We start from the raw sequence: 121,896 nt of genomic DNA, 5'->3' as shown, positions 1-121,896 counted from the left end.
CTGACTTGGTATAACCAAAGTATAAAGTCGGAAAACTTGACTAATTGCTGCAAAACGTATATATGTATGTATTACAAATATTTTTCATCGTAAATAATGGCAGCATTTATTTATTCAATACGGGTTCAGAATAGAATAAAGGAAATAAACCGCAATTTAGGCGGAATGCAGTGAATAAAGAATTATAAAGTACTGGAAATTTGTTATTTGCTTAGAAATATGCTGATCGAAATGTTGAATTAATTCTACTACATTCAAACGTATAAGTAAACAGAAAAGTTTATTCAAAACATTAGGAATCAATAAAAAAAAATGTAGCCATTATTTCGCACTGGCCATGCTGTCGAATTTCTTCTTTAAAATTTTAAATCACCGTGGCACCCTGTGACGTTATCTATTCGTTCACTCTTGCATAGGTGTTTTCTGAATGTCTCGCGTCACCATTTATCTCTGTCATGTGGCATTATATTGTCAAATAACAACAAAGCATAGTAATCGAAAGTAGAAGCAGAGGCAGCGAAAAAGCGAAAAAGGTTGGAACAATTATTAAGAGAACATCAGGCTTCAGCTTAAAAATGTAATAAAAAATATTAATGATGATTAAATAATATTAAAATAAAAGATATTAACTAATTAATTTATGGTGGAAATAATAATTTTATAACTCCACACACCAAAGTGCTTATTTAAGGCTGTTTCAAATTGCAAAACAAGCGTCGGTAAGAAGAGGAAGAATAATTGAATGATTTTGGTGGCAACAGCAGCTGCGGCCTAACGTAGTGTGAAGACGATAGCGCGCTTATGGCGCCTACACTGCTTTGCATTGGCAGTCAATACTATTTTTTATCGTTCACTTTGTACCAGTAAAATTTCTAATTCAGAAAAAAAAAACATTTTCCTTTTTTCATAGTTACTTAATAATAGCCAAAAATACGTGCGGAGATCGTGTAGGTGCTTAAGCTTCATTGGAAATAATTAATTTATATATCTGTAAGAAAATGGTGCGTCGTCGCGCCATTAAAGCTACCACGCTTGCTGGCGGAGGTGCGCGAAGTACCAACAGTAATTTGTTGGAAAATGGGGAACTTAAGGCCACAGTCGGCTGTACACACCTGGAAGAGCAATATTTTGCAAGTCCTAAGCGTAAAGATTGTAAAGTTGAAAACTGCTCTACAGAAGTTTTACCTGGTACAGAACAGAAGATCGAAAAACATGTAAAAGTGCACGGAAAAACAAAGTCGTCGTCATCAGGCGGTGGCAAAGCAAGAAGCGAAAGAGGTGGTATCACGGGTCGCACTATTGGTAAGTTTGTTTCGGCGGTTCACGCTGCTCTTAATACCTCATGCTTTACCGCGCTTTTTTAAGTGCAATTTGTTATAAATACCTATATATATAATATTAAAAGTAAAATAAATTAGGTTATTTTATATTAATGAATTTTCATTTCTAGGTGTGCCTTTGGCAACGCGTTCACAAACACGTACTATAGAAAATTTCTACAAAGTTAAAATTGCTGCCGATAATACAAAACTTCAGGAGAGTTGCGAGACAAAATTAGAAACTACAAACGGCGGCGTGGATGAAACATGTTCATACGAAAACTTGCCCCACTACAACGGTAATGTACAGCCATCGACTCCAGTTTCGCCAAATGAACTTAACGACGATACAAATGACACTGAATATTCGGCACAATTAACAGATGATGCGGTCTTCGGCAGTGACTTCCTAACACATCGTTCCCAGTTACGTGATAGCCACTCTTCAACAGGTAGCGCATGTACAAATGCTAGCCACACAGAAAACATATTTCTACAAGAGCCTGTGCTAACACTAAATATCGACAAAACGCCCAATCAAGCTTCGTACTTCAAAATTAGAACGTCACTAGAAGTAGAGCCGATATTTTCATCACCTCCAGCGCTTACGTCTGTATTGAATGGGCGTTTCAACCAAATTGTTACGCTCAATATGCCAAACGTTTCGTCGTGTAAGCATGATCCATTCTTCTGTGAGACGGAAAATATGGCTTTAGCTGGCAGTCACGAAAACGATGTGGTAGAGGAGTTAGTGCCAGAACAGGATAATGATAATGAAAACGATAATGACAATGACAATGACAACAGCTCATGCGATAGTGGCGTTGCTTTCACTACCTCGCTTAAAAGAGATGTGCTGCTGACAGAACATAATGATAAGATCGGTGATCTAGTGGCCGGGGGGCAGACACGTCGAAGGAAACCAGCAACTCCTCATCGTATTGTGTGCCCATCACCAATCAAGACTATGCCACATGTGATCTCACCAACGCATGCTGCTATTGCTACTGGTAGAATCTCGTCACCGTCAGGGCGGAAACTTAACAAAGAGCAATTATCACCCCGAAAATCTCCCCGGCAGATGATGAATGTTTACTCGAAATCACGACGAAGACTGAATCAGCAAAAAGAGTTTAGTGCATTAAATGAGGGAGAAGATTTAACCAAGCTGCTAAATAATGGAATACCTGCAGAAATGGTGAGTTTACATTTATAATTATGTTTGTTTCATTGGCCATTCTTCAAGTTAGAATTGTTACGTCATCTTACTTGAATGTACTATTTTAAATAGCATATCCGTAGTCAATTATAAGACCCATTTTAAGCAGTATATGAACAATAATTCACTGTAGCTGACTTTCAAAGCGTACCAATATAATATATGAATACTTTGCTACATTCATAAAATATTAATTTAAATGATCTCAATTCCATCCAGAATGACAACAATGTCGCTGAGGCTTTGAAGCATGAAGTCGGTAATTATGAGAACCTTGAAGAAGTCTTCACTACACAACCACATAAGTGCACTTTGATTGACGAGAATATAAAACAACCACAAAAACCAATTGCACCCAAAACTCATGTTGTTAAAACGCAACCGCACAAGTCGAAATATCAAAATGGCTTACCTCTGGCCGCAACAAATAATAATCGCGGTTTAAAAGAATTCTTTCCTGTTCGTCGTAGTGTACGCAAGACTAAAACTGCCGTCAAGGAGGAAATGATGCGCTCATTAGAAAAGGCTGTAATAGAAGAGCGAGCCGAGGGACTAAAGGTAGCACACTTTGAAGGTAAGGGTCGCGGGGTCATAGCCGATCGGCACTTCGAACGCGGTGAATTCGTGGTAGAATATATTGGCGATCTCATTTCGATGGCCGAAGCGAGCGAACGCGAGAAGTGTTATGCATTGGACGAAAATGCGGGCTGTTATATGTACTACTTCAAACACAAAAATCAGCAGTATTGCATTGATGCAACCGAAGATACCGGCAAACTGGGGCGTCTGGTAAATCATTCGCGCAATGGCAATCTCGTCACAAAAGTCGTTGTAGTGAAGCAACACCCCCACTTGATTCTCTTAGCAAAAGATGATATTGAGCCGGGCGAAGAGTTGACCTACGACTATGGTGATCGCTCGAAGGAATCACTACTGCATCATCCCTGGCTGGCTTTCTAGAAAAATGATAGAGGATTTGAGGAGGCTAAACCATATTTAGCATTATATGTGCAAACAAACCAAGTGCTTAACGATGAAAGTTGTAGCGGCGAGCAATTATCTGTCAACAAGGCTAGTTAAAATTAATTTTTAAAAATTACTTTTTGCGTGTTTGACGGCTCAAAGGCAGCATAGTTGCACAAAAAAAATTAATATTAATAAAAAGTTGATTCTAATGATAGTTATCTATGATTAGACAACGTATGACTTATATTTAATAGTAATAACAACAGAAATGGTAGTAACTCTAACATTTTATAGACTTATTTCGGTAATTGTTAATGCTTTATTAGTGATAAGTCCAAATACAACAAGCGAAATTAGAGTACGCACAGTGTAACGAACTGGCAAAGTGGCAACGTTGAACGAAAATTAATATTAGCTGGTTTCATATCTTTTTTATTGTACTTGCAAGCAACTGTGTACATTGCTTGGAAAGTTAGTTGTATTAGACATAATCAAAAGTTCCAAAGTGTCGTTAAAGAAATTAGAGCTCATCCGAATTAATATTACAGAATAAAATCAGAATTAAGGATAAAATATTGAAAGTAAGATTTAAAATTTTTCACTTACTTTAGTAAATTTTTCACCTGCATCGTTACACTGTGCCACACTTGTTTAACGCATCATTCTGAATAATGAATAACTGAATTGTGTTCAAATTGCACTGAGCCGATGAGGGAACTCGTGCTAGTTGCGTATGATGACAAACTAAACTAAGAAATTGTGGACAATTTTTGTAGCAGCATTCATACTTTTCTTTTAAATGTGCCACAAGTTAAAATTTTTGTATTGGAACTCCACTATAAAATAAATTAGTTCAATTTTAGTTAAAAACACATACAGTTCAATGAAAATACAACGCCTTCTGCGAACAAAAAGCTGCCATATACGAGGTTTTTTAAAAAAGTATAATAACATTTTTCGCGAAAAATATTTATTTATTTATCAATATCTAGTTTCTCCCTTCAAAGTAACCCTTCAGCCAGACATAATACGCTTGTGCCAGAATTTTACTCAATATTCGGACCACTTCATTTTTTTTATATGATTTTGAGCTTTTCTAGCGATGCGGCCTTTATCTGCTCAATCATAGCAAATCCCCATCATTTCAGGGGTCTTCAGTTTTGGGAACAGCAGAAAGTCTAAAAATGCATAATGTCAAAATATGTCAAATTGGGGACAAGTGTACCAACATAGCAAACAATAACCGAAAATCGAATGTATATAGCCCACGAAATTTTAACAAGCTACCTTTTTTTTAACAAGCCTCGTACATTTGGCTCGCATATACTTATTACATAAGTGCACAAATAGACAGGTGTACATAAAGTTAAATTTATTTAAGAAGACATAAATTATATTAGCAACGCATAGAATATTGTTGTAAAACTATTAAGTTTCATTTGAAAAATTGTATGTGTAATCATAAATAAAAAAATAAAAACCCAATGAAAGTACACGCCAATTATACACTCCTTCAATAACCAATAAAAACACTATAAAAATAATTATTGACACTTAAATGTAGTTAACAATTTACATATACATATAGTGGCCGTAAGCATAAAAAAGTAAAATTCATATCTTAATATTTGAATAACTTGAAGGGCGTTGTAAAATTTGGAAAAAATTATAATTGAATGCCCATCAAATTGGTGTTAAACTCCACAACAGAGAATATTACTTTACTATACCAGCGCACTTATATAACGTATTTTTATAAATGGTGAATGCATGTTTTTGTTTTTATATTTGCCGATATATGTACTATGTATTATCTATCACATGCAAACTAATGTATAATGACCGCAAAATACACATAAAAAAACAGAAAATGATAAAAAATACCACAAATGCAAATGTGGAATGGATAAAGTTTCGCAATAAACTTCATAACTAGCATACACATTAACATAAACATGAATAAAGTTATCTACAAATAATACTGTAAGCTGCTAATGTGTCGGTGCACGGGATACAACCTACTTAGCGCTAAGTTTGCGCTTAAACTAAGCGTAATATGTGCAAAAACAAAAAAAAAACCACTTCACAGTTTAAAATTGAATTGTTCGTCATGTTGCACAAATTGTATTGGCGCTTAAGCAACAAGATGAGCTAGCTCGTATTTGCAGTATTTTTGTGCAACACTGCTGCTACTTTAGTACAATAAAAAAGCAACCGAATAATCGGACGAACTCTGTAATCGACATTTGAGTGAATTTTATTGAAATTTTCTGGCAACTACATTTAAATTCATGCGGATGGGAATTGCAGAACTTGCCCGAACAAATCCCTTTGTAAAATCAAAAAAAATTAATTTTCAATCAATTTATTTTCATCTATATTTTGGATTTATGTAGCTCCCTGTAACAATAGGAAAAATAACATAGCGCTGCCAACTTAATGCTTCCCAAAAAACGCCTAATGTGAAGCTTTGGTGTACATTTTCGCTTTACAGCCCGCTTTATAGTACTTTCTTTGCAGTGCTGCAGCAGTTCTGCATTTACAAGCTAGCTCGATATTGTGTGTGTATAGCCAGTCTCATTTTCTTAGAGCATTTAGAAAATCATTTTTGTTTTTAGGCAAGACGCGCCCATTATTTGCTAAAAAACTATTTCTAAAAAGCGAATTTGTTGACAGATGTACAGCCGTTGAAAAATTCTTAAGAACGATTCAGACTCCAACCGCCAGTGCAGATGAAGAGTTTCAGCTACGCCGAGGAACCCGCGTAACTTTGGCACAATTACGTTCGGGATACTGTGGAAGACTAAACCCACCTATCCAAAATTGACCCCGACATACCAAATATGTGTTCTGCATGTGGAGGCACCTCGCACGACACTAACCACCTTTTCGCATGCCCCATCAAACCCACTCATCTAACACCCCTCTCTCTCCCTCTGGACCCCACCTATCGAAACAGTAAGTTTCCTGGACCTACCGTTAGATGAGTTAGACAAAGACTACATTGCTCTGACACGGTTTAGTAAGTTGATACAACAGCAACAACTTAAGAACGATACCCAGTTCTCTCCATCTGAGACTTTTTCAATAAAACTAAATGCAAAACATTTGCATATTAGGTTTTACTTTGTAAATTTAAATTTTTTTAAATCTATCAGTATTTTTATCCCAGAAAAACATAAATTCTTTTAGTTCATGCACAAAAGTTAATATAATTCGTAAATCCTTCGAGAAAATTACTTAAGAACGAAGAAAAATAATAGTAGACTTATAAAAAATGCGGGCGAAAGTGAAAAGTATACATTAATATTTTATTGAAAATCCCTTTACCTTTATTACTGCTGCGCAGCGCCTTTGCATTGAGATTATTTACCCCTTGGGTACATTAGACGTTTGAAACCCGTCATGCACTTGTTGCCCTAGGAGCGGTTGACTTGTTTTGTTTTTATTAATTTATTTCTGTTCTGCAAATCTTATTACTTGAAGTCATCTTAATACTATATCACTAATATTTTAGAAATAAATATTCTTATGTCTGCTCTAACATACTCCAAGTAACTAGAAATTAAATGCGTTTCATATGCAAATATTTTCGTAAATTAATCCGTACCCAAGGGGTTCAACCTCAACAACATTCAACAGGAATGGGTTCCCGTGCTGCCTTGGCCTTTTCAAATAACTGATCAAATTTGTGATATTCTGCATACTGAGTGCATTTTTATACGTCGTTTCAAAGATGTTCTTATGGGCTTAAGTCGGCACTCGAAGATGCCCAATTCAGGACAGTGATCAAATTGTCTTCGAAAAAATTTTTTGTGATACGAGAAGTGTGCTCCGGATCTTGTTGGAATTTCCAAATCACCAGTAAACTTTCGTCCGCATAAGGTAGCATTATATTTTGAACGTACTAGAACTCATCCATATTATCTTAAATACGATATTGTTCCACAAAAGTAGCCCCACCGCATTATTGAGCCGCGACCGTGCTTTATGACTGGTGAGACGAATTTGGTGTCGAATGTTGCACGTTTTGGCCGCCACACGTACTTCCTACTATCTGGACTAACTCGATTTTCGTTTCATCGCTGAATAGAATATAACGCCACAGATTTTGAGCTCAGGGTATGTGCTCTCAAGAAAACTAAATTCGGCATTTGTCGTTGCGATGCTATTACGAATGACTATTTTCGTGATGGTAGGCCGTGAAACACTGCTTCTGCCAATCGAAGCGCAATTGTTCTTTTCATTATTGGCTATCCCAGGTGAACAAAAGTTTTTTAATGGATGTCAGCAGCACTCGTCCTGGGATGTTGACAATTTAACGGTCTTCCTATTAATCTGGCTAATAGTCTTTCGCCCTTTCTTCTGGAAACGTTTTCTGCTGTTTTATACTCAGAAAAATATTTCAAAGCATTAAAAACTATCGTTTGTGAAAGGTTTAACTGTGTTGAAATATCACTAGGATTGTCCGGTCACGGCGGCCGCGTTGGCTGAATGGGTTGGTGCGTGACTACCATTCGAAATTCAGAGAGAGAACGTCGGTTCGAATCTTGGTGAAGGATCAAAAAATTAAGAAAACGTTTTTTCTAATAGCGGCCGCCCTTCGGCAGGCAATGGCAAATCTCCGAGTGTATTCCTGCCATGAAAAAGCTCCTCTTAAAAAATATCTGCCGTTCGGAGCCGGCTTGAAACTGTAGGCCCCTCTATTTGTGGAACATCATTAAGACGCACACCACAAATAGGAGGAGGAGCTCGAGCAAACACCCAAAAAGGGTGTTTGCGCCAATTATATATATATAGTCCGGTCTTTTGCAACTCTATAATTGCTTTTCGAAGAGCTGGGGTTCAATTTTTCTCTTTCGACATTATAGAGTCGTTCCAACTAGAGTAAAGCGCTGCAGGAATACTCCAGATACTTTAAATTTCACTTACTTACCAGTTACAATATAAAACAGAAAACAATTCACAAAATTTTAGAGGAAGAAATTTTATCATTTATTTTTTTTTCTCACAAAAATATCAGTTCTCGTCATACAAAGCAAAATATTCATACAAAAATAGATAAATGAATGTATTTCAATGAATGTAGTACGAAAAAGTACCGTTACGGCACCGTACTCGATGAAACACGCGCGTAAATGTAGGTATGTTTCCCAACGCATCGTTCTTAAGTATGATATTTTTCAACGGCTGTATAGGTTCACTTTTAAATTGGCATTGGTTGTGCTTCCAAAGGAGCGTTTTATGTTTTTGTTTTTGCTTATGGAGGTTTTTGACTTAACCAAGTGTTTAATGTTTAAACGAACTGCGTTATATTCTAAATACGTACACTTCTCATGTCTAATTAGAAGCATGTTCTTACTACAAGATGCACAAGCCATATCTCTGACGATATTAAAAAAATGGTACATGAGCTACATCATAAAACGATTGTACCCACAACCTGAACGAGTGCCTCTAAAATCCAAAAATAGAATACTCAATATCATAGATACATCTTTCCTATTGACATTGTGCGCCTTTCACGTTTTCACCTCTCTAGAACTTACTCTCAGCTCTCGCTTAACGCTTTTCAAATTCGTTCGTACTAAAAAATAGTTGAAATCTCAAATTAACGAAATAAAGTATTCGCAATGGGTACTAAAAACATCTATATTTGTCCTGATGAAAAGTAATTAAAAATGTTTTGAATAGCTGTATATACATCTCTATATATTAATAATTTAGAATGAGTGCATATAAGTATGACTTTAAAATAATTTTTTGAAAACGTAGTCCTTTGAAGTCCTTTAAAAAACTTAAATTTATGAGAAAATGAAAAACTGGGCATTACTAATATATATAAATTCTATAGCTCCACTTGCATATGCAAATTTTCCTGGATAACAAAAAATTTTGATTTTTGACGCATGGTGTAATAATTCAAATAGTATTTGATTATAATTTGATTTAAGTAATATTGTAATAAGCTTATATTAATACTTAGTTCCATTTGTTTTGTCCGACACTGTATAGGTTTCTGGTATACCCAATTGTTTTTCCCGCACTTTATACTAAATTCAAATTTGAAATATTAATATTAACAAAATGTATTCATATTCAATACCAAGAGTAATAGAAACCATCTACCAAGCAAAAACACAAAATGCCGCCTAATTTTCAACTAATATATATTTTACTCATTTACTGCAAAAAATGTTATAATCCAAAAAAAAAATTAAATAAGTACGCAGAAATTATCTCCAGCTCTTCTTTTATGCCGTGTAAAAAATGCATAGCGATATCTATTAACGGTATCATATTAGATGCAAATGTGCTTTACTTTTACTTAGAGAGGCATAAGTAAAATGAAAACTTTAAACAGCTTTATTGCTCGAATATTTTGTCTTTTGAGTTATGCTGTTCTTCCACCAAACGAGTGATATGCAGTACTTGTCTTTATAACTTTTACATTTAACTTGACACCTGTAAAGTATGTTCGAAATCATGAATAAGTTTGAGATTTTGTCCACTATGCATAACGAAATGTATTCTTTGCTATTCTTATAATAATACACAACGGTTTCAGCAACAACAACAACAAAAGCTAAATAAGTACACATACATATAAAAATACCCTAACTCTTACAAATTCTAACATATGAAGATAAATAGATTTGTAAAAAAATTACACTCAATAGTACTTGTAAAATATAAGCATATAAAAATCAAGTAAGGAAGTTTAAATTCGTTCCGGACCGAACTTTATACTCGTATGCCCACGCACATTTTAGTAAAATTTAATTTCTACTGGCTGCTAATTTTCGGAATCAAGCAAACTCATAGATAATGAGAGTTATAGCTTGTAACAATAGAGGGACGGACAGTAGTTTAGTCTTAACATATAAAAAGTGGGCGTGGTTTTTAAGCCGATCTCGACAATAATTATGTCTGATCTAATTGAGGTGAGGAGGGGGCTTTATTAACACTCTACCTACCGGTATTCCTATATCAATATCTGATGCTTTTAAACACTGCAATGCTGCCACATTTTTATTTATATGTGTGTATTCTATAATATTTCAGCAATATTATAATTTTTAAATACAGCCGCGGGACAAACGGCAGCACATCAACTATTTGACCATTTTTGACTATTTTTTAATTTTTTGGTGGAATTGGGATGGAAAGTTTGATAAAATTTTCTAATTTGTATGGTTTTTTGTCCAGCGAGCTATACTCTTATAAAAGATAATAAGCATAGAAAAAATGGAAAACGACAATTAGTCCAAACTGGTCGAAATGTTGATGTGCTATTATCATTTTCGAGGGCATATTGTGCAACATTCTAGTTTGAAGTATGGTGAGCAAATATTTGACCATCTATATACATATACAAGGTGGCGCGAATTTAATCACCCCACCGGAAGATTTATAATTTTTACAAATTTTGTCATACGTCAATCATATTTGACATTTGGGAACTAGACAGCTGCGGTATACAAACAGACAAGCAATGGAGCACGTAAAGATCAAAATAAAGATTTCTATCACTTTGTTATTTAGTGAAAGAGTTATTCAAAAATGAGATCATTAATTTTCGTAATTGAGTTGCAAATGAGCGGCTACATCCGTCAATTGTCCGGACCCTGGAATTCGTTATGACTGGATTTTTGTTAACAGCAATTTTCGTACTTACTGTAAAGTGTACTGTTTCGCACCATTTATGTCAATATGATAATTGCAATATTTATGCAAATGTCTTGCTTCAGCATTTCGCTCTTTTTAATCTCTTCGCTATCTTCAGGTATTTTGAACTGTTTTTCGCATGTGTTGAGTTTTCTTAGCCATGGAGATTTGATGAAAGCAAAATGTGCTCTTTCGCACACTAGCTTAAATTTCTAATAGAATTATTAATTTTAGAAATATGAAAAAAATATGGCCCATCTCTTCACAAAGTGAAAATTTATCATTTGATTTCTAGGACCAGTTTTTCAGTGCTATTTTAACTTGGTTAAACCCTTCCAAAGTGAGCGTTTAAACTTAGTTTAATTGGAAAGCAGAATTTAATTAGCAATAACGACTCGAAATGATGTGCTTATACAAGATGGCGCAAAATTAATCACCTAATTGGAGGATTTATAATTCTTGCAATTTGCGTCCTGCGGCAATCATACTTGCCATTTGTGAAATAGACAGCTGTAGTGTACAAACAGACACATAAAATTAAAAATAAAAAGTAAATCTTCATCCCACAAAATCTTGTTTTTTTTCGTTTAGTAAAAAAGTTATTCAAATACAAAATCGGATGATTATTTTTGCGCAACCTTGCATATAGCTTAGCAAAATTTCCTAAAATTGGAAAATTCAAAATTTTGTATGTTGCTACAACAACATCAAAAACAAATTAAGATAAGTTTCCATTATTTGGGTGTACTCTACCGAAATGAATGACTCGGAATTATACTTGGCCGCCGGTTATATCTTCAGCAGCAATCGTCAAAGGTTTTTGGGGAATGTCTTATGCCTGTACAACAATTTTAGTTTTGAAGGCAGACATTTACGTTTCACTCCAAACTAATATCGAATGCTGGATTTTCAAGTTAGAGGCTACATTTGTTGCTGGGCCTAGAAATAATTCATGTTGCCTAAGTTGTCGAGCTGTTAATAAAAATTATAAAATAGAAAATAGCACATTTTATTTGCAGCGGTTGGAAATTGCCATTAAGGCAGTCACTTATGAATTTTTTTTCCTTGTTCACTCCCCACGGGAGCATAGGACCTCGACAAGACTCAGTCTTGCGTTGGTTTCGTTAATCTATTTTGATTTCTTATGAATTAGCTCCTTTTTATGAATCTGAATTTTTTTTATGACTGTTATTTGTTACTTAAATTTTATTTCTTCAAAATTATTTAATGTTTCTGATTTTTTTCTTTGAAAATTTCAAGCAATTCGAACTTCTAAGCACTAAAGGTACTTGAAACCATAGCCTTAAACTATAAATTTGATTTTAAATTAGTTTTTTGTCGTTGTTGTTTTGTTTGTTGTTGCTAAAACAGTGAAAATCTCGCATTACGTTCCTTAAAAACAAAGTTTTGCTTTATATTTTTTCCAATTTGTCAATAAAAATTAAAAGTATAATACATATTTTGGGCACTTACCAATAAAAATAATTTTTTTTTTAAGTTTTTTTTTATGTATGCATCAAATTGTTGCTTGTCATCTGTATTTTATTTTAAAATTTTTTAAATTTAAGAATGAGCCAGTTTTAATTTAATTGTATATTTTATTATTTTAAAATTTTTTTCTTTTTTTATACTTTTTCAAATACATTTTTATTATAAATATTCTATTGTGTTGTTTAAATTAAAGCTTGTGTTAATGCATTTGAAATAATTTTTATTATAAATATACTATTATAATTTATTATTATTTTTATAAATTTAGTACTACTTTGTTCAAAAATATTTATATTAGTATATTTTATTTAAAAATGTTGATTAGAGTTTTCTTATGTATTTGAAATAATTTCAATTTAATAGTATATTTTATTCTTGTTTCATTTTGTTTTTTTTTTCATTATGTATTTGTGTTGTTGTTTTGCACTTTACCAATGAATATTAAAAATAGTACAATATTTTGTGCACTTTGCCAATGAAAATGAGAAATTCTGTTTAAATTTAATTTCTTATTTATGTTCACACATTTGACCAAATTTTACTTTTCTTCTGAATTAAATTATAATTTCTATGTATTTACTCAAGAATATTCGAATATTTATGTAATTCAATAATAATAATTTAGTAATACATTTTATCCTTCTTTTTTCGCTTAAGGATAGTAATAATAATTAAATCTTAACCCAAAAAAATATTATATTTTTGTGTAAAAGAATAAAAAAACAATGGAGTAAACTTATTCGTGAACGCAAGATAAAACTCATGTAATAATTATTATTTTTAAGCTAATAATAAAAATTAAAAATATAAAATTTTGTTCATAAAAAAATTATCATAAATCATGGACAACATTTTGAAACTTATATATAAAAACTGATTACTTAAAAAAAAAAAGTAATCCATTACAGCAATACCGATTACAATGATAACAGCGAACATTATGCCCCCTTGCGAGCATATTAATTTGCATCAGCAGCGGAGTACTCGATTTTACAAAGCAAAACAAAAAATGTTACACTGCATTAAATAAGAAATTTAATATATCGTCTAATTTAATTTAATTTTTAAGTATTTTTTTCTTTTACTAACAAAAATAAGCGACAATAAATCAAACCGAATGCCACGAGACATACAAAAAATAAAGCAATTTGAATACCAATAAATGTATAAACAAAAAATGCGTTGCTCATCTGCAAGCAAACGTTTAAGACGAATTTATTTGCTGAATAACATTAACACATTTTCAAATCATATTAATATTTACTTTTTTCCGTCTCAGCCGAATGCGTTCTGTCGCAAAGTTATTAATAACTAAACTTGCAACAAATTATTTAGCGTATTAATTATAGCATTAACAAAGTCAAATCATAAAAAACAGACATACCTAAATTTAAGTGAAATGATTTATAAAAAATAAATTAGTTTGTATTTAAATAGTATATCAAATATGCACTGATATTCACAAAAACAATATAAATAAATAAAAAAAATTAAAAAGTACAATTTGTATATTTAATATGAAAGAATAGCGAAATGATAGAAAATGAGAAAACAAATTATTACAGACATCCGGGTTCACAATAATAGCAGCGCGGTATATTGCAATGATTCAACTATTTATTTAGCAGCAGATGGAACAATGGGCGCGTTAAGGTCAAAATAAAGATCTTCATCACTCGAAAAAATTTATTTTATTGAAAATCAAAATTGAATTATTAATTTTGCGCCATCATGTATAATAAAGCGCAAGTGAGGTAGCAAGTGAAGTAGCTCAAAAATTCCTTTGATTTAAAAAAAAAGCGCGATTTCCCATACAAAATTTCTCTCCCAAAATCTGAGATTATAAAATAATCCTAGATAATAACGAACTTTCTTGACATACAACCCTGTGTTTTCTGTGTTAGCGATAATTATTATTACGAATGTAAGGAGAAACATCAAAATAAAAACTAAATGAAATGGATACCGGCAAAGGAAACAGGTCTGTAAACATAATTCTAATAAATTAAAATAAATTTTTGTTAAATATTATTGATTAGCGATTCATTTTACAGAAAAAAGCGTTTTGTCTTCTTATTACTTATTATAAAATGTTATATAGAATATCCCATGCGCATTGATATTTGCATGTTTACTACTGTTTATTATTAGCAGCCAATTAATTGCGCAATTAAATTAGCTATTCCTTCTTGTATTTTCTTCATATCGTTAATAATAATTAAACAAACCAAATACACCGAAATATTAAACCAAAATAATTTCTATGAAGAAAAACCTCTCAAAGTAGTATTGACAGCTGACTGTCAATTTTGCAGGTAATCTGCCATATGTGAACGGGTAGATTAGTTTGGTGGACTTATAGGTGATTAATGCTTATGTGAACGTATTATTAGGCATATGGTAAACAACCTGCTTGGACACATTAGTGATTTTGTTTTGGTATCATATACTTTTGGTTTGCCTGATTTTGTGCCGAATAATCGTCATTTGCGGGAAGTGTTGATTTTTCTCTTGCATTCGAAAAAAAAACGGCGGCTGAAGCGCATCGAGAGCTACAAAAAGTTTATGGAGATGCTGCTTTAAGTGAAAAAACGTGCTGAGATTGGTTCCGTCGCTTCAAAGATGGTGATTTTAATGTTGACGACGGTCCGCGTGAAGGAAGGCCAAAAACCTTCGAAGACGCTGAATTGGAGGCATCGATTTCAATTGATGTGATTGAGCCGAGCACTGCGCGAGAAGTGGCTGCAATACGCGGAGAGACATGAAGAAATGATTCTACAGCATGACAACGCTCGGCCTCACGTTGCAAAACCCGTTAAAACCTACCTGGAAACACTGAAATGGGAAATCCTACCCCACCCGCCATATTCTCCAGGTATTGCGCCGTCCGATTATCACCTGTTCCGGTCGATGGCACATGGTCTAGCTCACTAGCAATTCCATTCATATGAAGACATCAAAAAATGGCTTGATCCGTGGATAGCCTCAAAAGATGAACAGTTTTACCGCGACGGTATACGAGATCTACCAGAAAGGTGGGAAAAAGTAGTAGCCAGCGATGGGCAATACTTTTAATGATTGTATTGAATCTCACCATTTTTTTACAATAAGGTTGTATTTTCATCAAAAAAAAAAAAAAAAATAGCGAGAACTTAGTTGCGCACCCAATATGTAGATAAAACTTTGCAATGTGAGGAGCTGTTATTATTGCGAACACGGATGTACATATTTAACCAGGTAGGGCCAATCTGTTGTGCTGCAAAACAAAATTGTGCGAGCAACTTCGGCTGCCACGTCATCGGGTACTCGGCAGTCGAATTCTGCACGATCATTTCACATATATTCACACACTCGTCCAATCAGTCGTTGTTCAACGGCAACGAAGTAACATAAGTGGGGGCTGTGTCGATTTTTTCGCATATCACTAACACAATCTCAGTTTTTTCGTAAAAGGTAACATCAGCCAATCAGATGATTCCTCCAAATTCACTGAGTGCCGGTTAACCGTCTAATCTTGTCCCCACCTTCTGAATTTTTATACGTGATATTGTACTCGTAGAGTAGGAAATGCCCTGACCGTTGCCCTGACTGTTGAGCTAAGTAAACAAGTTTCCAATAAGGGTGTGTTTAGAAATGCATTAAGGACGCAAACTGTTTTTGCAACACTGCAAACGACGAGCGTTTTTTCTTTAATTTTTAAAGCGATAATTGGTGAAACGTTAATTTGGAAAACATTTTATGTAATATATTTTCATTAATTTGAGTACAGTTAAAATTTAGTTGCTTCTTAGAGTGCAAGTAAATATGGAAGGTGGATTTGCTAGTGGAAAGAGAAAAATGATCGTGCTATGGAATGAAGTTGTGGAAGAAATAAAAAAAATTAACAAAAAAGTTAACATAGGCAGACATATCGTGCAAAGAACAGTTTTAAATATGCTGGCACCGTATAAACCCTTCCTCCGTTAGGGAAGCAACATCTTGGCTATATTTGGAAGATTTTGACACGGTGTATGCCATTAATACTTCGGCATGAAATTTGCACACGTTGTGAGATCTGTCATCGATATTACAATGATTAATTATTCTCCGCCGAATTCAGGTCGTAGATCCGTACACCCTAGAAAAACTCCAAGCAGCGAAATGTTGACGTTTTTTTTTCAAAAAATAAGGTATTAACAAGCAACCGCGACTTGACATAGCAATGGCTATGGGGAGGGAGAAGCTTTCACTGGAGAAATAAAGATCAACAAAGCGTTGCAGTATTTAAAATACTATTACACCATTTTTTATTGGTCATAAAATGAATTTGTTCGTTTAGTTCGTTTCAGAATTGGAATTAGAAAATACCTCTCCGAGTTCTTTGATACCAAACGAGGTTTCAAACATTGTAACTCTCTGTCGCGTGACTTCTCTAACCTGATGCTATAAAATATTGTGTGAGCCCAGAACTTAATCGCTCAGGTAATTGTTTGCGTATGCCGTTGGTGTGTCCAACTGGCGCCGGTTAGTACCAGAAAGAAAGAAACGACTGGCGTACTTTGTTAAACTAGGCCAAAATCGTTTATGTGGTTATGTGCGCCTATCAAGAAGAAGAAGAAATGTAAAATGTACTTAGGGGGCGTCCATAAATTACGTGAGATGTTTAAGGGGGGGGGGGGGGGGGGGGCGGGGAGGGTCGAGTCAAATCTCATCTAATCTTACGTTGGAGAGAGGGGGCGGTCTCGGCAAATATCACGCAATTTTTTTTCTGATTGAAACAAAAAAAAAAATTATACTATTTTGGTCCAGTATCCAGATTGTACATGCTTAAGATTTAATCTTCAGCGTAATCGTAGTATGATTAAGATCATTCACTAATTCGTTCGAAAGAAAATAATTTCATTCATACTTCGACGTTATACATTACTACATTACTGCTGTCAAACCACTATATTTGTTTTATACCAAATAGCTCAATTTAATCTGAATTTACGGTACAGTGTAGCCCGTCGTTTGTTTTCGCGCCACTATCAGCCGAACGCGCGACTCGATGAACAAGAGCGTACGAGCTGAGTGGCAGCGACACACGGACAGGTTCCAACCTTCTTTGTTTAGAGAGAGCCAATATTTACTCCAGGTACATTGCAGTTGATTCATATCAAATTTTTATGCGTGCCAATTTTTTTTTTTTTTAGTTTTTTAACGAGCGCGAATGTCAACAAATTTTTATTAAGAGTTACAAAGGGAAATTGTGTTTAATTTTTTTTTTAGGTTGTGAAATGCGATGATCAGAACTGCTGCAGCCCACGCCGGAGTGATCTGCATATGATTCTTCACGACCGTTTTCTGCTACCTCCATACCCTATCACTTAGGTTGATTGACGTTTGATAATTCCGGACTTTAAAGAACATGACGGAAAGTCATTTGCTCCATTTCTAATACGCCTACCGATTCAACCACTGAATGCCTTTATCAGCACGCCTTATGATCTCTATTGCCCTAGTATACGTGATGATTTAGAGAAAATATGCTGCAGTACATGCGGTATTTACTTCGCATCTATCACAAGAGCTGCAGAGCACAGGCGAGCAGCTCACATTGCACCAGCTAAGCAAGCGCGTATGTACCGCAAAGTGCCACCCTCACGGATTGTCGCAAAACGAGCTAATGAGTTACTGTGCGCAAGCGTCAACGGCTTAGAGTGGCTAGATCAGAACGATTTTGAAGGAGCAGATGATTTTACTGAAAATCATATGGACATGTTGGTCCCAATAGTCTCTCTTGAAATCGCGCATGATTCTCCATGGACTGAATTAGAGTAGATATTCTTTTTTAATCGCAGTAGTTACGATTTAAGTCTTCTACTCGTATTGTAAAATTTTTATTACACTTATAACTCTCAGCAATATTGATTACTAGTCTTAACTAGTCGTAAATAAAAGCACGAAGCAATTTTTTTTTCTTTTTACACATAAGAAACCCACATTTTGAAAAATCTCACGTGAGATTGGGGGATGGGGGAGGGGGTTGAATAAAATCTCACGACATCTCATCAGGGGGGGAGGGAGGTACAGAAAATTGAAAAAAACACCTCACGTAATTTATGGACGCCCCCTTATACTTTTTTCTAATAGCGGTCGCTCCTCGGCAGATGGCAAACCTCCGAGGGCATTACTGCCATAAAAAAGCTCCTCACAAAAAAAAAATTGCCGTTCAGAGTCGGCTGTAGGTCCCTCCATTTGTGGAACAACATTAAGGCGCACACCCCCCGATTCGAGCCTACGCTCTTTCGAATGATAGTCACTCATCAACTCATTAAGCAACGGCTACATGTACTCACAGCTTATTTGATGCAGAAAAAACAAAATTTTTTAAATATCAAAAATATTTTATGGTATTTCCATCACAGGGAAAAGTCTTATATCTTTTTATTTTTACATGTTATTTTATTAATATTATATTATATTATAAAATATTATTTTCTTTAATAACAAAGAATAACAAAAATGTTTCTTCATAAGAAAGATAAGGCAAATTACCTACAATAATTCGGTTACAGTTTTGAGGTTACAGCTTAAAAGATGCACTAAATTAAAAGTATTCAAAAAACATAAACACATTAACATATTTCGTTTTCATGATTACGGCTAATACTTAGTGGGGTATCCCTATTGATTCATATCAGCTTTTAATCGGAACTAATTTTATCCCATTCTTCCTGTAGTGCCCGTTTCTGATCAGAAGCATTAAAAATATTGTGGTTTCTCATTTTATTTTCCAGCGCTGACCACAAATTCTCAATAACGTTGAGATCTGGACTCTGTGAAGGTGTCTGCACTAGATGTGGGCAGTTCCAGATAAGCCAAGTTTTTACAATTAGACGTATGCTTGGGATCGTTGTCTTGGCAAAACCTAAACGAATCCCTAATGCCCATTTTATTCGCACTTTGTACTAAATTATCTTTTAGCAGATCCAGATACATCTCTTTATTCATGTTTCCTTTGATAAATGTTAAATTTTCGACGCCTGAATGGGACATGCAACCCCATACCATCACACTGCCCCCGCCGTGTTTAACTGTAGAACGCAAATTACATGGTTGAAGGCGGTGTTTGGTTTTCTCCGAACGCAGGACTTCCCATCAGACCTAAAATGGTTAAATTTGCTTTCATCCGCAAAAACAGCGGATTTCCAGAACGAAATGTCTTTGTTCAAATGTTGTATGCAAATCTCCATTCTTTGTTTTCTATTACGAGCATTAATCAACGGCTTATTTCGGGCAGTCCTACCATGAAAAGTTTCTTCGCGCAGAACTCTACGAAGAGTTTCAGGGTTACAAATCTTGCATATTTTTCGACTTCGTCCGTTAATTTTGGAGCGCTTAAATCAAGTTTTTCTTTAACTTTGCGAACAATCCACCTCTTATCTGCATCATTAAATATTTTATTTGGCGCAGATCTGCCCTCATCTTGTATCCTGTTTTCGTGGCGAAACCTCTCTATAATGTGCTGGACAGTTGAGGAACTAATAGCAACAATTTCTGCAATTTTTCGTTGGCTTTTCCCCTTTTTATAATAACGAATAGAGTCTTTCCTTTTTTCAAGGGAGGTCTGTTTTCCCATTTTAAAGAATTTAAATTTTTTCAAATTTTCTTTACAAACATCTTTTGAGAATGACTTATCATGCAAAGCTAAACAGAAAAAAATACATTTCACCGTTATTGCATTCTCAGAGAAAATATCATATAAAACACATCATCATTTAAGCTGTGAGCATATTTTGATGAGAAAACTATTTGTTTCTATATTTTTCAGCAAGCTTTGTTTTTGTTATTGTTCTTTCTGCAGTGGTAAACAGTACATACATATCTCATTACAAGTCGTATACATTTTTTTTATTAAATTTAATAAACATCGAATCATTTTCTTTTTTCTAAAAAATTATTACCTGCATCAAAAAGGCTGTGAGTCACTGCATATATGTATGCATACCATATCCATGTGCACGACAATGTAGACATCGGCCACACCACCCACTGTAACCAGAAAGAGGCTGTTCATAGCTACACTAAGTTCATAGCTATATATTTGTAGCACAAAAGCGTTTTTTTTTATTTTTCATTGATAGATGCTGAAGTGTGTAGTTGTGCAAGCTCACACTTCAAGGGCACTGCGATGCCATTGACGCTAATGACGTCTATATTTTCAATAGATCAAATGCGATGTGCTAATGACTGACACTGGCCCTAAATCCCCCTTTTAACGACACACCGCTGCGATGATATACATACATTACTTGCCCTTCGAGAGATACATATGCCTAGGTAGACTAGGCAGCATACGAACAGGGCAAACGATCAGAAAATAAACTTATGAATGTATGAATGTATAAGTCGTTACCAAAATGCAAAACAGGGCCTAATCATCCACAATCACAGTTATATGTATGATAGTATAAAAGTATAGAAAAAACTATACTCTACACATACATACATCTATCTACACTTGTGCTAATATAATTAACTCATTTTATCTTCTTTCAATATCCGCAATATTTTTCATGGGAAATTATTTTCGTTAACTTTTTATAAAAAAATATAATTCATTATATGTATCAATTTTGTAATCATGAAAACCTCGAAATCAAAGTCTCCAACTTCGCAAGAAATTCACAAAAATTTCGTAAACTTCAAGAATGTTCAACGTTTTAATCGGAGCATTTAGAAAACTTCTGGGTATGCCTTTTTATAGTCCTTTAAATTTGTGTATAAAAAAAACGTAAGTTTGAAGTCGATTAAAAATCGAGTCCAAATCTGTCCTTTATGCGATGTTGAGCATTATACGCAAAACAAATTGTCAAAAACCAACACGATTTTTGAGCAGCTTAAAATTAACACTTTTTGTACTAAAATTGGATGGTCTATATAACTGCATATAGAAATATCTGCGCTTCAGAGTTGGTTTAAAACTGTTGGTCAAGACACGTCACAAATTGGAGGAGGAACTCGGTTAAACGCCCAAATAGGGTGTAAGCGCCAACTATTTTTGTTTGGGGAAAAATAAATCCATTATTTCCTCGGTAGATGGCTGTTTGATCGATATCTCGTAAAGTGTCGATCAAACAATTTAAAATTTATGCTCGTTGTTAAGGTGACGTTTCACACTAAACAAATTCTTTTGCTGTTTCTTGTTTGTTCCATTGAGTTGTGCGTTACAGGGTGTGAACAATGGAAGTTAAAAAAGAGAAAATTCGGTACATTTTACAGGTTTCTTTGATAAAGACGAAAATGCAAGCCAGGCCGCTGAAATTGCGAATGGTGTTTATGATGCCTATACTGTAACAGCTAATTACGTCGTGCAATTTTGGTTTCGTCGATTCCGTTTCGGGATGTTAAAGAAAATAGGTCTGTTCATGAAGTAAATAGCTAGTTGAAACTATTACAAATTATCACGCTTCGTGTTCATGTACCTAAAAAACTTGCAAAGTAGGGGAAAGTGAGAGAGCAAAACGGCATTTAATTTTAAGGGGAAGTTGCATGTTTTTACGGGATAAATGTTTAATTGTAAGAATTTGCAAGTGAGAAAGACAGCTGATCGCAAAGTAAAAATAAACGGGGACTAAAATTTGCAAATTGCAGTTGCTAATGGAATGTTCTGCATCTGACAGCGAAGATGAAGTGGAGCGAATTATTGTGAACAAAATGTAATCAAGTGATTCCGAAGCTCGTTATTTCGCATTTTCTTTGCTTTATTTTTTTTTTTTTGAAATTTAGTACGAGGCAGTTCAAGTGAAAAAATTTTTAATTTTTGTGCTTATTCCTGCCAACAATTTAATCAGCTGTTCGTAAAACTTGTAAATTGTTACTGGTTTTGCGTTCATGTACTTTTTTTGACATTTTTTTCGTTGAGAGAAATTCTTGGAAATTAAGCTACTGGTATTTTTTACATGAACAGATCAAATGTTTCAAACTTTAAAAAAATTCGTATCGCAGAAATAATCGGCATGTTAGTAGTCGTAGCATCGCCCAGGTGCTAAATATGGACTATAAAACTGTTTTAAGACATTTGCACAAAATAAAAAATAATGGATTTATTTTTCTCAATCAATTTAATAGGATCGAAATTCTGTGTGTACAAAATTCTAAAAACAAAATTCTGCTTTTTAAAATTCTGCTTTCAACATTCTGTATTACAAAATTCTGTATTAAAATATAATGTTAACAATGTTAAAGAGGTAATGTAATTATTTAATTTATTATTTTTATTATTTTTTATTATTATTCGAGATATTAAATAAAAAATAATGATAATAATTTTTTCTTCAGTTTCGATAGAATCCACAGTATTTTTGCGTAGAACTTTTTTTCGCGTTTCCAATTTTTTGCAATTTACAGAATTTTGTCACCCAGAATTTTGTAATACAGAATAATGACACGCTCCCAATTTAATATACTTGTATATATAACTATTATACATACCCAGAAGTTTTCTAAAGACTCTGAGTAGCAAATTAAAATTTTTTATTTAAATCTACTAAATTTTCTTTGGTTTATAAGAATTTTGTACAAAGTTTCGAATTTTGATTTTAAGGCTTTTGTTATATAATTAATTATATTTCTATAAAAAATGTACGAAAAAAATAAATTTATCATGCAAAATTTTGTGAATATTGCAAAAAGTTGAAGTGAGTTAAATATGTGAACACAAGTATATGTATGTACAGCCATGGACAGATAAATAGCACATAGTTTCTAATAGTACGAACTCTCCGTTGACCAAATAAATTTGTTTGTTTACATTTATTACCGTTATTAAGCTTACATCTATGCGAGGAATTTACCGTTTTTTTTTTTCGATGGAATTTTTTGCGTTCCTTTTTTATTTACGCTTATTGCTGTTTGGAAGTGGAAACAAAAATAGCATATTTTAACTTGTGCAGCGGAGAGTAAAACTCTAGTATTGTTTCAGCGATTTTTAGTATAATTTTTTGTTTCTTAAATAAAATTTTAAAGTAATAACTAAAAATGGGTCGTGGAAAACATTGCCGGCGGAGAAAAGAGCTCTTATATACCGTAAGAGTCAAAACGGAAAAAGCTATGCAGATATAGGTGAAATGATGATGTGCTCTCCGAAAATGGTTTATAATGCTTTTAAGTTTTAGTTAAGAAAGATTCATCCAATCGTAGCAAAAAAACGGAAGGAAAACCAAAGCCGCGAAAAACTGATGTTAATGTGGCTAGAGCTATTATACGCAAGAGCAAAGCAGATCCTTTTAAGTCGGCACGGCAATAATGCTTGAAATAAACCAAGAATCTGGTCTACAGGTGTCCAGAAAGCTTGTAGAAAGGCGATTTAACGAAGCCCAGCTGTTTGGCCGCATAAGCAGAAAAAAACCACTCGTCTCAAAAAGACATATCAAACACCAACTTGCCTTTGCAAAAGCCCACAAAGACAAATCTATTCAGTTTTGGAAAAACATACTTTGGACCGACGAAACCAAAACAAATAGGATGGGACCTGATGCAAAAACTATTGTACGTCGTCCAAAAAATCAAGCGCTATATCTGAGGCTTACAAAAAAGACGATTAAACACGGCGGCGGAAGCATCATTGTTTGGGGAGCTTTTTACTGACATGGTGTTGGAGCGGTTGTTCGCGTGGTTGGTAAAATGGATAGATTTCAGTATCTGGATATGCTCCAGAAGAAAATGGAGCCATTTGTGTTTGAGTTTGTGCCGGTAAATTGGACATTTATGCGGGACAATGATCCAAAGCATACAGCAAAGACAGTGAAGCAATGTCTCAGGAGAGAAAAAATTAATGTACTGGATTGACCGGCGCAGAGCCCTGATTTGAATCCCATAGAAAATTGGTGGAATGACGTTAAGGTCAAAATCGCTAACAAAAATTTTAAAAATTTTGATGACTTGTGGGCCGCAGTTGAAGAGGTTTGGTACTCGATTCTAAAGGAAAGATGCCACAAGCTTGTAGAAAGCATGAAGCGACGGCTTAAAGAAGTAATCAAAAACGGTGGATATAGTACAAAATACTAATCTGGTAATATAATATTATGACTTAACTATCTCATTTGTTTACTATTTTTCCTTTTATTTGGAATTTTTTGGGATGTGCCATTTATGTGTCCACGGGGTTTCGTGAGTTGTCAACGTTCTCGTAAATTAAATAAGAACTGAAATTCCGTTTGACCATTTTTTTCTTTTAAAGTGGAAGTAAATAAGTTTTTTATTTTTTATGTTGCTTTTTTCCTAAAAAAAAAATTATTAAACAAACACATTCAACTCTTTGCTTTCAAAGTCTAAATGTGCTATTTATATGGCCATGGCTGTTTGTATGTAAGTAATTCAAAATTGCTTATGGTTGCGCCCTCTTTACATTTTAGTAACGATACATCAAATAGTTGTATGTACTATATATTGAAAGTCGTCTTTTGTCTTTAATTTTGCACAGGCTTTATTTTAATATTTTAAACTAGTTCAGTAATCCAAATCGTAATGAGCAAATCCATTATATTTTATTTCAATTCACAGGTAAGTTTTGCAAAAAGATATGGTAAATAAATTAGATCAAAACAAATTTAATTTGGGAACAAATTTAATAGAAATAAACAAAGACTAGCGTGTATATTTAACAAAATTGTTGAAATATATGTACATTCATTATTTCTTGCGTCATGAAAACATAATAACAATTTGAACGCGAAGGCAATGCCTTGTGTTATAGAGCAAGCGTTTTAGTAACTATTTAGCTAAACTATTTATTATATACTAATGCCATACATTTACATATTACATATTTGCAAATACAATAGTATTTATTTGAATAGGAATGTCAGTTATTGATAGCCTTGCATTTAATGCGAATCATTATATAAATAAAATATGTATAACAACGGTGAATTGCATCCTGAACATAACACAACGTTCCGTTATCAACGCAGAAGAACGAAAATGAATGGAAATAATTTTACATTTGTAATGAGTATACAAGACATATTTTCATTTTATGACTTAACAAAAGGGGAAACAATACAATATGTACATACATATATATCATTTATGTATGTGTATGTATTTCCACTTTATATATATACAAGTACTTATATGTACGTAAACTTCATAGACACATATGTACATATCATTGTTTCGATGGAATTTGTAAAAGTTTCTAAATAATTCTTTAAGGATGCAATAAACCACAATTTGTTCTAAATGTGCTTACATTTTCATATTTAAAACAAACGAATATAAGTGTGTCCAATGGCCATGAGCTGACTGATACTTATTGCATTTTGTACGACATAAAATAGTTCTAGAAAACACATACAGTGCGCTAAACATCAAAAGCGTTTTTAGATTTAATTTGTATCATATAGTATGTTGAGTCACGTTTTTGTTTGTGCTTAGTAGCTGCGTTATATAAGTATGCATGTGAATTTGTGTTTTGTCCCGTACGCCTGTTTATTGTGCAACGATTACAGAAGTCTCTACTTTTGGTAAAATGCCAAAATTCAAACGTAGTTGCTCCAGCAATACAAATGTGAGTATGGTGTGCGGCCCCAAACGTACAAAGGCCGGTATATAGCCCTTGAAGAATCCGAGTGGTCCCAGACGTGCTGTAAATTTGACAATGTCCCACAGACCGTTGAATTCACCAGGCTTAGCGTTCATCGAACGTGTCTTGAGCACATCCAATGGTTGTGTCAAAGTTGTCGCAATTGCACCAGCAGCCAGAGAGGCAGAAAAATGTGTTACTAAGTCATCCTTGAAGTATGGTGTGGAAAGCAGTGTTGTTTTGATCTAATGGAATGAGAAAACGTTTACAATATTGTATATCAATATGCATTTATATTTTAAAAATAACGTCGCCAGCAACCTACTTGATCATAAAATGCTATTTGACCAATTGTCATAAGCACCCCTCTGCCGGTGGCAGTAGTAGCGCCAGAAAACAGACGCGTAAAACCTTCTTGTCGAAAAACTTTAATTAAACCATCGAAAGCATTTTTGTAGCTGAAAGAATATTTAAGGAATTCAACAAAACCTTATTAATTTTATAAATACAAAAAATGTACAGTGCATATATAATATGTACATATGTATGAGTGGAAGTGTATAAACTGACTATTTACAATAGATTTTTCAAATATTTGTGTATGGCATTCCCAGTGGGAAGTTAATACTTGAAGTTAGCAATTTTTAGGCGATGCTTTACTATAACACATATGTAAATGTATGTGATATTATATTGAAGATGAGTGCAGGAAAAAGAATTAGTTCATAATTTAGAATAGAAAATTTCAAAAAAATTACGTTAGTACGCATCATTTTCATTTTGATGGTTAAAAGTCTTACTATAGTCTCAATTCAACTAAACTTCTAAAATATGCACAAATTTCGCTTTTCCCTTCCCTTCGGAAGCTTTAAACTACTCCCATCAAGGATCATTTAAATTGTCTCAACTCACTTTCTGCGCTGTTCGGGCGGTAATTTGACATCATTTTGCATGCGTACATTCACCATATCAGCTGGTGTGCCAACAATACCGCCTGCGGTGCCAGCTAACCCAGCTAAGGTGATTTTGCCAAGGAATGTATCGGTATTGATTTGTTTCTTCCCTGCCTCATAAATGCCGAAACGTGTCATTGAGTACGTCATTTGACGAAGGACGGAAGCAGACAGGCCATTGTAAAGTGCCAGCACGCCTGCAATCAATAAGTGAGAATATATTCAAAATTGTTCGAAAGCGTGCATATGTACGTAAATTATTTCACCTCATACCTTGCTCTCGTACTACTTTCGCCGTTATTTGTAGCACAGACAATTTTCCTTGTTGTGTTTGCAGCGTTACCTTAATTAAATCCAAAGGATGTGTACAACAGGCCGCACCAGCACTGGCAATACCACCAAAATACCATCGGCCTTGACGTTGCGTATTTACACTGGACATGTTGGTTCAAAAAGGTTGTAATTGATATATAGATGAGGCCGAAGTGTAGATGGGTGGGTGGTAGGATGGATGGGTGGTCTTAGCTGCAATTAAGATACATTTTTTTAATATTAGCTTTAGTTTATTTATGTAGTGATGCTGCATACATATATTTAATTATACATTGATTTACAGTGATAATAATATTAACATCCTTTTGATTAACTGCACTTTCCAAAACATATCAAATTCATAAATTAGCACCTGTAGCCCTGACCTTGAAACTATCCGTTGAATAGAAAAGTACTTCCGTTTTCTTCATTTCCTTTGCATACCTGTTGTAAACCAAATTAATGTTGTACTTTAGTGGAGTATTTTGTTTTTGCGTTCATTGTCGGCTAATATTTGTCTTACAAAACAATCATATTTCCACCGACATCGTCCAGCGAATATCACAATCAACTGGAATGTCCAATCTAAATGATGACGATTTCTTTTCTCACTGCTGATAGTGCTACTGGTGTTGCAGATTTGTAAACAGTAGCTGGTACCGAGTTATATGCGCCGAGTACATGTACGCCAAGTATTTCGGTGAGTGATTCACAAAAGCACATATTCATTTGTTTTAAGTAAAATGTATTGATAACATGAGCTATTAAGTTGTCACTAAAATTTCATGCAGCCATGTTAAATTTTGTGTGATTTTCAGTTTTTAAAATTTTATTAAGTGAAAGTCACCGGTTTTGATTTCTCGCACATAAGAGTCACTCTGTACATCAGCCGATTTTGATATTTTGCTTTGAATACCCTTCGCGAAGTATTATAATGCTGCCAGCGTTTCAACTTCAATAGGCGATAAGATAAATAATTATTTCTTTTTCCTTTTTATTTTAGTGCATTACGTGCCAAAACGAATGTAACAGTTGATATGTTTTTTTACAACTTGCTAGTTGGGATGCTTTGCTTCTATATTGTTACCTTATTTGTTGTAATAGAAATTTTCTCAATTATACAGTTGAAAAATTATGTAGTTATATATTGGCGCCAAAATTGAACTCTTTTTTCATATTCATACCAATAAGTCAACCTTTATTAATACATAATTTTAGGGTAATTATATAGAAGAGCGGCCCTTCAGAAAATCAATATTTTTGTAAAATTTTTTCAATGATATCAATAAAATGTATTGTAAAAGAGTGTTTAAGATCGGGGGAACTATACTTTTATGTAGGATTTACTGTTAATATGAATATCAAATCCGGCGGGCGACACAACAAGAATTACCGCTTGAACATTATATAAGTGTTTTGAAATGTTGTCCAACTCCGGCTACGCAATCCACAGTATTTTTGCGTAGAACTCCTTTTCGCGTGGGCGGCCTTCGGCCGCGCTTCAAAAAAATAACCCTCATCAGTCCAACTCCGGCTACGCAATCCACAGTATTTTTGCGTAGAACTGCTTTTCGCGTGGGCGGCCTTCGGCCGCGCTTCAAAAAAATAACCCTCATCAGTCCAACTCCGGCTACGCAATCCACAATATTTTTGCGTAGAACTCCTTAAACACTCTTTTACAATACATTTTATTGATATCATTGAAAAAATTTTACAAAAATATTGATTTTCTGAAGGGCCGCCGGATTTGATATTCATATTAACAGTAAATCCTACATAAAAGTATAGTTCCCCCGATCTTAAACACTCTTTTACAATACATTTTATTGATATCATTGAAAAAATTTTACAAAAATATTGATTTTCTGAAGGGCCGCTCTTCTATATAATTACCAATTTTAGTTCATTTACAATACGGGAAAACCCGCCTTCTCCAGTTGCTTTTAAAGCAGCCGTTTTACATCTTAATATAAATAAATAAAAACCGTGCTGGCAGCACTGTTCACTATATTTGGCCATTTGCTCATCTACCTGACTAATTCTTATTTTACTTTAACACGTTGAATTGTTTGTTATTTGGTTTAGTTTTAACAATTTGAAACAAATACTTTAAAGGACATCATTTGGAATATAATCTGTGAGAAATTATTGTGATTTCAATTGGAAGCACGCATTTAAAATACCTGAGAAGCTTTTTGGCATTGATAAGGATTCGCTGAAGTGCCGGTAAGCAGGTTGGTGATACCCATTATTTACTTTAATACACATCGTGGTTTTATTGAGCGCACTTTGCAACTCTCATGCTCTTTTATATATGAATAACTAATAAACAATTGCTAGTTGTTCACTAGACTATAACAAAAACGGCACATTTTATAAATGTGTGTTATAATGATTTTTGTATATCTAACTAAATATGTATATATTTTAGCTATCCTTCCGCGCTCATATTTACGATGGCACATTTCACATCATAAGTATGTCAATTAATATTGTGATATAACATATAGTGTGATACTTTGATATATACATTTCAAAAATTTCGTTATCGGAACATCAACAACCAATCACGACCTATTACAGATGAAGAGCTTGAGCTGCCAATCATCGCCTATTGCAGACGAAGAGCTTCAGCTGCCTCGTGAGTACTGCGTTTTTCTGGCACGATAACAGGTTGAACTACTGTTAAATCTACTTTCCTAACATCCCTCTCTTTTGAAACTATGGCCCCGCTCTTTTGAAACTATAGACGATTACGACGAAGACTGATAGGTGTATTAAGCGAGGTTTAGAAAGATTCTAGAACAAGAATAAAGTCGCCTTTATGAGCTAAATTTACATACGTCTTTACCTGTGAGTTCCGCAGCAAGAAAGACAGATGACAAGATTGAGACAACCAATATTGAGAGTATTCCTGTCTACGATGTAACAATAAATAAACTATAAGAAAAACAGCGTTGTAAGGGAAATCTACTCAGATCAGGATAGCGGTTTATCCATGTCGCTACCTCTATCTGATTGGTTATACAAATCAACATGGGTAAATTGGGATTGTTTTCCCCATCCCGCTTCGTTCTATTTACAGACATGCATATTGTCAAAACTGAATTTCTTGTTGCAAATATAGATGTAATATTTCTGCAAATATGCCTTCATAAAGCACTATCTAAGCTAATTATTATCTAAACGAAAAAAATGAATTTTATTAGTAGACATATGTTACATCTTCTATTTTAACGTCTGAAGTTGGCTAAATGCTGTGGCACAACTTACAAAATTTTGCATGGAAATGAGCTTATATTAGAGTAGAATGGGGTAAGATAGGTACGGGGGCACAATAGGTAGGTGGGGTTTTCGTCGCACTGTTTTTGCAGAGGTCACTCGTCTTATGTGAATTGAATACGTGGTGGGGAACAACGTTCGCGACTGTTTTTTCGACGGTCACCATTGATTAGTTATCCTAGTTCTGGCGTCGTTTAGTTTTTTGTGAGCTTTTCTCCGACATAGCATTTTTTTTATTCTACGGTGCAGTGCATTTAATGTATGTAAATATTTGTCAGGTGAGTTTTATTTTACGTAGAAAATAATGCTGAACACGAATAATGTGTTAGTTTTTTGATATTTTTGTTTAAAAAAAAATATCGACACTAACATAAAACATGTGCTTGGGGGCACTATAGGTCAGCCGTCTGGGGGCATTATAGGTTACTACTTTTAATTGAATAAAATAAATTTTAATTGTTTTTGCAGCAAAATGGTGCGTAATTATGTGCGAAAAACGCCGAAACGAAGTGAAGAGGACATAAAAAACGCAATCGCGGCAGTCCGAGATGGCGCTAGTGTTCGATCAGCCTTTAAACAATTTAAAATTCCGTTCGAACATTACGTGCTCGCGTGATAGGAAAGTGCTCGTCATCAATAGAATTGCTGGATTAGACTTTTGTAAGAATAATAATATTGAAGTATTAACTCTACCTCCGCACACCAGCCATCGTTTGCAGCCTCTCGATAGAGGAGTATTTGGGCCGCTCAAAACTTATTTTGACCATTCCTGCAAGGCGTGGATGTTAAATCATTCCGGCATTCCTATTACCATCGACCGAATAGCTGAACTGGTAGCTGAACCCTTGCTGAAAGGTGCTTCCTGCATGAATATCAACGCTGGATTCAGATCAGCTGGCATTTGGCCATTTAATCGCGACATTTTTTCGGAAGATGATTTCACGCCAGCATTCGTAACTGATCGTCCGTAGGAGGACGAACCAGATCAAGAGGCTGGTCCATCGATTGCTCATCAAGAGACTGATCCATCGAATGCCCATGAAGAGCCTGTTTTATCTAATGCCGATCAAGAGCCAGATCGATCGAATCTCGACCTATTAATTCCAATTGAGGATTTTCGGCCGTTTCCCACTGCGCAAACCATCAAATCGAGGCCTTAAGCGACGTAAAGCTGCACTTCTCACAGATGCAGTGATGCTAGAGCGCTGAGCAAGCAGCTGCAGCTCAGAAGAAATCGGACGCGGAAGCAAAAAAAAAATAATTTGCCGCCGAAAGAAAAAAGAAAGAGAGGCTGCAAAGAGGCAGAAGCTCATACAAAAACGCCGAAAATTTACCAAAGAAGAGAAGAAAAATGAATTAAAGAAAAATTCCTAACTTTTATAACATGTGCAGTGTTCATACTCTATAAATAAAAGTTAAAACGTTAATTTCCAAGCCATGTACATTGTTCTTTTCCCCTCACATATATTGACCTATCGCGCCCCCGATTTTGAAAATATCGAAAAAAAGTACCTTTGTCTTATTGAATGCAGCTTCCAAAATATTTAGCCAAACATAAGTCAGTATAACCAAAATGTTAGCAGATAAATAACCTTTCAAAATCTTGTTTTTTTTTCAAAATCAATGCAAAAACACCGTAGCAAGAGCTTTCCAAAAAAAATGACCTATCTTACCCTATTCTACTCTACATATAGCATACCTAAGTATATAATAAAGGGTCTTTCAAAAGTGACGCCTAGATGTCAGTAGTGAATAATTCCCAGACGGTATGCGTCAAAATTATTGAAACTTATTATAACAATGGTCAACAATCTTGAATAGCAACATATCGCAGAATTTGTGATCTTTTTCGTGGAAATAATCGTCCGATTGAGTCGACAATTCAAAAGTTAGTGAACAAATTTCAAGAAAGTGACTCTGTCGATGGTAAAAAAAGTACTGATAGTCCAAAAACTGGACGTTCTGTTGAAAACAAAACCGATCTCTCGACGTTCTCAACAATTAGAACTTTCATGAATGGACTGTTTGTCAGACTCGTCCTGTAGACATGCTCATGGTGGACATTTAAATGATGCCATTTTTCACGTGTAATTGTTATGAGCCGTATTTTTGAATAAAATTATTGAAACCTGCAAAAATCTAAATTACTACTAAGATAGAAAGATGTTCTGAGCGAAATCTGGTAAATTATCATTGGGATATGTACAGAAAAATTTATTAACATTTCTTTGGCTAAATTAAAACATGTACGATTGTACGATTATATTATATACTGTATCCAGTTACCATAAACACCTACCGAGTCCAATGTGCAAATTTATTTATCATTTGAAAAGTCCGGTTTGGCATCGAAGCAACGACATTTGGAAAGGATATTTCAAAGTTCGAGACCATTAATTCATAAGAACGTTGCGTACGTTCTGAAACAGTATATACTCTACGAGAAAGACCCACATGTTCGGTAATCGAATTGAAGTCTGGGGACCGTGATGACCTCGATTGAGTGTACTGCGGGTGGCGCGTGAATCTTATTGAAATTTAGCTTTAGATCCTAATCAATAAGTCCAGCCCATTTAAGTAGCCATCTGAATTCATAACTGTGGAAATTTTGCACATGAGAGTTCTGCTTGGTGACTTCAACCAGCATGAACCATCGAAAAAACCATCTTCAAAGTTTCGCTCGCTAGAAAAACACTCGGTAGCCTTCAAATCATACCAATAGCAATTAAACAAATCAGGATCATCACATTTTACTACATTTTTGCACATTTTTCGTCTGAAAATATCACATTTTTCCACTCATCGATCCACCTTAGCCATAACCGTAACCATAGCAATCAGCTTCTCTGATTAAACATATGGACATCACATAACACCATAACCATTACAATTCTACTTCAATATCAGCTGTTTATGATTACGGCATGAATAATCGACAACTGCTGTAATGTTGCGTCCATGTGTATGGTTACGGCTATGGCGTTATGGCTACGGCACTGCTACTTATTAATTGCTGATTTCGAGTTATTCAATTTTATAGCAGTTTGTCTGTTGGTCATGTCAGCAACCTTATCGTTGTTAGTGTTTTTCGTTTTGCCATGATGACTTTTTGTAAAAACTTAAGACATACTAAATTATTTTATAGTTAAATATCATCAAAGCTCTAGTATTACTCGTAAATTCAAATGTTATTATGCTCAACTTACTCATTTGAAGATGCATAAATTACTGCCTTTAATTGAATTTTGCAACAAAATTAACTGCCAAGCCAAGCATTTAACAATTACGAAACAACTAACGGTATTACATTTTGAGCAAACCATGAAGAAAGAACTAAAATGCAAGCAAAAATTATAGTGCCTTTAATGGAATTTCGCGAAGTGTGTGTCTGGCATGTGAAGGTACCTCGCACAAGACTACCCATCCCTATTTTTAAGTGCCCCTTAGACGTGTTCATTTAACGCCCCTTTCCCTCTGAACCATCCCGTTGAAACACCATTTGTCCTGGGCTCACTATCAGATGAGATTGACAAGTCCGTGCTTGGCGGGACTTGGTAAACTACTACAACAACAATAGGTCACATCGAAACGGAACTCGAATATTCGGTTGCTTTCACAGCTAACAATTTAATTGTTTGCGCCGTTGAAAGAAAGTTCTCTCAATAAAAATAAATAAAAACATTAGTGCACTTGCAGCTGTTGCCTATAATAACCCACAATTTCTTAGAATAATTATCTACACAAAATTTTACGGTAAGCTATTAATTTTTTATTTAATGAAAAATGCATAAGCACTAAACATTTTTCAATATATGTAGTAAACTATAATTTTGTTTTTGCATATTCCATTGCACATGAGTTGGTGTTTTTGTCACAAGTTTTACATTCATCAAATCAGAACACAAAGTCATGCCATTTCCACAAATGATTGTGCAGAAGTGAACGTGTATTTGTTACGTACATACATACATATGTATGCGCATGTACGTACGTATATTACCCGGCCATTCCCCTATCTCTAAGAGTCTTATGATGCTTATTCCTAAAATATTTCCTGCAGCTGATGCTGAGTTCAATGTCAAAAACGCGGAAAACGCCAAGAAAACAAAACGAACTATGGACCGAAATGCCGTAAGACACTCCTACTTTTTATTTGCTTAGCGAATTTATTACGCATGCATACATATGTGTATGGGTTAAGATATATGTATGCACATTCTATATTTGTATACATACGTACATAGATATTTGCATCGTATACTTATCGCGTTGATGGTTGTGCGACGTGTGACTGCTATTTATCGTGGATTTACAATCTTTGTATAAGGCCAAATAAAAATTGTTAATTTCTTCTTCTTTTTTTAATTGATAAGCCCACATTGAGTGATAGCCTATGATGGTGATGGTATTAGTAGAAGAATGAAGGTCGATTGTATTGTTGTTGTTGCAGCTTAAACATTCCTCATAAATATGTTAGGGTAATGCTACTGAAGTGACAGTCTTCGGCCGGATATACATAAATCCGGGAGAAAAACATGCGTGAGTGAAACATGAATTACACAAATCAAACACTTTATGCAATGACGACTGCGGATATGCTCACACATGCGTGACGCAAATACGGATTAATAAGAAAACACTTTGTGATTTTTAAAATGCTTTTGGCTGATTGTATCTATTTGTCCTTAATTTTCAAAGCGTCATAAGTCAGAAATTAAAAATATTCGGAATATATGTCAATGAGAGGCGGGGGTTATCAACATGTTTAATTATAATTTTGTGTTATTTTGTTTTTAATGTTTACAAAGAAATTGTTGTGCTACAATTAAAAACAAAAATGATTATCTAATCATACAGTTAAGTATTTTGTTATGCTTATTTATTAAAAACCCCTCAGCAAAGTAAATAAACAGAGAGTAACGAGTATAAAAGCTTTCGAAAAATTGCTTTTTAATGGACTTGATGTAATCGGCAATTATCTAAATACAAAGAAAAGCTTATTAATATACAAAAACTAAATATGTATACATATAACACATGGGTTGGAAAGATCCGGACCTAACAAAGAAAACCGTTTTTTTCTTGTTCAAGATGAGCTTTACTCATCAATGTAATTTCCATTAAGAACAACGCAATCCAGGCCCGTGCGCAGACCCTCAGATTTAGGAGGGTTTCAACTTTTGTTGCAGTACGATATAACTTTGCTTGTGTTTATAAATTTATTACACAGTACACGCTTAAGTCACAGTTTTGGATATGATGAATCATTAATTGGTGATAAGGATAAATAATAATCAAAAAAAGATTGAAATTAATTTATTATAAAATGCTTTATATCGGTCTATGTCATTAGCTATTATCAGATTTTATAGAAGTAATTGAACATATACTATACATTTATTACTATTTAAGTAAAGACAAATGCCTAGTTTTTTCCTTTTTTTGTATCGATTCATGTCAACACATTTTTTAAAACTTCGTCTGGGGGCCTGCAAACCGGCCTGACCGTGCGCACGGGCCTGACGCAATCAATACCACTTTGGTAGAACGATTATTTTTTGCCTCAAAATAGGCCTCAGCTTCAACTGTAATGCCTTCATTCGAGCAAATGCGACGATTTTTTAGGTCTGCGAACAACCAATAGTCGCTGGGAGCCAAATCTGGCGAAGACGGTGAATGTGGGAGCAATTCGAAGTTCAATTCATGTAGTTTTGCAATTGTTTTGATTTACTTGTGACACTTCGCGTTGCCTTTATGAAACAAAATAGTGAGCAAACGCGGTACTCACTTTGAATAGAACTTTCTCATAGTCAAATGTTCATAAAATATAAAGCCCCACGTTCTTTTAATGTCTTTACGATGTCAGCCAACTCACGCAACTTCACTTTTCGTTCAATCAAAACGATTTTGTGGATATTTTTGATGTTGCTGCCTAATTTAGACGTCCGCTGCTTTATGCACCATGGGTGTCTCTACTACCATGTTTGAAGTAAGCAAACCATCGTTTTATTGTTGTTTCTGATGGAGCGGAGACTATATAACACTTCGCTTGAACGGTATTTTTTCCCATCAAGAATCAGTGTAAAATTAAAATATGAAATTTTTTTTTGATCCATTGTTTTGAAAATAACAAAGTAGCGTCTCTCTTAGCACAATAACTCACGAACTAATGAAGAACACATCATGAAACTTGAACAACTTTATTTTTAGGGTTAGTACTAATTGAAAAAGGCGGCCGCCGTAGCCGAATGGGTTGGTGCGTGGCTACCATTCGGATTTCAGAGAGAGAACGTTGGTTCGAATCTCGGTGAAAGACCAAAAATGCAGGAAAAGTTTTTTCTAATAGCGGTCGCCCCTCGGCAGGCAATGGCAAGCCTCCGAGTGTATTTCTGCCATGGAAAAGCTGCTCAAAAAAAATATTTGCCTTAAAACTTTAGGTCTCTCCATTTGTGAAACAACATCAAGACGCACGCCACAAATAGGAGGAGGAGCTCGGCCAAACACCCAAAAAGTGTGTACGCGCCCATTATAACTAAATAAAAATTAATTGAAAAAGAGGTGAATTTAATGAAACAACTGCCCTCTGTGTGTTAGGCCCGGGACTTTACAGCCTATGTGGTATTTTATTATTATTATTATTTGTTGCTGTCGCGCGAATTGGAAGTGCCGAAACTAAAGATTGCCAAAGTTGTCGAATTTTCGCTTTTCCCTTGATCTTGGACCATGTTAGGTTTTCATCGACTCCTAAATATTCGTCGAAAAGGCTACGCCGCCATGATCCTCTAGGCGATGACCTTAGGGTTCCAGTCGTATGCCATTCTACCTATTTTGTTCGTTCGTTTGCGGATGGTGTGCGCAATCCATCTCCATTTAAGATCCTGTAATCCAAGAGAATTGGTTTTCGTTCATATCTTGCAAGAAGTTGATCATTCGAGTTCTAATTGTCAGGTCATCATATGTCTATACATACATAAATGCTTGTCTTATTTCTTCCTATTTTTGTTTTCTAATTCGGTTTTTTAATAAATGAATGCAAAGCTCACATTACCGCTTTCGATAAGAATTGCAGGGATTGGAATATGAGTGTCGCGTAAGAGACATAGAATACGATTCATCATGATATTCATTTCCATTAGTATAAGCTTGCTTAATGAATTTAAATTTTTTATAATAATCGTCGCGACATAATTTCCCGTCATCACTTATCACTTATAAGCTATCACGAATTGATTTGAATTTGATTTTCAGAATACATAAATGTTTCGAATAAAGCTACATATGTATGCATGTACTTAAAATGAACTACATTTGTAAAAAAATGTTTTTCCCACTCAAAATCCTTATACATTCAAATATAGTTTGATCACAGCGAAAAGAAAAAATATGTCAGGCATAAAATGTGATTTTTTATCGGTTTATGAATCGGTTTCTGAGCAAATTTACTCGTACTGCGGTTTCCCGTGTATTGTGTATGGAATTCACTAAAATACATTTAGTAAATATTTTAAATATTCTTTAGTTTAAACCTTCTAGTTTCATTAAGTTGAGGGTATGTATTCTACTCCAAAAGGAAAAATAGCTGTTAAATACATACTTCCGTAGAATATTTGTTGCTGCTGCTGTAACAGCATAAATTACTCTGTTAACTCACACCCGACTGTTGTGGGAACAACAAATTAAATATCGACAAAATTGTTTTGCATATTAGGTGAAACTAATAAATGGGTGGGCGTATGCCAATTTGATGCCATTGATCAAATAGGAATCGATTAATCCTAGACACTCGCAACGTCCCTTCGGATGAGACTGAAATGTATATTACTCTCATGGATAACAGTTAATGTCTATATATCGATAAAATTCGTTTCAACCCATTACTGGTTTTAACAAATTGATACAAATCTATATAACTTATGTTCCACACTTTCATAACCTGTACGTTTCTTGAGATTTCCTCTCTTGATATGCAAATTATGCGAAAAAGTTCTTCTATGTTTGTGGCAGTGAAAGTAATATATAGCCAAGTAGGGCGTGTTCGAACTGTAATAGTTGTGGCAATACTACTTTTTATGAGGTAGCGTCATGTTATCTCTCTTAACTCTGGCAACAATGCCAATGATGGTCATCACTAGCTAATCAAGCGTAGTATAAAATTGAAATGGAAGAGGAAAAGTAAATTTGTATTTAATAAATACTACTTTGAGGTGCAATATTGTTTATTTATTGTTTTTAACGTGAAATTAAGTCCAAGTGAAACGAAGTTACTGGTTCATAATATATTTTCAAATAATACGTTTTGTTCGCCGTAGCTGAGTGGGTTGGAGCGTGGCTACCATTCAGAGGTGCATAGGCACTGTATGAACCACCAAATAATAGAAAAAGCTTTTTCTAATAGCACTCGCCCCTCGACAGGCAATGCCATGCAAAAGCTCCTCATAAAAAATATCTACCGTTCAGCAGTAGCTCGCAGCATATCGCAGGCGACCGACTAGTGCTTGACTGGTACTTCGAATTTAGAACTAAGCTGAAGGACTCCGATTTGAATCCAGCCAAGACCTGCCACTGTAGAAACATTCAACATGGGGAATGTTTTATGCTGCTACAAATACATCAATGAATATCTGTGCTTGTCTCCAGGAAGAACACATTTTGAAGCAATGCTAGGGAAAGAGATAAGTTGTATACGGTCTTCAGAACCACGTGTGATGTTCACTCATATCAAAAAATGTATTTAAGGGAGTGCTCAAATAACTCAGCAGCCACTGTACATACGAAAAAAAAAACAATTATTGTAAAATGACTAGATGTTTATTTTGTTGAAGATACTTTTCCCCCTTTATGTTTCTAAATGGAGTGGTATTTTAGGTAGTCTTAATTTTTTTAAGATCATTGGACTAATTTAAAGAAAAATTAAAATTTATTGAGGCAAACATTTCCATTTATAAATACATATATATTTCCTACATACATACATATATAGTCACATACCAATGCTCCCACTACCAACAACACACACTTCTTTACTCATTCTCTCCGTACCTCTCGCACTTATATTCTCACATCTCTTCTTCACGTTTCTTAATTTGCTCCCTTATTAACTGATCTCTAACATTATCTAAAGTTAGATTCTAAACCAATCTCTTCTTACGTAACAACAACAACATTTTGCACTCTCTCCCACCATTAGTTTTAAGCTCTTCCTTGTTAAGTTAGTTGTAAGAATTGTGCAATATTTAAATTAATTAATAAAGTTACCGTCAAAAGGAACGGATCATTATTATATACTCGTATATTGGCATTCGAATTTTAGCAACTAAATACAGTTCATATGTAAATTGATGTACGGATATACATACATGTATACAAGTATAGGTATGTATATGAATATTTATTCATATTTATTTATTCTTACTCTTTGGTTGGTGAAATGCTGGTTTTCGAGCGTGATGAGCTTTTTTCACTTATAATAATAATATACATTAGGGTGTTCCGAAAATGTCTTAATTCTCTTCAAATTTGATCTTAGATTACCAACACAAATTTAAATATTTAAAACAAAGCTAGATCTTGAAAGATCGACTGATTATCAATCTTTTTGCAAAGTTTAATTTTTATGATAAATGATTTTATGATTTTTCGCTATCCTTAATTTCGACCTCTGAAATAAATATAACAAATATTTACTTTTTGTTCTATATTATTTAGGTGTAATATATACACGACTATTTCATTTGGATGCAACAACACGTTACTAGTAACTCCGAATTTATTAGTATACCCTGAAGTTTAAATTTGTTTTCTTGACTTAATTCGAGAGTGTTTTTTTACAGCCAAAGTAGTTTTTATGTCATAGAAGTACAGTTGCAATGTTTACAGTGTTAAAAGCGCAATTTGTATATTTTAAATAATGAGTTCGAGAGGTGTGTTGAGACTTTCACGCTATTAAATTTATTTTATATGTCAAGAACAATCTGAATGGAGCTTGGAAATTACCGTCTTCCCTTGCCACACACAATTTGTCGAAATATGTGTTAAAGTGGTAACATAGGCCTCACAAAGTGTAAGTGCTGCTACTTATTAGAACCACTTCGCAATCGTGAGCAAAAATGCAAACATTTTGGGCACAGAAATAAGTTTCAATTTAACGTTTTTGCCTTTCTAATAGTAAACTCTATTCTAATATAGTAAACTCTCTTTTAAATTTTTCTTTTCATTTCAACAATAGAATACCTTTTAAAGTCTATTTATGTATGTGTTAACTTAGGCATAGGGTTCTAAAAGGGTTTTTAGTTGTTTTAGGTCTTCATGATTGTAGGGTCTTTGAAAACGTGAAATTTCTAAAACTTTAAAGTTAGGGAGATCCCTGAAGATGATAAGCAGCTCCATATTCATTGCCCTCTTCGTAATTTGTTTAGAATTACGCACATTTTTATATATCTTTTGATAGTGTAACTAAACCAAAAAAAATCTCATACATGGAAGGGGCACCCTAACATATATTTATATATAATATAACATATGCATATGCTGCTGCAGAGGCAGAGTAAGGAGTTTTAAATGTTAAAAAAATAAATAATACTACAGAGAGGGGTAAACAATTAAATGAAATAATAATTATAAAAAATGTAAATACAAATAAGATATCGGCAGTATAATAAGCAATCACATGTAAGGTATGGGATTGTAATATACTATATAAAGAAAAGGTGAAAAATAAACATGGAGGCAAAAATTAAACGGTGTTTATTAAACAGATGGGGAAAATTTTAATATAATAAACTTAAAATCGCACGTGTAGCTATTCCATTACGCCACTCTTCTTAGGATTTAGTCGCTGAAATTTTGAGGAAATGAAAGAAATCATCGTAGAAATCAAAGAATAATTAGATGCAGCTCTAAAGGCATCTCATTCAAAATATATAATATATAGGGTGATCAATCATGAGGTGCTTTTTTCAATATGTTCAAAACCTTTATTTATCATTTGAAAGGACATTCTTTGACATTTACTTTTTGAATATGACTTCATTCAAATGTTGGCCGCAACTACGCTTAAGGTGGTCCATTCTGAAGGTCCAATTTTCAATCACTCGTTCGAGCATTTCGACTGGTATGTCGTGAATAACACGCGTAATGTTGGCTTCCAGAGCTTCAATCGTAGCTGGTTTATCAGCATAGACCTTGGACTTCACGAATCCCCAAAGAAAAAAGTCCAAAGGTGTGATATCACAAGATCTTGGTGGCCAACTCACAGGTCCTAAACGTGAAATCAGCTGCTCTCCGAAATGACTTCTCAATAAAGTCATTGTTTCACGAGCTGTCATTGTCACAGAACGCTGATTTTCATAATACAGTTGAACAATTTGTAGACGTTGTTGCGGTGTGAGTCTTTCCATGATGAAATGCCAAACGTTGTTCAACAAATCCACGATGACAGTTTGCCACAACTCGCGCGCGATCTGTAAAAAAAAAACGCAAATGAAAAAAACTCCTCTTAATTCATCACCCTATATAAGTAATCATTTGTATGGCATATGCCATTGCATACGAAGTATGACTATTAAATATTTAGACTGATGTGGCAAAGCCTTTCATTTAGATTTCATAAATATTTGAGTTTTTCCATCTTCAATATCAATGTTTAGTTCGCATCTATCCCTACAACGTTCCAAAAGTGCTTGAAGTTTTCTTTCAGTTAGCTTCTTTAGGGCTCAAGCCTCTTTATTTTCAATAAACTCAAATCATGTTTCATTAATATAGATACAGACTTTACAATAGAAGACAGATGGAAGTCGCACAGTGTGAGCTTCACCAAATAAAGCTGATGGTCTGAGTAGCTGTACTTGGCTGGAAATCTATTGATATACAATGAGGAATGACCTTCCATAAATTGGGTGGTGTTTGTCACTTCGTTAATAGAGGTCAGCTAGAACGTGCATTAATATTGACTACTAGTACGACCATCAGGCTCCGTTTTAACAGAGCATTTCACGACAATTCGTCGCGCTATGGTTAACTAATAAATTTGTTACTGTGAAAGAGAAAAACATCTCTAATGTGAATGAAGGTTATGCTTATATTTATGGAGCTCACACTCGCCAATGTAAACATAGGTTCCGTGCCAACTTACATGAATAAACTAATGCGTGCGCCATGTAAATGAAAAATCACCACCGTTCCGTTACGTGGGTATCGTAGATCGTGGACGTGGGGAAATTTTGCATTGCTCCGTAAAAACGTGTCAGCAAACGAAAGCAGTTGTTTTCTACGGACTCAAGATTTGCTCAATTTTGTTAATCTCACTGGCAACAGACAGGGACTACGATAACGTCGGTGAGTGTGGGTACCATTATTTCTTAACAGAAGCGAGAGACACTTCTTTTGAAAGAGAAGGCGTTTTAGCATCTTGACTGCTGGCTGCTTGTGCTTATCAGATGCATACCTCCTTTATACAGGGTGGGCCATATAACGTTTGCTTTTTGAACCACCTATTTTTTTGAGAATGGTAACACAAATGACATGTCAAATGCGGTCACAATTTACTTAAAGGTTTGACATTTACGAAATGGGACGCTATACGCTAGAACACAATTGGGAAATATTGAAAACCTATTTCAAAAGTGGTGAGTCTTTTTCTTCTTTTCTGATTTTCACATCGGTGGCTACGTCAATAAGCAAAATTGTCGGATTTGGGGCTCAGAAAATCCACACGTTACTGTAGGGAAGCAAATGCATCCATCCTGTTTGGTGCGGTTTTTGGTCTGGCGGCATCATCGGGCCATTTTGGTTCGAAAATGAGCGAGGAGCCGCGGTTACAGTAAATGGCGAGCCTTACCGTGACATGCTCAACGAGTTGTTTCCAAAAATTGAAGAGGATGATATGGACGACATTTGGTTTCAACAGGACGGTGCAACTTGTCACACTGCCAAAGTTACACTCGAACTTTTGGCTACCGTTTTTGAAAACCGAATAATCAGCCGAAATTCCGATATCAATTGGCCGCCTCGGAGCTGTAATTTAAGCCCGTTGGACTATTTTTTGTGGGGAGCCGTTAAGGACAAATGCTATGCGAACCATCCAGAGACGATTGATGCTTTAAAAGACGAAATCGAAGTTGCCATTCATGAAATTGGATCCCAAACAATCGAAAATGTGCTTAAAAATTGGGTTGATCGAATGGCCTACTGTAAAGCCAGTCGTGGCAGTCATTTGAACGATATTATTTTTCATTCATAAATGACAATGTTCAATCTTCAAAATAAAAAAAGTTTGGAAAAATATTGATTATTTTTTTTTATAGCCGATTCAAAAAGCAAATTTTACATGGTCCACCCTATAGCAGCGTCGCTCACTTCAGTATTGAATATGCAGAAAAATCCTTCCAATTAGGACAAGGTCAATGTGGCGCAAAATTATAGAACGCTGGAGGAATTCTCGATGGCCAACTTGAAAGAAATTGCAGAAAAGAAAATTGATAACATAGGCAGATTTATAGTCAAATCAAGATGGTTCGACTAATAAAAAGCACTGATTCTACAAGAGGTGTATCAAGTGGCATCTTTTGTGCTAAATGGGTCTGGGCTGTGTCTCTCAGACAACACTTACAGGAACCAACCAGGACAAGGGCAAAGTGGCACAAAATTCACTCTATTCATACAATTTTGTTTTTGAATAAGATTTTACTAAAAAAAAAATATTTTGAGTAATGGCAATCTTTATTTTGACTTTTACATGCTTCATTGCTTACCTGTTTGCATACTGCAGCTGTCTAGTTAGTTAAGCTAGGTTAAATGGCTGCCCTAGCTTAGGGCACACTTGGACAATTATTTAAAATTTGACTGATTTGCGTTCGTAGTTAGCCGCAACAAGTTGCGGATGAACTTCACCAAATTTATGATATTTAGACCCGCTATATCCAAAAAATGAGAGCCCAGATGTCTATATTTTTGCCAGACGAGAGTAGGGCTGCGGAGAAGAAGGTGTTGAGATGATTTCACCTCGTCCTCCAGACAGCTTCTGCAGAATGGACTTGAGGCAATCCCAAGTCTCACGGTATGAACACCTAACGGACAATGTCCGGTAAGGATACCCACCAAATTCGAGAGGCTTTTGGGGCTTTGTTAGCCTTAGGAGTACCCTCGAGCGTCCCTGATCCACCCGTGGCCAGAAGGATCTCGCGACCTTGCACGTTTGCGCACTAGCCCAGCGCTCGCTGAGTTGGCTCGAGGCCCATCTTTCTAGGAGCATACCACAGGTTCTTAAGGGAACCCCTCATTTCGCGACAAAACCATCTCCAAAGTTCCCTGTCTAGCCCAGCAGTTTCTCTCTATGCCGCTGTGACCGGGAACCCACATGAGCCTGATGTCGAAGTATTCGGATGCAATCGTGAGAGAAGCCAGACATTCCCCGACCAATCTCGAACGCACAAACAACGAGCCCCAGGCCCTAGTTGCCGCTTGGCTATCGGAGTAAATATTTACTTCCTTAACGGTAATTACCGAGGTAAGCAACCGGTCCACCGCTTCCTTGATTGCGGATACCTCCGTTTGGAAAATACTACAGTGGTCAGGAAGCCTAAATTTAAGTTTGAGGGGAGGCTCCTAGTTCATAAGTGTTAAATATATATGACTTACGACAAATATATACTGCCATTTGCAATAATTATAAACCTTCCGATTGGGTGACTAATTTTGCGCCACCTTATATGTAATATACACTTGTGTGTTGGAATAGTGGCATAACTCAAAAAATAGAAAATTCGTGAAATACATTGAATTTACTATGCCTATCTAAGTAAAAGTAAACTTAAATTTTCATTTAATGAAATACTGTTCATAGACATCGCCACGGATTACTTGCACAGCATAAAAGCCAGTGATTCTTTCTCCATATTTCTCTAAAAATTTGTTCAGGGTTATGGCACTCCTGCAGCAAATAAGCGACATTATTTTATCTGATATAAGCGTATATGTGTATTCAATTTTTGAGCTATCTACAGTAAAAACAGATCCACCGAAATATTATCACGGTTGATAAGAGACAATTTTTACGTGTTTTTGATGCTTACGAGTTGAACTAAAAAAAAAAATCAATGCGCTATCATACAAAGCATCAAGGTCATCTAATTTTTGTGGTGAAGTATGTACTTATCACTGTAATAATAGTATATTATAAAACACATTTTGTTTTCTTCTACTACATTTGCAGATGTTTTGTGTAATTTCGATATTTCTTTCAATCAAACCGAAAACTTTTCTTTGCTTCTGAATTTTTATCGTATTAAGTTTTTAACTTTTCACCAGGAAATGTTTGTTTTGTTCATAGCGCCTAAAGTATCGCTAGCACTTTTCGCCATGATACTATACAGTTCATGAACTGAATGAATTAATTTGGCTTAACGCTCAGCGTGTTATTGTAAGAGTCTTTCTATCATATACGCGCCTGACCGCCTTCTCAGGTTTCGCTCCTGGAGCTCCATCGTCAACAGCATTCCATAAGTCGAACGTGATGAGCATACCCGTTTAACGTTATATTGTTTTTAAAGGCTAGCACTAACTTCACAACCGTGAAATTTCGACAGCAACATGCATTTGGCTGGCCGTGAAGTATTGCTAGCAACATTGATTGTCAAATGAGAAAAAAAGTTTTATTTACATAAATTTATGAGCTCACCCCAGAAGCAATTGCGAAATTTTGGTAAGAAAAGTGTTTTAAAGAAATTAACACACATATATACTGACACAAGAAAATGTGAAGAAGATTTACTTATAGCATACACAGACGGTGGGTGGCATTAAACGAGATTAACTACTTAATTCGGAATTATCCTAGGAATTAAGAGCAACTAATCCGGACAACTACTAGACTTAATTGCCATAATTTAAGCGGATTTGAGGAATTATCTATAGCAACATTGCCGAAAAACGACAGTTGTGAATGAAAAAGAATCAAAATTCTAAAAAGAAGAACAAGAAAGACTGGATGCAATATTAGTTTGCACTAACACGTTCGAAATTGCATGAATTGTTTTGATATTTCGGAACAGTTTGAGGAATTGCAATTTTAATTTATATTTTTAAATATTTAAATAATTTTTTAGTATCAGGGTAGCTAATATCTGTATTTGTTGCCTGTGGTGTATCTTTTACTGACAAAACTATCCAATAAACAAATCAGTTGTTCACTAAACAACTGTCTGTCACACTACAATTTTAATCAGTTTAACTGGCCCGGCAAACCGGATTAACGCTGCCGTCTGCCAATGCTATTACACTCTTTGCGCAGACGTTTCACATTAAAATGCCATGTCTTCGGAGTATTTGAACTCAAGCACTACCTTCGCAAATGAACTACCAGTTTTCGCTTAATTTTAAATGTCATGTGCATTTTAAATAGGTGTGCACAAATGTTGCTGACATGTTGCAGGATGTTTTAACGCCGTGAACTGAGTACTACTTTGCCCTGAGATACATACGAAATTTCACGCATATTTCAGGGTAATGCAATTTGTATGGACTTTGACGGGCTATGCTTAACTCCGGATAAACAATAACGCATTATACATACATAGCATATATGTATGTATGTATATATACCTGCATATAGTCCATCGTACCGCTGACGTCTTAATTATCAAATATGCGTGAGTCAGATATTGATTTCACTTTGTTTAATAGACTTTGGGTTCCCCATCGAGTACTTTGTACACGTATATCTAATCATATCTAAAAGATTTTGATTTTTAATTAAAAAAAAATGTTGAAATTTGAACAAATTTTGGCACAGTAAAAAAAAAATGTTTTATTTCGCATACCAGACAGACAGATAACAAATTTAAAAACACTTAATTTGGCTTTTGTCACTTGCAAATAGCCATAAAAATATGTGTATAATGACCAGCTTGAAAAGTCTGCATTTAAAAATCACAGACATATGCTTCAATTATATTTATAAATATGTATACATATATGTACATTAGGGCAGTTCAAATGTTTTCTCTACTTTGTTTCGGCGACTGAGGCATTTTACTGGCATTTCGGAGCAAAAAAGCCCATGGACTCATATCGCTAAAATATATTTATAGCCTTCTTATTTTTAAATTTTGTTATTAATCCCAATTTTTTTGTTTGTTTTGAGAACTTTGTTTAGAAGAAAATGTGAAACTGTGATTTTAATTAAAACTCCTGCGCTAGAGACCATAGCATCAGTTGGAACCTGAAGTTTTTCTCATTAATTCAACTGCCACTTGAGGTTCGTGATTCACATATAGATGAGAAAATGACAACTCCTTGAAATGTAATGGTATTTTTTTACTGCATTTCAAATCGTCTAATTACACTGTACAACGCAAAAAAAGCAAGGTTCCCACAATATATTCTCGTAGTAGGGATACAAAAAATTGCTGGTGTTTCGGCGATTTGAAATTTTACGAATGAACTCTATTTTAGGGATTGTCAAATTTTGACTCTTTTCCACATTCTTATGGTCAATCGGCATAAGAAACTATGTGATTCTTATATTTTAGATATGTAAGATATGTTCAGCAATTCTATGAGAAAGTTTGGGGTGCATTTTTGTGAAGCAAGCTTCTCAATAAGTGGGCCTTTTCTGCTGATTTATTTCTGTCGTTTAAGTTTAAATTCGATCTTTAGTTTATTAAGAGATTTAGTCCTTATTCCATACTCTTTTAGGAGCTTAAAGATTCAACAACAGTTTTACAGACTTTTCTATTTATAGCCATATGTCTTAGTTCATTAAACGATTTTCCAGTCTCATTGCGAATAGTCTTTTGCCAAGTCATCAGTAGTCTGCCTCTTTTTCTCGTTCTTTGCGGGTTCTCTATTCTCTATTCTCTTTTTTATTTCGTTGTTGTTGTTTTTTCGGCAGACTCCTCGTTCACTAAATTCGATTACTTATTACTTTACTCATGGCCAATTACTTATTACTCATGGCAACCATATCTTAAGTATAATATGCAGACACCTGTTTATAAACGCTTGCAGTTTTGCGTTCGTCGTCGATGTGCCAAGCCAAGTTTCGGATCCGTAGAACAGCATGGATTTAACGCACGAGTTAAAAATGTTAAGCAATTTTTGATGTTGTTGGAGCGCCATAATTTCGAGGTCTAACAACTGCATTACGTGCTTTACTTATTCGGATTAGGAGACTTATAATATAAATAGATTCCCGGTACATTTTAATCCATTATATCATTGTGTTAAAGTATTTTTCTCACAGCAAATTAAAAATGAGCAATCCATCGTTTTCCCAAATGCGTTCACTGAGCCTCAGAGAACTCGTGGAAAACAGAATTGAAAGTACTTTGTTCGCAATAATTGGTAAAAAAATAGTAATTTAAAAAGGTATTCAAAATGAAAAAATTAAATCTTAAATTTAAATTTAAATTTTTTTTTTATATTTTACATCCATGCTCCTCCGGTGGTCTTTAAGATATATTAACGTTCTTTATGGCGTTGTTAGCAGCTGTATATCTTCTTTTGAATGACATTGACCTTTTTCACTGAATAAATAAATATAAAGTTACATGTAAGTATCAGCTGGTGCAAAATTAATCACCCTATCGGAAGATTTATAATATTTGCAAGTGGCGTCGCACGTCAATTATATTTGGCATTTGTGAACTAGACAGCTGCAGTATACAATCAGACAAGCAATGGAGCATGTAAAGGTTAAAAAAAAGAATCCTTCACTTAAAATATTTTTTTTATTTAGTAAACAATTTATTCAAAACAAAAAAAAAAAAAAAGAAAAATGGATGATTAATTTTGTGACACCTGTTATTTGCTTCAATCTATAAAAATTTGGTTTTTCGTCACTGAGTCGAGATTTTGAGGGTTTATTCAAAATTCGGACTATGCAGTTTTTTTCGAATGTTTTTTTTTGACCCATAGTGTAATATTATAGAGACACATATAGTGAATATAATTTTTTCTGGAACTGCTAGTATTTTTTTTATAAAATACTTTTGCGTGTTTTATATACAGTGAGGAACAAAAGTCTATATACACCCCCCATTTTCGTTGGTTTGAAAGTTTAATCAAAAATGTGCTGATACAGTTTTATTTGGAACATTTTTCTAATCACAATAAAATAAAAAATCCATTCCTTAAAAACAAAATTAGGGAGGAGGGGAAACCAAAATATAAAATTAAACTTTCGTCCATCAGTGTCCAATGTTTTTAAATCTAAACTGATGTAATTGCCATGGTTTTGTTTTTTGTTTGTATGAAAATAGGGCAAATCGTAATTTTTCTTTTAAAAATAATCAAATTAAGTAAACTTTTCTAGATAGCATAATCTCTAGAAGATAATTGTGAGCCAATTAAATACAAAAAGTGAATTTATCGCAACCAAAAACGGTATAATAAACTTCTCTCCAAAAAATTTAACTAAATAAGAAAAAAACCAAAAATTATGGAGATTTACAACTAAGGATAAGGAGGCTTGATATCACTTTTAGAGCTATGCTTCCCTGGATTTTTTATTATACAGAATTCAGTAGAACTGTACTGAACCAGTACTTCAGTCGCCGAAACAAAGTGGGTTATATAATATTTTTTAAGAATAAATTGACCCGCCCTAGTGTACATGCACGTATCTGCACCATATACATATATGACTAGTCAGCTGAACAACGAGTGAAATCGAAATGAATTGCAATTTGATTAAATGTCGCGAAACTCCCGGGATTGTTTTTTTGTTCAATCACGTACTCGAAAATAAAGTAATAATATAATTTTTGTTTGTATTCTGAAACAAGTTTGCCTCTGGTTTAGCTTTCTAAAATTTTATATGTATATACACATTTTCAGATAAACATGCTGTTGTCTGCTGATTTCTATATTCTATATCTATTTTTCTATATCCTTCAACTCCAAAAAACTGTACATATATGCACATATGTAGCTAATTGAGTTGCGCTATCTAGCAAATATTAACAGCTTAAGTGCATCTATTGGTTGCATGCCCACCAAGTGCTTGTAAATAAAGTATGTACATACAAATGTGTTATGAACTACATACATGTTTATTAGCTTAGCCCCCTTAAACTGTGATTTTAAATGAGTGAATTTTGTTGTTGTTTTTTTTACCTGGTTCTGGGGCTATACCGGCTGGCGTGAGGCACTTTGTGTTTACCTTTTAATCGTTTTGAGAGCAAACTGTTAGTCGTCTTGTGGTTTTATTAATTCACACTTTAAATGGTAAATCACACAATTTATTCGACACAACAACTGCGCACGACCGCAAATGAAATAAATAAATTATTACAATACTTGTTTTTCTGTGAACTATAATAGCCGCTCTGATAATGCCACCGTATGTTTTTGCACAATTTTATTCTATTCTAATTCCATTCAGCAGTGCGATCGTTGCGTTCGAGTAGTCGTCTGCTACTAATAGCATTTACGTACCGGCCAGCCAGTCAGCAACACCAGCGGCTGCAAAGTTCTTTCCAAAAAACGCGCTACTGCTGCCATGCTTTTACACTGCCCTCCCTCTTGCTCAACAAGGTGACACCACTCAATCGCTACAGCTTGTAGCTAAACATCTAACCAGCCAGCAAGCTAGAGCAGTGGAGCTTTTTGCTGCGTGTATTGGGTAGTCATATGTACTACATATATAGTCATGCGTATCACCCCTCCATTGGCGTGCATTGTTGGTGTATGTATGGTCAGTTCACGTTCTGTTGTCGTATTCTGATGATCATTGGCGGTATACTGCAGTGCGCGCTCATTTCGATTTTCGTCGAATAAATACTTTTCATATTCTATTTTATGAATGCAACATTTTTTCTATTTATTTATTTTTCTTCCTTAATTCAAATTGTTAATTCATTGTCGGTGTATAATAAATTTAGTGTGAAAGTTCATTGGTACTGTTAGGGATCGCTTAACAATATCTCACGCGTGGCTGTTTGCTGATAAAATGTAAGTATTTATGTATAGTACAAATAGTCATGTACTCATGCAATACAATCACATTTTGTTCTCTTATATTTGCCGTTTGTAGGCTTTGTAAGCTCTTTTGAGAGCTCAGTAGTTTTGTATATTCTTATGAGTGAGAGTGTATAGATTCTGCTTTGTGTTTGTGTTTATTTTTATTTTAAATAACACGCGCCGCTTTTGATTTTGATGTTTCACAACTATATGACGTTGAAGCGACTGCGTTGAAAGAAAAAAGCAAAATTGTTTGGCCTTAACCATGACAATACGCTTACAAAGCTATGAGGCACAGGTGACTCTCGACAATTCGAACAGAAACATTAATAGCAAATTTTTAAAGCTTAAATCAGTAAAATTTCTTAGAGAAATTATTTTTCTTGTATACATTTATACATACGAGGAGCGTTCAAAAAGTAAGACGGCGTATATTCGATTTTCGATTTTTGGGTGTTTGGCTGAGCTTCTCCTATTTGTGGCGTGCGTTTTGTTTAAGCCGACTCCGAACGGCAGATATTTTTTATGAGGACCTTTTTCATGGCAGACATACATATGTTACATTCGGAGGATTGCCATTGTTTGCCGAAGAGCGGCCGCTAATAGAACAAACTTTTTCTTCATTTTGATGTTTCATGCACGGATAGGCTTATAGTTTCAGTTATAAGGTGTGCGGAATAAAGTATAGACTCATTTTCAAAAGTACCAACAAGAAAAGCAGCAACAAAACAAATTAAAAAAGAGGGTTAAAGGGTGCTATTACAGTTATCTTTCAGTTGAAGGCCATTTTAATATATTAAACGTAGTCGCAGATATTTTAACTGGAGAGATACAGTGCCGAAAATTTATTTGTACTTTTTGTGAAAATAATTCAGTCCCAAGGAAATATGGAATATTTTTCCATTTTTCTCAGATCGACTTCAAGAAAAGATTTATTTATAAAATAAGTACGTCTTGCGAGTGTGGAAATATGATACGTGTGAAAGAAGACTCTATTTGGATGAAAATATCCTCTACAAGCAACCCTATAAAAAGGCATTCCTACTTAGAAAATAACGAGTATCTATCTATCTTTGGCTGGTATACTCATTTCTTAATATTAGCATTTTAAGTACACAGCCGATTTTCAGGACAATCAACTCCCCTAACGAAGCTTCTCAAAGGAGAAAATTGGCTCTTTTTGCGTTCTCATTTTCACACTTTTGGGAAAAACGAAATCGCCAATAGACTTTGCGCCCTTTCCCAAGACGTTTTTTGCTTCAAGTTTTCTTTTAGTTTGTGGAATGACCGTTAAGACTTATCTTACGGTTGAACGAATATGAATAGACTGTAAAAGCAAAAGTAACTGGCATTACCAAACCTAAGTTCCCCTAGAAAGATAGATTAGATAGTGCATAGCGGCTGAATACGCTAATGTCTTCCTATTCATAAAAATTTCATTAACCGTTTGATTCTCACTTGCAGTCAGTTTATATGTCATTTCGCACACATTCTGGCATATTTAGTTTGATTTTGATAGGCACAAAGATTAGATGTGTTTTAGTGTGAATTTCTTATCGAAAAAATGGATAAAGAAATTCAAAAATACACCGTAATCTTGCCTCAACTACCGTAATCGCTAGACTTGGCCCCTTGCGGCTGTTTATTCCCAAAACAAAAAATACCTATGAGAAGATGAAGATTTGCCACTTGTGTAGATAAAGTCCACATCATTGGAAGCGCTCAGGCCAAATCAATGAGAAAAATGCAAAATCAGAAGTGGTTCGAGAAATGAGGGAACAGCGGGTTGTCCTCCTAAGGGGCCCTTAGGGGGGGATATATACATACAAATTTTTCGAGCAATAATAAGAAATCAACTTAATTTGTGAACACACCTCGTAAATATAAGAAACAATTTTTGTGGGAAGTAAAATGTTAGCAAGTTTTTTCGATGAAACTAGTGATATTTATAAACATGTTCCTTTTGCTGTCCTTTTCAGTACCTGACCAATAGAAAAAAACCAATATTTGGGCACGACTCGGCGAGCATCACGATTTTCGCCGATTGGCTTACCAGAACGGATTTGTTGAAATAATCGTTTCCCAGTTGTGTTCGACACTGCTTTGAGTCCATATTGTACTTGAAAATAGTACAAATTTTCTAGGATCATCTGCACTAACCTTAGCCGATTGTTTTCGTTTCTACCTTCATTTAAAAATGTTGTAACACAAAACTTGCTGCACCAAAAGCAAAACTTTCACAGAAGTTTTTTTGAAGCGTCAAGCGGCCTGTAAAACCCGTAGTGTATGCAACAATGTACGAGTATGCAGCATGAGACACGTTAATAAAGACATATGGGGGAAAGCATTTGCAACTTTTTACTTCACCTTATTAAATCCGGAACTGAGCTTTTGATATACCCAGTTTAACTTTTTTCGGAAATATGAAACCTTTTACTTGTTTTTTGTGTTCCTATAGTATTGGAGAGGCGTGGTTGCTTCAGCAAGTCATACATATTTTACGGAATTTGAGGTATCATGTATTGATTTATATAGAAATGGAGTAGGGACAAATTCCTCAAAAGCTACTGGAATATCAATTTTTTTCTAATACGTAAAATTACCATTCAATGGATGTGCTTGTGATTATAGACTCATTAAAACTGTAGAACCACGACATTTTGACCACTTTTCTGATGTTTTTTTAATTTCATACATATATTATGAAGGCATATACCATATAAATAAATGCTTCAAACTTTTTACAAGATTTACAATATAAAAAATCGACGAATTTTCATCAAAATTACAAATTTTTTATTCAGAAATAAACAAAAAATTGGATATGCAGATTTATAGCCCATTAAATTCTAGTACAATGCAAGCACAGTTGCAATGGAATACAGTGCAAGTTTGAAGAGGTTAAAAGTTTTCATTCATTTTTGATAATTTTTTTCGCTGCCGATATTCGCAGCCTCATTTTTTCTTCTTCTTCTTAGCGTCACAGTCCTTGGTGAACCATTGCTTCCTTCACGGCTTCGTCATCGATCTCGATTTACAGCCACTTCCGTCTAACATTGCACGCGCATTTTCTTTAGATCAGCTTCCACCTTTTCCTCGGGCGTCCCCTTTTTATTTTTCCAATTGGGCGTAAATCTAATGCCTTTCTCGTTGATCGCTCCCTTGCTATTCTAGCCACATGTCCCAGCCATCTAAGTCATTGAGACTTAATAAATCTTATTATAGTTTCTTTCTTAACTATGTCTTCCAGTTCGGCATTGTGTCTAATGCGATAAGTGCCATCTGCCAGTCCAAGCGCACCATAGATCTTTCGGAGCACTCTTCTTTCAAAGCGCATTAGCTGTTTTGACTCGCTAGCTTTCAGCGTCCATAGTTCAGAGCCATATGTAAGCACAGGTCGTATCAGTGCTTTACCTTTCTTAATTTTTGCTTACGCGCTAATATTTTAGATCTGAGCAATTTTAGATTAGCATTATACGAGTATGCCCATATTCTGTCATTGATTGCTACCGACATGTTTTGGTTGGCTGATAATGTAATGCCCAAGTAGGTGAACTCATTTACACATTGGAATGTGTATGCCCCGCACTCCAGATCATTGGATACAATGTTTGATCTTGATCGGATCATGTATTTAGTTTTTTCTGCATCTCATTTGTGGTTTTTGCCATTATTAGTATATCATCTGCATAGGCACATATTTGGAATGGCTTGTGGTAGATGCTTCCATTCGGGTTTATTTCGTTTAGTATTGAGAGGGCATCTCCTTGTTTAACTCCTGAGACAATAGAGAACGGTTCCGTACATTCTCCTTGCACTATAACTTTTGCTGTCGTATTTGTAAAGGTCATAATAACAAGTTCAATAAGCTTTGTTGGTGCACCTATATACTGCAACAAGTATGATATTTTATTTTACTTCGGTCTATGCTATCAAATGTCTGCTGAAAATCGATAAATAGACAGTGAATATCAATGTCGTATTCATATAGTTTTTCAAAGGTTTGCATGAATATGATGCCCTGGTCGATCGACGACCAGTTGGCTCTAAAGCCTGCTTGGTAATCATCTAGTATTTCTTCAGTATATTAGCTCAGCCTTAAATATAAAATATTTGTGAACCTTGTACCCTAAGGTCAGTAGCGATATGCCTCTTTAATTTCGACAGTTTGCTTTATCGCCTTTTTTATGTATCGGAACAATAATGCTTGTCAACCATTCTGTAGGTAAGGTGTGGTTTCTCATATTTTTATTATTACCATAGGTTGTGCAGATGTTTGGTCAACTCTATTCCACCACATCTTAGACAGAGAAAATATGCAAAACCGCCAGGAAAACAAATTATGGAAATTAAGTAGCAAAGTAGTCAAAAATGGTACTAAAGTTTTTTCCCGACTTATAGTGAAATTTTTTAAATATTTTTACCTTCCCTCCGCGCATTTTGGTATATATAATACATACCTACGTTTGGTATATTCGTGTTATTATAATTTCGTTCTGTGTACCTTTTAACCAAGTATTTAAATAAAGTTTACATACTAGTCTTTTTCCATATGTAGTTAAGAGCTTTGTTAAGTAATTAGCTGTTGGCTAAGTAACACTGTTGGCTCAAAAAATTTATTTTTGTTTACATTTGCCGCTTGTTGCCAACAGGTGCGTACCTTAACTTCCCGTAGTTTTACGTAACAAAGGTTAGCTGCAAGATTCCTATTCTTCATTTGCTTTTCTAGTAATTTTTATTCCCAAATAATCGAAGAATTTACTTAATTTATTAGAAAAAATATAGTTTTTTGCTAAAAATAAAGGGGAAATTTATTTTCTGTACGCAAATTCTACACAAAATTTCATTAATGGTCCTTCATATGTTTTGCACAGTTACAGCTCTAGCTCTGGTTGCGTTTTAAACTCTTTTGCAAAATATTATATTTGCATTTCTAATACAGCTGTTAACTGGTAGCTGTTAACATTTTCTGTTGGAAAGTTGCTGTAGCAAAGTTGAGTTAACTTCATTCTGAAAATGTGTATACGAGCTTTGAGACAACAACTATTACAATTAAGCCTAACGTAGACTGCACTAAGGACTCGGCAGAAATAGAGGCTAAAGAATTTCAAAAAATTTTAAAAATATGCAAGTCAATAAATTTTAATTACTCAATTCGTCATAGCTCTGAATGTCTTAAAACTACCAGCATGGAATATTTTGATTATATAACTCAGTTATACAATTCTATATTCAAATTGTTAAGATATTTATAAAAATTAATGAATATATATTAAAAAAATGTAAACTATGTTTAGATTATTCAAAAATTAAGTATTGATGGGATATCACTGGGACACTTAGTTAACTAGCTTCAATTAAATTGAATATATTCCATACATTGTAGGCGTGACTTCTTATTATGATAAGCTCATAATAATGGATAGAAAGCTATTCAAGGTCTTTGAGCTTAGCGCTTAAATATCATATATTTCAATTGATCTCGATTGTTTATGTTATTCCCATCTTTTTCAATAAGTTTTGTTCGTGTTTCATCTAAAATTATCCCACAAATGTAACTTTCCTACTTGGATCTATGATAACATATACTGAGAAGGTGATATAATTTTCCGATTTGCGTCCCAAAGTTTTTTGGTGTTATCAAATGCAAGCTGATCATCGTGTAATAAAAAAAGGTGATGCCAGTGGAGCGGTGTTTGTTGAGATTTTGAAAAGTTACGCATGCTTATTATTTTTCAATCAAGAACTGGTTGGTTGCGTGCATCTATACTACTAGAAAAAATAATAGAAACGACTTACATAGAATCTTGAATCAATATTTCTTGGAAATTAGCGCATACAAAAAATTAGCTTTTTTGCAAAATATTTTATCTCGTTACCTGTAGACATAAATCGAAAACGCGAAAAAAGTACCATTTACCAGAAAAAAACTCTTTTCCGTCCAAATTAGAAAAATGTGCTCTGCCTCTGTCTGTCTGTTGTATTATATGAATAAGTAACATAGCAGGCGGCCGCCGTGGCCGAATAGGTTGGTGCGTGACTACCATTCGGAGTTCAGAGAGAGAACGTCGGTTCGAATCTCGGTGAAAGATCAAAATTAAGAAAAAGTTTTTTCTAAAAGCGGTCGTCCCTCGGCAGGCAATGGCAAACCTTCGAGTGTATTTCGGCCATGAAAAAGCTCCTCATCAAAATATCTGCCGTTCGGAGTCGGCTTGAAACTGTAGGTCCCTCCATTTGTGGTCCATGCTTGAGCAAGTTAATTCGGACCCAACGTTTATCCAGCGCATCATAACAAGTGATGAAACATGGGTATATGAGTTTGACATACAAACCAGTCAACAGGTGGCTGAATGGCGCTATCCACATGAGCTGAAACCCAAAACACCATGTCAAAGTCGGTCAAAAGTGAAGGCCCTGCTACTCGTTTTCTTTGATAATCATGATATTGTGCACACCAAAAACTCGACAAATATCATCGAACAACCATCCTTTTCTCAAAACTTAAATTGCCACTCCGCAGACGCTGCTTGGACTCGATAGAGACTATTAAGGAAAATTCGCTGAAGGAGCTGAAAAAGACCTATTCAGATGCGTTTAAAAGGTGCTGATGATGAGGTGATGACTGGACTAATCGTTGGGATATGTGTGTTGCTTCGAATGGAGCCTATTTTGAAGGCGACAAAGTACATGTTGATGATTAAACAATTATTTTGCGTTTTATTGAACAATCCCTAGTACTCTTTTGACAGATTGTATGTATGTGGCAAATCCATGGGAATGGTTAAATTAAAAATTTAAATAATTAAGTACCATTCTTAAAATAAAATAAGATTATTCTATGGTTTACATAGCAGTGCCCAAATTTTTTTGCCTTTTCAGGAAGGGGATAAACTTATGCTCTTTTTCTCTTACTTCCAAATAGCATCTAACCCATTGATTGAGTAGCAACCGAAATCAGTTATTGAAATTTACTCAACCTTTTATTATTGAATCTCGGGAGCAATATTAAAAAACAAAATAACAAACAAAAAATTTAACTCACAAAATATTGTATATTTTCAAACGCAATTTTGGATTTCTAAATCATAAGCTCGTTGACACCTATTCGAAAGTGCTTATACAAGGCAAAGCAGGGAGATGCGCTGTCTACGCTTGTGTTCAACCTGATTCTAGACCATATAATTAAAGAGGTTCATCCATCAGGCACTATATTCAACAAAGCTTCGCAAATATGTGGCTTTGCTGTTGATCTGGTCATCTTCGCGAGAAATATAAATGTTCTCAGAGAAGTATTTCCGATCAAAAGCAAAATTTTTCGGTTTAAAGATCAACGAAAACAAAACGAAGTATCTCGCAAGGCTTAATACGTTGAGAAAAGCGCTAGATCACGAATTTGAAAGCGTGGATGAAATTAAATTCCTCGGACTGCTTCTCAGTAGAACAGATGATACAACGATTGCTATCCAAGACTGCGTACAGGCTGCAAACAGAACATATTTTTCCCACGTTAAACTATTAAAAAGCAAGCTCTTGAGTAGGAAAACGAAAATAAAAATACAGGGTGACCGATGGGAATCTGACGTTTTTGAAATGAACAGTACACAGTTATTTTAAATGAAATATTTTATTTTAATACACAAAATTCTTTGTCATGACATGCCATTTGAAGATGAATATTATTTGTGAAAAATTACGTCGGGTAAGTGGTGCCCATCCTCCTGAATGCAGTTTTCCAGCCTTCTCAAAAAATTGGCCATCACACGAGTCATCAGTTCAACATCAATTGTAGCCACCTGGTGGCTTCTTTTTCACAATAGATCCTGTTGTTCGTAGATTATGAACCCAACTGAGAATCGTATTGCGGCTTGGAATGGTTCCACGACGCCCACGATTGAAACGCACACGAAAAAGTCGCTGCACGGTAATAACAGACCCGCCATTCTGCACAAATGCGTCATACGCAAACATGCGATGTTCAACCGTCCACCGCTCCATACCTACTGAAACGGCATCGAATGGCGAGATTACTGGCTTGTAATTCGCCTCCCTACTCCTCTCACCGGCAGAGTACTAGCCATCCCAAAAACGTCAGATTCCCGTCGGTCACCCTGTATATAAAACACTGATTCGATCAATGGCAACGTACGGATGCGAAACTTTGACATTGAAAGCGAATACAAATAAATACTCAGGAGAATACTGGGTCCAGTACAAGAAGAACATGGGGTACATCGCATCAGATACTACAGCGAGATAGAGGAATTCCTGCAAGGCGAAAACGTTGTGCGGTTTGCCAAATCGCAGCTCATCCGGTGGCAGGGGCACATTTGCTGAATGCAAAATGAAAGAATGTGATCTTGAGGTATTTTGGCCCATTCTCGTACAATCGCTTTTTTCAGCGCATCCATACTGGCATATTTTTTAGTCCTCACCTTGCTCTCCAAAATGGATCAGATGGAATAGTTCGTCGGATTTGCGTCTGGCGAATTCGAAAGCCATTTTTTAACCATTCTTGGTTCACACGAACTTTATGAGACGGTGCCGAATCCTGTTGGAACGTCCATGGTCTACGACCGAAATGTTTGCGTGTCCACGGCTCTAAAGCAACTTCTAAAACATTTTCCCGATAATAAGTCGCATTCACTTTGACACCAGGCTCCATAAAAACGATTGGAGAGCGTCCATCAGCGGTCGTTGCGGCCCAAACCATTACTAGCGATGGGAAATTGCTTCGAGTGGCCATACGTAGGCTCAAATTCTCGTATGAACTGCTCAATTGGGAAATTTTTTTCATCAGAAAACACAATGTTAGGAAATTCGCCACGTTCGTGCAAGCGCAACAACTCCTTTGCTCTTTCGCACCGAACTTTTTTTTGCGGGGGTGAAAGATCGTGTGCTTTTTGGAACTTGTAAGCCTTGACCTTGAGCTCATTTTTCAATATGCGTCGAATGTTGTCTTGCGATATTTTCAGTTCTTTGGCCATTTTTCTTCCATTTCGACGTGGATTTCGTTCAAGTCGAGCCTTCACTTTTCGAACCATTTCTGGCGTTGTTCCGGTTTTTTTTTGGTCCCCCTCCATAGCGTTTTGCAATGCTACCAGTATCAATGTAACGTTTTATAGTGCGATACATGAACATTTTATTCACTTTGAGGTGACTGAGCTCGCGAACAATGGCTGGTTGTGATTTTCCAGTCAAATATAACGCAATCACACTATTACGTTTGAGTACCATCACAGAAAAAAAATTCAACAAAACTGAGACGCAAATGCTTTTGATGGCTTATAAACAATATATTGAACTGTCATTAGAACAATTTTGACGTTGGTGTCATGAGCTGTTTTACAGATACAAGCATTGTGAAGTTGGTAACACTTCATATTGTTCTCCCTGTAGATGCGCGCATGCTTGGTGAAAAGCGAAGAGGACGACCCTGGAAATGGTGGTTAGACGACGTTGAGCACGACCTCAGCAGCATAGCAGTGACCAACTACCGTCGTCTGGCTATGGACCGGGATGCATGGAGAAGAATTGTGGAGGAAGCTAAGGCTCACAATGAGCTGCAATGCTATGAATGATGATGATGAAATCATAAGAAAACTATTTGAATAAATTGCACATCTTTGTTTCCTTTAAAATGTAGTCGCCATATATGACTTTTTATAAAGTGCTTATCTTAAAGTTTTCAGATTGTTTTTCTATTAAAATGAATTTTTGCGTTGCGAAAATATTTGGTTTTTAAAGTAAATTACATTTTTTTAACTACAACAGTGTAATTAACAGTTTTAGCAGAATAACAACATGGCCGCCATAGCATATTAATATCCTCCCTTCGCTATTAGGACACCTCTATATATGTATGTTTATTTTATAATTAATTTTCTGTTTTAAGTATTATATTTTCTGTTGAGTGGCGAATGGTACTCATTGTGGTAGCCTCAGGCAGCTTATTAATTTTGTGTAAATAAATTTTCATTAGTTTTGCATCTCGTTGATGTGTCAACCAATTCTGAGTATTTAATCGGTTGCAATGACATGGTTTAATTCACAAATAATCACATTTATACATATTTACAGTACGCTAAAAATGTTTTCATTGAAACGTATATCTTCCATGTTGTATATTTTCAATTTAAGAAACACGAATATTAGAAAGCAGAGGGAAAGGAATACATTGCACTAATTTGTATATCACAGAGTTAAACTGAATGTAAACAGAAAGCTGGATGTACATACGTAGGTATGTACAGAATATTTCAACGTGTGAAGAAAGAGTACAGTTGTGGCAAATTTAGCGGCCAATGAGTATAAGCCATGGCGTTTTTAGTAGAGAGTTTAAATTTGCAAGTTTCCAATGAAACATTGAATAGTAAAATCTAATATTTTTTGATGTTCGCGTCATAAAATGAAAAAATCCAGTTCGTTAAGTCAAACTGATAGCTCTCATGTTTAACTCATAGTACAAAGCTCTAAAGGGCCTCTCACCGTTAGCAAATGTTACGTTCACGTTATGGAACAAATAACTATTTAAATTTAAGAAAACATTTGACACACACGCAACGTTTTACTGTTTGGATAGGTGATGCCTAAATATGTTATACATTGTGATCACCTGCTGTTCCAGTTGTCTATCCATGATCAAAATCTCCTCATCTCCAAAGTATCTCCATCTCCTCATCTCCAATGTCATCTCATATGCTTACCCTATATTACTGGTCGAATACACATAATTGCCAGAAGAGAAGTTACAAGGGAGGCAAAACCCGACGCAAATCGGTGTTTTTTCGGTTCTGGAAATCTCGGGATCCCGAAAACAATTATATTGTACGCTTCCTCCTACGAACAATCAATTACTATCAAAAAGTGAATCGTTAGAGGAGCTACTAGCGATGCAAATCCCGTAATCCCGGTGTTTTTTAGCTGCATGAGAACTATCGATATCGATAACTATGGTTTGACAGCTGCGAATGGCAAACTGTGTTGACATTCCTGTTCAGTAAAATTTGGCACATCATCATGCATATTTTAACGCCAGAACAATGCTTCCAAATTGAGGATATTCACTTTGAAAAAACAGCGACATGATGCCGAAATGTCGATTTGCCGTCGTTCTCAACTTGTTGGCCTTTGTCTTTCGATTACTTGAGGATCTATTTTACGTAAGGATCTTAGCCTTTTTTTCTCCTGTTTACTCCTTTGAGGTGCATAGATATGGTCTTTACAAGACGTCTTCACACACGCGGTTAGATGCTATCTCTTTAGCATTGTTCCAGCTAGTTTTTATTGAAGATAAGTTACGCAGGATGGGTATTTTCCAGGTATTGTTTGGCCGGCCACTGCTTCTGTTTCTCTAAAAATACAACTCGTGAAAGAATTGTAGCCAAATGACCCGGGATGGCTTCGCATTTTTGCTGATTGAGCTCATTTGGATTTATTATTCAAATTTATTGGAGAAAGTAGACAAGCATTGTTACATTAACTCGTATGACGGATATGATATTCAAAGCATAAATACCATGAAATTATCTACTAGATTATAATAAAAAAAAACATCATTCCAATAATATGTATTTCTGTTTTGGATTATATTATAATTTTAAGTTCTCATGCTCTTAAGGGGTTAGCGGTAGTCAGAGGCCGGAAAAAATGATGATTTTCAATAATTTTACAAAAATAAAAGCATAGCATTAATACTTCATGTTTCGACTTGACTTTAGCAAAATTTCAAAAAAAAAAAACTTAACTGTAAAAGTTATCGCTATTTATGTGGAGCCCGTTTCTCCAGAAGTCCTTTGCGGTAATTATCACAAGTCCTTGGAGATTCATCTAAAATCAATCGGACAAGAGAAATTAATTTTTATAATATATTAGATAATAGTCATTTGTAAATATTTATGAACTAGTTGCAATAAAAAATTAATAATAAAAAAGAAAACAAAAAAAATAGATAATCTTGTGCCCGATCGAAGCTTTATTTGTTCAAAATTAACAATATGGCGGTCTCAGGAAATATTTTTCAGATTTTCGAGAAAAAAAACCGACAATTAATTGTTTGAAAAAATCGAAATTTTTGAAAAAAAATTCTTCGATCAGGCAAGAGTTTTTTATGTTTTTCAAAAGCAGTTTAAATTTTATTAAAATATACCAAGCGGTTTTTAAGTTACAGTAATCACCAGTTCAAAAAAAAAGAAGAGTTTTGAGAAAAACGCATTTAAAGGAGGAGCACCCGAGCGCCCTTGTTAATTTGTTGAATAATTCGAAAAGTATTTGTCGGATTCACTTCATATTTTCACACAATATTATTAAGATATTACACTTTAAGAAAATGCAAAAAATCCAATTTTTTGAAAATTCTGACCACCCCTAACCCCTACAGAAACACTCGATATCATCTCGGTTTAGTGGTGAACCAGGTATGAAAAGTCCTGTTCACTTGGGCCATACCTTGTACACCTATTAGCAATTAACTTAGCTTCGATTGTATCCAAGAAAATTTAGCTATTGCTTGTTTAGTAAATACCGCGTTGAGTAAATATGTATTTTTTTTCCAGAGTTTTCACAGAGTTCTTTTTATAGGCAAACAAAAAAAGCAAAAAAATCTTGATATTTCCAGAAATTAAATAAAATTCGTTTTGTTTTTTTAAATAATATATTTGTTCCTAAATACACATTATTGGTGCTCACTGTGAGGCTGCTAACCAATCCGCCTTTATAAATGCAATTTTCATTTCAATCGACAACAATTGGTACTCAATGTTAATAATTGTAAAATATCCACTTAACACACAAATTGTGGTTAAAATTAAAAAAAGTACGTATTTATTTCGCCAAAATGTAGCTTTCAGCTGCTACACTCGTTTAAGTATATGTATATTGCGGTTTTCCACGTGCTTTATGCTGGTTAAAATTACAGTATTAAGGACGCATTTCTGAATAGCAAAAATTTACTACTCGATAAAATTTCAACAATTGTTATTTATGCAATTAAGATATTTTAATTGAATTATCGCACAAGCACAAAAAAGTAAACTTGTTGGTACAATACATACATTATAAATTTGCATACATACATATGTATATATGTATCAAGAACCCGCAGCATGCGTATGCATATTTATGTTTTGTAGTACATTGCAAATTAAAAACTTTGAATAATCTATGGCGGCGCTTTAAAGCTGACTACTAGTAGAATATTGAAAAGTGGTAGTTGACAAGCTTTGTGAAAGTCAAAAAAGCTGAATGGAGCTTGATGTTTGCATTGTTATTCCAAAAGTACATTTGTACGGATGTATGGATGTACGCTGCTTTAAAATTTTCATTGCCATTCGAAAGTATTCTATTAACACCCCTTTATTTCATGTGCTCCTATTCGTTTAACTTTCGCAAGTTTCCGAAAATAATTATTTACATGCGCTTGTAATAATTTTATGGGCGTAGATGTCACCAATTTCTCGTCCAAGAAAAGCTTATCCATTTAACCGATTGTTTTGAATTGAAAGCTAGGAAACTAAAATTGTATATATGTACATATGTATATCAATAATACATATTAATTAGTAAAGCAGCGAGGAAGGCTATTAGAAATTACTCTCAGCTATACAGGGTGGCTAGCAGGGACTAAAGCATCTTCAGGTGTGTAAAGTTTAGAAAACTGTCTTCTCAAAAATACTCAGTGTTGTGTCAAAATGTGGTGACAAAAGATTTTTTAGAATAATAGCGCTAAGCAAAAAGTAGGGAAACCCAATTTAATCCTTAACAGCCCACAAGTGTCGCGCGGACACACTTTTAAATTTATTTACGTATAAAACCTAAAGTATTTATTTCTGGGGAAAATCATTTTATCTAATCTATCTCCAAGGTTGTATGCGCCTAAACGTGAAATTAAAATATTTTAACATGAACAGTTTAATATTGGGTTGGCAACTAAGTAATTGCGAATTTTTTAGAAAATCAAAGACAATTTTTTCATGGAACTAAATAACTTTATTCTGTAATGCATTGCCCATTTTGATCAATGATCTTTTGCCATCTTTCAGGCAACATCATAATCCCATATACATAAAATTTCTGGATTTTATTAGCAAGAACCTGAATCAGGTACGATTTGACATAATCATCTTTATTAAACTTCTTACCATTCAAGAAGTTTTATAAAGATCGAAAAACAAGTAATCAGATGGTGCAAGGTCAGGACTATACCTATAGTGGATGTGGCAAAACATCCCAACCAAGCTCCAATAATTTTTGCCGAGTGGCCAAAAACGTTTGTGGCCTTGCATTGTCATGATGGAGCCAATACATTTTTGATTTCTCAATTCGGGCCGCTTTTCCTCAACTGTATTGTTTAATTTCGTTAGTATTTCAATGTAGACATCAGAATTGATCGTTCGGTTGGGTCGTAAGAGTTCAAAGTAGACAATTCCTTTGTAATCCCACCAAACTGATAACAAAACCTTCTTTGGATGAATATCAACTTTTGATGTTGTTTGAGTTGGTTCACTTCACGATCTTTTCCGCTTGATATTGCTCTACACAACCCATTTTTCATCGCAAGTTATCAGTCGTTTTAAAAATGGATAATTTTCACTACGTTTCTTTAGTAAATCGCAGCTGTTAATGCGTTGCGTTAAAGCGTTTCTTTCAGTTCGTGACGAACCAATGTATAGAGTTTTTGATCATAGCCAAGTTGTTGTAAGTGATTTTCAATGCATGTGTGTGATACATGAACCTTCTCTGCAATCTCACTTGTTGTACTGTGACGATCCGAATCGATTACACAGGCCTGCGAAATTTAACTTTTTTTAGTTTCTAGAATGGCTGTACTTGTTTCTTGTAGTTTTTTATGCGCTGAAAACGAATCTGACCTTCAAAATGCTCCATCACGTCAGGATTTTTGGTAAATGAAGCCTAAAAGGTCAAAAAATGGCCATTTTAGACATTTTTGATAATTTTTTTTGGGATAGAAATTTTTTTTTTCAATTTTCGACGAAAAGGTCGCATAGTACAACTCTTTAGCTTTAAAACCCATTTTTTAAAATTATTGTACGATTTTTTAAAAAAAAGTTATGACATTTTGAAATTAACAGTTTCAGTTACGTATACGTTGGGTATAACGTCTATTGGCGTAACTGAAACTGTTAATTTCAAAATGTCATAACTTTTTTTTAAAAAATCGTACAATAATTTTAAAAAATGGGTTTTAAAGCTAAAGAGTTGTACTATGCGACCTTTTCGTCGAAAATTGAAAAAAAAAAATTTTCTATTCCAAAAAAAATTATCAAAAATGTCTAAAATGGCCATTTTTTGACCTTTTAGGCTTCATTTACCAAAAATCCTGACGTGATGGAGCATTTTGAAGGTCAGATTCGTTTTCAGCGCATAAAAAACTACAAGAAACAAGTACAGCCATTCTAGAAACTCACCCTCGCAGGACTGTGTTATTGCTTTGATTAGGGCCTATTCAACTGGAGTACCAGAGCGTTATTCATGTTTGAGTAAAAAATCACCAGACCGAAATATGGCAAACCAATTTTAACACTGCCGTTCTTTTAAGGCTTCGTCACCATAAACAGCACATAGCTTTTTATGAGCTTGCGATGCAGTTTGCCCTTTGCGCAAATAAAAAACCTAAATATGACGAAAATGTTCCTTTTGAGTTTTTATTTTTCAACGAACGCCAAACAAAAACTACGCAACCGATCAACAACTTTTTTTACTGATCGACAGCTAAATTGCCAACTATCAAATAACAAAATGGGTTTTACATTTGTACTATGTCTGCAACCCTAAAAATTCAACTGAAGCCATCTATGAGTGAAATCCGCAATTACTTATTTGTCAACCCAATATTTATAACAACAAAGGTCCGTCCAGTAGTTCTCACTTAGCAGCCGTACAAGTTGTGGTAGGAGTAGATCATTTACTCAATCATTGGAACAAAAGAACTTCTTCCATCTTCATCTAGCATTTTAAATAATGTGGGAATAGATGCAATCGCAATGTTTGTTCCGAACATTGTTTATTTTTTGTAATACCTGTGAGTAAATATCAGAAAAATTAAAAAAATTGAAGTTCATAATGCTCACAAATTTGTTGCATTCAAATAGTCTTTCGTTTTCTTTCAAAAATTGGTTTAAATATCTAGGTGGTGCAAAATTAATCACCCAATCAGAAACTTTACAATTTTTGCAAATGGCGTCGTGCGCCAAAGATATTTGACACTTGAACTACACAGCTGGAGTATACAAGCAAGCAATTAATGGAGCGCGTAAAGGTCAAAATTAAGATTTCCATCACTCAAAATTATTATTTTTATTTAGTAAAGGTTATTCAAAAACAAAATTACATGATTAATTTTGCGTCACCTTATATTTAATGTGTCGGCTGGACACTACTGATCAGATAGGTTATGAAAGCCTACTGGTTAGTTAAGGATTAAGGAACTTAAACCTAATACATACTTAACCGCTAACATTATTAATAATTTCCAACCGACCATAAAGAAAAAATAAATTAAAGAGATGGCGCAGATTGGAAACTTATTCTTTGCGACTGTATATATGTATATAATTGGGTCTTACACCCTTTATTTAGAGTTTAGCCGAGCTCCTTCTATATTTGTGGCCTGCGGTTTAATGTTTTTCCACATATGGAGGGACTTACAGTTTTACCCCGACTCCGAACGGCAGATATTTTTCATGGCAGAAATGTATTAAAAAAAACTTCATTATTATTATTATTATTAATATTATTATGCGTCGATTTAGCACTGTGACCTGAAAGATCTATTGTGCCCCTTCATGGATTTCAGAATTTCTTCAGAACCGAACTTATTCAATAAATTTTAGTATTTGCCCTATTTTATTGAGTTTTATTTGCAACTCTGCGAAAATATGTTTACCCAGGTGTTTGACCCGCCTATGCATCAGTGCTAGGCATGATCCCAACACATGTTTGGCGGTTTCATTTTTCACCCTACAAAATCTGCAAGTTCTATTGGAGTATATTCCTAGGTTAGTAAGATTATATATTATCACAATGGATTGGAAACGGTCTAAGTGAGAGGCCAACTGCCACTTCTAAGGCGATGATTCAATCTACAATGTTAGAGTTCCTTTGATGATTCAGAAATTATTCTTGCTTAATGCCATACATCATTGATTTTGATTGTGACAAAGAAGATAATACCGGGATCTCCTTGTCTTTCATCTACTTCCTTCCTTTCATAGGTCACAAAATGACGCTAAGCCTGCAATTGGGGATTCCGACTCTTTCCTAATTTATCTGTCATTTCGTTTCAAATAATTCCTAATAATTCCTCCTGGAACAAATATTTGTAGAATACAAACCTGACTGTTCTGGCCTAAGATATTCAGCTTATTAAGATATTCCCGCACCAGTTTTGATGCAGTATGAAAAGAGTTGCTGCTTGGCTATCAGTAAGCATCACAAGCATAGCTATGCTTCTCTTCTTACACTGCGTTACAAAAACGAACTTTTTTTCTGTCCTATGAACCAAATATACTTTTTCGGAAAGGGGAGAAAAAATAAAAATAACGTGTATGGGCGATTTTCATGTACACGTCAGAATTTTTTTTTTTGTATAAAATATAGAGCTCGTAGTCTGCCTGTGTGAAAAACTTTGGATCAATTTTTAACCCTTTTTCCGTGATCCAATCGCGCTGAATTTCTGCAGGTAGACTCGTGGAAATGTTTTTATTATGTAAAATTAAAAAAAAAAAAAACAAATTTTATCTATTCTCAAATTTTCTTGAATTTTTTTTCTAAATTTTCGGCATAACTTGAAGGGACCTCAAATTTTTAAACAACTTATTAACCTTTAATTTATTGTTTCATACAACACACTCTGTGCCGTTTGTGTGTTTGTTACAGTTCCGGAAGTTCCGATCATCTGACAGTTGCGCTACTAGGAGACGTATACTTTGACAATTGTTTTAAGTTCTTTTGCGCGAAAACGTCTTTCTGTATATTTCATCTTACGAAAAATGCAGTGCCCGACTCGAAATAACTTTTGTTACGTTTGTGGCTTATTCGCACCAAGTAAAAATTTTAAAAATATTACGAAAACAGCGGTTAATTCGTTTCAGAAAATATTCAAGACTGCTTATGTTCCTTACTTGTGGTATACTCCGGAAGTCGTGTGCGACTATTGCTATAGAAATTGATGCAAGTTTACTGATAGAAGGTCAACAATAAATTACTCTGTACCAACAATTTGGCTACCACGTACGGAGCACTGCAGTGAACTGTGCTACTTTTGCGTAACTTTTACTCAAACTAAAGGGTACCAATACTTTCGCCGCAACAAAATTCGCTACGCTAATGAAGAATCGGTTATTAAAGCGGTTCTGTACTCACCAGAAGAACGTATAGCGGCTTCAATGGAGATTTTTGATGATGTTCCCGGATTAAGGGATGGAGAACCAACAGTAGCACCAACAATGCTATCAACATTTCTTGCATCGAATGCGAGATGCGGGGAACCAGAAGTATCGGAATTTGTACGAGTACCAACACCCAGTGAACTTGGGACTGCAGTGCCGCATTTAGTAACGCAAGCCGACTTCAATGACCTAGTACGAGAAGAACAGCCGAACTCTTTGCATCACGCGATACTGACACAAATGCTTACAAACGCAAAAATAAAAGGCCTAAGTTTCTTTAAAAGCATTAAAATTTTTAATGTAACAATTTTTAATTTAAATATAATAAAATTAATAAAAAAAATTCGGGGTTTTATATCTCTATTGTAATGCGGAGTGAAATACCTTTCTTTTGATACCCACATCGGCATATCCCATGCAATTTTTTTGTTTAAATTTCGAACAGGTGGCAACCCTGTGAAACATTGTCAGTGGCAACACCTAGGTGAAAAGTCTAGAAATGTGATACACTATCTGTGTGCCCAATTTCATTCAAATCCGTTAAGCTAATCCTGAGATCGTGTGGCTATACAGATATGCATACAAGAATTGCTCGTTTAAAGTTATAAAATACAAAAAAAAAAAAATTGTGACGTGTACATGAAAATCGCCGATATACGTGTATTTTTATTTTTTATCCCCTTTCCGAAAAAGTATATTTGGTTCATAGGACAGAATGTGTGTAACGCGGTGTTATGATTGCGTTCAAGAAAAAAATGAAAAATGAATGAAATAAATGAGCGTAGCTTTCTATTGCGTAGTGCTTTCGGGTACCTCCCTTCCTTAGGGACTTATAGGGTTTAGATAACCCTTCCAAAGTCTTTTTATTGCCCAGTTCAGTCTTGAAGCTTTGGACCAAATTGAACATTGGTAGCATCATGTCCAATAGTATTGAGATCTCACGTGCTAGTTCAGCAAGAATATCAAACTTCCTGAAATTTCGTTGGAGACCTGAGCTAATGGTAGCTTTGTTTGTTCTTAGGATAGCTCTCATCGCTTGGGGTGAGTCCTAGAAGAACCTAAGTATATATAACACTCAATTTGTAAATCCTAAATAAAGTAAATCTGTTATTTTTAAGTCCAATGCTAAATCTTAAGTCTAAAGATTAAAAAATAAATCGATACTAATAAAGCGAAATCTTAAGTCTTAAGAATAATAAATAAATCTATACTAATAAAACTGTGGGAAAGCCGTGTTTGTACACAGAAAAATTCTTTAGAAGATTTACCAAATCTGGTGGTGAAAATGTATACTGTATAAAATATTTGGATAGTTTCTTTATAATTATTGTTTACTTTTCGCTCCATTTGAACTCACTAAATTCGGAAACTACTTAATGCGTTTTAGAGGGTTTTAAAAAGGTCCATCTATGGCGTTAGAGGAGTAAAGTCTTCCGCACGAATTTGGTTGTTGTTTTTACATAAAACTGCTGATCATATGTTTATCTAAAATATAAGAATCACAAAGCTTTCTATATCTATTCAATTTTTTTCTATCCCCTCTACTTGAATCCACAGCCAGGATCTTGCTATTTTGAAAAAAGTTAGAGTTTGTTGCACACTACGGTTTTTTAAAACGATCTTGAACCATATTGAAACGATCTTGAACATAACTATCATTCACAATGAATTTTAGTCAATTTTTAATAACAAATAGTTGTCGCTAAAACAACTTAAAAATAAAAATGCACCCCATTGTTTTGAAGAAATATGGCGGTCCAGGGTTTCAGGGTTAAAAATACATATGAAATCAACCATACTGATGAGAATTTGGAAGATCTACTCAGTAGAAAAATAAATAAATTCTTTTTAATTACATTACGAAACGTTTAATTGTAATTAATAACACCCATTTATTTTTATTGCATTAAGGCAATTCACCATTAAGCGCAAACAACCTATGATTGGCAAATTGCCATGGCAATTTAACAACAAAATGTATAAGTTTACATTTACAATCTACACTTAAGGGGTTACATGGGTTTCGTCGGGTAAAGCAAGGCCTATTTTCAATATTTTTTTCTATGTAAAAAATTATTTATTTAATTCAAACTTTTTTCCGTCTTATAGATAATAGGACTATGAATAAGTTCGTGCGGTTTTACAACAGATGGCGTAACTTGATTATTATTCCATCGATCCACATTTCCAAACATTCATTGGAGAGCTACTGTCGTACGGCACAAACGTCATTATAAGTTTTTTATTTGAAGCGTAAACAACAATATTTTTACCACACTTGAAAATGTCGAATTTCGTGCCAAATAATGTGTTTTTGCGGGGAATTCTTCTTCATTATTTTAATATGAAGAAAAAAGCAGCCGAAAGTCATCGTATCTTAGTGGAAGTTTATGGTGAGCATGCTCTAGCTGAGAACACGTGCCAGAAGTGGTTTGCACGCTTTAAAAGTGGTGATTTTGGCTTGGAAGACGAAGAACGCGAGGGTGCGCCGCCAAAGTTCATGGATACCGAATTGGAGGAATTGCTCGATCAAGATCCGGTTCAAACGCAAGAAGAGGTTGCAAAAACTTTGGGAGTTGATCAATCAACCATTTCCAAACGTTTAAAAGCCATGGGAATGATCCGAAAGGTAGGCCATTGGGTGCCGTATGAATTGAAGCCAAGAGACGTTGAACGCCGTTTTATGGCATGCGAACAACTGCTTCAACGGCACAAAAGAAAGGGTTTTTTGCATCGAATTGTGACTGGCGATGAAAAGTGGGTCCATTACGACAATCCAAAACGTCGGGCAACGTATGGATACCCTGGCCATGCTTCAACATCGACGTCGGCGCAGAATATTCATGGCCTGAAGGTTATGCTGTGTATCTGGTGGGACCAGCTGGGTGTTGTGTATTATGAGCTACTGAAACCGAATGAAACGATTACGGGGGATGTCTACCGACGACAATTGATGCGTTTGAGCCGAGCACTGCGAGAAAAACGGCCGCAATACGCCGATAGACACGACAAAGTTATTTTGCAACATGACAATGCTCGGCCACATGTTGCACAAGTGGTCAAAACATACTTAGAAACGCTCAAATGGGATGTCATACCCCACCCGCCGTATAGTCCAGACCTTGCGCCATCCGATTACTATCTCTTCCGATCGATGCAACATGGCCTGGCTGACCAGCACTTCCGTAATTACGATGAAGTCAAAAAATGGATCGATTCGTGGATTGCGGCAAAACCGACCGAATTTTTCACAAAAGGAATCCGTGAATTGCCAGAAAGATGGGAAAAAGTAGTAGTAGGCGATGGACAATACTTTGAATATTAAATTTGTAACCATTTTACGTCAATAAAGTTTCAAATTTCGAAAAAAAACCGCACGAACTTATTCATAGTTCTATTACATATTTAAAGAATAATTTCGGAAATTTTCAAAAAAAAATTAAAACTCCTCCATTGTGACGTCAGAAAGAAAAAAAAGTAAAAATTGGAATTTTGGCAGACATTTTTCCAAAAAAATGAAAATTTCGGTCAAATTTGCTTGACATTTTATTTTTTTTAAATAGTTGTAATTGAAAAAAATAAAATCCTTCGTTCAAGCACGAGTAAATTGTATTTCGAACACCTGTGTAAAATTTCATCAAGATCGGTTGAGTAGTTTTCGAGAACATTTGACAACCGACTTTGAAAACATGGTTCTGAGAAAAACGCGTTTAAAGTTTTGAGTAACAATAAAAGTGGCTTGGAGCGCACACATTCCAAAGGCTGTATCTCCGAATTTATTATTCGGATCGACTTGAAAATGTAGTATAATATTCCTGAGATGTTGTAGAAATTTATAAGTCAAAAAAAATAAATCGATTTTTTGCACCAACGAAACCCATGTAACCCCTTAATTGTAATTTTCATAGTATTTCATCAAATAAATATTATTTATATTTACAATGAGAAAACAGAAAATTCAATATGTTAAAAATTACGTAAATATTACTCGTTTTTGTCCCACCATAACCACAGTAAAAATGTTACATTTACGTTAAGGGAGATACAGCTTTTGCTCTTCGTATGCGCTCTAAACTACGTAAAAGCGTTAAAAAGCTTGGCACATTTTGGTCGTCACTGTAGTAAATACTTGAAATGGCCCAGTTTTAGTGATATTATTTGTTATAATTATTTATTCGCCACTGATCGTGCTCCATAGCTCGAGTGATATATTTCTTTTTTGTTTGAGGTGTTGTGTTTTGTTGTCTGTGGTGAGTTTTTAATAATGTTAAATGGTCATTAAGCGCTGGCCGCAGGCGCTTTTTATTTTTCTGTCTTCTTCTCCCCACGCGCTAGGCATCAGTGTGCGATCACCTACCACTTGTATGGTTGATATACGAGTATATACGATGTGTATTTTTAGATTTGGTTTTCTACCACATACAACTTGTTCAATTCAACTCTGAATGTTATCAGCTTTTTCACCTTTACATGATTTTGCCTTTGCTCAAAGCATTTCTATCTCTTGCTGATTACGAATAAATATTAAATATTGGATTCCAATCGTTCATTGCTCTTAGTAAAGCTATAGTGTATCACTTTTTAATCGGAATTTTTGACTCAAAGTGGAAGGCCCGCCTTGCGTAAATAAGAGAGTATTTTTTTTGATTTAGTAAGTTAAGACAATATACGTACTTATCTGTCTAAGTTTCAAACTACGGGTGTGTTCAAAAAGTATCGCGAATTTTGTGTTTTTTCAAAAATTATTTATTTATTCATTAATATCTACTTTGTCCCCTTCAAAGTAATCCCCATGAGATATTATGCACTTGTGCCAACGTTTTTTCCAATCTTCGAAGCACTTCAAAAAATCATTTTTTATCTTGTTCAGCTCCTCCTTCGATGCCGTCTTTATCTCGTAAATCGTTGCGTAGCGTCGTCCTTTCATGGGCCTCTTCAGTTTCGGGAACAAGAAAAAGTCACAGGGGGACAGATCTGGGGATCATTAGTGTGTTGTTTTTGGCCAAAAAGTCGTCAACGATGTGTGAGCAGGGGCGTTATCGTGACACAAGAGCCAGTTTTTGTTCTTCCACAAATCCGGGCGTTTCTGGGGGATTGCTTGCCGCAAATTGCGCATAACTTGCAGGTAATATTCCTTATTGACGGTTTTACCCTGTGGCAAGAACTCATGATGCACAACGCCCCTGCAATCGAAGAAAACGGTAAGCAAAACTTTCACATTCAATCAAATTTGCGCGCTTTTTTCGGTCTTGGTTCGTGCGGCAGCTTCCATTGAGATGATTGAGCTTTGGTTACCACGTCATAACTATAAACCCACGATTCGTCACCAGTTATGACCCTCTGTAAGAAATTTGGGTCATCGCGGACAAAGCTCAACATCTCATTAGCAATGTTCATGCGATGTTGCTTTTGGTCGAAATTGAGCAGTTTTGGTACGAATTTTGCGACGATCCGTCTCATGCCCAAATCATTGAAAAAAATCGAATGGCACGAGGCAATCGATATGTCTAGGTCATCAGCAACTTCTCTAACGGTGATTCGACGATTGGGTGTTTTCTTTACTTCATCAATTTTTTCGTCTGGGTCTGAAGTGCTCGGGCGTCCGGCCCGTTTTTCGTCGTTCACATCTTCTCGGCCTTCTGAAAACATTTTGTACCACCGATAAACGTTATTTCGGTCCAAAGTAGCTTCTCCGTTCGGAATGCATCCGCGCACTTAATTTCGTTTGTCACACAAAATTGCATACAGGTTCTTTGAGCCATCTTTTTGAAAAGGTAAAAATCAAAGACGAGCCGAAACACGTGCAAGCAAAGCAGCTGTCAACAATTAACTGAACATTCAAAATGGCCGAACTCGTCGGCATGAGTGAGATACAAGAGTACCAACATATCGCCACAAAAAAATCGAAACTTTTTTGCAGACTGAGTAGGGTATTTTCTTCCATATCAAAACAGATTTTGAGCGTTCGTTAAGCTGAGATTTCTTCAAAATTTAAAAAGCCGACAGCAAAAATTTGTTAAAAAATAAATAATGAGTGATAACCGCATATAAAAATGTGCCAAGGAGGGAGATGTGTGTGTAGGAAAGGAATTCAACATGCTATGTGTCACTCAAAGGCGTTTTTGTGTTGTTTTTGTAAAAGCTTGTCATCGTAACGGAAGCTTACATGCCCTTAACTGAATGGTAAATGTGTGCTGCTCAAAAAAAATAATAATAATAAAAAATAAACCACGTATAATATTTGGAGTATGTTTTGTTTAGTTTAAAAAACATCTGCAAATACAAAAGCAGAATTCCTACTATTCACGGTTGTAATTTTGTTTTTGTTATTTACTCGAAGATAAATAAATATTTTATTTAATAATGTAATTGAAAATTTTACACTTTTCTTTAATCTACCACTTTTTTGTCGAACCTACTCTATGGAAAAAAATAAGTGCGGACATTGCTTGGAACAAATATACGTTTGGGCGGGCCATTTACAACATGGCCCATTAGCTCAGTTGGTTAGAGCGTCGTGCTAATAACGCGAAGGTCGCGGGTTCGATCCCCTCATGGGCCACTACCATTCTTTTTTATTTAAATTGCTTTTATTTTTTTTATTTATTTTTTTCAATTTGTTTTATTCAGTGTTGATTTTAGCTATTTTAACAATTTGGCACTTCAGCTAAAAGTAATGATTGTTTTATTAATTGAATTGAATTTTGTTTTCTGAACGCTGTGCCAATATATAATATTTTAACACACGGCTAAAGTGTTTTTTTGTTTTTGGTTGAAATTAAAAAAATTGCTCGAAATTTAAAAATAGAAAAAAAAAAACCATAAATTATAGTAAAGTTTCTAGTGTCATAAGTACACATACATACAATTTTTGGTTTTTGTTTTTAATACTACAGGAAATTATGACATTCAAGCTATCACTTCTAAGCTACAGCTGCATACAAAGAGGCACAAAATTAATTACCCTATCGGAAGATTTTTATTTTTTGCAAGTGGCGTCGTACGTCAATCATATTTAAGACTTGTGCACCAGACAGTTGCAGTATACAGAGAGGTAAATAATGGAGCACTTGACAAAGGTTAAAATAAAGATTTCCAAAAACAATTTTTTTATATACTTAAATCATTCGGCTGAAACGGTGCCTGAGCGCAATTTCTCTTGACTATAGGTGTTCCTTTTGTAAAGATAACGGTAGTCATATGCGTCTTAGGAAAGTCATTTGCAAAAAAAATTTAGAATAAACGAGAATTCAGAGAGATGTTATTAAATATGCAGAAAAATCGTAGTGGAGAAGGTTAAGTGAGAATATTTAATTTTGTTGAAATTTCCTGTACGTCATGGTGTTGATTTTATAGCAGCTCACAAATTTCTTGGTAGAGTTAAGCCATCAGTCGTGGACGTCCATATCATCTAACGGAGAGCCCGAGAAACTACAGTCCATACAGATGGCAGTAAAATAGATTGTGGTGTTGGAGCTGGTATATATACTCACAGACTTGAAATTGAGAAATCTGTGGGTCTCTCTTGCAGTATCGGTAATCACACTATTAGGTACAGTCAAGAGCACAATTTCCCTAAAGTACCTCCGAATTGCGGATTGTAGATGGAGAGACCAGACGAAATGCAAAATTAGCAGATCTTTATGGCCCAACCACAACCTTAAGCAATCTTCCACGTTGATAAACATGAAACGACGGGACGCCTGAAGACTAACGCCAGTCATAATTCGCTTTTGGTTTATCGGAGAACAAGCAGCCAAAATTGGTATCCCTCGCAATACATAATGTCACAGTTGTAAACAACCGGAGAAAAAGGAAACAATCTTCTATTTCCTCTGTGAATGCCCTGCCCTATGGAAGGACAGAATGTTAACCCTAGGCCAACCGCTGTTTAAGAGTCTCGAACACCTGTCTGGCTTAGACGTCAACAACCTAATAAGGTACCTAAATCGCACAGACTGGATATATTCTTGCTGTAAATAACCGTGAAACAAGTTGGTAACGAGGATGTGGCAACAAACATATGTATGTTGAGCATGTCGAGGGTGGTCAGTTCTGGGGTATAAGGAGGATCTCAACATGCTATAGTATCCGTAACACAAACTTTGTGCGGGTGTCATTCGGCCCTCTTAGTGAATCTGTGCTAACATATGAACCTCTTCAGCGTAATTATTACAATGTCCTTATTATATACTTATACATACCTGCATTATGCTCGCACACATACATTCATAACATTTAAAGGACATGCACAAGTGGCACGAAATTTGTAGAATGCGTTTGCCGTTCAAATTTCACTTAAAACTGACCGACGACTTTGCGACCGTGTGTGTGTGTGTGAATATTAATTACAGGTCACTAAAATTAAAAATTTACAATTTATGTGAGACATTGGTCATGTTACGGCTGCAATTAATTTATGCATATTTTACATAGTAGACAGAAGCTTTGTACTGAATGGGTCATACCAGCATGCAACCCAGAAAATAAGAAATTAAAATGAGGCAACTGTGTCTGGCGTTGATGAATGTTACAGCCGGGTATGTGTAGGTGTGCCGTTTTTGGCTCCATACTGAAGGCAATAAACTGACTGGTTTGCCGAGTGGTAAACGCCTAGCGTAAATGAGCTTTAATGTTTAAGTGGACTAGAAGAAAATTAAAATTTTCTGTTTTCATTTAAAGGAATATTATTTTAACTTCAATAATAGACATATCATTTTTGACGTGATAACGTCTTATAATTCGATTTAACAGGCTGCACGCACGAAAAAATGTGTCGTTACCTTGATCATTAGTGTTACCTTGCTCATTTGTCGTTACCTTGCTCAAGCAAACGAACGGCAACGTTCGTCATCTTGCTCTCTCCTACTTAAGTGAGCGTATATATGTATGTATATGCGCATATGTACATATTATATATAAATTCACGTATGTATTTGTATTTGCATATGCCTTCTTATTGATTATTATTAATTTGATTTACTTGAAGAATTTAAAATAAAACCAAGTTTGTTAATAATACCTGTTGTTTTAATGTTATTATTATTAATTTTTTTATTATATATGAAGGAAAAAATGTATGGTATAATAATATTTACCACATACCTTATAAGATATGTTGTATACTAATATATGTATATAAACATGCATATACATATACAATTTCACGCAATTTTCAAAAAGAAAAAATCTATATGTAAAGATGCATACAAGTCATATGGACATATCAAATATACGAATCTATTCCGTACGCAAGCAAAAGTAAGCTAATGTGCTTGAACTGCAAGCGAGAGCGCGGAACAAACGACAAAGAGCACAATCGGCCCCCGCGTTAGGCAGCGTTCGACATCTGGCTCTGTCCTACTTGAGTGAGCATATATATGTATGTATATGCGCATATGTAGGTATATAAATTCACATACTTGTATTTGCATATGCCTTCTTCCTGTGTGCATGGTAATGAACCATTTCTCTGTTGAGAATAGGACGATGATAGAAAAAGTAGGAAATGAAAGGGAGTGTTTCGAGTGTAAAGTGTCTTGAAAAAGTCAAATCGATGATGGTGCGTCTTAGTGTTGTTGACTTATTAACGTCTGATGCACAATCGAAATTGAAGATATCTTTCATGAATTTGATAAATGTTTCGTCATTTTTCACGTTTGTGTAAATGTAACTTGACCTATTCCGTTGCAATTCCATTTACTTCCTCCTCTATATCCATACAAAATATCTATCAAACAAATAAAATTAAAATTTTGTTTTGAAAATTGCAACCATTCCATCAATATTTTCTTATGACGTTGTCACGTTAAACTATCGTCAGTAAACCGACTTTACAGACAACCTCTTTTTTATGGAAATTTCTGTGAAACAAAAAAAGTGCATTTATTCTTTATTATTTATTTATCACAACCACGTGTGTTGAGTTTTCATTAGAACGTAAATTGAAGTTACATATTCGCATTAATAAAACGCCTGTTTTGTTTGTTTTTTTCTTGTTTGCAGCAATTCATCACGATCAACATGGCTGCATCTGTGCTTTTTGCCTGCGGCTTGAGTGAGCAAAAACTGCCAAATTTTGTGCACATCAGCGAAGAGTCGAACGTCGATAGCAGTTTTCTGACCAGCTGCATACTTGGTCAACGGTTGCGCCTCTCTAACGTCGGCACAGTGCTCGTCTGCTTGCAGAACAACTATTATCACTACTTCCGCGCCGGTTTGCGTCTCGGTTATAATGTGAATATTTTCCTTGGCAAAACACTGAATGTTGTAGATCCATTAACGGAAATGGCACGTGAGGGTATCACTTCCAAGTGGCTACAGGACGAACGTCTTGTCACAACACTTCTACTTGACTCTATACGCGATTATGTTAGTGCCAGCGCAGCACAACGCATCAGCGTAACTATAGTAATTGACAATTTGGCGATTTTGTTGAACTTGGGCGCTACCGTGGAGGAGATGCTACAGCTGTGCCATGATTTGGACGCATTGACGAAACAGTATGAGAATGTGTCGGTGATTACGAAAATAAGCAATTGTGATATATATATGCCAATCGATAATAATTTGTCGAAGTTGGGTACGCTGCGTATTCGTGTAGTGCATCTAAAGAGTGGCGTGTCGCATGATGTAGATGGTAAATTGCTGATCGAGCGCGAAGTGATCGGTAGTGAATATGAGAAGCGGGAGCAAGACCAAGAGCAGGAGGAAGAGCAGGAGAATGGCGGGTATGAAATCGAGCGAGTACGCAAGGAAGTGCTTTACAAAGTCAACGACAGGAATGTAAAGATTATGAATCTAGGTGAAGTGGGTGTAAGAATTTGAGGAGGCGCGTATCTGGAACATATGTATCTGATGTAGAAAAAATAAATTTTGACTTACATAGTATTGACTTGTTTAATTTAAAATATGTCAATTACTGCACTTTGTTTACTTAGAGCAATATAATTCAACCTAAAACAAAGTTGGTTATAAATAAAAAGAAAAAAAGAAAGAAAGTGGATGTTTTTTACTGGTAACCGATAGTGCAAGTTGAGCTGTACATTTATCTCGCAACCCGCAAGCTATTATGGTCTTGATAACTTTGCTTTTCTAGATTTTGACCACCAAAAATAAAGTCTTCCCAAAGACGCGCCTAGATGTTGTTTTAAAATAAAACGATTCTTTCAGGTTTCACTCTTTTCATTCAAAACACGGCTCTTAACAATTATATGTGAAAAATTAGTCTAAGGTAAAATCCGCCAAACAATCGATTCATGAATTCCCAAGTGTTTAGAACGTCGAGATATCGATGTTGAAAGTTGTTTAGCAAACGAGGAGGCTTCAATAAGTTCTCGTGTTCGAAATGAAGAGACCATTTAAAAATTTTTTTTTTTTTTCAACCTAGTCCTCTTTTAGAAAGATACACTTCTTTCTTTCAACGTTCCGGCCACTTTTTTAATCCCTCCGAAAAATAGGATTTTTCGAACTCTCCAAAATATGACCCTGTCTCGGAGATGGCTCCCTCGTTTGAATTAAATTTTTTCCTTCAATTTTTTGTGAAGGCGGTCCAATAACTCACTGTAGTATTGGCCAGTCATCGTTCTTCCTTTTTCTTAAAAATCCATGAAGATGACGCCGGCAACAGCCCAAAAAATCGTTGTCATGACCTTTCAGGCCGATGGGACTGTGTTCGCCTTCTTTCGAGCAGGTTCGTCGGGAGAAATACATTGTTTTTATCATTGCCTAGTTTCTGATGAGTAATGATGAATCCAGATTTCATTAACTATGACATCTCTACGCAAATATTATTTCGGATCTTGCTTTAATTGCTCCAACCACTGCTTTGAAGTTAACAGCCGCATCCGCTTGTTGTCCTTCGTGAACAATCGCGGCACTCATCGGGCCGACAATTTTTTCATCGCCAACTTATCATGTAAAATATTAATTGCAGTTCCGGTCGACACACCCATGACCTCTGTTACTTCGCGCACTTTCGTTCGTCGTTCAGCGAGAATCATGTCGTGGACTTTTTGAATGATTTCCTCGGTAACCATGTCTGTCGGGCGTCCTGGTCGCTCCTCATCGGAAACGGATGTTCGCCCACATTCAATTTCGTTGAGCCAATATCTAATTGTGGTCATAGATGGCGAAGCGTCCCCATAGAAAGCATGTCAAATCCAAACTAATCTATAAATCAGTATGAAACTTGTTTTGTCGCCGTTTCATAGATGGCAGCACACGGGAAATGGATTTTGAACTCTGGTTGTGAACATGGCAACGTACATACATATATAAATGATGATTACGCTGACATCCTAATGTGTTAGGGGATCTGCGAGTGTTATTAATAGACGTATCCTTCAACTGAAAACAGAAAAGAAACATTCCTAAACAACCATTCCAAAAAAAGTGGACATACATTTTTTTTTTTAAATCCGGCTCGACAGACAGACAGAGAAAAAACTTTCGGATTAAAAAAAAAAAAAAACTGCATCAAAAATGTAATGAGCTATCATGCAAACCGTGCCGGAAAAAGTAGTTTCGAGAAAAATGCATCAAACTCTCGTCGGGCAGTTATATTTTCTACCATAACTTTATATCTATGGGGAATTTTTACAATCGACTTCCACAGAAATACGCCTAAAACTATAAAGAATAATAATCTGTAAAAAAAGAAACCGATTTTTTTTAAATTCTGGACGTATTTAACCCCTTAAACATAATCAATATTTTACCAAGCTATTGAAAGAATAAAAATGTGTTTATCGGCTTAATAAAATGAGCTGTAATGTTAGAGTTCATTTGGGAAAATGGTCCAATAGATTTTTATAAACTTTTGAACGGTTTTAAATTATTTCTGTAGTAAAGTAAAATTAAATATTGGGTATGGGAATAAGTTTCCGTTCTTTTCCCAGTTCTTCAATTCAGTCCCTCTAAATATTTCAGGACCGATTTAGCAACGTGTGGTCTGGCGTTGTCATGCGGCAAAATCAGTTTGTCATGTCTACCGTACCATTCCGGCCGCTTTACTTTGAGAGCTCCATTCAAACGTATTAGCTGCAGTGGGTAACGATCGCCAGTGATGGCTTCAGGTGGTTTAAGAATGGTTCATAATAGATGATACCCTTCTGATTAATCTGGTGGGATGGATCAACATAACCTTTGAAGCATGAATATTTTTTTTTCACTGTTGTTGTTGTTGTTCTAGCAGCATAAACATTCCCCATATTTACATACGGGGGATGCTGCTGGAGTGACAGCCCTTGGCCGGATATAAATCCTGTCGTAGAAACGTTTTTTTTCGCTGTCGAGGGACGTTCATCTGGCAGACTCCAACATTTTCGACTCTTAGATAATAGACGTTAACATAATAGATACATTTTTGAACGCCAGTGACGATGCGATGCAGAAAACCTCTTCTTTTCTGCCGTTCAAGAAGCATCTCATAAGTCAAAAAACGTCTCTTGATTCCCTCTTCTTCAATTGAGGGGGAACCCAGTTACCTGTTTCCTGCTTTCTGGACCATCTCCATTGCATGCAAACGTTTACCGACGGTTGATCTGTCAACACCCAACTCTTTAGACATAACATCAAGGGTTTAAGGGGAGCGTGATTACCGTAAATACTGATCAATATACGACACGTTTCACCTACAGTTTTCTGTAAAAGGTAATAATGAAGCATGAATTTCCACATTTTTGACGTCAGATGAAAAAGTATCTTTACGCTTCAAACGAATGTCAACTACAGCGATCGAGGCCTCGCATATACGCTTTCAAATCACCGGTATATTACTAGAGCGAACACAAAAATAGTATCAGCAGCGACACCTCTTTTACGAGCGCGGAAACTTATTCCCATACCCAATTTAAAATTGTTCTAAACATTTTCAGTGTGCGACCACCTCTCTCCTCGAAGTTTATACGCTACCGACTGTGTTATTTGTATTTTGTTGTGTTTATTTTCGCTTTAAGTATTTTAATCTATTTGGCAAAATATTTTACAGACACTTTTTTCTTTAGAAAGTTTATTTTACTTTGCACTGTGCATTTATAACCAGACGAAAGTAATAGATTCCCCACGCATGAAGCAATGAATAATTCATGCGCATTCAAACATACATACATACATACATATCTACATAAAAGTTGTATCTATGTTACGCTTTCATTTACACCCGTCGGTGAAATCAGATTAAAAATTCGAAAAGGGATTTTCTAATAAGGCCATTAGCAGCCAAGGCGGGGGCGCGCCAATTTATTACTAAAAAGCAATGAATCGAACAATTTTCGGTGAAGTTACAAATTAAATTTTGAATTTCATACAGCTGCGCTCAAAGGTCGATATGATGGCGCCTAGCCTGGCTGCCGACGGATGGTCAATTAAATGAATGAAAGTGTAGGTGAAATATTTTCCCACCAAACAAAAGTTGTCGAAATTTGAAAGAATGGAAACAAAGAATATTGACGTGACTTCTAAAGTATTTCTAAACATAATTATTGAATTATTGGTTCGAAAGTAATCATATTTAAATTGGAAGTATTGATGAACAAGTATTAGAAAGTCAAGTCGTTCACTCATTTCAAGAGAAAGTGGAACAATTACAAAAATCGCCATACTGGTTCACAACAATAAAAATTTGCCTTTTTTTTGGCTATAAATTTATAAGTAATGATTCTCAGGAAGGGCTATAATATATATTATCTTCCATCCACAGCCTACTTGGGTCTTCATTCAAGGCGCAACCGCAAAAGAGTTATTTTCTTAAGGAAAATCAAACAGTAAAGATCAGTCAATTATGGATATATAGTAATCTTGGGAGGAATTGAAAGAGGACGCCCTAAGGAAAATCAAGTTAGCCTGTCCGCTTGATTTATGATTATAGTCGATGCAAATGTTAAGCGTCACGTTGTGCCTCCCATCGTACGAACCCAGTCAATTTCGCCTTTATTGGTGTTTGGCTGAGCTCGTCCTTCTATTTGTGATGTGTGTTTTGATGCTGTACCACAATTGGCTAAGCATGCCAAATCATTTAAATGGAGTGGCATCTGCCTCGTGTTGGAGCTTAAAGTATCAGCGAGTCAGAGACTGACAGAGTCTTATTATTATTGGGCCATACCGCCATAATGCTTGACCGCAGGCCTAATATTGAAGGCCTCTGATGAATATGAGTATATCTTTAGGCTTTTTGTTCCATATCGCTAATCGAGTTAGAGTCATACTACCTATATGTACGCGTCTTCATTTTGCAAGAGAGTTGCATATACGCAAATAATGTGATCAGGGGAAGACTGCAATGCCCGTATAGTATGCAGTGAGAGTTCGCAAGTTCTCTCTATCCAGGTTTGAAAGCCTACCCGACTAGAATTACAGTGGAGGCATGCTGAAGAATCAGTTAGGCCCGAATTAGGCAGGCCTTACTGAGGCACGCCTCACTATTACCTTACCAGGCCCACGTTAGGCAATGCAAAGATTGACATGCCAGAATAATACCAAATTTGTTTGTGGTCCCGAAAATCTGCGGCAGTGTCTCACTTAGGCATAAATTGGAATCCCTAACTGATTTGTAGAAGGGCATCCGGAGTATTACCGAAGTTCGGTTTTTCAAACCTGCGCCTAATGAGGCAGATGTGTGGCGATACCTTTCGGGACTTGGGCCTAGTTTGGCTGCCTTATGAGGAGCAAATTTGGAATGCGGTCTGCCTTATTTGCGCCTAATCACAGCCTTACCAAAATTTCATGCTTTTCTGAAGTGAAGGACAAACTGTTTAGCCTGCCGCTGTTCTGGTTTCTCCATCCAGAGTCTTGTGAATTTCCTATCAGCGCATGGATCATGTAGGAGATAGCGCCAAATATAACATTTAGGTGAAACTTTCGACAAGAAGCGAAATTGGATATGAATGCAGAGAACAGAGTAAGGAAAGCTACTGTAACTATATTTTCGTTCAAAAAGGACGAAAGTGGGGTCTTTCTGGTCTTTTTCTGAAGGTTACTCATTGGCTGTCTAGTACCGTCTGCCCTATCCTTCTTTACGGGATTATATTCTGATGAACTGCTGTCGACACGACTACGACTAGTAACAGGCTTCAGAAAGTTCAACATATGGCTCTTATACCTGATAATCAAAAAGCACCGTTAATGTTTAATTTAAACGAGCCACGCACGTGGGCACCGGTCCATATGTTTTTCTCAGTTGGTAGGACTGTAAGACACACATCTGTCACTTTTTAGCGCCATCGGATCATTAGTTTCTGCCTGTTTATGCCTGTTTGCTTACATCAGTCAACTTTTTTCAATTTGTCGCATTTTACCATGGATAATTTGGTTGAACAAAGAGTTTGTTTGAAATTTTTTGTTGCGAACGAAATTGTGTGTTCCAATGCACTGAAAATGTTGCCATCGATGTCGAACACGGATGAAAACGTGAAGAAAGTGAAAGAAATCGTGCTTGAAAATCGCCATACCAGCTTAACAGAGATTTCTAGTGGACTTGGCATTTCATATGACGGCACAACACATTGTGGTTGTTGTTTTGGGTATGAGACGCGTTACAGCCAGGCTCGATTCGAGGGACCTGAATTTCGTGCAAAAACACCAAAAATCGAAGAAAATGCGACGAAGGAGCTGAAGGCCATCCCTTCATCGGCCTACCAGTGGTGCACAGTGGAATGGGTTAAACGTTGGCACATGTGTGTTGCTACAGATGGGTCATATTTTGAAGGAGATAAAATAAATTTGCCTGAAATTTAACTCTGGTTTGCTTTATTTAAACATTCCCGGTGCTTTCTGATCATGAGGTATGTACCAAAGGCGTTCTAGAACAATATCCCTTGATGCTCTGAATATTATTTTTTTCTTACCTCCCCTAGACAAGGTTGATAAACAGTATGCAGGCAACAGTGCTGCTCGGTTTGCCAGATTTAATCAATTTAGGTGTTGGACATTCGGCCATAACACAAATCTTATGGGCTATTATTTGGTTGAACCATTTTTTAATAGGTTATTTAGTACTAGATTTCCGGCAAGACTAAAGTAAGTTGACAATATACCTTTACTGATGGCTCGAAGCTTGGCGTTTACTGTAAAAAGCCAAAAGTAAGCATTTCGTCCTCCTAATAACTGCTACGTATTTCAGGCTGAAATTCTAGCCAATAATAAGGTAGCTAAAATGGGGCTACCTATAGAAAAATCTATATTTATTCTGATAGCCAAGCGGCGATTAAATCTGTGGGTAGGATTGTCATTAGTTACATCATTGCTATCCAATTCCGGACATCCCTTAAGAGATTACGGAATATTTCTGCATCCACTTGATTGGCTGCCAGATCATAGTAACATACAATGGGATTGTAAGCCAGACGAATTAGCGCGAGAGGGCAATACCACTCGCATCCCTCTTGATAAGGAGATTGAAGATATACCCCTTTCAACCTACAAAAAGCGTGATGGAAATAGGATTGTCACCTTAGTCAACACGAGATGAGCTGGTACTCTGACATGTAATGCTGCAAAAAAATTGGCCAGAATGGGACGTCAGGAGCTCAAGGTGCTACCTAAACGGTCAGGAAAAAACATGTCTATGTTAGTTGCTTTGATCACAGGCCACTGTCTCCTAGGTCGATATGCCCTAAGATTGAATGTACCTCATTTCGACTATTGCAGAAGCTGTAAGAATGAGAAGGAGGTGTGGCATGCCAGTAGGGGAAGATACTTTGACTTATCATTCTTGAATGATATCGCTTACATTAGGGATATATGTGTCAGCCAGATCAATGGGTGCGCACTTAAAACAAAATGGTTTAACGAGGAGTAGTAGGTAAACTGCTATTGTGGTATCACAATGGATTGGATCTGTCTAAGAGAGTTGGTTTAAAGACCTACTGCCACTTCCACTTACCTACCCACCTACCTTGTTTTTTCGTTTTCAATGGAGCTGTAAGGGAAAGCTCTTCTTGTAGACTGGGTATAAATAACTCGTTGCGTTGTACAATATGTATACTATTATCGACTCAAAAATACGAAAATATGTTAACAGACGTCTGTGCGTGCCCAATTTCGTATTACAACAATTGCTAACGCGTAGGAGCGTAGCCACTGATAGAAACCGTGACTGCCTGTCGGCCCTTGAGATAACAAACTTTGCGATGGTTGTGATTGATAGTGAAATGATTGCTAAAGTTTTCGTTAACTGGAAAAGTCGTAAATTTGTGTTGGAAGTGTGTGCGGTGTGTGCATGTATATAGGTATGATGGGAAACTGCGGGTGTGGAATTGGGGGTATTTTATTAGCTTTTGAAAATTGTTGTTTTTCTCTCACCATAATTGAAGTATGTACGACTCATCATTAATTTCTGAAAATATCTATGGAATTACAAGCGGATTAACTAGAGGCAACTGAAGTATTGTGGTAAAAATATTAGACCCACGATACCAGGCAATTCATTTTGTGAGGCCTGAAGGTGGCGCCTGAATAATAATTTAGTTTTTGTAGGGCACCAACAATTCAGCCTAAAAAATCGTTTGTGTTTTTTTAATTCTGAATTATTATTATTTTTTCTTCTTACCTGCCCGGCCAATAACTATCCGGTTATAAAGGCTACAAAAACTTCGCAATGGACGATTAAAATCTTCTATATTCGGTGCAATTAAATTTGGCTAAAATTTCGTTCCAAAAATTATACATACGTGGGGTGCCTGTAATAGAAGAGTACATAAACCTAACGCCTACAACTCCTAGTTGTGTATAGTAAATACTTTCGATTGCTTCATCTTTCGTGCACAAATTATGCACTAGAAGAAGTGTGCAGGAACCGAAAAAAGCAAAAGCTTCTGAATTCGCTAAATATCTTTTAGATGTTTTTCAACCATTTCCTAGTAAAAGCCCAGTAGCTGATACAGAAATATGCGAGTTTCTCTCAACTTCTTTCCAAACGGATTTTCCAGTTCAAAAATTTACTTGAAAGGAAATAAATGGCACAATATGCAAAGCATTAAATCTAAACAAAGACCGGGGTACGATTTCATAACGACCGAAGTACTGAAGGAACTACCTACTTGCGGCTTTAAGTTCGTCATGTACCTATACATTTAATGCGATGATTCGAACAGACTATTTTTCTGTGCAATGGAAAGTAACGGACATAATGCTAAAAAATGAGTTAAGGAAACGTCCAGCAAGGGTTTTTAAGCATCCATAAAAAAGGATTCCAGGAAATATGATATTTTATAAGGATACCAAGGACTTTGGCAGCAGGGCCTTATCGTTTTCTGGTACACTTGATTGTCTATTTGCCTATCTATCCATCTATCTAACTATTTTTATAATATGGACCCATTTGCCTTAAGAGTGCCATACGATGCTCCGATTGCTGTGGTAATGAGGACTATACCAGAGATTTGTCCTTATTAATATTAAGAACTTTGCCTTACAATTTTATGTATTCTCAAGGCATAGCGCCTAAGGTTATCAAGTTTTCCTATGTATATGGATTACATGTATATGTATTACACGTAATTTTCTAAAGGTGGTCTTTTCTTATAAGACAACTAGATTTCTTTTCTATAAAAACATTAGCCGTTAGAAGACAATTAAACCAGTGTGTCTTGAGGCAAGTATAATTATTTGAATACCCTTTTAGTAGGAATACGGTGAACCGGTGGACTTCAGATTGGTCACAGGTTACCTTATCGATCACAACTAACCGACTGCATTCACATTTACTACGGATATTTTCGTCTACTACAACAGAATTTAATTTTTGCCTGGATGATAATGAGACTCTCAATAAATTTGTTGTGAATGGCTGGTCTTGCCTCGGACTTCGATGTATGTTTTTGAAGAAAAATGTAGATAATTCTTTGGTGGTCAAGGTCAATCAAGGCCTGTAGGGACAGTCAAGCTACTCCAAAGGCCTTAAAAACCATTTGCACCTCTTCGAAAATTGTTTAAAAATGCAAGTAGAGACTAAGCTCCTTTGCAAGATGTAATGAGGGACACTGGTTGCCGGTTCATGGATTGCCGGGACACTGTAGAAGCAACGAATTGGTTTATAAATTTGCGAACTTTGTGCCCAGTTTAAGTGGAGCCGATTTTAAGCTTAATAAAAGCAGTAACAGTCGGGTATATCAAGGAGGTACATCAAGGAAGGCTCTCTGTAATAAAGCTCAATAGCTGGTGCAATATAGTGTCAATATTGCAAAACAACTTAGTGGTTCCTGAAATGGTCTGAGAGTTTCTCTTTCACTCGATAAACTGTTAAGATTCATCAAAAAATCTAGGAAGTTCCCAGAGGAGTAATCAATCCCTACCGCATTTTTCCAATTCTGCCTCTTGGTCTTAAGTGCAATAGGCAAAATTGCCTAAGTGCTTGGATATTATTACCATTTCATTCCATGGTTGCTAAGAATGCGGCCATCAAGAATGTTTTTGCTTCCATTAAGAATTTTGGAGCAGAATTGAATGCAGCAAGGCAAGCTTTCGTGCTGGACAATGACCTTCTGCTCATCCGTTCCTGTTTTAACCAATGACTGAGTGGTGCCACAAAGCCCTCAGTTTATTCCTGTATATGAAAATACTAAAATGTCTTTGAAAACCATTAACGACAATTTAAAATGCAAAAAAGTGCTTGTAAAAGTATTGAACGAAGTATATATGTACGGTGTATAGGTTGTAAATTTGGCACACGGCCATTCATCCAATAATGAAAAAGAATTTCCATGAATGAAATGGGAAAGCCTTCGTAAATATTGATATGCGTAAGCGCTTTTAGACAGCTTTATATTGGCTTGTTTGCCGGTGAATATCCTTGCGGTCATAATTCGTTCCATATAAGAGCTAGCAACAATTTGGCTTGATCAACGGTCGCCTACAATGCTCACCAAAACCGAAAAACAAAACCAATAAATTCGAAGCGCTGATAGCAACCAACGGAAAACATAAAAATGACAGCGACAGAAAAATCGTAAAGTGGCTGCCTTGAAAAAGGAAGGAAATCCAATGCTATTAACACCGACTGCGTCTCTTTCCTGCCTTTCTTTCTACCTTTCCTCTTTTCTTTGCGCCAATCATCCTACGTTGTGAGTGCGTCAGTGGACAATTTATGTTAGTCAAATGCGTTCGCGTGGCCAACATTAAATCAGAACGATTCAATGGAAATTGTTAGCAGCTGCAGGCTATTTCCGTGTGTGTGCGTAGTAGACTGTTATTATTGCAGCAAACTTCTTATTGCTCTCCTTTTTGCGTATCATTCCTTTTGCATGTTCTTTGCAATTGGAATGTTAGTATGTGTTTTATGTCGACAAAGTTGTCTTGTAACTTTTTGAGTTGGTGCCATGTTGTGAACACCAGCTGCACGCATAGCTTTGCCTTCGTCATATTTGCTAAAACTTTTACGGCGAATCCAGGTGAAGAGCAACAGTTGTGATATGAGATTGAGAGAGGTATAAAAGTTAATGATTTTGAATATCGTTCGTAGAAAATACACACAGTTGAGAGATCTCAAAAAATTGTGCGTATAGTGGTGCGACTACTGGGCTTTCAGTGAATTTGACAGAATCAGTTGTTCGGCTGGCATAGCCGAGTGGATTTATGCGCGACAGTTTCGAGACCCTGGGCACAAAACACCAATTGATAGAAAAACTTGCTCCTAATAGCGGTCGTTCCTTGGCACCCAATGGAAAAGTTCTGCCATGCGCATTTTTGCCATGAAAACGCTCCTCAAAAAAAAAAAAAATTATCTGCCATTTCGAGGCAGCATAAAACTGTACTATATGCCCTCTATTTTGTGGAAAATTTCAAAACGCACACCATAAATAGGAGGAGAAGCTCGACCAGACAACAAAAAAGGGCAGAAGCGTAAATTACATATATACAGTTACGGTCAAAACTCTCCGTACGACTCATTTTTTCTTAATTTCTTCCGATCTAAAGGATTGAAAAGAAGTGTAATGATGCAGTTTTGTTTTAAGTCTAATTATATAACAAATTAAAAAAAAAATATTTTCAGTATTTACTTTAAAAGTTATTCACGAAAAACCAAAAAAATGCAATGACAAAAGTGTAAATACCAACTTAGAAAATAAGAATTATCTAAGAAAACTGATTAAATTTGTAGAAATTAATATTTTGTTGGGCCAGCACCAGCATCGATGACTGCTTGCAAACATCTGGGTATTGAAGCTGCTAAATTTTCAAGCTCCTCCACCGAGGTATTCTGCCATTCTTCCAGCAACTTCTCTTTGAGGATTGGAGCACTAGTAATAGAGTGCTTTCAAATCATTCGCTCCAAAATTTCCCAAACATGCTCAATAATGTTTAAGTCCAGGCTTTGTGGAGGTGAATATATGTAGTTGCCGTGGAGCATAATACAGCAGCCAGTCCTTCACGATTTGCGCAGTATGCTTTAGGTCATTATCTTGCTTAAAGATCCAGCTCGAGCCTAGGCCTAGTTTGTCCTTTGTTCCAAAATGCTCCTGTATTGGAAGCGATCTATATTATTATTAAGGGCCTTACTTATTGTACATGGGTGGACAACAACTTGGGACCTCTCGGCTACCTCCTGCCCCAATTAGTGGCATGTATTTTAGGATTCTAATCCACTGCTTTGCAAAAAAGGATACATCTCTTCTTGGGCCGGCCACTACGCGTCTTACTCTCCAGAGAATTTGATGTTTCAAAGTTTTTACAAATAGTTTGTTCCGTATACTTGCTTAAATGCAATAAATCAGCTATTTCACCAAAGGATTTCTTATTACTTCTGTACTCAACAAATAATTTTCTCAAAGCAGTAGAGATTTGCGGAGCGACATTATTCCGATCGTACACTTTTTCAAAAGACAGAATGCCATAAATTTAAAGAAGAATGCAAAGTAGAACCACGAAATAAAACAAACGGTACTTTATAGTTAAGTTTTCGCAGAAAAGAAGAGCAAAAGAGGTGTCTTAATATATCGGGAGAATTTAAGAAGAAACGGGTCGTACGAAGAATTTTGTCCGCAACGTGTATATTTTGTTAATACATATATACTTGTATATATGTATATAGTTGTTGAGCTAACGCTCTCTGAAGATTTTTATTTACATTTGTTTGTTTCCAAACAATGTTTTCCTTTATGTTATCTTTCATATTATTTCTTTTGTTTACCTTAACTATAATTTTTTTACAAAAGCTAATTATTAATTCACATTCCCTTTTCAATTCTCTAGCGCGTTTTGTGTGAGCTTGTTTGAATATAAGGCGAATTTTCCTTTTTGTTTGTTTAAATTTAGCATAAAATTTAGGAACTGGGACTCATTTGTGCGAGCTCTAATTTAAATTTAAAGCATTGCTTGTGCCAATTTTACAGAATTTGCGGTCCAACGTGAAAACCATACCCAAACTTTTTATATTAACATTCGTTTTGGCCTGTACATGCCACTATAAAGCGGTACAAAAACAATAATCGGAGAGTATAAAGAGAGGAGACGTCTTTAGGAGGTCTCAAAAAAGCGTTACTTCCTGATTTTTTGTATATTACAAATCGAGCGACGTAAAGAAACCGAGTCTTTTGACTTATTAAAGTGGGCTCCACGTCTATTTTACAACATTTTTGAATAAGTGTAGATAAAGGGTTTTCCAATAGCAGGTGTTATTTTGAATAGCCCGCCATTTCAGTAGATGTCACTTTTGAAGCTGTTATTTTTTGATATTTGACAAGTAGAAACTACGCTATTAATAAAAATGGAACGGTATACGCTTAAACAACGCATTGAAATGATTAAAATTCACTATAAAAATGGTAAAAATTTGGCAGAGACGGTTCGTAACGAACATTTTTGGGTCATCGTGAAGCATCTTGTCGGACCGCAATACAGAAATTGGTGAAAAGAGCTCGAATGGGACAAGTTAGCGATGTGAAGAATAAAACCCGTGCACGTCGCTCCAGAACAGCGGAAAATATTGCTGTTGTTGCCGAAAGTGTTGAAGAACACCTACGTTTGTCCATTCCTCGTCGTTCCTTGGAATTAGGCATTTCACAAATGTCATTACACCGTATTTTGCATAAAGATTAGGGTCTTAAGGCTTATAAAGTCCAGTAAACACAAGAAATCAAGCTGGGCGATCATCAACAACGTTGTGTCTTTGGTGATTGGGTCGTTGAAATGCATGAAAATGATCCGGAACTCCATCGAAAAATCATATTGAGTGATGAGGCCCATTTCCACCTCGAAGGCTTGCTCAACAAGCAAAATTGTCAGATCTGGGGCTTAGAAAATCCAAGAGTTATTGTTGAAAAGCATCTCTATCTTCAACGTGTAACTGTTTGATGCGGGTTATGGTCCGGCGGAGTCATTGGGCCTAACTTTTCCGAAAATTAAGCTGGAGAACAGTTACGGTGAATGGGTTGCGTTATCGAGAGATGATTAACGATTTTTTATGCCCGAAATTGGATGGTATTGATCTATACAACGTTTATTTTCAACAAGACGGTGCTACGTGCCACAAAAGCAACGAAGCCATTGATCTTTTACGGGAATAACACCTCTTATTGGAAAAACCTTTATTAGGTAGGTAGATAGGTTTCTTAGAACATCGTGCCAAAAAAAGGTTTAAAAATATATATGCGACGTATGGTTATGTTCCATAACTTTAAAAAATCGTGCAAGTTGAGAAATTCTAAAAATTTTTCCATAAAAAAGAGCAAAAGATTTAATAATGAAATTCATATTACACAAGAATTAAAAACAAAAAAATCATTTTTATTACAAAAAAAAATTAAATTAGTGAACAGTGAAAATTTAAACCATAAATACAAAATGTGTTGTATAAAAATTCAAAATGAAATTGGAAAAACAACTAACTTTGCAACTATTTCTCGCTACTGATAATCAGCGTGCACATTTATTACGAATTGGACCAGAAATGATCATCGATAGATATCTCATATATCATATGTCATATACTCTTATATACGCCAGCCTATCTGTCGGGTTTCATTCAAATTATTAACGGCTTCTGTTGATTTTTCCTTTCTTGAGTTGTTTATACAAGGAGGCGTAAATTGAACCACCCAATCGGAAAACTTATGATTTTTGCAAATGGCGACGAACGTCTATAAAAATAAAATTCAATAAAATAATTATTCAAAAAACAAATTAGTTGATTGATTTTGTGCCATCTTGTAAAATACTTGCTATCCAGCTACACGCGACCTAAAGATTATGTTGAAATTTTAATGCACAGTCGGACTTTGTTAGTTGTAAAATGTATTTATTGTATCGTTATATGTATGTATGTGTCTTTACTTCATCTAAATTGGAAATTTTTTACTTAATAAGTAGCATTCTTTTGGAAATTATGTTTCGTTCAGAAGAACATTTTTTGTTTTGAGCTTCGTGCAAGAACGAAAATTTCGTGTGAAAAAATTTCGGGGTGAAACGCGTTATTTCAAAATCTTGTAAAAAGAGAGTTGGGTGTACCGTATTTTTTCGTTCTTGAAAATGACCGTTGTATTGGAAGTGGGTGAGTTTAGTGGTCTTTTTCACTACCAGCCTATCCCAGGCTTAGGGCGAGATATTCATAAAGTTTTATTGAGATATCTCAATTTTACTTGAGTTTTCGTATGAACGGACGAACATACTATCGTGCTATCGACATACGAATCCACCACTCGTTCGTACTTGCTTCTTCGAGTTGCTACTCAAGTAATAACTTCCAATTGGGAATGCGCTAATTTTGAACAAAATGTAAAAGAATAAGTAAATTTAATATATCAATAAGCAAATGAATATTTTTAACTATTTGAATAGAATAAAAAATATAATATGTTGAAGCCACTTTAGGAATAACCATAATAAATTGAAAGCAATACAAAAGGAGATTACAATTCATGTCCGAACATCTGCACTTGGGCAAAAATGTGTTGAGTAGAGCTAAGCAATAGAACGCCGTAGAGTCTCAAATTAAGGAAAATTGCACTTTTTTAAATTTTTTATGCAAAAAAAAAAAACGTGAATAGTTGTGTTTATAGGGGGGTTTCCGATTAAAAGTAAAACGCAAAGAGGAAATTGTCATTTAGTCGAACAGGTGCAGGGCCATATCAGGAGAAGGTGCTAACATTAATAGATATGTAAGAATATTAGTGTGAAAAGTATTTTACGCCATATTGGATAATGCCAGGTGTTTGCTTCTTTCTCGAAGTTGCTTTCAGACAATTATTTCGTCGTTATCGCTATTGGTACAACTTAAATGAAATAACAAATATGGATGCATTTTAATTTATTCAGCAAAATTTTCACACTCAGTTCTGTTCCCTGCTTTTGCTTTTACTTGCTGCCATATCAGAGCTTTGTTTACAGCTTTTATTTCCATTTCGATGCAACGGCCCCATGAGTTCTTAGATCTGTCTCGGTTTCGCTCACTCTGGTGATTCCAGTCTAGTGTTTGCCTGCTGATCTCCGTGTATGGTTCAACCACTTCGCGCTCTTTGATTTCTTGCGCAACTGATTTTTGTGGGCATCATCGATGCAAGTTTGCGTTCGATATCCATTTGGCTGGTCACCAAATGCTTAGGGTGTATGATACTTCAGGTTGCGGTTTACAAACACTTGCAGCCTGTGAACGATCAATGCTTATAGACGCCATGTTTCACAAGCAAAGAGAAGAGCAGATATTTGACATTTGAATTAAAGATTATTGTTTGCGTTTATTTACCTTTCTCGTTTTTTGACATTTCAATGTCTACTGTAACCCACAAAACGGAAGTAGACGACAAAAACAATCATCATCTCATTTAGTTCAAACGATTGACGTCTCACGTAATTTTTGTTCGTACGATTAGCGATACGTTCACGGTTGACACGATTCAACCCTTCAATATTAGTCCTAAATTTATAAAAGGTGGCGAAAAATTTTTGGAATAACTGTTTAATAAATAAAAACAATATTTTGAGTGGTGGAAATCTTTATTTTGACCTTAACCTACTCCATTGCTTGTCTGTTTGTATACACCAGCCGTATAATTTACAAGTGACAATCATGAAGCCATTTGCAAAAAATATAAAGTTTTCAACAGGATTATTAATTTTTTGCTACCTTGCATGCATCTATCTCGATTCCTTTCATCAACTACCAACGAACCGGCGCTCGGGTTTGAAAAAAGTTTTGCTTCGTTTTGTTGTTTCATGCCCGCATTGAGGTTTAATTATAGAATTTTTGGACTACTATCCGATATTTTGCGTGCAAGCACTCATGGCTATGGGACCAACTACATATATAAGTATATCGGGTGTTTTTTTATCGATATAGATAACTGAGGATGTCAAACTGTATTAACATTTCTGCTCAGTAAGGTTTGGCAAGCACTTTAAAAAAATAAATCTGTTTACGAAGTTCATAGAGTACTGGCGGCATTTGGTCCTTATTTCTTTCAAAATGAGGCAGAAGCTGACGTTACGGTGAATGACGAGCGCTATCGAATCATACTGACTAAACTTACGTTTCCAAAAATTTATCAGCTAAATATCGACGACATTTGGCTCCAACAGGATGACGCAACTTGCTATACAGAGCGAGATCCATTGGAAAAAGAAGTCAAAAATTGAACTGATCCAATAAGCCATGCAACTCGTAGTCGCAGCGGATATACCTATGCCGGATATCATATTCAAAAAATAAATGCCATGAAATTATCTACCAGGTTATAATAAAAAAATTCATTCCAAATATATTTATGTTTTGCATTATAATCTTAAGTTCTCAAGTTCCTAAAAAACACCCGATTCATAGAATTGTGTTAATGTACATACACTGAAATTTGAAACCTTAAAAGTAGTTAGTCCAAAATAACATTCCTGTTTTGCAGAAGACCACAACACTCGCTTGGCAGCTTTCTGAGAACATTCGCCAACTGCTTACTTGCACTTAATTCAATTGTTGAACATTTTAAAATTCTTTGGGCTTTCCTGCCTGAATAGTTTTCCAAATTAGAAACCATGTAGCACCTGTTAGTTTTGTAAATTTTGGAGTGAAGCACCACAGCAAGCACTGATGGTCACACACATATGTGTAAGTTGTATAAGTATGTATGTATGCACATATAAATACAAGTACAAGCTCGTAAAGGATACACCTGCAAACGGTAATTCGGAAGTAAATTTACGTATGCAGATTTTGTTAGGTGTGGTTGTGTGCGTAGATTTTATGTGCTTTACCGCATTTTGCATTCACAAACAAAAAGCCATCACTCAAGTAAACACTTGTAGGTACTCTCAGACTTTTGTAGTTGCGCCTGTTTAACAGCCATTGGTGCTGTGCACTTGCGTGTAACACAATTTAAAGACGGGAAATGAAAAACGAAAATACGCATGTATTCATACGAACACATATATTTGCATAGTGCATTTCAAATGAATCCGTTGCTGGTACCGTACACCTACAGGGGGGAAAAAAATAAAGAACAAAAATAAATTTCCGCTAAGGTACAAATACAGAGAGTCACGAGTGTCATATGCAGCTTTCGAAATGAAATTGCCTGCAAAAAGTACCCCATTAGAATATGAGTGTTTGTGTAAGTGAATGGAAAGATATGCATTTGTGAATACCCTGGTGGAAACTAGTAACGTAAGTATGTACCTACTTATATACACTGTTGGAAAATATAACAGAAACAGTGCACTGCAATTTTACAAATAGACTGTAGCATTTAAATGCAACTGTGTAAACTTAAAGGGTGTTTGTTCTGCTTTTTTGATGACAGGAAGCACTTCGTTTTGTGCTCACATGGGTCACCACCAGATCCATTCCATTTGCTTCTTTATCCAGTTTGGAAAAGGCAGAACTAACAGCTCGGATGTTAAGGCCGATATTGTTAATATCATCGGCATACACCAACAAGTGTACGCTCTTATTAAAAATTGTGCATGAGTGATTAAGTTCTGCGGCTCGCACGATCTTTTCCAGCATCAGGTTGAAGAAGTCACACCACAGCGAGTAAGAGAGGTCCTTCCAAATTCTGACGGGGCTGCTGGTGTTGAACAGTGTTTAGATTAGATTAGATTAGATTTGTGGGGGGTTGAACAAGTCCAAGCACTCAGTCAGGAGACGATTGTACTACACCCGTGTAGAATTCAGTAGAAAGAATAGAGATAGGAAAGGAAAAATGTAGGTGGTAAGACGGAAAAATTAGTTTGAGGTCACTCTTCTACAAACCTCTTGGATTCATTGATGAATCTTAAGAGACTAGGAAGAACAAGAGTATGAACCTTATCCATACTCAGTATATCGCAGAAACCCAATATTCTAAGTCCGATTTTGGAAATCGCCGTACAGCTACAGAGAAAATGCTCTGCAGTGTCGTCATCCTCAAGACAGAATAGGCATATCGGGCTGTCGATGACCCCCATGGCAACTATGTGCTGACCACAGGCGTTGTGCCCTGTGATTACACCCACCAATGCTCTCAGGTCCTTTCTGCTGAATTTTAGGAGAAAGGTCGCTATTTTCCTGTTTGGTTTTTTCACAAAGCTCTTGACTACTCTGCACGAGATCAACCCAGACCAACGTCGTCTGTGGGTAGACCTTATGAGGTGGTCAATCCATAGTTAAATCGATGCAGAATTGACACCTAGAAAGGATTCAGTGCTTAGTGGCATGCTTGCATAGCCTTCATTAGCCAGTTTATCAGCTAACTCGTTCCCTGTAATACTACAACGTCCGGGCACCCAAATAAGACTAACTTAATTGTGTTTTGAGATACTGTTCAGTTTTGTCTTACATTCAGCGTCTAATTTCGAAGAGCAGCGTGGGTTAGCAAGGGCTTTCAGTGCAGCTTGACTGTCACTACAAATTCCAATACTGCTCCCCGCCACTTTTTCTCAATTATCCAGTAAAGAATACCGTGGCCATCTGTCCTGTGGCATAGGAGTACTTAGTGTCTTCGTGTAAGTACCATCCAGATCAGCTACCATCACTGGTTTTGAATCCGTCGGTGTAGAAAGTGCGCTCTATCTGGGATCAAAATATCATACTTCCTACCGAAACTAACGAAAGGCACCCGATTGTCCTTTGGCATTGAGAACAGTGTGCACCGCTCCGACAACTGGTGGTATATCTGACAGTCGCCATTATTTTCTTCGTTTTCCCGGACGCCGATTAACTTGAGCCTATACGCCATCTTCATCGCTTCCTTACGATTGAAGATCTAATCAGCAGCTACTTAGTATTGAGTAAAATAAACAAAACATACCGCGCTAAGTATTGTACGTAAGAAGACGCTAGATTACTGAATTTGAAAATTTGAGAAAGCAAGCAAATCCAATTTTGTTGACGAAGAACTTGATTCTCCGTCCCACTTCTCTTCTTCACGCGGTCAATGCAAAGCTGAGCTTTGCAGTTGAATCTTTAATTTGCTTTAATCAGCATGGGTTTATTGCTAATAGATCTACAGTATCTAATCTGGCTGTTTTGAGTGAATGCTGCATTGATTCTTTCTCGGCTGGCTTCCAGGCCGACTGTATTTACACTCACTTTTCGAAAGCCTTCGACAAAGTTTCTTATAGAATCTTAGTTAAAAAATTAGCTTATTTTGGCTTTCATTCTACATTTCTGCAATGGATAAACTCTTATTTGAGCAATAGACGTTGTGTTGTAATAATTGGTGGTATTTCATCTACCCTCTATGCTGCCACCTCTAGTGTTCCTCAAGGAAATATCTTGAGACCGCTTTTATTTGTGTTATTTATTAATGACATCAAAAGCTGTTTCTCATTTGCTAAATTTTTGCTTTATGCTGATGACTTTGAGATCTTCTCAGCGATCAAGACTCAAGAGGATGTCACTAAACTTCAAGCCGATATCAACAGGCTGTACTTGTGGTGCTAGAATTCACGACTTTCGCTGAACTTATCGAGTTTAAGGACCTTGGCGTTATCTTTGATAACAAATTTTCTTTTAATAACCATATAAATTATATTACTTCAAAATCTTTTTCGATGTTGGGATTCATCAGACGGAACACCACTAAGTTCTCTGATTCCTATACCATTAAGTTAATCTACACAGCTTTTATTAGATCTCATTTATTATATGCTGTTTTGGAGACCTTGTAGTCAGCAAGCTACCAATAGAATCGAACATGTGCCAAAAATATTTTTCAAATATTCCCTTCGGCCTCTGAATTTTATTGATCCCATGCCATCATATTCTGCTCGTCTCATGCTTATAAGTCTCAAGTCCTTAGTCTACACTGTGTCTGTCGTTTACTTATAATATTACTGCTGGAGTAATTGATTGTCCCTACTTGTTGGAAAGGATTCGATTTAATGTTCTCCAGCGATCTCTTAGGAATTCTTTTTATGGGGGAAACTTTAAAACTAAGTATGTCAGTAATGCTCCCATTACTCGTGCTTTACGAGAATTAAATTCCGTTCATCATGATGTTATTCTCGATTTTTCGCTTTCAAGAGTAGCATTTTTAAATCTCTATTTTATAGTTCTTTTTAAATACAATATATCAGTAGTTCAATCTAATCAACTTTGTATTATAGTCTGTAAGGATTGCAATTCAAATACTTAAATAAAATACTTAAAAACAAATAAATTTGCTGTCGAATTTCACATTTAATAGTCATATTGACTATATTGTTACAAAATCTTATTCAACACTAGGCTTTGCTAGGCGGAAATATGCACAGATCCATATACACTTAAACTGCTACAATATATACGTCTTTCGTACATACCAATTTGAAATATACTGCTTTCGTTTGGATACCATAATACAGTATTTTTATTTATTGTTGCGACTTGTTTTGCGATCTTTAAATATATTTGAGCCTACACCTTCTTATAATTCTCTAAGACTTTAGAAGCTAGAAAAACTATACTCCCACTGTCCTTTATGGTTAATATTGTTAATGGCTCTTTAGATTGTACTTCTTTATTAGATTGTATCAATTTTAATATTCCGCAAAAAATACTTACGTGAATTACTCCTTTTATGTTGCTAATGGGAAAGCTGAGTATGTACGTAATGCCCTAATCGCACGTGCACTTAGTGAATGAAATACAATATCGAGTTCTATATCATTTGATTTTATTTTTCTTAATCTCTTCTGTAAGAAACTTTCGTAGACCAAATTTATATGAATAAACTGAATTCTTGCAATATTAAATTACTTCTCCATATGTAAGTATTTGTCATGACTCAATAATAAAAGGTTTGCTCAGTAAGTAGCTTTCTCGTTCTTTCTTGATAAATCGACTCCTTTAGCATGGCACTGGTAACCACGAGCATTTGTGGTGATGCAAAAATGTGTTAGAATTTTCATTTTTTTAGTTATTATTGTTTTTCCACGGCCCGTTTCTTAAACTCGATGAAATTTTATTCTATTGTAGAATAGTTGGAAAATATATTATTATTTCCTTTAATATTCCTTGTATCACTCTTCTCCGAAGCATAGGGAGTCTACAAAGCTTTTCCATCTTATCCGGTTCCGGGCAGCTATTTTTGTGGGTTCAAGTTCGCGTAGTCTTGATCTTCTTTTTCGAGCGACTGCAACTTCTGTTTCCTTGCGGGTTCTATTCTAGCGCCACTCTTATTATGTTGTCAGTCGGCTTAGTTAATGTATAGCTTATCCACCTCCATTTTCTTTTCTTGATTTGCGGTATTATGGGCTTCTCATAGGCCAAGCTCCAGAGTTATGTATTTCTTATTTGTTTGGCCAGAATATTCTGCATAACCAATTCCGGTGAATACCTTCAGTTTGTTACTAATCATATTCGATATTACTTAAGTTTTACGCCACATATTAAGATGGATTTTACACATACGTTTTACATATTTTCTCAATTTGCAATAATTGTTTGAACTTTTAAAGGACAAAATATGTGGAGTTTTCAAAATAAGTATCACTATGCTATGGGGGAAATGGCAACTGTTTTCCATACAGAAGTTTTTGCCATCCTGAAAGTAGCCGAATGGATAATCGGGAGGAGATGGAGCGGGAAACAGATTGGAGTTTTCAGTGACAGTCAGGCAGCAGTGAAGGCCCTGGAGAACGCGAAGCAAATCTTGAACAACATAAAGCTAACACATTTTTTGATATCTTTACGATATCAGCTAACTCACTTTTTAAAACCACTTTATTGTTGCGAAACTGGCTCACACTTACTTATAGTTACACTTGCGCTTCATCAACTAATGGTAAGCCAGTATGCCGAAAATATGTTTGTAATAAAAGTTTGATAAAATATTCAAAAATATTTTATTTATTTTTTAAATAATTAGAAATTTGTTGCAAACATTTACGAATTTAGTCAGGGATAACACCAATTCTGATAAAGCTCGTTTAATATCCCTTTTAGTTTGTTATATGCACTGATATGTTTTAGAGATATTTTAGCTTTTGAAACAGTTTTGAATAAAAATGTTTGCCTTTGAAGTGAGGTGGTAACCCTATGCCAGTATATTTTTGAATTAACACTGCCGAGCTTATGGTATTTTATTTATGTTTGAAATAATCTAAAAAAGGTGGCAATCTCATACCAATAATCTTAGATAAAGCACTTACAAATCGAATACTACTGTATGAAATAAAAACCAAATTTTTATTCAATATGTTGGATACTTTTCCAAGTACACAAAGGAAAACAAATACAATTATTAAATAACTATTTCTTCAATATATCTTCTTCTTTTGCTGACCTGAGCTTAAAGTTCGCTCTGCATAAAATACCACTTGTGCACAGACCTACTATTTTGACCGAGCCAACAGTGCGTATACGTACTATTTTATTTTTGGAAACAGCAAGAAATCAAAATAACCCTGGCGTATACGTGAAACGATATTGAGAAAGAACTAGTCGGTAATTTATAAAATATTGTATTGCACTTCTTTTTTGCATTTATATGAAATGCAAAAATGTTCAGTATCATACAGGTATATTTTAATGACTCCCGCTCAAAGAAGTGTTACGAGGAGTATGCAATACAATAATTTTAGTTTTCGTTGTATTTGAGGCGCGATGCAAAGATTTATTTGATCTGTTTTATTTGGCTTACTGAGCGCATATATCTTAGAAGTGTTTTCTGAGTGTAAATAAATGTAAATTTACGTTACGCCGATTTAAGCAACCTTATACGAGGCTGGGCGAAAACTAAATCAACTCTACTCGTTTTATAGCTGAAAATATTCTCCTTTTAGCTCGTTACGCTTGGTCTAACATTTCTGTTAAAGTAATAAAAATATACAAATTTGTCAACGCTGTCAAAAGAGACGTTGGCTTGACTCTTTTCATTCGATCCATATATCTTATTGCCGAGCTATTTCTTTATATTTGAAGGTAAGAATATGTATCAGGGGCTAAAACTGAAGGACATTCAAGATTAGGGCGCTATTTGAGATCTAATTCTAGCGATTGACAACATTTAGTGTCTGAGCTTGTAAGTGAGTGGAGATAACTTTTTCCTGCCGCATTTTTCAAATTTTTTTTTTTGCCGATTCACAAATCGGGACGGAATCAATCCAGCAGCTCTGTGCAATATGCGCCGATAGCAGTTTAACCTTCTATTTAAAGGCAATCAGTGTGATTGACAACGCGCGTATTCGAAACCAAACTTGCTGCAATTGTTTGCGATAAGTCCACTGTCGCGACTGTTACCTGTGCCTTGATATCTTGAATCATGTTTTGAAATCAGCTATGAATTCACGGAAAAATTAATTTGAATTGTGACTTGACATCGCGTTTGATGAAAATAGGTTGGTTATAGTTTCCATGATGAGACTTTTCGCTGAAAAAAAAAAAATTTTTTTTGTGGGGCATACCATAATTACTTTCTCCATTTTTAAAAAAATTCTCATGGGTGTCTAATAACTGTCGACATAAATTTTTTTACAATTACTCAATTTAAAATGCACTTTTGCTCTTTTAATAAGCAAAATGTCGGGTTTGAACTGATAATGTCAACCATCTGTTCCCTGTATTATACCCATAACCAATTTATATTTGGTTCTTGGTAATTTTTTCCTACAAGGTTCCTATTTAAACGTGCACTTGAGGTGTTTACTGCTGTTTGCCTAAGTAAGTGTATTTATGCGAATATATATACAATACATATTTAGATATATACGCGCGTGTTTGTGAGTTTTGTATGCAAAGATCTTGCAAGTTCGATGGTTAAGTGGTTTTCGTAATTTGTGACGTTTTATATTTCTTGGCAAAAAATTTGTATTTTTTTATAAAGGAAAACAAAATCAAGGGTTTCCCCCCTTCTCAAAATGAATAGAAAGGGAATTTTCGCGTCGCCATAATATATCAAATAAAAACTTTTGTTACATATGGATGTATGCCTGTGTCAAATTGAAAAAGTGAAAAAATTAAATTGTATATTGGGGACAGCGTTAATATGGGGACTAAAATTGAATTGGAATTAACAGCAACGGCAATACTTGTTGCACAACTAACAACCGTTACAAATGTGCAGCAATAGTAAAAATTTATGTCCTTCATTATCGCAATTTTCTAACAACCATTATAAGTTCATATATTTATGCACATATGTATACATAAATACGTATATATGTATATACAAGTGTACCATTTTTCTAATAACCCTTCCTCGTTGTTGTGCTTGTTATGTTTCAACGCATTTCTTCTCAGCCGTGGCGACATGTGTTTGGCTTGTCTGTAGGTGTGCACGTGTTTCATCGCAATGTAAAAGGACAGCCGACGGCATCTGCAACACCATTGAAATTAATGCACCGCAATCACTTTCGTTGCCATTGACACTCGACAGTGACAGTGGAAGAGCAAATATCAAATTAGAAATGTTTTTATGTACATATGTACACATGTAGTTGTGCGTACTTTTCACATTGCGCAGAGTTATGATAAAAATACTATATAAAAACGTATGTGTGTATGTAGGAAACTTATGCTTATAACGAAATGCTACGTGGAAATGTGTGCGTCGTATATTTCAATGGCATTACACAGTTTCATTAACATTAAAAATACATTATAACTATAGATTTAGAAATAATGTCTTGTTGAAATATTGTTGGCCCATAAATAAGTACTATCGAGAGTAGTTCAGTTGTCATAGAAATACAAATTAATAATAAGACGCAGCATTGTTGTGAAATGAAAGAATAAGCAAGTAATAAATATTTAGATACAAATAAAAGCAAGTAACAGTAACATGGCGAGTGATTAAGGTCAAGTATGCAATGACGGGCTTTTATATATTACAATAATTTGTAATTAAAAATATAAGATGTAGCCAGACAAAAATTTTAAAGTACTACTATAAGAAACTACTTGACCAGATTTAAAGAAAACCATGCCTTATTTGGGCATCTCAACCAGATCCGGATATGTGTAACTAAGGATACGTATGTTTATGAATGTACTTATGTACAGTCTGTGTCAGAAAAAGGGAACCGTAATTATTCATAAAGTATAAAAGATATATATTTACATTTTTTTTTACGTGAAAGTATGTACAAAATTACGAGTCACAATTACTCAATAAGCCGTGTAGTCTTCTTCGTTGTCGAGTATAGCTTGGCATCTTCTTCATGCTTTGAACCAGCTTTTCTGCGTAGTTCGTCGACAAACAGGACTAGATTTCGCGAACTTGACGCACGAGTTACTTTAAATAATGGACGGGCCTTCGGCAAGATGCGTTTTCTTAGTTCTCCACACATTTTCAATGGGGTTGGCGTCTGGGGATTGGGAAGGCCAGTCCATTACTGTGACGTCATTTTCTTGTTTATTTGTTTCTCAATGTGTACTTCTTAGAGAAGTGGTTTGTGGATAATGTGGGGACGATGAGTGGGACGGTAGGTTATGTTCGCCTCCTTCAGCCGTCATTCGATAGTGTGGATACTCACATCTATTCCCTTTTCAGAAAGAATTGTGCGTGCTTGGCGTAGTCGCAGAGAATAGTCCCGCTAAAAAAGTTAGACGATCACTTTGTTCAGCTATTTTGTCGTCACTCACTTTAAGCCGCGCTTGGAAAAGTCATCAACATTTTTGTTCACTTTATACCGTTGATTCCATATCACAACAAACTTTTTTGATTTTTTTAATCACTTTTTCAGCCGCGGTGTAAGATAATTTCGGATGCGTGCATAAAAATACCGCCTCGAAACGCTTCGCGTACTTCTCAGTCATTTTTGTTTGGTTTCTTTTACGGGAAAGCTTCGAACGACACTAACCTGAGTTAGCACTGGCGTCGTAGCCCTTGAGTATGACTATTATGCAGCAAAAAGCAGAACGAAATATATATTGAAGGTACAAAAAAACCGATTCTTTTCTTTTGACACAGACTAAGCAACTATGGCGTCAATTCTGGCTCAAATATTGCAATAAATCGATAGTTAAGCGCGCTGAATGATAAGTTGCGGTATCAAGTTGAAACTAAATGTCATTCGTGTTTAGCTGATTAATTTTTGGAAAGAAAAATTCAGTCAGCATTGATCGATAGCGTTAGCCATTCACCGAAACGGCAGCTCCTTCCTCATTCCGAAAGAAATAAGGACCGGTGATGTCGCTAGTGCTCCATGCGTCCACCATTCCATTAATTTTTTTCAAAGTAAATTTCCTCAATTTGTCAGCATTGTTCTGGCGTTAAACGATGTATGAAGACTTATCAAACCACAGTTATCGATATCGATAGTTCACATGCAGATAAAAAATCACCCGATAGCTTAGATTTATTTATTTGTATTAAGACTTAAGACTTTGGACTTGGAGCTTTGGACTTAAGAATAACAGCTATATGGTACTTAAGATCTACAAATGGAGATCTTCACATTCATATCCAAGCTCAAACGACGATGGCTATCCTAAGAGCAACCAAAGCTATCATTAGCTCAGCTGTTTGACATAATCGCAGAAAGTTTTTTACTCTCGCTGAACCAACCCCTGTGATTTTAGTTCCATAATCCAGATATACTTATATATTTCAATAAGGCTGCCATCTATTTAAAAAAAGTGGACTGATTTGTGTAGGGAACTTATTATTACTACATACCAAATGAAAACTATTTAAGATATCTTGAACCAACATGAATATTATAGGGCTGTTAAATCTACGTGTATATCTGAATTATATGAATATGAATTAGATACGATAGCTCAAAACCCCTTCTTAGTATTAGTATCAAAATGAAAGAGCTGGAGGAAGCTTGAAAACATACAATTTTTTAGAGTTGACAAAAACCACATAAGGGGCCATTGGGCCTCGACAAGACTTTTGCCTTGCGTTGGTTTCGTTAAACTATTTGATTTTTGACAGGATAGGTGGACATCAAAACATATAATCCGAATTTTTGTGAAATGAAATTTGAGCAAAATTTGTTGAATTTTTTTAAGTTATATGATTTTTATTGCAGTATAAACTATAATTTTACAAAAAAATAAAAAAAAAATAATAAAAAGTAAGAAAATAGTCAAAGCTTTGCAATATGTCGCGCGGCTTTGAATTCAGATGCTTGTATGGAGTTTTCGCGAAGGCTCTCTATGAATTTAAGTTCCAAATTTAGAAATCCGAAATCACGACAAAACATTTTCATAAATAATTGGACTTCAAGTTCGTTATGGAGGTGATTTCGGGTCGCTATTTGCGAATATGAAGTCATTTTGGAAATACGAAATGATGTAATCAAAATGGCGGGACAAAATCATTTCGTGTGATAAATTAAATTTGTTTTTGAAACAGCTTCATTTTATTTTTTTTAAATTGTCATTCCAAATTTTTCAATGTTTCCGATTATTTAAAAAATTATACCGCTTATAAATGAATAATGTCCATTTATATAACCAAAGTAAAAATAACACTCCCTCATTTCTTCAAATTATTTTTATTATTTTAATATACGGGGCGTATGTACCCAAAGGTCATTAAAGGGTTAACAGTGCAGTCACTGAAATTACTTCATCCCAGATTTACTCGTATATTTAAATTTTTGCACTTCTCGCTGCTTGTTCAAATCCAAGTTGGCTTAGAATTTTGTGTGAAATTGTCTTCCAACTACGTTCGACAAATTTCTACCAAAGAAGTTTTGTTAACTCACTGCTGCCAAGTAAAGCCATACCAAATGGATTAATTTCCTTTTCAACAAGTCACTCGTTGGGGTGTTTTAAACGAAAAATAGGCAAAAACTTTTCTATAAATATTGTACTCACGTATTTTGTAAAACTTATGTATCTTTTTATGGTAATGATATTTTACGCTATTCATTTCGGAGTTTATTTCCTAGTTTCCCATCTAAGAGAAAATTTTATGAACAATTAAAAACCGCAATAACGACTAAAAAGGATTTTAAACTGAAAGGAGCAGCCATGCACAAAAGCATGAGTAGCTTAAGCCAGTAAAAAGAAGAAGAAAAGGCGAGTGAAATTAAAATAATTCTCAGAAATGATTTTAGTAACTTTTTCAGGCAAGCAGCTGGGTTTAATTGTAATTTGAATGCTGATGCCTTGCTGTGGTTATGTGGTTTGACAGGGGCAGTAGGATTTCGTGGCATAATAACGGGATGAGTATGAACAACATAACCTAAAGCAATATTCGCATTCTGTTAAACAACGGAACGTAAGTTGAAAAGATTCGTCGCAAGAAAGCGTGACAATTTTTCGGGCTGCTGTTAATGGTTCCTTTTGTTCCTTGTAGAAAGAACTACAGGGTGCGTCATCTTTTATGTCGGTAAGAAAACATTGAATAACTTAAAAAAAAAAACTGATTTATATAAGTGTGTATTTTTATATGGTTTGGTTATTTACAATTTATTAAAACTATTTTTTGAATATAATATCAATCAAGTGGCCACCTTTATGTCTGTGTTTGTCATCACCTTGTCAAGCATTTCGGGTTTTAAAGCGCCGATTTCGGTTGTTTCGGTGTAAAGCGATCCATGGTTGAAATTGTACTGAATTGAAGTATCAAAAACATGTGTGTTGAAGTCGATCGGTTGATAAATGACAAAGTTATTCTGCGTTTACATACCAACATAAAAGATGGCGCACCCTGTATATCATAATAATGGGTTTGGTTACCATTGGCTATAATTGACACGAGCGTAGAATGGTCAAAAAACTAGAAATGAAAATCAAATAAAATAACAACATTTTTCATACCCAATGAAAGAGTAAAACAGCTCATATTGGAGGCATCTCAAACGAACGACTGCTCCATAATTTGCATACCTAATTTCGAATGGTGAAAGAGTGCGGAAAGTTAGTGCCATATGCGTTAAAAATTCAAAGAAAAGCGGTGGCGTAGTATTTTACAAAGTCTCTAGAAAACCAAATAAGAAATGGTGTGGAATTATTTGAGCATCACTGAACTTGAAGTTGGAGAAGAATATATTGAATAGAAAAACCGAATTAATTTGAAAACTCATATTCTTTTTAATTTTTTATTTTATTTTTTTTTTTTCTATTTACCTGTAGTCTAAAATAATCACTTTTGAGCCTGCAAGTGACAGTGAGTTATTGCAATTTTTCTCTGGAGTTTAGCAGACAAACACTGCGGAATGAGAGATATGTACCTCCAAAATGGTTTATTACGGAAGTGTAGATTCAGGGGCTCCGGCTTTGAAAGTATTCGATGCGGTACCAGCTGGTGGTAGCAGAGGAAGATCAGGTTGAGAAGGACTTGGCTTCACTTGGTGTGTCCAATTGGCGCCGGTTAGTATGAGAAAGAAACGACTGGTGCGCTTTGTTAAACTCGGCCAAAATCGCGTAAGCGGGTATCGCGCCAATTAAGAAGAAGAAGATTCAGGGGGTCATTCAAGTGGGCCGATTCCAAAATTTGATGCTATTTGGGGTCATAATCATAAATATTTTTCTAAGAAGAATTAATTTCGTCTAGATTGGGGAGAATGGCGTCATGTTGTTGTTCTGGTTGTTGTTGCTGTTGTTGTTGTAAAAGCAAATTCTTTCCCATAACTTCTAAGGGAATGCTGCTAAAATGACCGTGCGTGGACGATTATAAACCCAAATTGTTCAGGTAACCCAGAATGATCTCAACAATTTTTTTTTCTAGGGAAGAGTAGTCTAGCTTTGGTTGGTCCAATTGATAAATAGTTTAGGTAGATTATGAAATTCTTAGAGTTCTTTGCCTACAACTTTTTATTCCTAAAATAATACTAGTATACAACCAAAAAAAATCCCAAGAACCTGAGCATCCAATTTCTATGTAAAATCGGTCACTGAGTCGGAAAATCGTCATCATTTTTATTTTACCATACAGTTTTCGAGATATCACCAAATAACTGTTTCAGATTTAAGAAAGAACGGTTCATAAAAATTTCTAGTCTTCGGAAAATCCATTAATCGATCAAAATGAGGCATCAAATTTTTGGTGATTAAATTTTCTTTCATTACTTAATTTTTTGATAAACTGAAATATTTACAAAGGTAAAAAATAGTGGTGTTTTGGAAAAATATGAAAATTTTCGATTTATATTTTAAAAAATGCAAGTGGTGCAAAATTAATTACCAAATTTTGTTTTTGAATAACTTTTATACTCCCTCACCTCAATAAACTCTGACCTCCACAAGTTCTATAAAAATAACACTAGCTTCGAACTATTCAAACAACTCTTCGGCGAACTACTCTAAAGAGAAGAGTTCGCTAGTAGAACTCACATATTTACAGACGGGTCGAAATTCGACAATAGCACAACTTTCGCTGTAGTACACAACAATGGTGTCCTGATAATAGGAGGCTTGTTACCAAGCTATAACTCAATATTATCATCCAAAGCAACCGCTATTCTTAAAACAGTGGACTTTGCGTCGAAATCGAAAGGTAAATTCGCCATATTTACTGATAGCTTTTCGGTAATACAAGGGCTATCCAACATTCACGGTAGTAGTCAATTTCTCTCCCAAATACGGGCTTACTTAAAAAAAAATTTAAACAAAATACGTATCGTCTGGATACCAAGTCACAAAGGCATTCTGGGAAATGAATCGGCAGATCTAGTGACCAAATATATGCACCAATCCCCAGTCTTTATATTTTCTCCACTTGTCTCCAAAGACCTTCAAGCTTACATAAACAGCTATCTCCTTCGACAAAAATATATATCGTGGGCGCAATTCCGGCACCCGTATAAATCTTTTAATTCAGAGTGTGAAAAAGCAATATATGCATCCTCATTATCAAGGAATCAAATTTCTGTATTCGTACGTTTAAGGATCGGCCACTACAGGCTAACCCATGAATACCTTCTTCTATCCACGTCTCCTCCCACAAGTCCTTTTTGTAACAATCAACTTAACCTTATACACATAATAGACATCTGTGCAAATTTAAATACTAAACGTGTACCTATCTTTGGTTCCAAAACCCCTCCGAACTTTTGAAAAACACCACAACAGAAAATTTCATTAAAATATATAACTTTATTAAGGCAATCGGCCTAATTAAAAGCTTGTAAATTGCCATTTATCCTATACCTTAAAACTTAAACATAATCTCATAATTACCAAGTACACCAAGTTAGTGTAATATTTTATATTATTCTAATAAATAATAAGAATAATAATAATAATAAAAATAATAATGGAGGCATTTGAAAAAATAATAAATCTTTTGATTGGGTGATTAATTTGTCCACATATAAGAAAACGATTTTCGATAAAATTTGTTTACTCAGTTCTTAAACGCAGCATACATATATAAAAAAATCATTTTGCATTGACCATAGTTACTTAAGAAAAGTGTAACAAGTGGCCAAACTAGAATCGTTTAATTTACTTAGTATAGAAAGGTCAATTTTTATTTTTATGTGGATTAGAAGACAGAAAATAAATTGCGTCCTGTACTCAATTATGCACTCGGTATAAAAAAGTCAAAATTGTTGCTTAAAGCTTTTATGTTTTGTAAGTGTTACCCGCAGCTCACACAAGAAGAAGTATTGTTTGCCTAACCCTAACATACTTATATAGCCTTTCTTCCCTGAAAAACCTTGACTTCCTCTTGGCTACGTATCCACGCCTCTTTTTTTGCTGAAAACAATGTCTCGCCTTTGAGGTCAAATATTTTCAATTTACACAATGTTGAAGGACGAATGTGCCAAATTTCATCAATATCAAACAAAAATGCAAAATTGCGTTCACAATATCTATAATTCGCTGTTTTGCTATACCAATTAATACTAAGTGTAAACAAGTCTACTAAGTCGGATAATAAATGTAAATTTGCCGCTGCCTCTCTACGCAGCACTCCAAGTAAGTCAATTCTGATTACTTTTAGGGTCATGCAAACAAATTGAATGAAAATCTGGAATTGCGCGTCTTTGATTTAGTCGATGTATTTTTTTATATGTATGTGTTGAAACGGGTACTGTATACGGAATTTGCGCAAAAACCGCCAGCGCTTATAACAAACCTTTTTTTCTGTCCTACTGTAAAGGGTTTTGAATAAGGATATACAATTTCGTATTTAAATGCAAATGCAACATTATTTTGTTTTTTATTCTGGCAATGTCAAAATGTCATTCAAGATTTATACTTTAAGTTCATGAAAGAGCAACGCCTGCAAATCTTTAAGAATTATTACCTATTATGAGTTTACTACTATTACTTTACTATTACTAATTATGAGGCGGTAATCACAATTTTAATTCGCTTAAGTTAGTAGCAATAATTATTCCACCAGGCAGGCCACGCATGCCTTGTGATTGAAATCGAATTTAATATTGTAGTTATTGAGTATTACTCGTAATAGGCACCGAGCGAAGCACGCTTTTCTTTATTCACTCATAGACTTTCCCTTTGAAAATGTACTTTACTTTTTGGATCTGTGTAATGGGAAAGTCATAATAGATTTCGAGCGGGAGAAAACCATCAATGACAATATAATCTCATTTAAGTCTTTGATGCCATGAATAAATATTGATTTCATTTTAATAGGTATATAATAACAATGGGGAAGTATGTAAGAAAGGCAAGTACTACAACTAAGAAAGGTTGTTCAATAAGTTTTGCGTTTCGATAAGAGAGGGAGTTGCTACTAGCCTACATGTTTTTGTTATGTAATGGAACGAATCAAGTATCGTACATCAATAAGTACAGTAGAAAGATGCGTTGCTGAATTTAAATATGGTCGTACAAGACGATCCATGTTAAGTACGTCCAAAAAAGCAACTACACCAGAAATCGTAGAAAAAATACAATATATCGTATTGGAAAATCGTCGAGTGACTGAAAGAGATTTAGTAGAAACCCTAAGCAGCTCATGGGACAGTGTAAGCAATATTTTGACTGAATTATTGGGTTTCAGAAAGTTGTGTGCAGAATGGGTGCCGCATTCGCTAACAATGGATCAAAAGCACATTCGAATGCGACTTTCCCGGCAAAGGATAAAGTAAATTTTGTGCATCGGTTCATTACTATGGATGAGACTTGGGTCTATCACTATATTCTAAATCAAAACAAGAGGCTAAAGAGTGGAGTGAACCTGATTCCTCGGCATTGAAACGAGTTCATGCCTAGAAATCGAGCAAGAAGGTGTTAGCATTAGTTTTTTTGGATGCGAATTGAATTTTTTTTGTAGTCTACTTGCAAACTGATAATAAATTCTCTAACCTTTTAGACCAGCTGAAGGAAAAAAATCGTGGAGACAGACCCAGTTTACAAAAGTCACAAGACAATGGCTGAAATATGATACATGGATTAAAGCTCGAATTATTGGAGCACCCACAGTATTGACCAGATATGGTTCTTAGTGACTTCCTTCGGTTTCCGGTTTCTAAAAATGCATGCGTGAAATCGTTTTTCATCAAATGATGAGGTAATAAAAGCTGTGGAAGCGTATTTTGCAGTCCTTCCAGATTCTCCCTACAGTGATGGAATTCATAAATTGGAATCTCGTTGGAATAAGTGTATTGTAGTTTAGGGAGACGATACTGAATAATAAAGTGTATTTCAAACCATAAAATTGTGTTTTTCTTATCGAACCGCTAAACTTATTGAACAACCGAGTACATCGCCGCTCCAATTGATTGAATAGAAGCATCGGAAAATGTATGCAAAGAAGCCATACGCAACCGTCGTGCGCGGTATTTGTAACATTTCAAAACTTGTGTTATTTGGGAGAAAATACTCTGGCATTCTCAGCAGTTCAGGAAAGATCGTATCATAGCCTATTTTTTCCTGGCAAATCGTTCGCAGTATAATCATTGCATTTATAATAAATGGCCATGCTAACCCATCATAAATCCGTACAGTGTTACTTAAAACCAAATGTTTAGACCAACAAATAGAGTCGACCTCTGGCAACGAATTTTATTGCTTAGGACAAGTAATCCGCATACCGAATTCATACAAGGCCCAGCATTGATGCTTGTTTTGAGTGTTCAGCCAATTGTAGTCAAATTTAAATTGTAAATGTTCCAAACGTTGAATATCATTTGAACTTGACCGGCGTTTAGCAAGCTCGGAGTCACCATCCGCTAAAAGCCATTGTAAATGCTGACATAGGAGCAATAATTCCTTCTTTGTATCCGTAGCAGCCAAACAATTGTCCATATAAAACTTATTTAGTACCATCTCAGCACCTCGAGCCTACTTGGACGCGTTGACTCTAGCACACTACGGCATTACTTTAACTGTACAAAATGACACCGACGCCATTCCGATTGCCACTATAATGCGCCAATGTCTGGTTTGTAGCACGCTCAGGGGTCCCGTAGGGTAATATACTAGGGCCACTGTTTTTTGTTTTGTTTACTAACTATATCTCCACATTTTTCTCGTCATCAAATTTTCTGCTTTATGCTGCTGATTTTAAGATTTAAGAAATTTCATTCAGAGATATTATCATATATTCATTCAAATAAAGTTAAACATCTTCAAAGTTTACATTCATTAATCAAAAAAATGTATTATTACAAAACCGTTGCTATGCCTTGCTTTCATAAGCCCACATTGGTTGGAGTTCTTCGCCCATTATACATTAAAACTGTTGTATAGTCATTTGCCATTTTCAGGCTTGAGTACGCGTCCTTCGGTTCGGATCCAAAAGGTATTCTTGCAATATGCACTGCGTAACTTACGCTTCTCAGATCCTATACACGCCTCTGAACCAAGATGCTTAGAAACCTTGCAAAGTAGGAGAATAATCCTCCTTTGTTTTTCGTTTTCTTTTTAGTCTTTGTTGTTGTAGACTGTTCTGTACTCCTTTGGGGGATTTTCTCCAATATAGCTTCCAGATGCTCAAAGTTTTTCCATTCTAATGTTTTAAAGTTCTGCATCCTCGAAGTGCTCCAATTGTTGGAGCCTTAATTGTAGCAGCAGAATTCACAAATATGCAGAAATTGATTTTTGATTTTTAAAATATCGCTTTATCAATATTTTAAATTATTTTTATGCGTAGTTTACTCTAATTATTAATAATTTGAAACTGTGTTTCATCATTTTATTTATTGCTAGAACAAAAAATAATAATTTAAGTTAGTATGGGAGGTGCTATGTCTTCTAAAGGATGTAACATTTTTTTACCTAAGACAAGCCTATGCGGAATTCGTAACCAAAATTTCAAAATTTACACAATCAGTTTCGAGTTTTTTGTCCAAAAAGAAAAATATATGCGCAAATTAATCATCCTATCGGAAGATTTATAAATTTTGCATATGTCTTCATATTTGCCACTTGTGAACTAGCCAGGTGCTGTATGCAAAGGGAACAAATGGAACATGTAAAGGTAAAAAAGATTTCCATCACGGAAATTCATTTTTATTTTTTCTATTTAATAAAAAAGTTACCCAAAAATAAAATTGGATGATTTATTTAGCGCATTAGTGTGATTGCAAAAACTAATAGCTGAAACTTCTGCACTTGAAGAGTGAACAAATAACTAAATTCGCCCAAAATTTAACTTCATATCGCTCACGTACCAATAGAATTGTGCTGCAAAGCATTGAAAATTATTGAAATGTAGAAGAGTATAAAATTAAATGCTTTCAGTGATTTAAAGACTTATATCAATTCGTAGATCTTATGTTGAGATGCATATATTTTTCTAACGATAATTCTGCCGATGTGGCTGAAAGTGGCTTTTAAATATTTATGTGGAAATCATCAGAGTGTGTAAAGGTGGGTGGCATAAAGTTTTATTAACCTTTAAATATACTCACAATGAACATCAGGCAACCCGAAGAAATAATTTTATATGCGTGAAAGAAAAGTTTCTACAAAATAAGAAATTGCATGTACATATATACATATGTACATATAGACAAGTGTACGAGTGTGTAGGCTGGATACCTCCAGGCAAAGTTGAATATTCTCTTTTGTATTGATTTTTTTGTAGCATTTAAGTACAATAATGGAAGGTGGCTGATGTGCTGATTACAATGGGCTGCACGAATAATAACCACTAACACCGCTCCAGCATTTTCTCATGCAAAATGACTTCCTTAATCCGAATATGACGTTGCCCCTCTGCTATTTTTATCACTTATTTTGTGGGTGTGATTTTAATTTGGCGATAATGATTGATTATTCTTGAAATTGAAAAAATCTAAACCATGAGCTTATACAATATGGAAAAAATTGTTGAGAGGAGATGGATGCGCCCTTAAATTGTAAAAATCAATAAATCTGATAAATTTATACAATTTTAACTTAAACATCAGCAGGTAATAATATATACTCCAAAGACTTTCCTTAAAAAGAGTTGTTGGCTTAACAGTCTTGAGTCGTTCACACGAAAGTATAGAAGCTTAACATTTGGCGCCCTTAATATCTAGTTTGTGCAGTTGTTGTATGGAAAAATATTATAAAAAATCGACGGGATTTGTTGGCAACTTCAGACTTGCACTTTATTAAATCGTGTTTTCAATAACTATGGTTTGTCAGCTGAGAATGCTGCTAACGCTTCTATTTAGTAAGGTTTGGCAAGTCATCTTTAATCGCTTAACCCCAGAACAACGCTTCCAAATTGTGGAAATTTAAAACGGAAATTTGTAGACACTAATCTGTTTGCGAAGTTCATAGAGCACTGGCGGCATCATTGGTTCTTATTTCTTTCGAAACGAGTAAGAAGCTGCAGTTACGATGAATGGCAGGCGCTATTGGGCTATGCTGACTAAATTTTTGTTTGCTCCGGCCGCTAAAGGTATTAATTAATTTATTAATCTTCCCATATCTACATTCACCTCTATCTCGGAAGCAATCGGAAACTATGAAAACGGCATCACTGCATTGGAACATTTATGAAAGTAACATATTATTTACAGCTTTATACTGTATGTATCACCACTGATTTCGAAGTATTAAAATGTAACATTTGAGCATAGAAACTGAACCTTCCATATTAATTTCTGCGTATTCGTAGAACTTATATATTGTATTCAGTGGCCGTATTCTTTAATTTTTAATCTATTATTTATGTATAAAATAATACTTGAAGTGTCTGCTGTTCGTCTCATTTATTTATTGTTCTTCAAATATATTATTTTACTTTTTTTCCTCGAAGTGTGTACTCTCATATTCCGTTGCCTCTTTTACTAATTGTGGAATGATTCATTCTTTCATTTTCTTATCTCGTGTTATTATATGGGAGTGAATGGCGAACAATAATTAAAAGAGAAAGGATAAATCTATTGGCATGGAACCCTTTGAGTGCATGTACGCATAACGCTGCAAGTCATACAATAATAAACAATTAATAAACAAAAGCTTCAGCGAAAGAAATTTGAGCGTGTCTCGTCAGATTGAATGTTATGGGGGTCATTTGTGTATAAAAGTTAATGAAATATTTATTGATATACATTCAATATATAGTAAGTGATTGTGAGTATTTGACCTTAAGTCGCCTAGGGTTACACATGGCATCTTAGATGATGTGAAACGCTGAAAATTGAAAGCCAAGAAAGAATAAAATTTTTGTAAAATTATTTTGGTGAAGTGAAAAGTTCTGACCATTTTCCGCTAGATGTATTTTTACAAATGACAGTTTTGTGTTGGGGGAAGCGAGTTGTATGTTGCAACGTTTAAAATGGAGATAAAAAAAGAAAATTTGTGTATATACGATTAAGAAAAAAAACACGGAATAAGTGAGAAAAAAATTGTACTCCTTATGAACCCAGTTAAATATCAAATGCAACAGTAAAACTCTTTCTGGTAATACAGACATCGCAGATGGCGCACGCTCTGGTGGGTCCACCGTGGAAAATACTTATAAAATCTCTGCAGGATTTGAAGATTAACTTAAAAATCATTTTAGTAGTCTTACGAAAAAGCTTAATGTATGGGTGCCACACGAATTGATGCAAATGAACCTTTTAAAACCGAATAACGCTTGAAATGTTACTAATTAGAACTATTTTTGAAGATAATGGTAGCTCAAAAAAAAAATTTTTTTTTCAACAAACAGGTGACAAAAATGATATGGAAATAGCGTTAAGGCAGCCGGCTCAAGTTAACGGCCATAAGTTTTTTCTGTGGGTGGGAAGGGAATCATTTACAAGGAGATGCTTCAATCTGGCTAAATATTCAATTCGCGCCAGAATGAAGGAGGTGATCTAAATGGAGAAATAGGAAACGTATTGCGTTCCATCAAGATTATATCAGACAGTAGCTATCTTTACCCACGCGCCTGAAGCTCAGAATACTTTGAAAGGCATGATATTGCATCTGTCGTATGATTCAAATCAAACCCAGGTGACTATTTATTTTTCTAAAAAATGAAGAAGGCAAGAAGTACAGAAAATGTGAAATACAGGACTCCCGAGCACAGGTTCAATACCAGACTTGGTATCAGCTATATCGACAAAGGACAAAACTAGTCCATTACAACAATAATATTCTTTGGCATCACTGTTGCCTAGTATAAATATATTTATAAACATAGTCGGCACCTTCGGTCTGTGTGAGGTTATCTCTTGGCCAGCCAGTCAAGTAATCATGCGCTAGTAGTTATTTCAGAAGTATAAATGTGGCTAAGCGGTGATGGAATAAAATTTATTCAGCCTGATCATCATAGTTTGACGTTGATTTTTAATTCCTGAAAAATCACAAGTTCTAAATACAGCTGCAACAAGCGCTTGAATGCGTATACGCAGTGGAGGTCGAAAAGCCCGAGCAATTGAGATATTTCGGAATCGTGCTAGTAATTTATTAATTTAGAACTTTAGCTTGTTTGCCAAATATAACCTGTTGGTGTATTTAGAAAGAGATTATATATATATATGCATATACATACTGACACATTCTACATGCAATCGACGCATACAACTTCATTTGTTATGTGTTTGTCCCATTTTCTCCCTTCATTTGGGATATGAGTTTTGTTGTCATTTCACAAATAGATGGAGCTGCAGATACACACTAATTCCGGTTAATATGGATTAACAAGGTTCAGCGACTTACGAAATGTTTCAAAATCGACGTGTTTGCTGGACCTGGAGACTTATATGCAGAGTATACCTAAGTTGTGAGGAAAACATTTCTTGGATGAATTCCATAAAACATGCAACATTGCATATAAAAATCTATCGAACATTTTATGTGACAGAGTAGACCTAGTAAATCAATCCTTCAGAACTGGTATATCAACCGTAATATATGCGTATATATGTTCTGAATAGCCACACGAAATTACATATAAATGTGTTGCGGCTGCAACTAACATCCGATGAAGTAAAGCTTGTATATATATGAACACACGTTAAGGGGACCCGGTGGTCAAGAAATTTCAAAAAATCGATTTTTCGTTTTTTTCGATATTTCAAAAGTATAGCTTCTTAAGAATATACTGTGAAATTTTCATACAGAAATTCCCAATATTATAGCTTCTATGGCCCATTAACTAGGTAGAGAGCGATTACGCGCTCCTGTACCTCAAATTTTAAATTCATTTATCTCGAAAGGTCTTTTTTCGGCCTGGTGTTGCCAAAAAAAAAACACTGTTCAACCGAATCATCTGAAATCTTAATATGTTGTTCATAACATCAATGGCTATCGCCCGTACTAGAATCATATTATTATTTCAATTATTTCGTATTTTTTTTGTTTAAAAAACTGAAAAAAAACTCGATTTTTAGAGTGTCAAATTCAGTGGTTAAGTTTTTTTATCTTAGTACGGGGCATAGCTACAGTCATAGTGATTAATAATTGTTTTGGGTTTTGCCTTTCAGATAAATAGAACAGCTAAAATGGACAACACCGTCCAGGTCCAATTTTTCGGGAGGGTCAACTTACGCGCAATTTTTTAAATTATTAATATGAAAAAAAAATCATTTTTGTATGTAAAAGAAGTTAAATAAAAGGCCTAAAAAATGTATATCTCGGTTTTTAATTTTTTTATTGTAAAAAAAAAATTCCTGAAAATACCCTAAATTTTCGAGCGCTAGACCACCGGTACTCCTTAAGTTCTCGCAAATTTTATTGTCTAAAAAGGATTATCAGATTAAATCTGAAATATATAATATTAATTTAAAAAATGCCTTACTCGTTCGAAGTCGATACTGTACCAGTGCCATCAATTCAGCCTGAAAAACAGTAAAAGTATAGAAAAATTACAAATTTTGACAATTAATTTGTTACTCATTTAATTTTAATAATTTTGTTTATGAAAATATAGTTCATTTTCCTTCCAAGGCTTTTGGTTAGCTTTCATGACAATAATTTTTCGCTAAGTAGGGGGTCGGCTTAACGTCAGATGGGCAGATTGTTCTTACTGCCATAAGATGGTTTGATTTATCTCAGACCAACAGGTAATCATTTTTTCCCCCTCGTTTTCGCAAATAGGGTTATATTGCGGTTTATAGTGGATGTGGTGGCTTTACA

General features: G+C 35.3%; 3 protein-coding genes and 1 non-coding gene across 11 annotated transcripts; 3 read left to right on the top strand and 1 right to left on the bottom strand.

The window, feature by feature from the left end:
* Nucleotides 1–380: 380 nt before the first annotated feature.
* On the top strand, nt 381–4,916 carry LOC129252920 (histone-lysine N-methyltransferase PR-Set7). Of its 4 annotated transcripts, none has more exons than XM_054891089.1 (4): nt 381–719; nt 911–1,302; nt 1,490–2,517; nt 2,758–4,916. In XM_054891089.1, the coding sequence occupies exons 2-4, from the start codon at nt 999–1,001 to the stop codon at nt 3,496–3,498; spliced, it is 2,073 nt and encodes a 690-aa protein (XP_054747064.1). In that variant the 5' UTR covers nt 381–719; nt 911–998; the 3' UTR covers nt 3,499–4,916. The 4 variants fall into 4 exon arrangements, with proteins under 4 accessions (XP_054747064.1, XP_054747063.1, XP_054747062.1 ...); XM_054891088.1 differs by having other exon boundaries at nt 383–533; nt 1,451–2,517; XM_054891087.1 differs by having other exon boundaries at nt 383–577; nt 1,451–2,517.
* A 20,172-nt stretch (nt 4,917–25,088) lies between these two features.
* On the bottom strand, nt 25,089–51,185 carry LOC129252915 (mitochondrial dicarboxylate carrier). Of its 3 annotated transcripts, none has more exons than XM_054891074.1 (5): nt 50,875–51,185; nt 27,442–27,693; nt 27,128–27,365; nt 26,541–26,673; nt 25,089–26,460 (listed from the first exon to the last, which is right to left on the bottom strand). In XM_054891074.1, exons 2-5 carry the CDS (start codon nt 27,608–27,610, stop codon nt 26,122–26,124), a joined length of 879 nt encoding a protein of 292 aa, XP_054747049.1. In that variant the 5' UTR covers nt 27,611–27,693; nt 50,875–51,185; the 3' UTR covers nt 25,089–26,121. The 3 variants fall into 3 exon arrangements, with proteins under 3 accessions (XP_054747049.1, XP_054747050.1, XP_054747048.1); XM_054891075.1 differs by having other exon boundaries at nt 50,921–51,185; XM_054891073.1 differs by lacking the exon at nt 50,875–51,185 and adding an exon at nt 27,925–28,304.
* Nucleotides 29,490–81,124, top strand: LOC129252916 (uncharacterized). Of its 3 annotated transcripts, none has more exons than XM_054891077.1 (2): nt 29,490–29,706; nt 80,130–81,124. In XM_054891077.1, exon 2 carries the CDS (start codon nt 80,148–80,150, stop codon nt 80,949–80,951), a length of 804 nt encoding a protein of 267 aa, XP_054747052.1. In that variant the 5' UTR covers nt 29,490–29,706; nt 80,130–80,147; the 3' UTR covers nt 80,952–81,124. The 3 variants fall into 3 exon arrangements, with proteins under 3 accessions (XP_054747052.1, XP_054747051.1, XP_054747053.1); XM_054891076.1 differs by having other exon boundaries at nt 29,491–29,714; XM_054891078.1 differs by lacking the exon at nt 29,490–29,706 and adding an exon at nt 51,496–51,711.
* Nucleotides 76,613–76,686, top strand: Trnai-aau (transfer RNA isoleucine (anticodon AAU)). Its single transcript has one exon. It is a non-coding gene; the product is annotated as a tRNA-Ile (tRNA).
* Nucleotides 81,125–121,896: the final 40,772 nt, after the last annotated feature.

The sequence above is a fragment of the Anastrepha obliqua genome, chromosome 1 (assembly GCF_027943255.1).
Source record: "Anastrepha obliqua isolate idAnaObli1 chromosome 1, idAnaObli1_1.0, whole genome shotgun sequence".
In the NCBI taxonomy this organism is placed as follows: Eukaryota; Metazoa; Arthropoda; class Insecta; order Diptera; family Tephritidae; genus Anastrepha; species Anastrepha obliqua.
The sequence above is the reverse complement of the archived record's forward strand: the minus strand, read 5'-3'. Positions and strand labels throughout refer to the sequence as shown.

Excerpts from the sequence above, each read along its gene's own strand:
- LOC129252920 (XM_054891088.1), top strand. The coding sequence starts at position 999 with ATGGTGCGTCGTCGCGCCATTAAAGCTACCACGCTTGCTGGCGGAGGT. Across the intron at positions 1,303-1,450 it reads TATCACGGGTCGCACTATTG|GTGTGCCTTTGGCAACGCGT; the intron begins GTAAGTTTGTTT and ends TTTCATTTCTAG. Across the intron at positions 2,518-2,757 it reads ATGGAATACCTGCAGAAATG|AATGACAACAATGTCGCTGA; the intron begins GTGAGTTTACAT and ends AATTCCATCCAG.
- LOC129252915 (XM_054891074.1), bottom strand. The coding sequence starts at position 27,610 with ATGTCCAGTGTAAATACGCAACGTCAAGGCCGATGGTATTTTGGTGGT. Across the intron at positions 27,366-27,441 it reads GAAAGTAGTACGAGAGCAAG|GCGTGCTGGCACTTTACAAT; the intron begins GTATGAGGTGAA and ends TATTGATTGCAG. Across the intron at positions 26,461-26,540 it reads AAATAGCATTTTATGATCAA|ATCAAAACAACACTGCTTTC; the intron begins GTAGGTTGCTGG and ends TCATTCCATTAG.
- LOC129252916 (XM_054891077.1), top strand. The coding sequence starts at position 80,148 with ATGGCTGCATCTGTGCTTTTTGCCTGCGGCTTGAGTGAGCAAAAACTG.